General features: G+C 54.0%; 2 protein-coding genes across 7 annotated transcripts; one reads left to right on the forward strand and one right to left on the reverse strand.

The window, feature by feature from the left end:
* Positions 1-1,076: 1,076 nt before the first annotated feature.
* POC1A (POC1 centriolar protein A) lies at positions 1,077-67,561 on the reverse strand. 6 transcript variants are annotated; one of them, XM_056129494.1, is made up of 11 exons: positions 67,274-67,561; positions 65,136-65,216; positions 64,049-64,220; positions 63,435-63,614; positions 61,882-61,989; positions 60,160-60,275; positions 55,791-55,924; positions 47,692-47,760; positions 46,267-46,362; positions 17,383-17,526; positions 1,077-1,220 (listed from the first exon to the last, which is right to left on the reverse strand). In XM_056129494.1, exons 3-11 carry the CDS (start codon positions 64,207-64,209, stop codon positions 1,122-1,124), a joined length of 1,107 nt encoding a protein of 368 aa, XP_055985469.1. In that variant the 5' UTR covers positions 64,210-64,220; positions 65,136-65,216; positions 67,274-67,561; the 3' UTR covers positions 1,077-1,121. The 6 variants fall into 6 exon arrangements, with proteins under 6 accessions (XP_055985469.1, XP_055985472.1, XP_055985467.1 ...); XM_056129497.1 differs by having other exon boundaries at positions 64,049-64,216; positions 65,136-65,220; XM_056129492.1 differs by having other exon boundaries at positions 65,136-65,220.
* A 19,918-nt stretch (positions 67,562-87,479) lies between these two features.
* ALAS1 (5'-aminolevulinate synthase 1) lies at positions 87,480-103,419 on the forward strand. The gene is made up of 11 exons (XM_056129510.1): positions 87,480-87,613; positions 88,457-88,675; positions 91,888-92,118; positions 93,412-93,561; positions 94,448-94,670; positions 95,856-96,040; positions 97,009-97,188; positions 97,965-98,129; positions 100,360-100,628; positions 101,138-101,300; positions 103,120-103,419. Exons 2-11 carry the CDS (start codon positions 88,477-88,479, stop codon positions 103,278-103,280), a joined length of 1,926 nt encoding a protein of 641 aa, XP_055985485.1. The 5' UTR covers positions 87,480-87,613; positions 88,457-88,476; the 3' UTR covers positions 103,281-103,419.
* The last annotated feature ends 3,895 nt before the right edge of the window (positions 103,420-107,314 follow it).

Genomic DNA, 107,314 nt, shown 5'->3' on the forward strand with positions numbered 1-107,314 from the left:
TGACTCTGCACTTCCCCGCACCCCCGACTGCCAGTGGGAAGTGGGGAGACGCTGACACCGGGTGCCTCCCTCCGAGCCTCAGAGGCACCCCATCCAGACCCCACAGCTGTATGGCCACCCCAACCCTGAGAACCAACAGATTCCAGCCCCATCCTCCCAGGTTAGGGCAGGTATGCTGGAGGATTAGTACCTTCTTGGCTTGCTGCGTACCCTCCAAAGTCAATGCTGAGGCAGGACCGACATCTGCACAGCCGGCAGATGCTCACCTGGTCCTCCCACACGCATGCAGAGGCGGGGGCTGCAGGAAGCTCAGGAGCCAAGAGCCCGTGGGCAAGGACATGGACCAGTCTTGCTCCGCAAACACCCTGAGCAGCTGTGGTTATGGGTGTCCTCACTTCAGAGATGATTCTGGCCGGAGTGCCCCGCAGCTGCCCTGTCCTTTAGCCTTTATGGGCCTCTTGAGCTGACTGGGTCTAACTCAGACCCTGTTGCTTCTCTGACAAGCTGGATAGAGACTGTTCTCAGGATCAGACAGTACAGTGGGTAGGACCCAGGTTCAATCCCTCCCACCCCATGTGGTCCCTACGTGCTGCCAGAAGCCCAGAGAACCATGGGGTCTGGCCCAAAAATAAACAAGAAATGACTGTTCTAGTCTTAGATGCTCTTGAGGAGCTGCCACTGGGCCCTCAGGAGCGTGTTGGGGGACACTTGGCCACTGCAAGATCCCTGATCCTCAGAGGCTTGATCCCAGCCCCCTGGGCCCAGCCACATCCACACGGGCTTCTGTTGGTGCAAGCCAACACCGGGCTCACCAGACCATCCCGGGCAGCTTCGACTGTGCAGCATGTAGCATCAGCTGAATAGGCCCCCGCATGGCAAGTGAAACCAGGGCTGCCTCCGGGGCTGGGGCTGGCCACTTCTCCCCAGACTAAATGCGGCCTGCCATGTAAGCGTGGGTCTCGCCGACCAGGGACCTCCCGTTCTGTGGCAGGTGGAGCCCCTGGGCTCAGGATGGAGAAAGGGCCCACCTGGCTGAATCCCTTTTATTTACCCATGGCCCACAGTACAAACCCCCGCCTGCCACCCCAAATCGAGCGTGCTCTTGATTGCGGTCCCCTTGATCACGGTGTCGTTCTCTGCATGATTAGCTGCTGGTTCTCCAGGCACTGCTTCAGCTTGTCTTCCGTCAGCGTCAGCCGCTGCTCCAGGATGGACACGGTCTGTAGGAGGACAGCGGCGGTCAGGCTGGCTGGGGCTCCCCCAACCTGGGGTCCAGCTTCTGGACAGGAGGATGGTGCGGCGAGAGGAAGGAAAGTGCACATCCCCGCCCCCGCCCTTGGGCTTTCCCCAAGACACCCCACCCCTGCATTCAGGCCCGGAGTGGGGACCAGCAGCCACCTCGACTGCACAGAGGAGAAAGTGCTCTCCTCCTGCTCGCGGAGACGATCCCAGGCCCTTGCCCTCTCCACCTTTCCAAGTGCAGATGACATTACTGGGGCTGGGGGCAAGTGACATGTTCTGCCTGTGCCCCCTTTCTGTCCAGGCCTCTCCAGCAGAGAGCTGGGAGCCCACTGCTGCAGGTGCTCACTGGGAGGAGGTGCTTGGCACATACACACAAGCGTCCCATGGGCTGCAAGCCCCTGCCCATCTCTTCCTGCCTTGGGTGGAACACGGCACAGGGCCAAAGGTCTCGGGGCACCTGTGTGCTCCTGAGACAGGGGCTGGCCCCTTGGTCACATGCCCAGACAGATTGGCCCCTACTCACCATATGGCTCTGCCCACTTTCTTCCTTTTTTTTTTGGCTTTTAGGTCACACCCTGTGATGCTCAGGGATTATTCCTGGCTTTGTACTTGGGAATTAGTCCGGGCAGTGTTTGGGGGACCATACGAGATGCCAGAGATGGAACCCAGGTCAGCCACGTATAAGGCAAATGCCATATCCGCTGTACTAACTCTCCGGCCCTCTGCCCACTTTCTTTTCCTCCCAGAGGGCTGATGGCCCTGACGGCACCAGGAGTCTTTGTTCCTAGGCCATGCAGTCAATATGCCCAGGCAGGGGCAGGCTCGGGGGGCACTTTCTACGACTCTCACCAGCTGCCTGTGGTCCTTCCCTGAGAGGTGTTGCCACCTTTCCTGTGGCTCCCAGCCGGCTCCGGGCCTTGGTCCAGTGGAAAGGAGACTTTCCTTTCAGACGTCTAATAAAACACTGAAACGCATGGGGAGGGAGTTTCCTCTCTGAGGCTGCCATAAATTCCCGCTGCTCCTGCTCGATGTCATAGGCTCCTGGCGGCCCCTCCTGGCAGGGGGCCCCTTTGAAACAAGCCGGGCAGGGCTGGAGGGTGCGTAGTCCCAGGACACGACGGCACTCCCCCCCCCAAGTTACTGGACCAGAGTGGGAGTTGTACCCCAAGAGGCAGGGCTGGGCTGAGCGAGAGCCGGGGTGGGGGTCTGCAGCTCATAAAAGCTGCAGCGGAAACAGCCCCCGGCTGGCTAGAAGCAGCATTCCTGGAAGTTTCCACTGGCGGCTGCAAAGCTCACACCGCGCCAAGCTCCAAACCATTCTTCATCCAGACTTTTCCCGATGGCCCCAGACTCGGGCTGCGGCGGGGGAGGGGGGGCCGAGCTGCCGCCTTCCGCCCCTGCCTGGCTGGTTTTCTAACGTTTCACAGGGGTTGGATTTCCAAATGCACAAGCTGTATGGTGTGGGGGCCAGGGTCAACACCAGGTGCCACACCTCTCACGGGGCAGCCTGGCAGGAACACGGCCAACAGGGACGAGAGAGAGAGAGAGAGAGAGAGAGAGAGAGAGAGAGAGAGAGAGAGAGAGAGAAATGAGGGCGCTGGCCGTGCATGCAGCAGACCCAGGTTTATTCCTGGCAGTCCACTACCCTTTCATGAAACAGGGAAAGAAACAGCCCACCAGAGTGGCACTGCTCCTCTTCCTCTGATCGCAAGAGAAACCCGCTTCACGTCCAGCACCCTGCATGGTGGCCAGCAGCCCATGGGCGAGGCCGTTAACCCCTCGAATGAGCTCCTCCTCTCCCCACTGCTCTCCACTCCTTCCCTCCCAAGCTGCTTCTGAAAGACTCATGTCATCTCCAATCCTGCCCCAAGCACACTGCTGAGTTGTCGGGTGGCAGCCACCAGGTGGTGTGTGTGGGGCGGGGCCCAGAAATGGGGGGATGTGCTGGGAATCCCACGCAGAGAGCGGCCCAGCCTCACACCCCCTCTCCAGGGAAGGGCGGCACCTGTACAGTACAGGAACCCAGGGTCCAGACGGCAGGTGGGCAACCACTCTGGTATCACCAGCTTCCCAGCTGCTGGGGCCCAAGGACAGGAGGACCAGGAGGGTGGGTGGGCACATCCTCTGCCTATTCTATGTGGCTCTGTCTACTATGTGACCGTCACCTGCCAGTTCAGTGCCCTCAACCCTGTCCCGCCTCTCATCTCTCCTTCATGTCCAGCCATGGAGATTCCTTCATCTCTTGGCCAGGCGACATGGCAACACCCAGCGTGGAAGGCGAGAAGTCCTTGCAAGGTGTGCCCCGCAGCCATACCAAGTTCATTCGCCGCCTTTTATTCAAGGGCACACGAGAGGGGACCTGCCAAGTAGCCCCCCACGCTCTCACCTACTCCAAAGGTCCCCAGGGAGGCCTGGGCCTGATGAGAGGGGGCCTGCCTGGCTGCGGCTTCTGTGAGCCCCTGACTGATGCGAGCCAAGGGTAGGGTCGTCTAGGCCACTGGCCATGGGCAGCCCTGCCCGGGCAAGGTGGGCAGGAAGTGCAGCCCCCCTTGGGGCCCAGACTCCTCCTGGGGAGACGGCTTGTGTCTGCCCCTCTCTCGACCTCCCTCCTAAGTCCTCGCTGTACGAGATGGTGGAGCCCAGCCCAGCTCCACGGGCCACTGTTCTCGGCGGCCCATGCACACGGAGCGGCCCCACATGCTTTGCGCTTGCAGCGTGCGTTGTGGGAGGGCCTTCCCAAGTCTATTTTTCAGATGAGAACACCCAGACACGGACACGAAGCATTTTTTTTTTTCTTTTTGGGTCACACCCAGCGATGCTCAGGGGTCATTCCTGGCTCTGCACTCAGGAATTACTCCTGGTGGTGCTTGGGGGACCATATGGGATGCTGGGGATTGAACCCAGGTCGGCCTTGTGCAAGGCAAACGCCCTACCTGCTGTGCTATAGCTCTGGCCCTCCGACACACAGCTTTAACATGGCGGTTGGGTAGCCTGGCTTCAGGAGGCCGTGGAGAGGGGGGCATGCCACCCGCACCCCACCACACTCCTGTGCACCCACGAGAGGCCTGATCCTCCCTGCCACGTGGAGAAACTGGGGCTCTTGGTTCTCACATAGCGGTGCCACCTATCTGGCCTGGTCATGGAGGGTTAAATGAGTGGAAGCAACAAGAGGGACAGTGGGAAGGAGGGATAGACCTTGGGCCCCAGCAGTCCCCTTGCCCTGAAGAGGAACGTCTTCTGCCTGGCTAACCATTAAGCTCGAAAATTATCACAAAGTCACCATTCTGAGCTCTACCAAGGCTAAAAACGTCACTGCCCAAAGGGACAGATCAGACTATAGAACCTTTTGTTTGAGGGGGTGGGTTATGACCACACCTGGCAGTACTCAAGGGCTACTCCTGGCTCTGTGCTCAGGAGCCTGTCTCAGAGTTGGGGACTCTATGCGGTGACAGGGATTGAACCAGGGTCGACTGTGTGCAAGGTAAGTGCCCACCCCACCCACTATACCATCTCTCTGGTCCATGAGAACCTTTCAGTAGCTGATGCAACAAGACCTACCCTAACTTGGGGCTCACAGCATGTGGTGGGGGGTTCTTGTCCCCTGCCTCCCACCTCCTGGCTGCTTCTTACAGAAGCCCCTTCCCTGAGCTGGAGTGGCAGAAAACAATTCAGACAACCCCACTCAGGGAACCCGTGACGCCGCTGCTACCCACAACCCCTGCTGGTGGAGGTCAGAGGGTACGGGGCTGGTTCCTGACTGCCCTTCCCCCTTCCCAGGGAGGCACCTGCTGTGGGAAGTCACGGCCCCACATGCACGCCCAGGGATGCTGTGTGGGTTCCATGGTTTCCTGGGACTCAGGCTCTGCTCGGCCTGGGGCACAGCTGTGAAGCTCTCCTGCCACGGCTGCGGGCTCGCCTATCTCTGGTTGCTTCCTGGCTCCGAGGGCAGACATGGAAGAGACTCTTCTTGTATTTTCTTTTTGGCTTTTGGCCCACACCCAGCAGGGACAGGAAGCCACCGTCTTCCTCTCTTATTCTCTGTTCCTGGCTCTGTGCTGGGGTACCGAGTCGGGCTCTTGCAGGCTCGCTCCTGGCCCTGGAGGAGACTGTCCTACAGCCTGGAAAGCCCGTGTCCCGCTCTCTACTCCCAGGGCTTTCTGATCTCGGCCTGGCTGGTCCGTGCCAGGCTGCAGATACTCGGCTGGCCCCATGGGAGGGATGCCAGTTTGAGGACACGAGCATGGATATGTGGGTGTGAGGGGAGAAGGGGGACCCCAGGAAGCGAGGGGTGAGCCAAAGCATGGAGGCGTGCTCAGGGACAGAGTGCAGGAGGCTCCAGGGAGGTAGGAAGGGAGAGGAGGACAAGGGAGATGCTCGGGTCCTGGGCCCCTTGGATAGGCACCTGGAGATGATGGTGGTAGTGGTGGTGGTGGTGGTGGTGGTGTGTGTATGTGTGTGTGTGTATGTGTGTGTGTGTGTGTGTGTGTGCGCACGCGTGCGCATGTGGCACCAAAGAATAAGAGAGGAAGATGGTGGTTTCCTCTAGCAAGGGAGGGAGCAAAGTGGGTGAAACCAGAGACACTGCACCGGGGGGGTGGGGGGTGAGGGTTGGCATCATACATGGAGGAGCCATCCACGAGGAGAGGCCCAGACCGTGAGGCCCCTCTGTGGCGGTCAGGGAAGAGGCCTGGCCCAGCAGCAGGGTGAGTGCAGGAGGGTGAGTTCCACTGACCCCTCAGAGACTGGAGATGAGACCTGAGGCAGAAAGCAGAGGCCCTGCCAGAGCTCAAGATGAGGCCAGGGAATCCACAGAGCCCACTGGATGCAGCCGGGCGTGCCGCTGTGTGTGTGTGTGTAAGTGCGCGTGCTTCCCACAGGGTTCCATGGGCCATGGGGCTCAGGGCCACATCACCAGGCTGATGTGGCCCACCCCAGAACCAGCCCAGCGTGTTCAAATCCCGGGGGGCCCGACTAGGGAGCAGTAGAGGGTGATGGAGCCCCCAGGGCCGTAAGAATAGGGGAGCAGCTTCTCCCCTTCACAGTTCAAGACGTGAAAGACGCTTTATGTAACACCCAAGGGCTTCTGCGTGAGCTACAAAAATAACGGATGTTAAAGCGATAGGCCTTTATTTTTAGTACCCCGAGAACTGTACTGAGGCCCAAAGAAGTGGCACCAAAACGCCAGTCCTCTGTGGCGCCTCTGAAAGCAGGGCCCACGGCTCCCAGCGGAAGAACATGGCTCAGAGGACACCTGGACAGAAGCCGCCCCTGTGTCCATCTCTGCTCTTGTGGGTTTGCAGATGTGGGTCTGCCCGAGGCTGTCGTGGGCCAGGCGGGGCTCTGGCCCCCAGTGTGGCTCTCTATGAAATGGGGGTGCAGGATTCTCCCTGGCTGTAAAGGGCTTCCGGAAGTGGGGGACAGAACAGGTGCAAGGCAGATGCTGCAGCTGACCGCCCCCAGCAGCAGCGCCCAGCCCCTGCCCTGCCCCCACTCCCTCTCTTCCAATGACCTGGCACTCTCCCTGATCTTTCTGGGAGGGTGGTGGTGGTCGTGAGGTCACTTCCCTCCCAAGGCCTCTTCTCTCTCCCCAATTCTTTCCTTCCCGTCAACTTCCTTTTCTTCCAACCTGGGGAACCTCAAGACGGGATTGTCCTGTATTTTCTCTCAGCTCTTCCCAGTTCTCCTCGCAGCTTCTCCTTCAGGGTTTACTTGTGCGCTTGGGGCGAAGGCAAGAGAGAAGGGGTGCGAGTGTCGGTCTCTCAAAGGGACTGTGCACCAGGTGGAGTCTGGGCCCTCATGGCTCCCCTGCAGGGTGGCCAGCCCGGGGAAGGAGACTCTGACTAGGGAAAAAAAGACAAAAACACGTGGAAGGAAGTGCGTTCCAAGCACAGAGGACATGGGGCGCACTCCTTGGGCTGGCAGGTCAGGTTTGAGGTGGAGCAGGAGATTGTGGGGGGATGGCCACGAGGAGGTGAAGGTCAGGGACAGGGGAGGGCAGCCCCCAGCCCCATTGGCTCTGCCTTGCCAGGCTCGGACTGAAGAAGGGCACTGGGTCTGGAGCAGGCTCGGGGGGAGGGCACGTCGGGGACCTGACACAGGAGGGCCACCGTGAAAGGACAAGGACTGGCACTTCAGAACACAAACTGCCTACAAGCCACGGGCCCTCTCGGCCACTGACCTCCTTCGCAGAGGCCTCTGTCCCATACCTCGTGCCAACGCAGCAGCAGGAAAACTGCAGCCATCACTCCTCACGGGCCACCCAGAGACTCTGTTGCCCAGACCATGATAGCAGTGGCCATGCCACACGCCTGTCACGTGCCTGCCAGAAGTAGCACGCCAGAGACTGCGCAGAGGACGCGGGCCCACCTGGGCTGGCTGTGGACGAGGCTGCTGCCCTGTGGTGCACAGCGAAGCGCATCCTGGGGGGAGGGAACGCAGCCGAGGTGACCAGCCTTCACTCGGGCCGTGCAGCCCAGACGTCTCCACCCGTGCCGGCCTCACTCTGGGACTCCGCACCAAACCCCTTAATCCCCCCAGGGTCAGCGGGCTGCCCTCGCTCACCAGGCTGGGGGCCCCTACCCCTAGGGCGAGTCTGATGGTGGACACGGAAGACAGGAGGCAAGGAGCAGGGCAGGCCGGTGGGGCCAGACAGATGGACAAGACAGAGTGTTGACATCCAGCGTGGGGGAGGGGGAGTAAACCAGCCCGGGCAAGTGGCCAGCAGTGACAGGTGGGGGGGAGCTGAGAGGAAAGGCGGAGAAAGGCCAAGCTGGGACTCTGCTGGGGGCTCTCTCGCCCCCCCAGCCCCCAGCAGGGTTTCCTCTTAGTGGGGAGGGTCAAAGGCCTCCTCTTCCTTCCCACAAACTCTCTCCCCACTGCCCCTGTGCCGAGTCCCTATCCTGGCCAATCGTGGATGGGGAACAAAGGGCAGCCCCAGGCAGCCACGCTGGCATGGCCTTCACATGACACCCCGGACCCGCACTGCCCGTCACTGCCACATTCCCGCCCAGCCCTGCCCTCCTTTCCTGCCTATCACGGTAGCTCAGGTGCCAGGGAGGCCAGTGGCACATGCGGTGCCCATGACTGCCTCTGCCCCGGGACCCCAACTGAACCTGACCACAAGCTGGCAGAGTGACTGTGGGGATGTCACCTACCACCAGAGCTCCCAAGCCGCTGTCTGCATGGAGGACCCCTGTGAGGCTCTATCAACACAGTCACAGCTGGTGCTGATGTGGCACCTCCGCTGCCCCAGGCTGGGCACAGCGGGGGGCGCGATGAGGCCCCAAAGAGGGTGGCCTGTGGTGAGCCCATGACGGCAAGTCAGTTCCTTCTAATCATTTCCAGGCTGAGGGTTGATGTGGGCTCCCCCGGGCAGCCTCCGCAGGCTGGGGTGGCCGTGCCCCTCCCTGCCCCAGAAAGCAGGTGAGTGAGGGGAGGAAGAGGGCTCCCACCTCCCTGCCCCTGCCCAGCCACACCCTCAGGGCACTGGTGCCAGGCAGCAGACACGGCTCCCGGTTCTGACTGCACGACACGTAATGTCTCGCTCTCCTTGCACCTCATTGAAATGATGGAGAAATGTGGAATCACTCTTGCCTGCAGCACGGGTCCCCGAGATCTAAACCAGATGCAGCAGAAGGGGAATCTCTTTGCTGTGGGGTCTTGTGAGCCATCAAAACAAAGCAGGCTCTGGGCCCAGCGCCCACCAGCTCGGCCTGGTCTCCTGCCAGCTCCTGCACAGACTCGGCGTGTCTGTGTGTGTGTGCCTGTGTGTGCAGGTGCGTGCAGGGGAACATGCAGAGCCCTGTCTTCCAGGGGTGCCCCAGCCAGGCCATGACCACAGCTTAGGGGGAACGGGAAGCCCTGCCCTCCCCGCCACCCCAGCCTCGTCGGGTCTCTAGTGGACGGCATGCGGGGCCTCTGAACGAGAGGCGCCAACACCGGCCACCCCAGGGACAGGGCTTCTTGCTCACTCCTCTCACTCACTCCTATCTTCCCACCCAGGGACCATGGGGAGCAGAATCTGCATATGCCCACCCCCTCAGCCCATCCAAGCCCGAGGCCTTGCCAACTGGCAGACCTACTCGTGGGGATGTGCCACCCTCTGGCAAGTACATCCCCCCTCAACCCCATCCCCACCCCTGCCCCAGCTTGGGCCTGGGACCTGGAAGGTTTGAAGGGACGGTGTGGGGGCAGTGTGGGAGAAGAGGGAGGACAGGCAGGAGGAGCCCAGCCAACTGCCTCAGAAGAGCAGCCTCCGGGGCCTGGCAGGGAGCACCCAGCTCCTCCCCTTCCCACCTCAGGCCTGGACTTCGGAGATCCCCTCCCAGGCTGCTATCTGACCAGCTCCCGTGCCCAGGATCACCCGCGGCCAATGCACAGAAATATTCGTCTCTTAAAGAAACTCTCCTCTGGCCCCAGCCCCGGCCGGCGACTGTCTGCGGAACCCCCGCCCCCTACCCCACAGTCTGCTGCTAACAGCATGAAATGAGCCTTTGTCCCTGGAGCCCACAGGCCTGCGTTTCTGTTTCACATTATCTCAGGGATATAGGATTTCTCTGACGTGCCCGCCTGACTGGGGATTAGCACTCTTTGGGAAGTAAGGAAACACAATTTTCTATTGGTGGATTAGCCACGGGATTAAGGAGTCTTGGCTAATTCACCGTCCCAGTGGCTTTGCAGCAGCTCCTACACACACAGCCTTGCCCCTCTGCTGCCGACCCCCAGAGGAGAAGCGGTGCAGAGGGTTCTGTAAGGCGGCACCCGCCCAGGACCGCTCCTGGACTGTGGACAGGGCCCCTCAGGCGGGATACCCCAAGCAGCATCCTGCTGTGTGGCGGGCTCTGAGCCCCCAGTGTGTGGCAGGGAGGGCCACAGGGAGGGCCACGAGTCCGTGCTCGGCCACGGGCTCTCCGGGACTGGACTCCAGTGAGCATCTGAGCAGGGCTGAGGTGAGCCGTGGACCTTGGCCTGGACACCAGCTGCATCGCAGCCCCTCGCTGGACTTTTCCAACCGTCCGTCCCTGTCCCTGTTGTTCATTTACCTGGGCTGGGTGAAGCGTGACTGACCCACGTCAGAGGCGGGCTCGGGAGCCAGTGAGAGGCCTAGAAACGCTCAGTTCAGCCAGGCAGGTCAGGCCAGCAGGACCCCCTGGAGGCTCACAGCCCCCGCCCTCCTGGGCTGTGGTTGAAAACTCTGGCCTCTCACGTCTGGCCATCAGTCGGGTCCAGACCGGAAATAGGGGTCAGAGAGCTGCACCCCCACGTGAACTTCCCTGCTGAGTTCCATACCCCTGCTCGCGTTCTTCCCCCCAGCACCCTCCAGGCCCAGAGCAGGCCCTCCCTGCTGCTGGCCCCGTGCCATCAGCACGTCTTTGGGGAGTGTGCCGGGGGGCCCTGGCACCCGGGGCTGCCCAGCATAGCATGAAGAACCAGAGACTGTCCTGTAACCTCTGCCTGTGCCATCCAGGGAAGGCCTGGGGGTCCCCGGGGGGGGGGGGGGGCAGAAGCGAAGCACTTAGAATGCCTGGGGTGAGCCCAGAATCAGTCTCCCAAGCTCTCTCCACATGGGCCTCCGCTCCCACCCTGCCCGCCTGCCTGGGGCCTCATGAGAGAAATCTTATCTAACCATGAGCATTCCCGAGCCCCAGCGGTAACCACAGCCATGTGGGCCCATCTGGTGAGCGGGGGCCTCCAATCTGCAGCTTCTTTGGGGAGAGGCAGCTTTGGGCCACAGCTACAGATGGGACAGAAGATGGAGGCTGCCATCCGGCCCTGCCCCCTTCTCTGAGCGCTGCCAGCAGACACAGTGCCAAAAAGAGCAACGGGCTGGAGAAGGGCCAGGGCCCGCCCCTTTGCAGTCGCTTCAGTCAGACCCCAAGTGCGTCTGGCACAGCCAGAGAGCGTTCCGAGCCCCTGGTCCCCAGGAAGCAGCCTCTTAACCGGGGAAAAACCAGGCTCTGGTCTCTAAACCCAAGGGGCGCAGACTCAGGATGTTCTGAACTTGACTGTGACCAAAGGGCAGTCCTTAGACGTCCACAAAGAGGTGGACATCCAGGGCCAGAGCAAGAGTACAGCAGGGAAGGTGCTTGCCTTGCACACGCCGACCCGGGTTCAATTCCTGGCATCCCATAAGTCTCCCGTATACAGTCAGGAGGAACTCTGAGCACTGCCAGTTGTGGCCCCCAAAACTAAAACATAAACAAAAAGAGGTGGTGGCTGCATGGATTCCGGGGACAAGCAGACCTGTGGACAGGCCTGTGGACATGCAGCAAGACCCCAGCAGCACGGCCTCTGTGAGAGATGTCAGGGGACGATTTGCACCTGAGGAAGAGGCTGCAGCAGTCAGAGGGGGCCCCCTTGCACCCCACAACTTCCCAGTAAGTTCAGTCTGAGAGTCCTTGGCAGGCTGGTTGCCAGGGAGAGGGGCCAGTGCTTTAGGATCTGGAGTCTGTCCATAAACACCAGCTGGTCGTCCAGGAGAAAGGGATGCTGAGAGTCCCAGAGTGTACTTGGGCATCCTGGCCCCTCAGGGTGGCTGGCACTGTCCCCCTCACCCCCCAGCCTGGGTCCAGACAATGACCTTGAGCAGACTTCCAGGGAGGCCAGAAACGGGCCGTTTTCTCCAGCTACGCAAATCAAATGGACCCAAAGTCTCCAGCTCGCCAAGTTGGGTCAGCAGCACTCTAACAAACTGGATTCTCAATAAACTCTGAACCCAGAGACCCGAGTCAGTCAGTAGGGCTGCTCCCCTGAAAGTAGGTTCTGGTCCCCGGGTCCCAAAGCTGCAGTGAGCCCTGGTGACCTGGGCATGACATCAGCATTGCCGTGGCCAGTCTCAAACATGGGTGCCAGGGGCCACTGGGGGACAGGGTGTGTGTGTGGGGGGGGGTGAGGGGGTGTGAACTACAGGGCAAGAATTTTATGACTTGGTATTTTTAAAAAGCAGCAAAATGAGAAACTGAAATTAAAAAACAAAACAAAATAACAACCGAAAAAAACCCTTTGCTGTGGGTTTCTGAGGAAAACCACCAAGCCACGTACTAAACCTGGGCCACTCCCAGCAGCTTCCCTGGCCCCAGGATCACTGTCCCAGACCCACCCACACCTCTTTCACTCGGGACTCCATGGAGGCAGGTGAGCTGGGACAGGACACGAGCTGAGAACAGCGTCCTGCTCACTGGCCAGTCTCCCACATCTGCCAAAAGAAACTGCTGGGTGACACCCATGAGAACACGCTGGCAGACAGTGCCCAGGCCCGGACTCTGCATGCATCCCCATGAGAACCTGACCCAAAGCAGGCAACTGGGAAGTGAAAGCCCGGCCGGAAGTCCTGACCCTTCCACACTGCTGGCCGCAGTGGCCTCTGCTGTCCCCCCACAGGACAGATAGCCGGGCAGTGTCGGGGGCCCCTTCTACAAAAGAGGAAGCCACGCCTTCCCAGTCCGCACGAAAGGAAAGAGGTGAAGCCAGGCCAAGAACAGCTTCCTGGGTTTTCCTCTCAATCCCACAAGCCTCTGTGGCTAGGACAAGGTGTTTGGGAAAGGACTGGGTAGGCCCTGTGGGGCACTGACCAAGTCAGTCACAGGACTGGTATGTGTCCATGCTCAGCATGTCAACTTGAGCAGCTTCTGGAAGTTGCCACGAGGGTTCTGAGAAACAAAAAGCCTCCTAAAGAGAAGCCTAAAGTCCAAATCACACACATACGCGCACACACACATGCACGTACGCACGCACACACACATGCACACCAAATCCAAGAGCAGTTGCTGCAGAAAGTGCTAGTCTTTGAAGGCTCCAACCCTGACCCTGATGTCCACTCAGCAGCCTCAAGGTCTCCACATCCCTGAGCCCACACTGCACCCCCACCCCACACTCCTCATGGAACCCAAGAAAAAAGATGTCTTCTCTCCCTCTCACTCCCGCCTAAGACAAACCACTAGAGTCCCTGGCAGCTCAAAAGCATTCCTGGAGTTAGAGAGGCCACGAAACGTCCATGTCTGCCCCAGAGCGTCCCCTGCTGCTCCTTGGAGAGCCAGGCGCTTTCCCAAACAGCGGGTCCCGGCTCAGCCCGGCCACTTAGCCAACAGCTTCCCAATAGCCCTCGGCACACGGACAGGTTTGACCGGCCCCCTTCTAAAAGAGGACGGCGTGCAAGAGTGCCTGCCAAGGCCATGCAGATGCTGAATGGGAGTGCTGGTTCTCAAAACCAGAAGTGGGGTACGCCGGGCTGAGCAGAACAGCTGGGAGACCTCATGGGAGGGCTCCTGCTCCCCAGGGCTGCTCAGAACATGAAGTCCAAGTGGGATCCGTGGGAGAACCAGCGAAGCCCCTGCAATGCCTGGCCCATGCAAAGGGCCAGGGCCAGAGGGCATGTCCACGGCTGGTGACCTCACAGACCCTGCTTCTGGGCTCCGTGGACACACAGCCCTGAGCAAGGCCTTATGGCCTTCCCATACAGGAAGGTCCAGCTCAGCCTGCAGACGAATCCTTGATACAGTCATCCCCACGTACCCCTGAAACTCTGCAACCAAGAAAACTATGGCATTTCTGACTTATAGTGGATGGGGCTCAGGATGCTGCCTGGGATCCTGAAGAGACTCCAGCTGCACAGACCAGGCACCACAATAGCTCTGCTGCCATCTTGGAGCCTGCCTGCAGCTGGCATGGCCTAGCTCCTGTGCATCAGCGGGGAGAAGCACGTGAGAGGTGGGAAGGAAGAGAGCGCAGGCCCAGCCAGCCCCCAGCAGAAGAGATACAGAATCCCCACTCTGAAGACTTTCTAAAACAACACCCCAAGCAATGTGCCCAAGAGCCAGCCCTGGCCCGGTTCTCCCAAAGTCCATTTCCTCATCAAACTGCACATGTCAAAAACAAAAACAAAAAGCACGACTTGATGAGAAGGGTAGTTCTGAAAGCCTCAGAACAGGAGGTGGAGTGGGGGGGGGGGGGTTGGAGGTGAGAGGGGGCGGCAGGAGAGGGAGAAAGAGAGAGAGAGACAGACAGAGACAGAGAGACAGAGCATGCACAGGGAGAAGGTGCCGGCTTTAACTGAGCTGGACCCAGTTCCATCCCCAGCACCACATATGGTTTCCCAAGCATCACCAATAGTGATCCATAAGCAGAGCCAGGAGTAAAACCCTGAGTGTAAACCGAGTGAGCCTGCTGGCCCCTCTCCGCACCCCCCACCCCCCATCACTCAGAAAAACCCACAACCAGATTCTTAAAAAGCCTAGAACAGTAAAAACTCAACACTGGAAGTAAAGGCCTGGGTTCTGTCAGCCCTGCCACCACCACCCTAGAGACACTTGGTTTCCAGGGTCTCTGAGCACCCCAGCCCTCTCACACCCCAGCGTGGTCGAACATGCCTGAGTCGAGTTGGGCCTGGGAACTGTCCACACACCCCTCAGACCCTTCCATGGGTGGGACCTGCTGGGACCCTTCGGGAGTCTGCACTCGGAGGGTCCCAGAGTCTTCCCACCTGGGAGCCCTTGACCCGGCCCACACCCCTCAGTCTCCTGCTCCTCCTTGAACGTGTGGCTCTGGCAGATTCAGTCATGGGGCTCCCCATGGGGGGCACAATCCTACACCCCAAATGTGGTCCCTGAGCCATGAGGGGGGACAGCCAGCGCAGCACCTGGCAGAGCCACGCACGGGGGCACACAGAGGCCTGAGGCTGGGGGCTGTTCTCAGCTCCGGTTCCACATTTGAAACCCAACTGGCCAAGAGGTGGAGTGACTTGCCCAGGGTCACTGAGCTGTGGAAAGGGGAACTGGGATTTGGGTTCGCCTCATGTCCAGGCCTGTCCTTGGCAGATAGGTCCCTGGCCAACAGGCCCTGGATGGGGACATCCTGCTCCTATTACCAGGGGCTCTGCACCCCTCAGCCAGCATCTCTGGCCTGTCCGGAAGGCCCCCTGGAAGGGCTCTGTAGGCTGGAAGACAGTCCCCCGCCCTTTATTTTTTTTTTTGGGTCACACCCGGTGATGCTCAGGGGTTACTCCTGGCTCTGCACTCAGGAATTACTCCTGGCGATGCTCGGGGGGGATCATATGGGATACTGGGAATCGAACCCAGGTTGACCGCGTGCAAGACAAACACCCTACCTGCTGTGCTATCACTCCAGCCCCAAAGGCAGTTCCCCTTGAGGGCGACACCCCTGTGGGGAAGGAAGGGCATATACGGTGGGTGCAGGAGAGCAGAGCACGCACCCAGCGGACAGCACACAGCACAGGGGCACCTGAGAATGGTGGGGAGTCGTAGTGGGGGGCGGCATCTACAGACAATGTAGGCTCAGAGCCACTGAGCACCCTCTGGAGAGAAGGCCAGGGGGAGGGGGCGGGAGTGCCTGGCCCCCCGCCCCCAAGGAGGGGGTGCTCCCAGCCACGATGGTCTCAGAAAAGGGAGCAACAGCCCTCCAGTCCCTGGCCAGCACTCCAAACCTTGGAGAGAAAGGGGGGCCCAAGCCTGAGGGGTGCACAGGTGCTTCTGACAGCCCAGATTGGGGGCAGCCAAGGTGTCCACATTTCCTTGGCTAGGTGAGTCTCAGAGGGTGACCGTGCTCTGAGGGATGGGGAACGAAGTGAGGTGTGGGGGGGCGTCACTTGGCGCTGTCTGGGGGCTGACAAGGATACCTTAGACGGCCAGCCCCCACCCCCAGGCGCAAGCAAGCCTTCTCCCTCGAGCTGTGACATGGGTTTCACACGGAGTTACTATCACGCTCCTCCCCGCGAACACAGAACAAAACCTTCCCCGTGCCCCTGGAAACACAGTGCCGGGAAATGTTTTCAGTATTATACTCCTCTGGATCCAGTGCAGCTATTTTTAACCATCCTCTCAGACTCAATTTCCAATTTTATCCCATAAAGTTCTAATTGATTCCACCTCCCTGCGCTCTCACTTGCTGGGACTGTGAAGCGCATGCGGTGGGCTCAGCAGTTCCTGCCAGGCGGGAGGTGGGGTAATGCTTTTGGGTCTTTGCTCGCTAACTGTCACTCACTCAGCACATGACTTCTGGGGGTCCAGAGGCTTGCAGAGATGCCCACCCACTGTGCCAGTGTGTCCCCTTCTGACACCTGACCTTCCCCTCGGGGCTTCCTCTGGGGGCTGGAGATGCCCAGGCCCAGCCGAGGGTATGGAGCGGAGATTCCCGGGTGCAGAGGCAGGAGGGGGACCTTCCGTGCAGCGCCATAGCTATCACACTCTCGCCGGGGGCACCCCTCCCGCCACTCCCCTCTGCCAGGGGCTGGCTCAGAGAGGGAGTCTGCGCCCAGCACCCTGGAGAGGAGCCTGAGGCCTGATAAATCTTGGGTCAGCCCTGCCCCCACCTCACCTCCAGACTTCCACTTGTGGTCTTGGCGCGCTCTGGGCCCTCAGCACAGGGGCCCTGCAGGCTGCTCTCTCTGCCAGAACTGTCCCCACCCCCAGGTGAGATACCCCTAAGCAGGCCTCCATGCCAGCTGCCACCTCACTGGGCACTTCTGCTTTTTACTCAAACTGCTGTCTTGCCAGGATGTTTGGAGCTGTATGAGTGTGCTCCTGAGGGGTCCGCTCCTGCCTCTACCAGCTGTTCACTGAGCAGCCACCTGGACATGGGCAGACCCTGGCACAGACTCTATAATCCTCACCAGTCATGGCCTGGCACTTCACAGAAACACAGCAGGGTGTGGTGGGCCCAGGGATTGTTCCATGGTCACACAGAAGCTAAGGAGCTGGGCCAGCTCAAACCCAAAGCTGAGCTCTCCAAGAGCCCCTGTAGCCAAGGGTGCGCCAAACACATGGTGTTTCTCTCCAAGTTCTGTTGCAATTCAGCCCAGTATGGGGGCAGAGGGGCAAGTACCCTGGGGGGGCATCCAATGCCTGGCTTGTGTGGCTCTGACAGTCAGGATCTAGGACGGGCACTGCTGTTTTACTCATTTGGGCTGGAAAACAGGTCTGTTATAGTCATGTTCTTGTTTGTTTGTGTTTTGGGCTATACCAGTGGTGGTCAGAGGGCCTTATGGAGTGCTGGGGTTGAGCCTGGGTGGCCGAATGCAAAGCAAACGCCCTCCCCACTGTATTATCTTTCCGGCCCCTATAATCATGTTCTTTGACGACCCAATACATGCTGGCCACTTCCGGTGGCCGAGTGCCAGGCCCAGCCTACCTGGGTGAGGACGTCCAGCTGGCCCACGATGTGCTCCAGCGTGCTGGTCAGCGTCTGCGGCACACTCACGGGCTCCTGGGGCTGGGTCCGCACTGACTCCCGACTCGCACTGCCGCCAGCGGTCACGGGGAGATCCATTTCTGGCTAGAGACAACAGAAGGCAGCCCCTCAGTCTCGAGGCCGTGCTTGGAAAGACGGTGGGAGAGGAAGGGCCCACAGAAGGATTAAGGGGAAACCACCATGCTCAAATGAGTAAAATGAGTCCCAAATGTGGGCGAGAAACGGGAGTGCAGTGGTGCTCCCATTTGGCATGCACCCCCTTCCTAGCCCCTCCTTTCTGAGCAGTTATAGAAGCTGGCCGTGGGGAGGGGGCAGGGAGAGCCCAGTGAGGGTCCTTGGCGGCCAGGTGCAGACCCTTGGGGAGGTGGGGCCGGCTTCTAGCTCCCCATGTGGCCTGAACCCTCCAGCAGTGTCTGGGGGGATCCAGAGACCTGAAACCAGCCTAGGTGTGAGGTCACCCCCCCTCCACCTGAGCTCAGTGTCCGTCCCCACAGCACGCGTCGACAGGCTTCCCTCCTGCCTTCCCTGGGCTCTGCAAATGTGGTCCAGACCTGAGGTTCAAAGCTGCCCTGGAGTAGAGTTCTGGGCCTGACCTGGCCAGCTGACTGCTGGGAGTCAGGACCCCCCCAGAAAGGCATTGAGCTGCTTCAGAAAGGGGTGCCTCGAGGGGGGGGTGCCTGCCTAAGACCTATTGACACCCAAGAGCAGAAACAATCACCCATCCCCACTGTAGGAAAGGTATTTCCTGAGGGGGCTCATTCTAGCACGGCGTGTCCCTCCAAAGTCAGTTACTGCTCTCCACACAGATGAAGGCACTTTCACAGAGTGGGCTTCTTGGAGCTTCTAGGGTCACAGGCAGCAGATGCCCAGTTTTGGTCCGGGAATGTCTCTTTTTGCCACACCTGGTGGTGCTCAGGGGTTGCTCCTGGTGGTACTCCAGGTACCACACAATTCCTGAGAGGTCTCAGCAATTGAACCCGGAACCTCTCACATGCAGAGCGTGGGCTCTGGCCATTTGAGCTATTTCTTTGGCCCTGGGGCTCTTGGGGCTCCTTCTACCATATTCAGCCAGCAGGGGACCAATCAGGGCCACACCCATTGTGCCCAGGGCCATGAACATGGCTGCACCCAGGCAAGCTCAGAACCAGGAACGCAAGGTATGCTCCTTAAGCCTGGGGCCGCCCATCTCTGGCCCGGCACTTCTTTCCTTGGGCATGCTGTGTCTGATAGGGATGGATACCTGCTCACCCAGGTATACATAATAGTCACACCTGAGGCCCAGGTTTTTCCTCCTCCCCTCTCTCCCAATTTTGGGACCATATACCCAGCAGTGGGGAGCTACTCTTGGCTCTGTGATCCAGGAGTCATGAGGATCCAAGCCCCCTGCATATGTCCCCCTTCTCTGCAGGACCCTGGACCGAACACGCATGACATCACTGGCATGGGGCGTGTACAGAGCTGGGTGTAGTACAGAACCTCCACCACACATGTCACCCACCAGAGCCACGCCCACCACGGGGCCATTCCTGTGGGACAAAACCCTGCCCAGGCCAAGTGTCCTCCATGACGTGCATGCAGACACGCAGGCACACACAGAGGCATGCACATACACATGCACACATATACACATGCACATATGCAGACATGCATGCACATGCACAGGCCAAAACAGCACTACTTCCTGAAGTCATGCAGTCAAGACGATGAGGATGATTCAGAGGATGAGGAGGAGGGCGGAAGTGGGATCAGATAGCAGTGAGGACCGACAGCGGCAGAGAGGAGAGTCCAACCAACATCGAAGAGGGCAAGGGACTTGCCTGGGAACTCTCAGGTGGTCATCTCCTGAGTACAATCCCAAATTGGTCGGAAGGATGTGAGTTATTGTTAAACTGAGTACAATCCCAGAGTCACCCACAAGGTTCACTACCCAGAGCCTCACCGCATCAGCCTTCACTTGTACAACCACAAGCCCTCTCAACATCAAACGGGGAAAGAAAGCCGCAGCTCACAGCAGGGGAATCGACTGAACTCTGGGAAGCTCTCACTCGGGGTCTGTCCATGTCTCCTCGCACTCCACTGCCGTCTGGGATCCTGGGCTCACAACTGGTTAATCCACCTGCCCCGTTTCTCTGTCTACCAGTTTGTCACTGCAATCGGAACTCAGCACATCATACACAGCAGGGTAGGGTTTGTATAAACATGGTGGCCAATGCTTAGTCACTTAAGCACATGGTGCCAACCCCATGACATTTCATTTTATTTATAGATAAAACCCAACAAGACTGAAGAGTCTTTTCTTTTTTTAATTTTTATTAGTGAAACACCATGAGGTACAGTTGTAGACTTACATATTTTTGTGCTTGGGTTTCAGTTATACAACGATTGAGAACCCATCCCTCCACCAGTGCCCATTCTCCACCACCACTGATCCCAGTATCCCCCCTTCCCCCGCATTCCACCCTGCCTCTGTGGCAGGGAATTCCCTTTTGTTCTCTCTCTCCTTTTGTGTGCCGTGGTTTGCAAAAGAGGCATTGAATGTTTGTTTTCTTCTTGTGGAGTTTAACCAGTATTTTGTATATCCTGGATATCAACCCCTTGTCAGATGTGTATTCGGTGAATATCCTTTCCCATTCTGTAGACTGTCTTTGTATTTTGGTCACTGTTTCTTTGGAGGTGCAGAAGCTTCTTAGTTTAAGATAGTCCCATTTATCTATCTCTGTTTTCACTTGCTCGGCCAGTGGCGTGGCATCTTTGAAGATACCATTAGCTTCAATGTCATGGAGGGTTTTGCCAACTTTATCTTCAATGTACCTTATGGTTTCTGGTCTGATGTTGAGGTCTTTAATCCATTTTGATCTTACTTTTGTACATGGTGTTAGGCAGAGTTCTGAGCCTATTTTTTTGCATGTAGCCGTCCAGTGATGCCAACACAATTTATTAAAGAGGCTTTCCTTACTCCACTTCACATTACTTGCACCTTTATCAAAGATTAGATGAGCATATGATTGAGGAGAGATGTCAGTGTATTCAACCCTGTTCCATTGGTCTGCAGTTCTGCCTTTGTTCCAGTACCATGCTGTTTTAATTATTACTGCTTTGTAGTACAGTTTGAAGTTCGGGAGGTTGATTCCTCCCATTTTCTTTTTCCCAAGAATTGCTTTAGCTATTCGTGGGGGCTTATTGTTCCATATAAATTTCAAGAGTGTTTGCTCCATTTCTTTGAAGAATGTCATGGGTATCCTTATAGGGATTGCATTGAATTTATACAATGCTTTCGGTAGTATTGCCATTTTGACAATGTTAAGTCTCCCGACCCATGAGCAGGGGATATCTTTCCATTTCCTCATGTCCTCCCCATCCAACCCCATCCAAAAATGGGGCAATGAAATGAACAGAAACTTTCTCAAAGAAGAAATCCGAATGGCAAAAAAGCACATGAGAAAATGCTCTACATCATTAATCATCAGGGAGATGCAGATCAAAACCACAATGAGATACCATCTCACACCTCAGAGACTGGCCCAAATTCAAAAGAACAAAAGCAACCGATGCTGGCGTGGATGTGGCGAGAAAGGGACACTCCTTCACTGTTGGTGGGAATGTCCACTGGTTCAGCCCTTCTGGAAAACAGTATGGACGATTCTCAAAAAATTAGAAATTGAGCTCCCATTTGACCCAGCAATACCACTCCTGGGAATATATCCCAGAGAGGCAAAAATGTATAGTCGAAGTGACATCTGCACTTGTTTGTTCATTGCAGCCCTCTTTACAATAGCCAGAAACTGGAAGAAACCTGAATGCCCAAGAACAGATGACTGGTTAAAGAAACTTTGGTACATCTACACAATGGAGTACTATGTAGCTCTTAGAAAAGATGAAGTCATGAAATTTACATACAAGTGGTACAATATGGAAAGTATCATGCTAAGCGAAATGAGTCAGAAAGAGAGGGATAGACATAGAAAGATTGCATTCATCTGGGGGATATAAAGTAACAAAGTATGAGATTAATACCCAAGAATAGCTGAGATCAGCACCAGGAGGATTACTCCATAACTTAGAGGCCAGCCGGGTATCCTAGAGGAAAGGGCTATTCAGATAGAGAAGGGAGCACCAAATAAAGGATATTTGGAGGATCCTCCCAGGAGGGGAGATGCATGTCGAAAGTAGACTATGGACTGAACATGTTTGCCACTCAATGCCTCTTTTGCAGACCACAACACCCAAAAGGAGAGAGAGAACACAGGGGATTGCCCTGCCACAGAGACGGGGGGATGGGGGGATGGGGGTGGGAGGGATATTATCCATGGTGGTGGAAAATGGGCACTGGTGGAGGGATGGGTATCTGATCATTGTATAATTGAAACCAAAGCACAAAAAATTGTAAATCTACAACTTTAAAAAAAATAAAATAAAATAAAGGGGGGAAAAAAAAAAAAAAAGAGGCATTGAGTGGCAATCATGTTCGGTCTATAGTCTACTTTCAGCATGCTTCTCCCATCCTGGGAGGATCCTTCCAACACCCTTTATTTGGTGCTCCCTTCTCTCTCTGAGCTGCCTTTTCCCCTAGGATGTGCGGCTGGCCTCCAAGCCATGGAGTAAACCTAAGACTGGAGAGTCTTACAAGGGAGTTACAGCACTTGTCTTGCATATAGAGACCTGGGTTTGATCCCGGGCACTGTATGTGCTCGCCCAAGAGTGGGCGATCACCTGCTAGAGTGATCCCTGACAGAGCCAGGGAGAACCCAGGAGTAATGCTGGGTGTGGCCCAACCCTTAAATATTCATCCCCCCTTAAATATTCTGTTTTTAAAGGGGCTGGAGGGTAGCTTAAAGTGGCAACTGCATGCTTAACATGCCCAGCATGTGCCGAGTCTGATTCCTAGTACTGCATGGCCCCCGAATACCACCGGATATAGTCTTGGTGGTCCCCATGAATCCGAGCACACCAGTACTGCTGGGGCTGGCCCCTATGAAACCAGACTGTGACAAGAGTCAACCACCTGGGAGTGGCTTCCCATCTGACTGACCCTGCCCTCACTTTCTCATCAAACTTAGATTACAACGATCTACAGCAAACATGTGAATCTCACTTTAATAAGAAGGAGGCTGACAATCTAGGAGTACCCTAACCTGCCTGGGCTGAGAAGACAGCTTCACTGCTGTCTGACCCTTCACTGCAGCAGACCCTCCAATCCCTAGCTCTACACACGGGCCCCAGTGCACTTTGAGGGGAGACCTCCAAGCACCCTGCCAGGAGTAGCTCTCAAACCAAACAAAAACAAGGGCTGGAGGTAGGAAGCCTGCTTTGCACACAGTCGATCCAGGTTTGATCCCCAACAACCCAATGGTCCCCAAGCTCCGCTTGGATTCCTAAGTGTAGAGCCAGGAGTAACCCTTGAGCATTGTCAGGAGTGGCCCCAAAACAAAAACAAACAAAAAGATAGTATTTTCATCAGAGAATTTCAATTAAAAAAAAAAGAATTTATTTTTCCTGCACAGAAATAACTGATAAATTAAGTTTCAGTGGAGAAATTACAAGAGTCAATGGAAATGCTTGCTAGAAACCAAAACTATTAAGAGATAGTACAGTGGGCAAAGTACTGGCCTTGCATGTGGCCAACCTGGGTTCAATCCCAGGCACCTCATGGTTCCCTGAGCCCCACTAGGAATATCTGGGTGGAAAACCAGGATTAGGATCTGAGCACTGCCAGCAGTGTACCAAAAACAAACAAATAAAAAAGACAAATAAATATAATTGGGGAGTGAACAGAAGAGAGTATACATAAACTATAAGACAACATCAAACTAATCTTACACACTGGACTGAAATCTCAAGAGAAGCAACTTTCTGTTGTTTGGTTTTAGTGTTTGGTTTTGGGGTCACACCTGGTGGTACTGAGGACTCTCTCCTGTCAGGGTTTCAGGGAACGATACGGGATGCTGGGATCAAACCCAGGTCAGCATTAGCAAGACAAATGCCCTATCCACTGTTACTATTGCTCTAGCCCCAAGAAGTGACATTCTTACAGTGCATGAGTGTAAGTAGTGAATTCTCTCAGCTTCTCTGTGGAAAGGGAAAAAACAAAACAAAAACAATATTCCTTCATTTCTTAAGGCATTTACTTTTTTTTTTTTTTAGGGGGCAGGGATAAGCTACACCCAGCAGTGCTTAGGGTTTATTCCTGGCTCTGCACTCAGGAATTACTCTTAACAGTGATCAGAGGACCACATGCAAGGCAAGGCCCCTACCCTCCGTACTATAGCTCCAGCTCCAGACTTTTCTTTCTTTCTTTCCTTCTCTTTCTTCTCTCTCTTTCTTCTCTCTCTCTTTCTTTCTTTCTTTCCTTCCTTTCTCTTTTTTTCTTTCCTTTCTTTTCTCTCTTTCTCTCTATTTTTTCTTTCTCTCTCTTTCTTTCCTAAAATAGTTTTATTTACAGAAATTTACTTAGAGAAAAACGAGGCATGGGGAGTGAGAGAGAGAGAGAGAGAGAGAGAGAGAGAGAGAGAGAGAGAGAGAGAGAGAGAGAGACAGAAGTGTCCAAGAACTGGGGCTTCTCCAGCAGGAGAGCTGGAAGTACATCGGGGTTGAGATGAGTGCCAGTCTCTAGGGTGGAGATACACTGTAAAAGGTGCACCCACAGGATTCCTGAGCACAGAGCCAGAAGAAAATCCTAAGTACCACCCAGTATGACTTAAAAACCAAAAAAGCAAAAAAAGAAAAGGAAAGGGAAAAAAAGAGTTCACCCTCATTGCTGCCGATTACAAAATTACGAGTGAACATGTATTTTTGTTTCAGTACTTTAAAGCTGTACTTTAAAGATATGACTCCAGTATCTTCCAGCTTGTGTAACTTCCTCCAACAATCCTGTCAATCTTACCTGTATTCCACTGTATACAATGTGTCTCTCTACATTCAATTTTTTCTCTTGGTGTTTAGCTTTCAGAAGGCTGAATGTAATTTGTGTAGGGTTTTGTTTTTCCTTCATCAGCTTGTTCTTTTTTCAGAGCTTCTTGGATCTGTGGCATGATGCCTTTCACTGTTTTTCAAATATTCATGGCTATTATTTTTCAATTGCATCAAAAACCATGACACAGGGCTGGAGCAATGGTGCAGCTGGCAGTGTGTTTGCCTTCATGTAGCTAACCCTGGTTCAATCCCTGGCACCCACTATGGCCCCTGAGCATTGCCAGAAATGATCCCTGAGTAACCCCTAAGTACAGCCAGGTATAATCAAACCAACAACAGCAAAAGTAAACCACGTGATCAGTTTCTTAGGGTGGCTGGAACAGATGATCACACTTGGTTATAAACCAGCAAAAATTTATTTTAGGTATTCTGGAGGTCAGAAAGCAAAATTAAAGTGTCACTAGAGCCACATTCCGTTTGCTTTGCTTTGGATTAGGGGCCTACCTGCAGTGCTCAGGGCTTATTCCTGGCTCTGTGCTCAGGGAGCACTCCCCAACAGGGCTTAGGGAACCAGATACAGTACTAAGGGCTGGACCAGGTCAGCCACATACAACGCAAGAGTCTAAACCCCTGCACTGTCTCTTGAGCCCTCACCTCCTCAGGGAGCACTAGAGAGAACCCTCCATGCCTCTTCCTCCAGGATTCCTGGTTCTGGGCTGTGTAACTCCAGGCTCATGCTCCATCTTCACAGGGTTTTCTCCTCTTCCTGTGTATCGTCTACTGTCTCTTGTAGAGACACTTGTCACTGGATTTAGAATCAACCCAGCTCAACATGATTAATTAATTACAGCGACAAAGATCCTGATCTCAAGTGAAGTCACAGTCATAGGTTCTGGAGGTTAGAATATGTACATATCTTTGGGGTTCAGGGAGCATCTATTACTCTACTACAAACTACTTAGATATAAATAACAATATATGTGTAAAATCTGCAAGCTGAAAACAATACACGACTGAGAAAAACAGAAGACCAGGGAGAGAGAGATAGTGTGGGCACTGAGCCTATGCCTTGCATCTTGTCTCTCCCGTTTGAATTCCTGGCACCACATAATGCTCCTCCAACACCAGCAGGGGCCACTCCTGAACACAGAGCTGGGAATGGCCCTGAGCACTGCTGGGTGCGGCCCAAAAGAGAAAGAAAGAAGGAAGAGAGGAGGGGAAAAAAGAAGAAGGGGGAGAGTGGAAAGGAGGGAGGGGAAAGAAAACCCAAAGACCAGCCTCCATGAAGAAACATACTGTGTGTGGACTGAAGACTTGATGTTCATAGTTCAGTTCTTCCTGAAATTATCTATAGGAATTAAGAACCTGGCTGTAAAATTTATTATTTGGGGCTGGGGGTGGGAGGATGGGTCTAAACCCAGTGGTGTTCCACATGCCTCTATTCTCAGGGGTCACTCCTGGCATGATTAGGGGCCCATGCTTAGGAATCAAACCAGAGTCGGTTTCATGCAAGGCAAGTGCCTTAACCCCTATACTATCTCTCTAACCTATGGTTGTAAAATTTAGATAGAAAAACAGAGGAGGAAAAACTAGGGAGGAAAGAAAAAGACTAAGGAACTAGAAAAGCCAAAAAAATTTTGAACGAAATTAGTGAGTCAAAATGAGTGGATCACAGCATGTGGTGCAGTGGCAGGGGCCTGCCCGGCAGATGTGCGGCTGTGAGTCTTCTCCTGCTACCCGCTCAAGGCTGAGTCGGACCCCTGACCGCTGTGGCCCAGCATGCCACAACCAGGTGTGTGACCACTGCACCTCGAAACCACAGCAGCAACACAGAGACGCTGGGGTGGGGCTGTTACAAAATCAGAGGATTCACATTCCCCTACTGAAGACTTGATCTGAAGTTAGAGCAAAAGAGTCCAGAAACAGACCCACAGATTTCTGGTCAATTAATTTTATTTATTTATTTTGCTTTTTGGGTCATACCCGACTATGCTCAGGGGTTACTCCTGGCTCTGTACTCAGGAATTACTCCTCGCAGTACTTGGGAGACCATATAGGATGCTGGGATCAAACCCAGGTAAATCAATTTTAAACAAAGGTACATTCATGGGAAGGGGGTGTTCCGGTCCGTCCTTCACGCCCTACCGAGGTCACCAGTTGCCCCCCACGAGCGGCTCTCCAGCATGGCCACGAACCCAGAAGCACAAGGACTTAATGCAGAACCCAGCAGCTTGGAGCAGAAAAGTGAACGGACTATGCGTTAATCCAGGCCATCATGTCTGCCCGGAGGGGAAAGGGTGTTGCCCCATTCGCCCTCTCCTCTCTGGAAAGAAGATGGCGACCACATGGGTGCCTTGTGGAGAGCAGGTGTGAGCCGGGGGTGTGGGGGCGACTAAAACCTCATGGGAAGGGGGGCGTTCCAGTCCGTCCTTCATGCCCTACCGAGGCCGCCAGTTGCCCCCCACGAGCGGCTCTCCAGCACGACCACGACTCCAGAGCACAGAAACCAATCTCTTAATTATCTGACTCTCAGTAGAAATACTTCCAGGGTTAATTAGCAAAATAGCGGAAATCCAAAACCAACATTTAATTCTTGAACCCAGCTGTAGAAAGCGAATCACTTCACAATGCTTTCTCAGCATGTCTGATTTGGGGGGGGGGGGGTAAACTCTAAATAATAGTGGTGCATCTTTTATTGAAACAATGAATCTAACCAAAGCAGATAGAGTGTCAACTAGAATTCATCTGCCTCGCAGGCATTGGGAGGGGTGGGGGTGAGGTTTTATTGGGGTTCTTTGTGGTAAAAAGTAAGTATTGGTAAAGGGAAAGGTGTTTGATATTTGCATGACTGAGACCTAAACCTGAAAGCTTTGTAACTTTTCCCACAGTGATTCAATAAATAAATAAATTATAAAAAAAATAAACAAAGGTACATAACCAAATCAGTAGAGAAAATAAATACAGTATCTTCAACAATTGGGCTGGAGCGATAGCACAGCGCTAGGGCATTTGCCTTGCACGCAGCCAACATGGCCAACTAGAGTTCAATTCCTCCGCCCCTCTCGGAGAGCCCGGCAAGCTACCGAGAGTATCTCGCCCACACGGCAGAGCCTGGCAAGCTCCCCGTGACGTATTCGATATGCCAAACACAGTAACAACAAAGTCTCACAATGGAGATGTTACTGGGCCCGCTCAAGAAAATCGATGAACAATGGGAGGACAGTGCTAAATGAATGAACTGTGGTATATACCCTCTGACATCATTTTCAAAATGTAGCTCAAACTGGATCACAGACCCAAACACAAAACCTGAAACTATAACATGGGTATAATTTTCCTTCTAAATTATAGAAACATCTCAACCAGGCTGCGTGCATGCTTTGTTTGCAGGAGGCCCAGGTTTGATCCCTGCACTGCACAGTGCCCCCGCAAGTACAGAACTGGCAGCAGTCCCTGAACAATGCCAGGTATAGACCAAATGTCTATAAATGAACTTACACCAGAATATACAAGGAATTGTCAATACTCAATGAAAAAGAAACAACCCAATTAAAAGAATAGGCATAAAATTTTTAAAAGACACTTCCCCAGAGAACATACAAAGATGTCAAGCAAACATATATAAAACGATGCTCCATAAGTGCCAAAACTTTTTCACAAACCAAGAGGAAATCTCTGTGGGATGGCACAGGTCATCAGACCTGCAGCTGAAAACCAGTACATTAAACACAGACCCTGGGCTGGCGAGATGGCACAGTGGGGGGAGCACCTGCACTGCAGGGCAAATCCCGGCACTGCACGGTCCCCTGGGCACTGCTAGATGCAAGCCCAAGCACAGAGTCGGGACTGGCCCCCAGCCTCCAGCACTTCTCCCAAACAAAGCACAAAACATCATTAAACACTGCCCAACATAGGACACTGCTTGACAGTGCCACCACTGTCATCTGCCCCTATGATGAAAACCACCTCACCTGGGGACGTTGTCAGTGGGAAAAACCCAAGGCTAAAGATCCCAGGTACAACCCAGGAGGCTGCTCACTGGTCTGTGGACTAGTTTCCAGATGCAAAAGGTTTGAATCATCATCAAGAAGATCATATTCTATGACCAAGTAGGATTCATCCCAAGGATGCAAAGATGGTTCAACATTCGCAAGTCAATGAACATATTACACCATATCAATAAAAGAAAAAAAAAGATTATATCAATAGATGCAGAAAAAGCATTTGACAAGATCCAGCACCCATTTATGTTTAAAAAAAAAAACTCAACAAAATGGGAGTTGAAGGAACATTCCTCAGTATAGTCAAAGCCATCTATTACAAGCCCACAGCAAGCATTATTCTCAATGGAGGAAAACTAAGATCCCCCTAAGATCAGGCACAAAACAAGGATGCCCACTCTCAACACTCCTACTCAAAAAGTACCTGCTATAGCAGTTAGTCAAGAAAAAAATATCAAGGGCATCCAGGGAGGAAAGGAAGAAGTTAATACTATTTGCAGATGACTTGATGCTACACTTAGAAAACCCTAAAGACTACAAAAAAGCTTCTAGAAACAATAGATTTGTATAGTATAGTAAAGGCAGGTTACAAAAATCAATACCCTATATACAAATGAAAGATAAAAAAAGAGACATTAAAAAACAATCCTGTTCACAATTGTGCCTCAGAAAATCAAGAACCTTGGAATCAACTTATCTAAAGAGGTCAAGGGCCTATACAAAGAAAACTCCAAAACACTACTTCAAGAAATAAAAAGACACTAGGAAATGGAGACACATCCCCTGCTCATGGAGTGGGAGAATTAACACTGTCAAAATGGGAATATTCCCTAATGCACTATACAGATTCAGTGCAGTTCCTGTAAGGATACCCATGACATTTTCAAAGAAATAGACCAAAGACTCCTGATACTCAAATGGAACATTACACCACCACAAACAGATAAAGCAATCCTCGGGAAAAAGAAGATGGATGGCATCACCTTCCCCAACTTCAAACTGTCCTACAAAGCAGTAGTAATTAAAATAGCACGGTATTAGAATAAGGACAGACCACACAGATCAACAGAATAGAGTTGAATATCTTGAGACAGATCCCCAAATACATGATCATTTAATCTTTGATAAAGGAGCAAGAAATAAGAAGTGGAGCAAGCGAAGTCTCTTCGACAAGTGGTGCTGGGAAAACCAGGCAGCTACATGTAAAAAATGAACTCAGACCTCTTTCTAACGCCATTCACAAAAGCCAGGTCAAAACAGATTAAAGTCCTCAATATAAGACCTGAATCCATAAGATACATGGAGGACAAAGTAGGCAAAATCCTCTGTAACATCAAAGCTTAAAGGTATCTTTAAAATGAAACACGACTGACCAAGAAAGTATAAGCAAAGATAAACAAATGGGAGTGTATTAAAGAAGCTTCTGCCCCTCAAAAGAAATGGTGACCAAGATACAAAGACAGCCCTGGACTGGGAAAAACTATTTACCTAATACCCATTAGATAAGGGGTTAATATCAAATATACATTAGGCATTGGTAGATCTTTACAAGAAAAAAAATCCAACATCATCAAAAATTGGGGAGAGGAAATGAATAGAAACTTCCTTAAGAAATTCAAATGATTGTGGGTACGGTGCCGCCAGCAGGTCAATCTGTACCTCTGAGGCAAGTGCACCAGCAGCCTCATGGCGCCTTCAGACTTCCAGATACCCCAAAATTGCTGCTGTGCCTTTGTCCAGACTCCAAAAACTTGGGGCAAAGTTTACCAAGAAAGTAAATGACCAAAAGTTAGGTATGTGGGAGACACACCCACAAACCACCTCTGGCTCAGCTATATAATTGGAGGCATGGCCTCTCTGGTCCCTGATCGAACTGTTTAACAGCCATAATCCCAGAGACTCAGAAACAAATCTCGAAACCCAACGGCTTTTGGCAGAAATGTGTCTGGTCCCTGCAGTAGGCTACTGGTGCCGGGCCACTCCAGGTGGGAATAGGTTTGGTGCCTTGGCCTGTTCCCCCTGGCAGCCTGGTGGCTGTCATCCTCCAGAGGCCACTGGTCAGTCAGGTTTGGGCCCACAGTGATGAGATACGTGGGGCCTCACAGGATGGGGGTGGAGCCGGCCCTTTCCTCCCCGTCCCAACAAGACCCTGAGTTGCCGCCCACAAACAGCCTCTCTGGCTCCTCATCAAGCTACTTAATGGCCATGACACCAGGGACTCAGAAACAAATCTCGAAACCCAGCAGCTTTTGGCAGAAATGTGTCCAGTCTGCGCAGTAGGTTACTGTCGCCAGGCCACCCTAGGGGGTAAAGAAAGGGTGCTGTCCCTCTGCCTGCTCCCCTTAGGCAGCTCGGTGGCCATCTTCCAGAGGCCATTGCACAGTCAATTTTGGGCCTGCAGTGATGAGACACACCGGCCTCATGGGATGAGGGTGGAGCTGGCCCTTTCCTCCCCACCCCAATGAGACCCCCGAGTCACCACCCACAAACGGCCTCTCTGGCTCCTCATCAAGCTATTCACGGTCATGATCCTAGAGACTCAGAAACAAATCTCGAAACCCAGCGGCTTTTGGCAGAAATGCGTCTGGACCGTGCAGTAGATTACTGTCGCCAGGCCACCCCATGGGGAAAAGGGTGCTGTCCCTCCACCTGCTCCCCCTTGGCGGCTTGGTGGCGGCCATCTTCCAGAGGCCATTGGACAGTCAGGTTTGGGCCCGCAGTGACAAGACACACGGGGCCTCACAGGATGGGGGTGGAGCCGGCCCTTTCCTCCCTGTCCCAACGAGACCCCAAGTCATTGCCCATGAACCGCCTCTCTGGCTCCTGATCAAGCTCCTTAATAGCTATGATCCCAGAGACTAAGGAACAAATCTTGGAACCCAGCAGGTTTTGGCAAGAAATCCCTCCAGATTTGTTAAAATTTTGAAATTTCAAAATCGTGTGGCCACTACTGCAGCCACGTGACATCATATGTTATTCATAACCAGCAATAGAAAACAAATTGTCTACTGTTGCCTTTTCGGCAGACCTGAGTGTTGGGGTATAATCCCAAATAATAATGGTGAGTGTGGTGTCAAAATATTGAATGTAATCAAAGTAGAGAGAGAGTAATTTGAAAATCATCTGCCCCACAGGTAGGGGGAGGCTGTGGGATGGGGGTATACTGGGTTTTTTGGGGGTGGAGAATGGGCACTTTCATTGTATGATCGAGACTTAAACCCAAAAGCTTTGTAACTGCTCTTATGGTGATTCAATAAATAAAATTATAAAAAATGGGGGGAAAAAAAGTAAGGTGGAGTTCTGCCCAATTTAATCAGCCTAATCAGTGGCTGAATAAATAGCAGTACTCCTACCTTAAAAAAAAAAAAGAGATTAAAAAAAAGAAATTCAAATGATGAGAAGGCTCATGAAAAAGCGCTCTACATCACTAATCATCAGGGAGATACAAGTCAAAACAATAATAAGATATAATTTCACACTACAGAAACTGGCAGACTTATCCGAAAGAACAACTAGTGCTGGCATGGATTTGAGGAGAAAGGGACTCTCATTCATTGTTAGTAGGAATGCCGACAGGTTCAGTCTTTTTGGAAAACAATATGGCCATTCCTAAAAAAACTAGAAATTGAGCTCCCATTTGACCCAGCAATACCACTTCTGGAACTATACGGGGGCCCCAAAACACACAGCAGAAACTATCTGCACTACTATGTTGGTTGCAGTACTACTCATAATAGTCAGAATCTGGAAATAACCCAAGTGCCCGAGAAGATGCCTGCATAAACAAACTATGGTACAGTGGAATAACACAATGGAATACTATGCAGCTGCTAAGAAAAATAATGAAATCATGAAATCTGTTTATAAATGGATGGACGTGGAGAGTATCATGCTGAGTGAAATGAGTCAGAAAGAGAGGAACAGATATAGAATGATTGCACTCATTTGTGGGATATTAAAAAAAACAACAACAACAGTATGAGACTAATATGCAAGCCGGGAAAAACAGAGTCCAGAAGCTTGTCATGTATGTGAGGGGCAAAGGGCAGTAAGGATAAAGGACCAGTGTGACAGTAACAGTTAGAAATGATCACTCTGAACGAGAACTGAGTGTTGAAAGTAGACAAAGGGATATAAATGATAAATTTTCAGTATCTGTATTGCAAACCATAATGCCCAAAAAGGGGGGAGGGGGGAGGGGAGGGAGGAGAGAGAGAGAGAGAGAGAGAGAGAGAGAGAGAGAGAGAGAGAGAGAGAAGCTTACCACAGAGGAGGTGGGGCGGCAAGGGGGCAAGGGGGAGGGAAACTGGGACTCCGGTGGTGGGAAATGTGCCCTGGTGAAGGTACGGGTGCTGGAACACTACATAACAGAAACCCAATCACAAACAACCTCGTAACTGTGTATCTCACTGTGATTCAATTAAATAATAATAATTTCTTAAAAAGAGGTCTGAGTTGAATCATGTTCTAGCACAGTTCAAGTCCCAAAGCCTCCATCTCCCAGGTCAGGGCTCTGGGCAGCAGCTGCCCAGCAGGGGTTCCCAGGTCAAGGCCACCAGCCTAGGGACTGTCAGGCCTTAGTCACTTTGGGTTCCCTCCAAGGTGGATGGTCACAGGTGAGCAAAGCCTGCGCACACCTGGCCAGCAGCCAGTAGTGTCTGGAATGTTCCTCAGAGATGGCATTAACCTAACAGATGCCACCCTCTTGGGGAGGGGAGAGGCGGGTGAGGTGGTGGCGGTCAATCATTAGCACCTGCTAGTGGCGGAATTTTCTTCTTTTCTCTTAATTTCTAACAAGGGATGTTGCCCCTGCCTAGGCTGCTCTGGAGACAAACTCTGTCACAGATAAAGCATTCGGGAATCAGCTCAGGGCTTCAGTCTGGGCCAGAGAGGGGGAGAGGCTGGGGGCTGCAATCAGCCCAAGAGGGGGACATCCCAGGTGGTCACTTGAAACATCAAAGCAGGTCCCTGGTTCCAAAGCAGGGTCAAATGCAGAGCTGTCAGAGAGAATGAAGCAGCCCACTGCATCGTCTGCTCAGTGAGGACGCTGAGCCGTGGACACGGATGGACTCAGTCTTCACTGTGGGGCCCGGGGCTTTGGCAATCTGCCCCGTAGAGAGCTGACAGGTGCCATGTCTGCCCACGTCCCTGTTTGCCAAGCATGGGGCAAGGCAGAGCGGATGGGGCTTGCCAGTAGAAAAAGGCCCGGCTGTTGTCTCTGGCCAAGGCTCGGAAAGAAACTTGGTCCTGTCTTCCCCACACGTATTTTCAGAGCAGCTATACTACAGCCTTCCCTGCCCTGTAATTTAGGGTTCCGGCCTGGAGTCTAACCAGAGGAAGCTTCTGGTTCTAAACTTAGCCTCTGTACCCGAAGGGAATTCGGCTTTCTGAAAAATCACCTAATTGTTGACAGCCTTGCCAGGTTATTCTGAGCCAGTCTGAAGATGAGGATGGGGTCTGGCGACCACTGTGGGAAAGACGGGGGACCTGTCCTGCACTCCCCACGCTGGGCTCTGTTGGGGAACAGGGCGCTGGGTCTCCTGGGACTACAGAGGGAGCCAAGAGGCCAAGGGACGTGGAGCCTGTGGCCAACACAGCAGCCCCCGAGCTCAGCTGCTCCATGACCAGGGTCACTGTTAGGCCCACGCCACCACCTGAGCGCAGGCCCTCACCAACAGGAAGAGAGCCAAGGGGTAGAGGCTTGGCTACTACTTGCCACAGGCCTACTTGCTCGTCTCACCCTCTCGTCAGAGAAGTCCCTTTCAAGGCAGGGCCCTGGAGACTCGGAGTCTCGTCAATCACAGGCCTGCCGAGCGTGTGGGAGAGGCTAAATGCACAAGCCCGAGAGCCCCCTCTCCTCCACCAGGACCAGGGCCAGCTCAGACCCTCCCACCCCTGCCTACCCGCCAAGCCATGGCAATGCCTAACCCGGGCAGTCTCTAACCCCCGCCAGGCTCACTCTCAAGCCCTCCGAGCAGAGCCCGTATACAAGAGGGCTGATTCATAAAGACCCATTTTTCAAAGGAGTGAGAGAAAGGATTGCCCTGGTATGCAGGAAACAGAAAGGCCTCCCAGTGTCCAAACATGCCCCTAAGGGAAAAACGGGAGGGCGGGAAGGTCTGTGGGGGAATGACTTGTACACACGAGGGGCGCCACAGGGAGGAGGCAGCACAAGGCCAATGAGGGGAAGGCTAAGGGGTGGCACCCTGGTGGGGGTGCAAGGAAGCAAGCAGAATGGCCAGCCAGGCCATTCCCTGGCAGAGGAGTGACCTGGCCCTCTCTGTCCAGGACGGTCCTGAGAGACCAGGAACCCCCGAGGGAAGCCCTTCAAGTCACCAAACCCGGGACTGAAACCTGGTGGAGGGCAAGACAGAGACATGGTGGCAAAGAAGGGGACAGGGACAGAGCAGAAGGGTCTCTTTGCCCAGCCCACAGTCGCCAGACAAGGACGCAGGCACAGCCTTAAGGCTCTGCTGACCTCTACCCTTGGCGGGGGGAGCAACATGTCTCTGGTGCCTCTGCAGAGACCACAGGGCCACAAGCAAATGAAGCCACCCTGAGGCCCCCACACGGGTGAGCCCTGGCTTGGAAGTGCTTCCTGAGAGCTGGCCCTTGCTCAGTTCAGCTCCACAGTCTTCTCAAGGCCCACAACTGGGCACTGAGCATTCAAGGGTTACTCACCCAACAGAGACTCCCACCCGACACGCACCCAGGTACCCTGGGAGTGAGGTCAGAACTTCTGGTAAGTGTCCTCTGTACAGCTGGCTTTTTCTCTTTTTTCAAAAAAGTTTTAAAATGCTTTGAACTAATTTCAGACTTAAAGAAAAACTGAAACATAGTACAGACAATTTCCACATAATCCCTCCTCCCCCACTTTCCCACCCAGTGTTAACATCTTACATAACCACTAGCTCCACGCTCAGACCAGGAAATTCATGTTGGGACAATTCGTTTTAGGGTTTGGGTGTTTTTTTTTTTTTGAGGGGGCCCACACCCAGCCTTGTTCAGTTCAGTGCTTACTCCTGGCTCTGTGCTCAAGGATCACTCCTGGTGGGTTTGGGGGACCATATGAGGTGCTGGGGTTAAACCTAGGCCATGTGCAACACAAGTGCTCGACCCACTGTGCTGTCACTCTGGGCACCTTGTTAGCACTGGATCTGTTTTTGTTTTGTTTTCCCTTGGGGATTATACCCGATGGTGCTCAGAGGTTATTCCTGGCCCTGCACTCAGGAATCACTCCTGGTGGGCTCGGGGGACCATATGGGGTATTGGGGATCAAACTTGGGTCGGCTGTGTGCAAGGCAAATGCCCTACCCACTGTACCATCGCTCCAGCCCCTCACCTGTTTTACTATGATGTTCTTGGCTCCTGCTAGGCCAGAATCCTGGCTGGGGTCTGATGCTACATTTACTTTCTTCTTCACCTCCTCCAATCTGTGGCAGTTCCTTAGTCCCCTGGTCTTTAGCACCTCAACCACAGTGGAGAGCACCCGTCAGCTCTACTGTGAGAGGCCCTCGTGTTTTCTCATGACTGACTTGATGTGATGCACTTCTGACAAGGACACCACAAAAACTAGTGTCTGACATCACAGGGCTCCTCCGGAAAGGGCTGCTCGCGGTGCCGACCTTGATCTAGGGACCAGTCTGTTAGGTTTACCCAGCGCACACTTCCTTGCCTCGCTGTGGTTTGTCTTGGGGGCCCGTGGTTTGCTTTGTAGAAGGGTGCGCACTGCTGCCGTTACAAACTCAGTGTGTCAGCCCCGCTTGCTGCTGGCTGCAGCTGCCCCACAGATAAGAGGCCTCAAATGAAGAGGAGTGGCAGAGCCAATGTCTCGGGAAGATGCAGAAGCTCTCGGTGACAAAGAGGCACAGTAGCGGTTTATTTATAGATCCACTTGAAGACAGCTCATTGTAACTACTGGAGTTGAATTTTTAAAACCCCGGGAACAAAGGCTGGCTATTTTAAACGCTCCTTGCACTCAGTTCAATGGAGAGAGTTAGAGGCACCGGCCACACCCGGGCGTCCCTCCCAGGCTTGGTGATTCATATTTTGTGCAGCATCACAGGCCATGAGCCAAGACGGCCAGGTCCGGCTCTGTTCAACCGCAGCTGCCTCGGGGGAGCTAGAGCCCTCAGCGTGCGTTGCCCAGAAAGGGGTGAAGGGCGGCTGTGAGACCCTGTGGTCAGGGCCTCCCTTTCCTGGAAGATGAAGCTGTGCACAGCTGGTGTGAGCTGAGGCTGCATCAGCCCTCTGCCCTCTTTTCCCACGCACACTGCAGGCTGTGCAGGACAGCGCCCCCCAGTGGATGCCTGTCCACGAGCTCGGGAGTAGCTGGCTCACCTGTGCCTGACACTTGCCCAGGTTGGAATCCGGGTGTTGTAAAGTGCACACAGAATGCAAGCAGCCCAGAGGATAAGGGGCGGGGGCAGGGGGAGGGTTCCTCCTGTCCGAGGCCCCTCCTCGGTGCTCAGCCAAGATAGCCTAATCTGTCCATGCACCAGAATCATGGTGGGGAGCAGAGACCTGGGGGCTCTCAAAGCCTCCCACACCCTTACTTGAACAAAGAGCACAAAACAACATTCTTGACATAATGCAAAAAAAAAAAAAAGGCCAAGTGTGCAGGTGGCATTTGCTATTAAGGAGTTATTCGCTTTGTTGGGTGCAACAGACGACTGCAGGGTCAGGTCTGTGGGATAAAATAACACCCCGGCTCTATTAAAAATGGGGTGGGGGAAAAGATGAACAAAAGAAGATGGGCAATCGCAAGGTGCTGGAGTCCAGGAAGGCTACGGAGGGAGGGCTGTCATCTCAACTCTCTGTTCCAGCTAGAAATTTTCCACTACACAAAGGATTTTCTGTTTTGTTTTGTTTAATTAAAAAAGGGGGAAAAAAAGATTTTAAAAAAGCTCCCAGATGACTGGAATGCGCTATAACTGCAGCGTTGAGGCGAGGGGATGGGACCCTGGGAGAGGCTGAGGCAGGAAGGCCCTTTCCACTCCAGGGTCCAAGGCGTCTTCATGCACCTCTGCCAGGATCCAGGAGCATGCAGCCCCGCCTGGCATCGTAAGAGAGCCCTGATGGCACCCCGAGCCTGCAGTGAACCCTGCAGCAATGTCCGCACCAGCAGAGAAACTAATTTTAAGATAATCTCCATGGAAACCATCTATTCTGATTCTCTCCATGGAAACAGCGAGAACATACACACAGGCATTATCCAACACCCTTACACCACATGGGCAATGCTGCCACCCAGTCTGGAAAGCGTAAGCTGCAAAGGGCTTGTTTTCCATTGAAAAGAAAATGAACTTCTGAAACTTCGAGTCCAGACGTGTAGCTTCTTCCACCCTCTGCTGCCAATCCCCACCCATCCCACTCTATGCCACCTGCCCCCAAACCCAGAAAACAAGCCACAGAGTGGTTCATGTCGCCTGAAGCCATGAAGAAGGCGGCCAGGAAATCTCCTGAGCTGGCCAAGTCCAGACTCGCACACAGCCCACGCCGCCCAGCCTGCAGGCCTGTGCCCACTGACTCCAGCCCCGGACGCCCGCTGACCACACATGTGCTGCCCAGAGACAAGCCAAGCCAGAGAGAGGCGCTGCTCCAGCAGGGCAGGGGATGGGGAGAGCTTAGATCCCCCGGGGAGAGAGGCCACCCTGCCGGGACATGGCCCCGAGCAGTATGGCCTGTCGACACGACCAGGAGGAGTTCCACTTCCGCCTCGCCGCTTCCTTTTTCCGGGGCTCTCACTGGAAACGCTGCCAGGAAACCAAAGAAAACAGGATGCCCCTGTGGCTCTGCTCTTGCTCCCTCACGCTGCTCTGCACCACCCACCACGTGACAGGTGCAGAGGGACGAGGCTGATGGGGCCACAAACACTGGTCATCACCATCAGCAATGCAGCCTACAGCAGAGATGCCAGGGTGGAAACCGAAGAACCAGGGGCCAAAGTCCTAGCGTGCCTTATTTTGTTTTGCTGGGCTTTGTTGTTGTTGTTGTTGCTTTGTAGGTACACCTGACAATGCTCAGTTGTTATTCCTGGCTCTGCACTCAGGAATCACTTCTAGAAGTGCTCGGGGGACCATACAGGATACTGATGATCAAACTCAAGTGGGCTGTGTGCAAGATAGGCACCTTACCCACCTTGCTATCTCTCTGGCTCCACCCTAAGGTGCCTTGGAGGACACCCCTTGTCCTCAGTCCTGAATCTGGGGCCCCACTGCACAACTGTGGAATCACCACTAATTTTGTTTTGTTTTGTTTTGAGGCCAAACCCAGCGGTGCTTAGGGTTTACTCCTGGCTTTGCCTTCAGGGAGGCTCAGGGGGCCATATGGGGTGCTGGGGATCAAACCCAGGTGAGCTGTATGCAAGACAAGTGCCCAACCCACTGTACTACCTCTCTGGCCCTTCTCCACCGAACTCCAGCTCTGACTGCGCTAAGAAAGGAAATCCAGTACAGTTCCAAGACGCTGGACCCCAGTGTCACAAAGCTGTGGGCAGCAGCAGCCCGCCCCCATGCCCCGAGGCGTGCAGGGCAGCACCTAAAGGCTCCCTCTGGATTCGGGTCCTGCCCGCCAGCCTAGCTGTCTTCACAGGCCCTCCTGGATCCCTGTGAGCTCCTCCCACGGTGTGAATCACTGGACAGCCTGTCAGTGGAGACCAACCTGCTGTGGAATAAAGGGGAACTTTCCAGGGGCAGGAACCTGCCACTGCCCTCCCCCAACCCAAAGGGCAGCTCAGAGAACATTCAGCTTCCACCACACGTCCTGGCCTCAATGCTTACTTGCAACCTAGCTTAATGACCCTATGAGCTTCGCCAAGACCTTCATCACCTGGAGGGTGGGACTAGTGCAACCAGCAGGCCCCCCTCTACCTTGGAAATCTCATCTGCCAGCTTCCCTGAAGGCCCAGCAGGAGGGCAAGGAGGCAGGTGGAAGCCTGAGCTGGTGACCGGACTGGCACTACAGTGTGTGTGGGGCAAGACGACGGGTGAGACAGGACAACTGAACAGAGCCCCCCAGAGGCTGCAGAGGTCTGTAGGGGTTCAAACCTCGCCCTCACAGGACATCGTTGGCTGAAGACTGAACCACAGCCTGGATGGGAAAGAGAGCCCAGTGGCTTTAAAAGCCCCCACCACCTCCTCTGCTGCAGGTGGCACCATCAGTTCTTCTAGCTCCACAATGAGCTGAGGCTCAGGGGCAGGTCCCCTATCCCCTCCTGGGCAGAGGTGGCTACAGTGAGCAGGAGACACAGGTGTCCCAAGTGCTTCTTCCAGCAGCGTCCCCATGAGGCTAAACTCCCGAGCTGGACAGAGGGGCTGAGGAGATGGCTCAGAGGGTCACACACACAAGGGCCCAAAGAAGCCCCCAGGAGGCCCCTAGCACCACATGGCCAGATCCAAGCACTGAACCATCAGAATCAGAGCAGTGGACAGAGGATTGCTGAAAGGATCCCCAGGTCCCCTTGATACTGCTGGGGAGCCACCCTCTGCAAAAAAAGAAAAAGAATAGTATTTTAAGTATAGGGACAGGCAGACAGTCCTTTCCCTCTCACCAGCCTGCCCAGAGGCTAGACACATGACTGGCCAGACAGCTGTCCAGCAGACAGACTCTCAAAGTGGGTCCCTGGGTACCTAAACTACTGTGGGAGGGAACTGAAGTAGCACAGCGAGTAGAGTGTTTGCCCTGCATGGGCCCCATCCAGGTTCGTCCCTGGGCTATAAGGTCCCCTGAGCACTGCCAGGAGTGATCACCCAGCACAGAAGCAGGAGTAAGCTTTGAGCACTACCAGGTGTGGCCTCACTGCAAAAATAAAACACTGCCAGAGAGACTGGAGAGATAGTACAGTGGGTAGGGCGCTTGCCTTGCTCAAGGCCAACCTGGGTTCGATCCCCAGTGCCCCAAGCCCACCAGGAGTGATCCCTGAGTACAGAGCAGGAAGAAGCCCTGAGCACCACTGGGTGTGGCACAGGAACAAACAGACAAACAAACAAAACCCAATTTAAGTAATAAAATAAAATACAAATTCGTGAGGAAGGCAAGTCCCCCCTGGGACAGAGAGCTCGCTCAACAAGCTGAATGCATGCCTGGGTGGCGAGTGAGGTACCCGGTCCCTCTGCATTGCTGGGAGCAACCCCTAAAGCACAGAAAGTGCCCTTGAACCCACTGGGTGTGGCTAAAAAGAAAACACTGCTGTTGGGGAACAAACACTAAGGCTCTCACTTTTATTTTCCATTAGAACTGAGACCCCCCCTCCCCCAACCCTTCCACCTTGCCCAGCACTTTCCAGGGGAAGCCACACCCAGGAGGTGCCTCTGCCCCTACACACACTCTTCCAACACTCCAGGATGAGCCCACGAAACAAAAACACTGACAGCCGGTCATGCAGGCTGGTGGGAGAACAGAGCTGCAGAGATGTGGGGAGCGGTCCCCAGGGACAGAAGAGTGTCACGCCGGGCCTGGCCCAGCCTTGGCTCCATCAGCATACGGAAACTGTGCAGCTCTCACTGCCAACCGAGTTCTTAAAGCAGCTCCAACACCGGAACTTTCTAGCATCATCCTCCTTCCTGGCGGGGCTCCCTGCGCTCCTTGCCAAGACTGTCATTCTGGTAAGATCACTGTCCCCACCTCAGGAAGCTGCCTGGCCATGAGGTGTCCTCACATTCTGCTGTCCCGGGCCCAGCTCCAGGTCAGTCCTACCGATCTGGAGACAACCCAAACAGGAAGCTCAGGGTCTTGGAGGAGGGGGGTACCGGGATGGATTTATGGGAATTAGGAAATGTGGACACTGGGGGTGGGATACACACGTGCACACGAGGTGACACCAGCCTACCTCCGCACGGGCCGTAGAGACCCTTCCAGGACAGGGATGCCGGGGTCCTTTCTGCCACTAGAAAGTGGGGTGCACCCTTGTTCTTTTTGTGTCACGGCACTCCTACTCATGTTGTGTGTCACGGCACTCCTACGTGGAACCTGGGCCACTTGGCAGAGGACCTCTGGGCCAGGGGTGCTGGTCTGTGCAGCCATGGCTTCCTGGACACAGGCGGACAAAGGGCCCCCACTTCCCTGTTAACACAACAGCAAAAGCAGGCAGGAAGAGCCGGGAAGGGTCTGCTGGTGTCCCTCTGAGTCTGCAGAGGTGGGTGCACATCAGGAGGCAGAGCCCAGAGAATGTGCTGGAGTCTGTAACCCATAAGCCATCCCCTTTCCAAGATGTGTTAGTGCCCAGGGCATCTTCTGACTCACCCTCTCAACAGTCTGGGAGACTGTGTAGCCAGAATTGAGGTCAGGTAGAGGCAGGAGAGGCTCCTCTCTGAGGCCATGAACGTGGGCACCCACACGCTGCCCCCCAGTTATTGAAAACAAAACAAGCCAGTCAGGACTATGCATCTCGGGGAGTGAAAGGAAATCCCCCCCGCCCCTGAGAGGCAAGGTGAGATGGGGCCTGGCTCCTCAGGCCAGACGCCCAGGTGGGAACCTCAGACCCTGTACAGGGTTAGTGCTGGGAGGGCTCAGATGTTCTGGGTCAGGCCTGGGCCCAGGAACTTAACGCAAGCCCAACCATGGGCAGCATCCACAGCAGACTCACAGGGGCTGATGTGGGGAAGCAGGGTGGGGTGGACCTTTACTGTCTGGCTCACAGGAAGGAGAGAGGGAACAGTCCTTTTGCCATGAAGGCTGCGGGCACTCGTCCCAGCTCCCAGCTCCTCTTACCGGGGCCAGTTCTGGTCAACGAGGTTGTCCCAGGAGACAGGAGCCAGAGTCACTCCCTCCCAGGGCTGCTCTCTGTGTGGGAGCAGGGGCCAGGGTCTCTCGACCCACAGTGGGTAATGCCGGTGGTGGGGTGGAAGCCTTGGAGGCTGTGTGTGTGTGGGGGGGGGCACTTCCTGTTTGTTTGCTTCCGGGGGTGGGGTGAGTGCTGGGTAACACCCCCCCCCCCAAGGGGACAGTAGGCTGTCTAGGAGCCTCTGGCCGATACCCTCACTGCTCCCCAAGGGAGGCTACAAGAAGGTCAGCGTGGGAAAGGGCCCAGGAAGCACCCTGCCCCCACCGCAGCAGGTTCTGAACACACAATCACCCGGACTGGGCAGAGGCCCCATCAGCTCATAGGAGGACAGAGGAAGGAAGAGGAACATTTTAAAAATAGTTACAGCTGGGTGAGCACTTGCCATGAGACAGGCGCAGGGCCAAGCTCCAGCCGGCAGAGTCCACCCCGGAGGCCGCCGCCCCCAGGGCCGAGCTCGCTGGCTGGGGCTGAGGAGAAAAGCCCTTTGCCCCAACCTCAAGCTTCCTGCTTGCACAGCCCTGAGAAGTCAGGAGGGGGCTTCAGTCTCACTAGGTTCCCCGAAGTGCTTCCCCTCGTCCCCCACCCCCACCCCACCCCTCCCAGACGCACGCTGGCCTCCTGGGGTTGAAGGCAGGCAAGGTACGAGTCCGTACCAACAAATGCACCTGTGCTATTTAAAGCGGTTTTAAAATGCTTCTGTGGCTGAGGCAGACGTCTGTCCTGGAGCAGCGGGGACGTAGGGGGGCAGGTGCCAAATCCAAGGTCAGCCAAGACACAAAGGTCCCTGTGCTCTGGGACAGGCCCTGAGGCACAGAGCACAGGCGAGAGATGGGGGGGCGGGGGTGGCGGACACACAGTCAGGGATGGAGTTAGGCACAGGCACCCCTGCAGAGAGCCCCCGGGGCCGCCTGTACCCCAACACCAACTCCTCCTGGGAGGCGCTCAGCTGCCCGCATGCAGGCAGCCCTCCTCCAGCCTGGAAGCTTCCTCCGCCAGGCAGGGTTGAGCCCCTTCCTCTGCGGCTGCCCGACTCTGGCCCTCCAACCCTGGCACTCACCACCACCCGCCCTGCAACACGCTCAAGAAAGAGGGAAAATGGAACTATTCTTCTCACTCTGAAGGGCTGGGAAATGGCTTATGTTTTTCAACATAAAATGTGCCTAAAAATAAGCTGTGAATTTCAACCAGAGGTTGAAAATAGCTCTCGCGGCGAACAGAGCTCTGTTCAGTGGCTCAAAGATGTCCTTCACTCCAAAGCCAGAGCTGAAGGCCACGGCAAGGGGCAGATCCCGGCAGGGCTTTCCCAGGGCCGGGCACGGACGCGCAGTCTCTCTGGCTTTGGGAACTGCTTCCTCCAAACACCTCAGTCAAACAGATACATGCTCCGAATTCCAAGACCAGTCTGTGGCCTAGTATTTGGGCTTAAGAATTCCCAAATACTGGGGCCAAAACAATAGTACAGCAGGTAGAATGCTTACACCCAACCCGGGCTTGATCCCTAGGACCCCATGTGGGCCCCCTGAGCCCCACCAGGAGTAATTCCCTGAGCACTGCTGGGTGTGGCCTAAAAAAACAAAAGGAAAAACCCTCCTCATACACCCAGGCACATCTAAAGCAACTTGAGGGGCCGCAAGCCAGAGCAAAGGGGGACCAGGGCCATTAGACTAGCGAGCTCTGGGGCCTGACAGGGTGCTTCCGGGAGTGTGAGATGCCAAAGTCTCTGGCCAGCCACCACCCCACTTGCTCACCAGCTGCCCCCTGAGGGCCAGGGAGCCCACGAGCAGGGCCAGCACACTCCCTGGCCGTAAGCGAAGAAAACCAAGTAGCTAAAGGTCTGTATTTGTTGTTCACCATCCCCTCTGGAAGATTCCAAAGTTGAATGGACCAGACCACAAAAGGGGCTTCTGTTAGCAGCCCAGACCCCAGCCCCACGCTGTAGGCTCACTCGGCACACAGGGGAAGTGTGATAGGGCCGACTTGGGTGCTACCCCGCACCCCTCTCATTGCTGGGCCATTTGTCCCAGTGCCAGGCCAGCCGCCTCTCTGGGTTCATCCAGGCAGGGCACGGAGTTACTCAACTGGAGGCTGGGGGCACTCTGCCCTCGCCCCACCCACATGGCAATGCTGGGAGACATCTTTTGTTTGGCATGTCTAGGGAACAGGCCATGCTGCTGGCACCACTGGGTCGAGGCCAGAGATGCTGCTCAACCCTAAACACGCAGAATGGCCCAAGGAGGTCAAACGGTGTGAGGAGGGAGCCCAGGCATTCCTGGGGGGCAGCGTGTGGGCAGGGCTGAGCCCAAGGCTCGCTGCACATGCTGCCACCTGGCACCTGGCTGCAGAGCACCTGGGCCCCGAGGAACCTCGAGACCACTCTGGGGGCTAGTCCAGCACCTGGGGGGGATGCGGGAAGGGCAGGGCACTTTGCGGTTTCAGGCTCAACCCCCAGAGCCACCGGCCTCCCCGTGGGGCCCCTGTGGTGAGGTTGTGGAGGCAGATATGCCTCCTTAGGCCTGAAGGGAGCTTGCCCGCCGGCCCCGATTTCCTGAAGCCACCACCTTCCGCTCAGCCCCACGCCCTGTCTCAGAGAGGGGCTGGAGAACAGAAGAGACAGAGTCCAGGTGGACTTCTAGTGACTGCGAGGGGCTCTCCCCGCTGTGGCCTTCCCAGCATCCTCTGCGCCTGCTGTTTCTAGAACAGTCTACACTGCTTAGAGGGCCAATGCCTCGAGCCCCCAGGGACACACACTGAAGAGGGTCTAAGCCCCAGGCATCTCACCAGAGAGGGACAGCAGCACCTACACCCCAGCACCCGGACAGGGTCAGCACATGCAGAAGCTGGGCTGGGCTCCCCACTGTGACGGGGGGTGGGGGGGTGGGGAAGAGGCTGAGGGACAAGGCTTTTCCAGGTGACAACACTGGTGCAGAGAGGACGCGGACAGTCTGACAGCCCACCATCGCTCCCACAAAGCTGAGGCTGACAACTGGCCTCTTCTTTGCAAATGCAGAGGTAGAAAAAACCCCTCTGGCCAGGGCCAATTCTTGGAAGAAAAGCCTCAAATCCCAACCTGGCCTATTCCTAGAGGTCACCCCAGCGCAAGAGGTGGGAGGCGGGGGGGGGGGGGGGGGGGGGTGGGGGGAGAGGGGGCCCCACACCCTGGAGCCAGGGAGAGCCAAGGATGGACTCTGCCATTTCCTGCTTCTATTCTGGGTCCTGCCTTAACTTGGCCAGCGGGGCAAGTCACTTCCTGTTGTTGGAGCCAGTTTCCAGCTGGGGAGAGGCCATGCTGGCTCTGTCCAGGAAGGAGAGATCTAAACAGCCAGTGGCCAGCGGGATATAAAACCCTTGGGCCCCACACTCTTGCTTTAAGTTTTACTCCAGCGACTTTATTCAGTAAGAATCTATCTGTTATCAATTTTCAACTTTCCCCTAAACATTCATCCAGGGCCGGAAAGACAGCACAGAGAGTAGGGCACCTGCTTTGCACGCAGCCGACCCGGGTTCAATCCCTGGCTCCCCACACGGTCCCTCGAGCCCTGCCAGCAGTGACCCCTGAACACAGCGCCAGGATGAAGCCTGAAGCACAGCTAGGTGTGCCCCCTAACCAAAACAATTAAAAAAATAAAAAACAATAAAAATTGAATCAAAAAAATGTTGTTAGCACTGAATGCCCTTTAACCAACAAAGGCACTAAAAATGGTTTGTGGCCTGTGGCCGAGAAACTTCCTCCGCACAGTAAGAAGAAGCGGAAGTGAGAGCGGCCGGGCCAGCACCCTCTTGACTCGCGCCAGCGTGGGTGTGGGCCCGGCACCTCTAGGAACCCGAATGTGGTTCTGGGGTTCAAGGTGCAGCACAACATAGTCGGTCCTCTCCTTGGCCAGCAGCAGGTTCCGGGGGACACCCAGTCCAGACTATGCCAGGCTGCCTGCAGCAGTGCCCCGCCGTCTCTCCACATGGCTCGCTCCCTCTAGCCCAGACACACCGCACCGAGCGTCAAAGCATTCTGTGAGGCCCCCACGCTTCCTTCCCTGTGCCGGGGTGAGCTGCAGACCCCCGGCCTCCTGAGCCCACCGCAGTTCAAGAGGACCCAGCCACAGGACACAGGCCCTGACATGCCCAACGGGCACTCACCAGGTTCCTGGAGGAGCTGCTGAGCATGGCCGGGGGTCTCTGCCCTTTCGTGACTTCTCCATAGTCGACATCGAAGTTGCTCTTCCACACCATCACCTGCGAAGACACGGGCATGGACCTTACTCCCAAAGCGCTGGGCCTGCCAGGACATGCAGGCAGCCCAGGGCTGTGCCCACGCCCCTGAGCGGCCCCTCTCGGGCTGCCGCCCCCTCCTCCACCCCCTCAGAGCGGCTCCTGCTCATTTTCATCTCAGCCCACTATTCATCTCTCTCACAGCTACTAGATCCATTAGTCCCTTTCTTTGGTTTTTTTTTTTTGTTTGTTCTTCGTGACTTCCACGCCAAGAGAGCAAAGTTTGGGGAACGGACTGCAGGGGCCGAGGAGCGGAACGAAGAACTGGCGCCAGGCTCTGCATGCAGGAGCCCCAGAGGTCATGCCCTGCACTCTATGTCCCCCAAGCACCGGCAGGAGCAATGCCCCTCCACAAAGATACCAACTCCACTCCCTGTTGTGTGACTCGAGGCAAGTAACCTCTCTGTGCCTTGGCTTCCTCTTCTGCTCCCTCCTTAGAGGCTGGTACTGGGGAGCACTGGTGACATTCCCTTCAGCCCGCATCCCCTCAGACCATCTTCACGTCCCGAGGCTTCCCCCACCACAGCTGAGCAAACAGCCCTGTGGGCCCCAGTTCTCAGCCCTGCTCTTCTGGGGCCACCTCAGCTGACAGAAAACATGGAGCATGGCCTGTGGCCTGTGGCTGACACAGAACCACACCTGTGCTCAGGTCAAGTGAATACTCACCCTGCCCTGGACACTTCCCCCATCAGGGTCTCTAGGTGGGCCGTGCCGCTCTGGGCAGTGCCACTGTTTGCTGCCCCTGCCAGGGGCTCCCCCTTCCCTATGCCCTGGCCTTGTTTCTCCGCCATCCCCTGTGCAAACACTCCCGTTGCTAGTGGCTCCTGTGGAACTGCACAGGTCTAAGCGCTGCATACACTCCCAGTACTAAGAAGCCTCTCTTGGACGTGAAGACAAAATGTCCGATGTCACTCCAAGGGTACTCACCGGGTTGATGGCGGCCCTGAATAGCCGTGGGTCCCCTGCCTCAGCAGTCAGCCCCTGAACAATCCATCCCACAGGCAGCCCTCAGCACGAGTGACAAGGGGAGACAGGACACGTCCTCTCGGGCAGCACTGCCCCTCGCTGGACCAGCAGTACCCAGCAGGCCAGGGTCTCGGGGAAGCCCTGTTGGGCAGCTACGGACACACAGTTCTACAGAACGGGGGGCAGCAGCCAAAGCGCAGGCCTCCAGGCCCACATCACAAGCCCGGGCAGAGGAGCTGACTGTCACTGCCTAGCCACCCTGAGCGCTGGCCTCTGCAGACACCTGACCACCCCGGCTGCCTCTGCCCCTCTCCCCTCATTACTTACTTGTTCATCAGAACCTCCAGAAGCAAAATATTCCCCTGTTCTTGAGAAGGCAACACAGGTGGCTGGGCCCTAGCAACACAAATAACAAGAAGTAAACACAAAAGCCCTCTAAGTACAATGTTCAGAGGAACCAGACAGCAGTGCCTGAGGAACTGCTCATTTTTAATTCATTCCTTCAAAGGTCTGCCCAGTCTTTTGAAAAAAAAAAAAAAGAATCAGGATTTAGGGGTGAAGAGACAGTACAGTGGGTAGGGTGCTTGCCTTGCATGTGGCCAACCAGAATTCAATTGCTGGTACCCACTATGTATCCCCCAGTAGTGCCAGGCCTCACCTCTGAGTGCAGAAACAGGAGTAACCCCTGAGCACCACCAGGTATGGCCCCAAAACAAACAAAAAGAAGCAGGATTTACTGTGGTGGAGTGGGATGGGGTGATGAGGGCTCGGGTGGGCAGCAGGGTCTGTGGGGGGAGGGGCAGCTCTGAGACGCTCAGGAGTGCAGTGTCCGCCACTCTTCCAGAGGCCCGGGATCCTGGTGACCCTGCAGGCATCTAGGATGAGCTGATTTTCAGTCACCACATCTTCTAACTCCTCTGCATTAAACTTGGCCAATCTCCACTTCTTGGGGAGGTGGGTCTCCTGGTGGCCCGGGAGCTTGAACCCAGCCCAGGACAGAGCCTCAGTCACATACTCCCTGGTCTGCGATTTGGTGCAGATAGACATGGCGACTTGGTCAGTGTGGAGCACCATGCCCTGGAGCTTCCCAAAGGCTCACACATACCTGTTTGGAACCTGAGATTGCCACCCAGTCTTTTATTTTTTTTTTCCCTTTTTTTTTTTAAAGGGGTTTGGGTCATACCCAGCAATGCTCAGGGTTTACTCCTGGCAGGACTTGAGGACCATATGTGGTATAGGAGGCTGATCTGGGACGGCTGTGTGCAAGACAAGTGGCCTACCCACTGCGCTATCACTCCGGCCTGCACCTCTGTTTGTTTGGGGTGGGGGACCGGGCCACAGTAGCCCTGTGTTCAGGGGCCACTCCTGGCTCTGTGCTAGATGAAATCAGGTGATAACACAGATGGTACTGGGGGTAGCAGTATGCAAGGCAAGTGCTTCCTCGCTTTCCCTCCTGACTCTCTCTCTCTCACACAGTGCAGAAACACCCCCAATCTTCCCCCCAAGGACCCCAGGCATGAGCCACAGTTGAGATCTCTATTCCTGACCCCAGGCCCGGGGGTCATGGGGGCAGAGAGGAAAGACAAGAGTTCTGCCTGACTGGTCTCACCCCCGCTTCCCACAGAGAAGCGAGGAAAGGTACCTTCAACCCGGGTTGTGACAGAACTCAGTCCCCCAACTCAGACCACGCTGCTCCCCTACGTCAGACTGAGATCAGAGCCCCACAGAAGAGTCCACGGCAGGAACAGGGGGCTCTTTTTTCTGGACCAACTGGGGTCCACACACAGGCGGCTAGAACCAGGAGAGGAAAGGGTGGGAAGTGGGTCACTGTAGGAGTCTGGGCAGCGAGGCAAGATGCCCCTTCCCTCTGACATTGCGTGCCACCGTCCTCAGAAGGAGATGTGCCCATCTTGGCTTCCTAGGCACTGACGGAAGGGCAATGCCAGGTGTGTGTCAGGGAGCTGAGGGTCAGGGAGCACGTCCAGGCTTGGGGCAGAGGGAGCACGATCTCCCAGGAAGCTGGGAGGTTCTTTCCCACATGCCTGAAATCTACTGCAGAAAGCCAGTTTTTTTGTTTTGTTTTGTTTTGCAGAGGGCTGGCATGAGCTTCAAGTGATAGAGCACTTGCTTTGCAAGTGTGAAGCCCCTGGTTTGATCCTCAAAGCCATGTGGCCTGAGCATAACAGGGTGTGGCCAAAAAGACAAAACAAGAAGAGGAAACCAGAAAGCGCCTTCTGCTCAGCGCCAGGCAAGAACAGACGAGTCATGAACTGGATGAGGGGCTGGAGAGAGGCTATTTCCACCGGAATACAGAGACAGGCATGTGGCAAGTGTCTCACGGTCTGGCACAGGGGCGGCAGGAAATGTCCCAACCCCCAAGGCTTCCGGGGGCTGGAACGGGGCTGATGAAGAGCAGTCTGGGGATAGCCAACCTAGAGTACGAAACCAACTGGTCCTCAGAGAACAGTTTGCAGGCTGGGTTCAGACACCCTTCCAAGTGAGCAGTCACCAAGAAATAAAGAGTTAATGAGATTTGGGGCTGGAGCAACAGCACAGCCAGTGGGGCATTTGCCTTGCACACAACTATCCTGGTTCTGTCCCTGACATCCTGTAAGGATCCCAAGCACTGTCAGGAGTGATCCCTAAATACAAAGCCAGGAGTACCCTGAGCCCAAAAACAAAAAAATAAAATAAAATTGAAGTTACCAGGACCAATAGGGACAGGGGGTGGCATTTCAAATTTGGAATTTGGGGAAATCTTTATTATGTTACAAAATGTTAAGTTTGTAATGAGGAGGTAGAAGTGCTGTCAATTACAGAATCAAAGCAACTGCAACAGTTGCAACAGTTGCAACACTGTAACACTGTCCTCCCATTGTTCATGGATTTGCTTGACCGGGCACCAGCAAGTCTCCATTGTGAGACTTGTTGTTACTGTTTTTGGCATATTGAATATGTTACGGTAGCTTGCCAGGCTCTACCATTCAGGCAGGATACTCTCGGTAGCTTGCCTGACTCTCCAAGAGGGATGGAGGAAACAAACCCAGGTTGGCTACGTGCAAGGCAAATGCCCTACCTGCTGTGCTTATCGCTCTAGCCCGTGGAATCAAAGCAACAGGGCATGAAAAGCAGGGGCTGAGGGGTTAAGGCAGCCAACCCAAGAACCACCTGGTCCCCCAGCCTTGCCAGGTGCACCCCTGGAGGTCCATCAGCACTGCTGGGCCTTAGCATTGGACTGCTGGTCTGGTTGGCCAAACTTCCCAGAAGGGCCCCCCCCCCCCAGCATCCTGAACACACGTGAGAACCCCCTCCCTTTATAATGTTTAAAAAATAACAAGACTATTTTCATTTTGAGGAAAAACAAAGAGGAAACAGAGAAAGGGGAAGGAAGCCAGCCCATGGAGCACAGGAGACAGGCGGAACTCTGGTCTAGGCTCACTGAGGAATGGCAGGTGGCCAGAAGCCCAATCATCATTCCTGGTCTTCCTTTCCCAAGCAGCGGGGCATCACCTGGCTGGGCACTGAGGAGGCCTAGACAAGTGCGAGGACCACTCCTGACATGAAGAGCAAGATGCTTCCCTAGAAAATGGGTCCCAACGAGTGCCTGAGAACAGACGACTGGTTAAAGAAACTATGGTACATTTGCACTGTAGCACTGTCCTCCAGTTGTTCATCTATTTGCTGAGTGGGCCCAGTAACATTGTGAGAATTGTTACTATGTTTGGCATATCGAATAAGTCATGGGTAGCTTGCCAGGCTTTGCCGGCCCGGCGAGATACTCTCGGCAGCTTGCCAGGCTCTCCTAGAGGGGTGGAGAAATGCCTTACCTGCTGTGCTATGGCTCCAGCCCATGGTACATCTACACAGTGGAATACTATGCAGCTATTAGGAGAGATGAAGTCATGAAATTTGCTTATAAGTGCATGGATACAGAACATCATGCTAAGTGAAATGAGTCAGAAAGACAGGGACAGACACAGAAGGACTGCACTCATCTGTGAAATATAAAATAACATAGTATGAGACGGACAGTAGAGACAAGAGCCAGGAAGACTGTTCCACGTTTGGAAGTCTGCTTATGAGCTGGGGGAGAAGGCATCTGGGATAGAGAAGGGATCACCAAGTCAATGATGGTTGGCAGAATCGCTCGGGATGAAAGATATGTGCTGAAAGTAAAGGACCAAACATGTTGGCCTCTCATTATCTGTTTTGCAAACCATAATGCTCCAAAAGTAAGGGAAATTGTCTGCCATAGAGGCAGGGGATCGAGTGGGGTGAGGGTGGTGGGAGGGATACTGGGGACATTGGTGACGGAAAATATACACTGATGGAGGGATGGGTGTTCGATCATTGTATGACTCAAATCATGAAAGCTCTGTAACTATCTAATGGTGATTCACACACACACACACACACACACACACAAAAAGGGTCCCAAGAGACTGGGGAAGGAGAGCAACAAGTGCTCAGAGAACATCCAGACGGGGCAAGGTCTGCAGTCCTCTTCGAGATGACTCTCAGCTCCTCCTCCAACAACCTAGTGCTCCTGAGAAGCTCCTGCGGTAATCCAGGAGCCTGGGTGTGGTGGAAGGCCTGGCTGCCCGTGCCTTCCAGGGCTTCCCACCAGTGCTCTGTCCCCTGGACTGCGCCCTGCTGCTCACACACCTTCTCTTCGTCCATGTCCTTCCTGTGACCTTCTGCAGTGAGCAGAAAGGGGTCACAGGGGCGACTCCTATGCAATGCTGCCTATCAGAGTAGTTGGCGGCCACGGGACTGCATCCGGTAATACCTGGGGCCTTCAGGGGTTACCCTCGGTGGCGCTGGGGAGCATATGGTGCCGGGGATTGAACTCAGGGTCTCATAAATGCGAGGTCTGAACTCCAGCCCACTAAGCTACTTCCCTGACCCTTAGCCCTGCAATGAGTTTGGCTTTGATTTTTTTGCTTTTCTTTTTTATTTTGCAGTATACCGGGCAAGTGCCCTCCCATTGACCCACATATCCGGCACTTAATTTAGTTATTTGTCATCTTTCTTGATTGTAATATATTCATTTAAGGCTATAAATTTGCCTCCGATTACTACTATAGACAGACCCCCAAGTCTTCAACTCACATTCCACCTTCACTGTTTTCTGCTTTCAGATGCTGAGTTCCCCAGGTCGTCTTCAGTGCCCAGGTTACTTAGGGATACACTCGTGTTTCAAACCTTGGGGCATCTCCTTTGATACCGACAGTGATGGGCTGGGATACATTTCCTGCCCGTTCCACTTTCTGGTGGCCTGCTCCTGGCCTGTGGGCTGGGCCAAGCTCAGACGGTCCATCCCAGCCATTTCAACCTGCCTCCCTAAGCCACCGGCCCACATTCTCTGCCTGCTTTCTTCACTCTCCAAACAGCCGAGTGTCCATCTGTGGGGAAAAGGAATTCAAAACCTAAAAGGGAAAAAACACCCAGCTCCTGATGGTTCACATCCCTTACCCTGACTGCTCCACTCTCCTCACCCCTCCCACCAGACTCACTGAGATCTGGCGACCACTGTCCACTAAAGCCGAGACCACTGTCCACCACAGTGGAGATGATATCAACAAGGGCACAGCCAGAATGTCCACCACCACCACCACCTCCCGAGGGTCTGCAGCAGTCTCTCCCGGTCGCCTGCAAACAGGACAACGACAGCATAGGCAGGTCAAGCCCAAAAGCCTCAGTCAGGGCTGACAAGGCGCTCGTCAGACAGAGACCACCAGGAGGCACAATCTAGCCTTACCGACTCCTGATCCCAACCCCTGCCAGGCAGGGTCCCACTGCGGCAAAGCTGGGCGACTCCTCCTGGGCTGTGAACAGGAGCAGCCCCTACCCCAAGCTGAGCCCCTCCCTGACCTTGGCCAAGGACAGCCCACGCCCAGTCTTCAGAAACTGGGGAGCATGATGCGTCTGGTGAGTAAGGTGGAGGGAATGAGCAAGGTCCTGCACCACGCCCGGGAGGTACCAGCCACACCAGTCAGCCAGAGGTCCCCTGAGGCTCCAAGTCGCTCTCCACCACGAAGGGTCCCCACAAGGGAACCAGCGCCCCGATCACAGCTACTCTGACAAGGGGGACCCTGACACTGGCCCCCGCTGCTGGCACGGACCCTGGAACAGCTGCTCCCCCGCACCTCGGGCCCATCATCCCAGCCCGTCAGTCACTGCACAGCAGCACGATCACCAACTGCACCACCACAAACAGCAGATTTAACTCCCCGCCCACGGCCCGCCCACCATCTTCTCCCAAATAGCTCTGGGGACTGAAACCCCGTGAGCTGGGCCCGAGGTGATGCTTCACAAAGTACAGAAAAATCCATCTGCATCTCGACCGCATTGCCCCCACCCTGTGACAGGGAGCTCGGGCCAGTGCGGGGCACTCAGTGGTCCAGGGCTTGGGTCGGGCAGTGCCACACTGCTCAGGACAATGGCAGATGCTTAGGAGAATCATGGGTCTTTTCCTGACAACTTAAGGGGAAAGAGACAAACCTACACGCCCCAGCCCGAGCCTGGTGCTCAGCAGGACGGAACGCGGCTCCCGGCCAGAGGGAGATGGCAGTCTTTTGATGCTGTTGTTTTAGGGCCATACCTCACTCCTGGCTCTGCGCTCAGAGGACATATGGGGTGCCGTGGATCAAAGCTGGGTCAGCTGCTTGCAAGGCAAATGCAAGGAAAGACCAGGGCCCTGCCTCCTGTGTCAGTCTCTAACCCCAGGCCTGAGGCCCTTCCTCTGAGTCTTGAAGCACAAGAAGATGTTTCCACCAAGTGCCGGGGCTTTTCCAGACCACACACGGCTCCTGGAAATACTGGGGGTTTCCTGAGAAACATGCGCTGTGTGAAGCCTCCTCAAACACGGGTGCAGCAGCTCCAGCAGCCGTCACCAAGAAAGGCATTCCCAGGGGTGAAGGCTAGGGCCGAGGCACTGCCCGCACCTCCCCTCTGCCCTTCTCTAGCCTGGCCTGTACTCCTGTCCAGGGCTCTGTAACTGATAAGGGCTCTGGGGGGAGGGGGAGTGGGATGAGAAACAAGCTGAGGCCCGTACCCCAACTTCTACACTGGACAAAGACCGGATTGATCCACCTTCGCCTGAGCCTCTAGGCCTCACCGAAGTCTCCTGTCAGCCCAGAGAGACCCCTCAAGGCCAGGCAGAGAACCTCAGAGACTGGGACTCCCGTCTTGCACCCCGGTGCTCGGCCGGCCCTGACGCACCAGCACACAGATGGGCAGGGGTGAGCTTGCTTCTGGCCTCCCTCCTGCCCCTGAGCACAGTGGGCCCAGTGCCTGATTCTACGGAGCCATTTCCTGTTCACCACACCCCCAAACCACCCGTCAGCCCTTTGCCCACTTCCCACCGCAGACAACCCAGGACTGCTTCACTCAGGCCGTTTCACTTCTCAGAACAGTGTGGCCAGTTCCCCTGTGCACTCCGATGAGCCAGACAGAGAGGGGAGCCAGTAATTTAAAGACTCCCCCCCACCACACACACATACACACACACACACTCACAAATACACTAACACACACACACTCACACATATACTAACATACACTCATACACACATATACTCTCTCACTCTGCCCGCCCCCCCCCTCTCTGGGTATGCAGCTGCCCTCTCATCTCAGGGGAGCTGGACAAGCGGCAGCATTTACTTGACTCTCAGTGCCTACCTGCAGGATCCAAACATGGTGGGATGTGACTCCAAACAGCCCTCCTGTCGAGAGCTGACAAGGCAGGCACAAGCAGCATGGTGTGCCAGCACTGGGGAACAGCCCGCTGCCTGCACACCCGCACCCCAGATGTGCACCCAGAAGAGCAGCCTCCCCCAGGCTGAAGGCGATGAGCAGCCTCCAGGCCCCAGGAGGTGGAAGAGACCAGTGCTCCTTCCAATGCCCACATGCCCAATTCGGGGCGCTCCTGTCTGCCCAGCCCGCCTCTCCCCACCTGCCCCTGCTCACAGGTGTAAGAAGGACACAATGAAGAGTTTTGGAGTCTGCACCCCTGGCTCCGCCTCCCCACAAGACACAGGCCCCAGACAGCTGGTGGCAGGTGACATAGGAGCCAGGGCAGCCACTGGAAGGGAGACCAGGACACCAGTGTTGGTGGCAGCTGCTCGGTGAGAAGGCCTGGGACCCTGCTCAGTTCCGGGAGCTCCCAAGTCACAGGCAGGTCTCCTTGGAGCTACCCTGGGAGATGCTACACCAGTGCAGATGCCTCCCTGGGCCGGAGCTCCCAGCTGGACGCTCCTACTGGACCGGGGGACCCTGAGGCCAGCTGTGCCAGAGGCCACGTGCCCCCACCGACTCCACAACTCCCGCAGCAGTGCCAGCAGCCACGCCAAGAAAGCAGCCCAAGGGCTCCAGGGCCAGCTCCACATCAGGGACAGCCGGGCCCCCGCCAGGCAGAGCCTCACCTGGTGCCCGTGGAGTGTGTAGAGCAGCCGGCCCTCCATGAGGTCCAGGATCTTCAGCGTGGAGTCACTCGAGGCCGTGACCAGGTAGTTTCCCGATGGGTGGAAGGAGAGGGCGTTCACCGCGGCGTTGTGCACTGGAGGAAGGGGGTAATGGGGGGCAGTGGAGGGAGACATGAGGCAGGGCTCCAGCACAGCAAGGCCAAACATGAAGCCACCCCTGTACCCTCACACTGGGGAACCCAACAGAAAAGGACCCCTCAGATACCAACCCGGGCTGGGTGGGGGTAGGCAGGTGGACAGGTGGCCATACCTAGTGACCTTGAACAAGCACAGGGCCCTGGCCCTCCTATACCCCAGCCTGCCTACCTTAGGGTAAAGTCCCAGAGGCCTTTATACACTGTGATCCAGGGTGGGGGCAGGGGACCCACACCAGCCCCATGTTCCATGTCCTGTCACTCTACTGTGGCCAGACTCTCCCCTGACCCACCCTGAAGTCTCTTGCCCTAGTGGCTTCCCAGGTGCAAAACCTCCCACCCCTGTCCCAGGAGACTCTCATCCTCCTCTCCCCAGCCTGCAAGTCTCAGAAACCTCCCGAAACCCGCTTCAAAGCCAGCCCCTCTCTTCCCCAAATACAGCAAATGGCGGCCTCCCGGCGCAGTGACACCCAGTGCAGCCTGACTCCTGGCAAGGCCCCGTGAGGCAGGAGCTGAGCTGGGCCCCAGCTTCGTGCCAGATGCTGAGAGGACACAGAAAGCAGCCGAGAAGGGGTGGCTAGACACCAGCTGGCCCCTGCATTGCCCCATGCTGCTCAGTGATCATGCAGGCCTGGCGAGGGGACCAGTGGGACAGGGACAGCTGAGACCTCCCCCAGTTGGAATTTCCCAGCAGGGGCCCGAGAGATGGCTAAGGGGTGCTGGCAGGCTGTGCGCACAAGCCCTGGCTTCATGCTGGCTCTGCACAGCTTCCTGAGCACCACCAGGCGCTACCCTGGTTGTGGAGCCCCCCACCGAAAGAACAAACCACTCCACAGAGGTAAAAGCAAGCCCCAAAGTCGAGCCCTCACACAGGTCCTGAGGCTGTAACATGCCGGCCCAATCGGCCTCAGCCAGCCTCGGGGCAGACGGAGCCCGTGACTCTAGCCAGCTGACAGTGCGCCCGTGTCCCAGGAGTGTGGGTACAAGTGCCCAAGCACACGAAGGGAAGCCCCGGGGCCCTCGGGACAAAGCCTTTTCAACGAACCCAAGCCTTTCCTCGAGCTCCAGGAAGCCCATGAGCCAGCCTGAGTGCGTCCCAGCACAGAGCAGACCACCAGATGCGGGGCCACGGGGGGGGGGGGGGGGGACCTGCACAGTCCACATGGACCATAACAAGGGCCCTGGGGAGCAGAGGCAGCAGGAAGACGTGACACTGAGTGACCATGTCGCCCACGTGTGAAGACACAGAGGAGGGCTGGGGAGGGAGGGACACGTGGGGAGCAACTGTCCCTGGGGCAGAGGAGACAGGGCCTTCCTTCTCAGCACACCTCCACCCAGCCGTGGCTCAGTGCCCCGGATCCTGCTGCGCAGTGGCTGACGACAGGGCGTGCCCCCAGCTCTGTCCTGCAGGTGAGTCACTGGCTCTGAGGGGACACTGGCAGTGAAGTGGGTGGGAGGTAAGCAGGAAGCCCCAGACAGTCCTGCCCCGCCCGGCCCGCAACAAACAGCAGCCAGCCTCGAGGACAGCCATGTGTGCCCACCGCCTGTGCCCTGTCACCCCGGCCCCCCAGTGTGGGCTGTGTTGCCAGCACCTGTGCCACCCTGAGCCTGAAACAGGGCTCGCTCTCCTGGTTCCGCCACCCTTGGCGGCCGGCACCTGTGAGGGAAGGCAGGGCTGCAGCAACACCCCCTTCCCCCCGCAAACCCCCGTAAGGAGTAACCTGCGCTCCACAGGGAGGCCCAGAGCCCCACTTCACAGAGTGGCAGGCACACTGCCGGCCTCCAGACTGAGGCAGAAGCATCCGGAACTGGTGAGGAGGCCCCAGACCCCAGGCCCAGCCACCATTCCAGGCTGTCTGCTTCGCCCACTGGCCCCACCAACTCAGAAAGCATCCCCATGCCCTGGCAGCCCCAGGGCTCAGCTGCCCTGTGATGGCCAGCTTTCGGTCAGAGTCCTGAGCAACAGTGCCCATTGATGACCCAGAGCAGTGATGGGAGGGCAGGCTGCTGTGGGCACAGCTGTGAAGACCTGGCTGGCTGCTGGGGCTGCCCAACTCAGGCCAGGCTTCCAACGTCAAATTTCTGCTGGGGACACAGGCCAAAGGTTGCCCAGTTCGTCTCAGGGGGCGCATAGCTCTGCATGCAGGAGCCCTTGAGGCAGGTGCCCTCTGGGCTGGCTGTGTCTCGCCAGGCCCGGACATAGGGGCTACATGACGCACACCTGGCATCCAAAGACCTGGTGGCTTTGATGCTGCTGCCAAAGCAAAAGGCACCCTGAACATGCTCCCATGAGGGGTGCGGGAGGAGCTGGCTAAAGGGTGCACCAGTGGGCAGCGGCCCTGCCTGCCACCTCTGGGCCAGGATCCACGCCCAGCAGGTGTGAGGCTCTGCGTCCCTGCACTGCACACTCCCCGGAGCACTGCCAGGTACTGCCCTGGTGACCTTCTGGGACTGCCTGGGATGGTCCTGGTGCCCCCAACATGGTGGGCCTGAGCAGTGTGTTATGGCCAGACCCATTCTCCGAACCACTGAACTCTCAGGCAGCACTGGCGGGAAAAGCCCCAGCCTGGAGCTCTGCACCAATCCCCAGGCAGCCCCATTCCAGCCTCCACAGCACACAGCCTGGACTCCTTTCCACGCCCCTGCCCTCCTTCTCCCCCGCTCCCTGTCCTGGTCCTTCCCCTGACATGCCTTCCCCCCTCCAAGCACCCCTCTGCACTGCCCACCTGCCCAGGGCCAGGCCGGGTCCAGAGCAGGAGAAAGTTCTCTAAGCCTAAAGAGGGACAAAGAGTATGGCCTCCATGCAGAGCAGGGCGCAGACTTTGCTGTCTCAACCAGCCTCAGGATAAACCAGGGAGCTCCCCCACCAACCACTGCACACAAAGTTCCCGTGGCTGGCCTGTGCCACCTAGTGGTGATCTCGGGTACTGCGGGCTTCGACTTTGACTCCAGCAGGGCATTAACAAGTCACAGGGGGTCACCCTCCCAACACCACCCTGGGTAGTCCTAAGGCCTGGGAGTCAATGGCCAATCTGAAGTCACAGTTGGGAATGCTGCAGCTGGCGGCAGTGCGCACGCCCAACTCTCCCCAAGCACCCCAACCAAGCGGCATCCTCAAAAGCAGGAAAGTGAGTTGGGCGTGCAGGGATGCCAGGGAGACCTCGGACCCAAGCCACCTCATTCTCCACACCTCCTTCCCATTTGCAGGGCTGACCTTTGGGAATGACAGCAGGGGATTTCAGGGAACTACAACTGAGTCCCATGGCAGCAACACGCCCGGCTCTGCCCACTCTAGTCTCAGCCCCAAGCACCCCTCTCACTGGCCTCCTACTACGAACCCTGGCACTTCTGTGGCCCATGCCCACATCTGGTGACAGTGACTCAGCCCAGTCACTCTTACTCTCAAGCAGGTTCGGCACCCCAATACTTGATATCACATCCTGGTCACCCCCACATGGGCGCCCACCCCACCTCCCATCCAAAGCTTTCCCCTGCCCATGTGACCACCTGCCACTTGCCCCCCCACCCCACCGGGCTACGAGGAGATACAAAGAGCTGCTGCCTATGGCCAGCCCGAAGCCACACCCAGCTCAGAGAGTCACATCTGTGGAAGACGGTGCGGGGACACACAATGGCCGAGGCCCCGCCAGCACTGACCTCTCTCTTCGCTTATTGTTGGGCCATACCCAGATGTGCAAAGGGATCACTCCTGTGTAGCGCTCGGGGACCAATATGGTGCTGAGGACTGAGACGGGGTCAGCTGTGTGCAATGCGAGCACATACCCCCATGCTGAAACAGGCCTGTCTGCTTCACCACAGGCCAAGGGCTGCCAGCTGGCCTGAGGGGCAGAGCCTCCTTCCCGGGGGAGACCGGTGGCACGGTCAGTCCTTGAGCTGTATCTCTCACATGGAGCCCGGGTCAGAGTCACAGGGAGGGGCCCCTGAGGCCCTGCAGCAGGAATGACATGTCCCTCTCCAGAGTGGACACCCAATAACTGGGGGATGCCTGGCTCCATCTCTCAGGCTGAGGTTTCAAGCGAACCTGGCCCTAGAGACCCCACCCAATCGGGACTGCTCCTTCTGACCAGGACTGACTTTAGGCCCATTCAGGCGCCACAGCCATGAGGGACGCCTGGCTGCTCCCCTGCCCCTCGGGGCTACCCAAGGGCACTCACACTGGTAATGCTGCAAAAGCCGGTGAGTCCGCACGTCCCACACCTTCACTGTGTTGTCCATGCCGGCAGCAGCAATGCATGAGCCACTCGGGTGGAAGTCCACATAGGTGACAAACCTGGAAGAGAGACACCACTTGCTACAGGGGGGGCTGCAGCGACAGTATGGTCAGCAGGGCACTTTCCTTGCACATGGCTGACCGGAGCTCAGTCTCCGGCTCTCATATGGTCCCCCAAGCCCCATCAGGTGTGACCCCTGAGCGCAGACCCTAGAGTAAGCCCTAGGCACTGTCAGTTGTGGCTCCAAAACACACACACACACACACACACACACACACACACACACAACAAAATGAACAAGTCTGGAAGCCTTCAGCACTTTCCCATCTCCGTGCACCTGCTGCGACCCTCCCCAAAGCCCAGGACACCGACCACTTCGTCAGGAGACCGAGGGGCAGCAAATAGAGGATGAGACAGTGCCCACAGGGACAGAGATGGGCTGGCCAGAAAACAGGGCCCAATACCCAGCCCTCCACAGAGACCACAGGAAAGTGTCTTCACACTGAAGGTCGGCATATGTCCTCAGTGTGGGAGCTGCTACCCATCCCAATGCTGGGGCGGGGGCGGGGAGGGGGGGGCAGAAGCCCAGACACAAAGGGCAACAGGGCCCAGAGTGGTCTCTCCCCAGGAGACGGGCCAAGCATTGGCAGTATCCCTGTGTGTGATGCCCCGGCTGGGGCCTCGCAGGAGCCCATCCAGAACTAAGTGAGACCAAGAGCACGGTTCCCTTGGGAGCCCAGGAGACGGGAAGCCCCCGCTCAAACACACTCTCCTCTCTGTCCCAGCTGTGATCAGGGTGTACAGTCACACCCACCACAGGAACCACATAAGGCCCTGGCCCTCAGTTACATCCCAATACGCTGTGTACTGCGCTCTGTCTGGGGCTTTCGGTTTTGCGGCTGATCCTTGGGCCACACCTGGCAATGCCCATGGCCTGCTCCTGGCTCTGTGCTCACTCCTGGGGATGCTGGGGGACCATATGTGGTACTGAGGGTTAGCTGCACGCAAGGTAAGCACCTTAAACCCTGTGCAACTCTCCAGACTTTAATATGCCTTTTACAATTCTGGGCCAACTACTTTCAGACAGACAAGTCAGAGTGAGAACTAGAAAATAGAAGTTTCCTAAATTGTATGTCTTGGGACCAGAGAGACAGCTTAATGGTCACGCTTTCCTGCAGGATGCTCAGGCGATTCCTGGCATGCCATGGCACCCTGAGCACTATCAGGATGACCCACAGACAGAGCCAGGAGTAGCACCAGCATCACCAGAATCACCCCAAACCTAAAGAATTATATGCCTTGAGGTCAGAGCAAGAGTACAGCGGGGAGGCGTTTGCCTTGCACGCAGCCGGCCTGGATTCAATTCTTGGCATCCCATATGGTCCCCCAGTCACTACCAGGAATAATTCCTGAGTGCAGAGCCAGGAGTAACTCCTGAGCACCACCAAATGTGCCACTCCATCCTACCCCCTACCCCAAAATCAGAAAAATGCCTTGAAGCTAAGCCGTCCTGTTACCTGGGGGAGAGAGAGGAGGCAGAGTCTCTGTCCACAGAGGAAATGATACAGTCACAGGGAGCAGGTGAGTGGGCTGCCGGCTCCCACCACTGCCCCCCATGCCCTCCTCTCTGCATCGTCCGCCAGCAGGGATGGGGCCTGCACTCACCCGCCGTGCTCACAGTACGAGTAGATGCACTCATGGCTTGCCTTGTCCCACAGCTTGACGGTCTTGTCGTCACTGGCGGACACGATGAGGCGCCCATCGGGGGAGAAACTGAACCAGAGGGACAGGAGTCAGTCACACCAGACCTCATGGCACCACCACCATCTTCCCCAGCCACCCAGATCCCAGAGTCCATGGGGGCTACATGCACTGCCCACTGGCTGACCCCAGAGTCCATGGGGGCTACATGCCCTGCTTTGTGAAAAGACACTGCATGGGAGGGCCCCCGCCCCTGGGGTAAGCAGGGAGCAGTGTCATGCCCGCAGCCCCAACACACACACAGCATGTGGCCACCGGCAGGCTAACTGCGGGAGCTACTAAGAGTCCTCTGAGTTCACAACTGACTCAGAGTCGGTCAGCAAGACACTACCTGCCAGCGAGAGGCCAGGAGGTCCAGAGCCTGGGGAGCCTCCAGTGTGGCTCCACACCCCGCCTGCTGTCCTTGGGCCCTCCCATTCTCAGGAGACTGGTGACAAGGCCTCTAAGTATGTGCAGGACTTCCAAAACAGTTTTGGTACACTGGGAGGTAAGTAACTGGCAAGGGGTCCCCGGAAGCAGAGCAACAGTCCCCAGCCCTGGACCTCCACCGGTTCCAAGCATCCCCAGGCTCCTGGCCTTGCTCCATCAGAGATGTGACACGCCAATCACTGCAAAGGAACACAGCACCCCAGGGGTGTGTGTCTGAGTCTGGGGCACTGCAAGGCCTCTTCCCCATGCCCACAGCAACACCCCCCACTCCATCCCAAAGGGAGAGCCAGCCTTCAGATCAACCCCACAGAAGCCTAGGTTCCTACCCCTCAGGAAAGGAGAAAGCCTCTGGGTCAGAGACCCCGCCCGGTCAAACCCAGCATGTGTCCTGGGGCAAGCCACGGCACTGTCGGGCCTCAGTGTCCAAATCTGCAAAGTGTGGGTAACGCCACCGAGCTCTGCAGGGTTCAGGGGAAAAGGAGGCCTAAGGCGCGGTGGCCCTGACACTCTTCCTGTCACTACCCTGAGCAGGGCCTGAGATAACCTGGGGCTGGCCAGGAAACAAACTGCCTTGTCACACAGGAGCTCAAGTGAAGCTTTTCGACAACTCATAAGGTCTGAACCATCCTTGTTCCCATTTCAGAGTGAAAGATTTTCAGAGTGAAATTTTTGGTGAGGGTTTGAGGGGTTACCCAAGAAACATGCAGGGGACCAGGGAACCATTTCCAGCAATACCTGGGCCCAGCTGTGCAGGCCCGAGGTTCAGTGTGCCGGCCAGCAGTGCCATGTTGCTCCAGTCAGGCAATGCCAGGGCCACCAGAGTCACCACAGGTGCAGGTGCCTGGGGACCACCGGGGTCACACCCAGTTCTCAGGGAAGTACGTAAGCCAGGGATTGAACTCATGGCATCCCCAGGCAGGGCTGCACTCCAGCCCTCAGGGAGATTCTAGAGTGCTAAGGCCCCTACCCAAGGTTACAATGCTGGTGCCCGGCTGTCCCCTGTGTCTTGCTCTGTGGCGTCCACTCACCGGGCACAGCGCACCCAGTTAATGTGCTGACTCAGGGAGAACAGGAACTTCTGGCGATGTGTGGACCACACTTTGATGGTCTTGTCATCAGAGGCAGTCACCAGGGACTGGCCGTCACTGCAGAAGTGGACACTCCTCACAGTGGCAGTGTGGGCACGGAACACAGTCGACTCGCCTTTGCTGTGGAGACCGACATCCAGTCAGAAATGCCAAAAGAATGAAGCAGGGGCCTCTGGACTGCCCACAGGCCCTGCTCCCCTCCCAGAGCCAGCCCAGGCCTGAGCACCCCACCTGAGGGAAGCCAGATGCCCGACAGGAGATAGCACAGCCCACCCCCAGCTGTGAGAGCATGGGGGGGGGGGGGGAAATAATCCCTTGCAGGATGTCTGGGTCCGAGACCCCACTCTCGGCCTGCAGGGAAGGGCCCCAGCTGAAGCACCTCCCGGGAAGTGTGACTAATCCAGAGGCTGGAGGCCACAGCGCCGGTCCTGAGGGCTCCCCAAAACTCTTAACTCAGGGGCCAGGTACGTGGGCCTCGCCTTGTACATGAGGCCCTGAGTGCAATCCATGAAAACATACACATCCCAACACCACCCACAACGCCTATGACTCACACATTGGGTACCCAGATGCGGACCGTCTTGTCGCGGGAGCTGGAGGCAAGTAGGTGTCCCGAGGGGGAGAAGTTGACACAGGTGATGGCGTCCTTGTGGCCCGTGTAGCGGTAGGCGCGTGTCTGGGGCTTCATGTGCCAGACCATGAGGCAGGAGTCCATGGAGCCACTGGCTGGGAGAGTTGGGAAGCCATGACCCGAGCCCTCCCAGGACCATGGGGGGACAGGGACGGGGCAGAGGAGCAAGCAGGAGGCCGCCTGCCAGCCCCACTCCGCCTTCTCCCAGGACCTGGAAGCCTGTCAGCTGAGTGTGCTGTGGGACACAGGGAGCCAGCCCTGGGCTGCATTTACGGGGGTCTCCAGGAACGCTCCCCTCGCCTGGGGTCCAGGTCTCCCACTGACCCACCAAATCCTGCCAACACTCAAGAGCCACCCCAACACTGAGCACCAACTGGAAACCTAAGGGTCCTTGCGCTGCCTGCAGTATCCTCTCCGTCTGCCACCATGACAGTTGGAGCCGCAACAGGATGGTGAGGGAGGTGTCTCATTCACAGGATAGCCCCCCGGGGGAAGAGCGTGAGGGCAGAGAAGGAGAGGGGCCCCCGCTCTCTTCCACTCAGGCTCCCGGAGAGGCAGGAGCCTCCACTATGCAACAGGAATAAGCCATGAGGCAGAAGAGCCTCTGGGCAGGGCCTACTCCTCAGACCAGACCAAATGGAGGCAGGGAAAAGCCCTGCCCATTGACCGCCCACAAAGGCCGCAGGTCTGGGCTTCTTAACTTGGCCACTCAAGACCCCATTTTATGAGGAATGTTCCTGTGGCCCCAGGGATAGAGGTCTACAAAAGTAGTACACAAACCAAACATTTGTTCATTATAAATCATCCAGAAATTTATTTTTCACAACCCCCACAGTCTCAGAAATGACATGAGAGGGATTACAAGCCAGTTTAAGAAGCTTGGCTCTAGACAGAGTGCCCTACCCCCACCCCGTCCCTGCCATACTGTACACACACACACACACCAATTCCCAGGTAGAAACCAGGTTCCTGAGTGCAGGAACCCAACAGGACAAGATGCCTTCTCTTACCCAGTTGCTTTGTGCTGAGGTTGAAGTCCACGCAGGTGACTGCATCCCGGTGGCCCTTAAAATGCCTCTCCAGCGAGGGGTCTTCCTGAGGGAGAGCCAGGGTCAGAGGTGGGGTGCCTAGATGAGGAAGGGGGTTCCCCAGGAGCGAAACACTTCCTCTCCCAGCCAGGAGTTTCAAAGGCTCAGAAAATCCTACAGAATCCACCAAAAGAAAACCTACTAGAGCCAATACACAGGTTTAGCATGGTGAAAGATATCATCTGAAAGATACCATCAACTTACAAAACATAATTGTAGTTTGATGCATCAGTAACAAATTATCTGAAAAAAGTAAGATAATTCCACATATACTACAGGAAAAAGAATAAAATACTTGGTGAACAAATTAACAAGAGAATTATAAGGTGATTCTACAGTGGAAAGTACAAAATATTTTAAAAAGGGCCAGAGAGATAATACAACTTACCTTGCATGTGGCCAACCCATTTCTATGCCTAGCACCTGACTTGGTCCCCTAAGCACTGCCAGGAGTGATCCCTGAGCACAGAGCCAGGAGTAAGCCCTGAGCACTGCTGGGTATGACCCAGAACACTCCCTCCACCCTTCTACACACACACACACACACACACACACACACACACACACACCACACACATATTTTAGAAGAAGTTTAGAAAGATCTAGATAAATGGAGGAGCCAGAGACACAGCACAGCACGAAAGGCACTTCCTTGCATACAGCCAAACCAGGTTTGGTCCCTGGAAACCCAAATGGCTTCCCAAGATCCACAGAGTAATCACTGAGTGCAGAACCAGAACAGGCCTCAAGCACAGCCCGGTGAGGCCCCCAATCAAAGGGCAACAAAAAAGGAACGACATTCCATGCCCATGGTCTGGAAAACCTGATGTTATGATGCAGTAACTGGCACTGGAGAGTCAGTACAATTTGTAGGACACTTGCCTTGCCCGCGGCCAATCCAAGTGTGATCCCTGGCACCCATTATGTTCCCCTGAGCCCTGCCAGGAGTGATCCCTGAGCACAGAGCCAGGAGTTAAGCCCTGAGCAAAGCAGAGTGTGGCCCAAAAAACAAACAAGAAACAGTAACTTCCCAAATTGACCAACAGACTCTACACAACTCCAGGATAATCAATCCAAGGCCCTTCCCTCACCCCATCCCTGAAAATGGCGAGATGATTCTAAAATTCATATAAAAATGTGATAGCCAAAGTAGACAAAAATCCTCTTTCAATCTTAAAAACAGATAAGGGGGGGGGGAAATCTACTGCATAAAAGTATGTCAGTTCCCCAAAAGAAAATTGACCAGCAATTCAATTATCAAATGACAGGCAATTCATGGGACACACCAGTAAGAATTGAAAGCACAGACAAAAATCTGCACTCAAACATCACAGCGGTATTACTCATAACAGCCAAAAAAAAAAAGAAAAAAAAAAGAGTGGACAAACCTAAATATACACCAACAAATGGAGAAACAGAATATGGGGGTCTATCCGTACAACAGAGTATTATTCAGATAAAAAGGAGTGAAGTACTGTTGGTGGGATCCAAATTCTCAAGCACGGCCAGGAATAAGCACTGAGCAATGCAGGCGAAACCCCAATCATTCAAAAAAAATCACTGAAAGGCCTGCAAGTCTCGGATCTCAGCTCAGGCCCCCAGGCCCCTAGTGGGATGCATGTGGTCCCCTCCTGGTCCTCTCGCCCGAACCCTTAGGCGGGGCAAGGCCAGGCCGGTTCCGAACGACCCCTCCCAAAGCAGAGGGGCTTTCGAACGCTCGGTCCCGTCGTCTTTAGGGACTTGGAACTCAAGGAGGCAACGCCTGACCCAGGGGAGACACTGCACATCAGAGTCACCCAGAGACGGGCCACCAGTGTCACCTCCAGGCGGAGGGTTGCCAGCGTGGCCCCGCTAAGAGGCGAATGCTGAGCTCGGGCAGGGGGTGCAGGGGGTCCCCACGCAGCCCCCCGCACACACCGTAAGCTGGGGCCAACCCGGACCGTTACGGATCGCCCGCGTTCCCCACGCCCCCCGCACCGCCCCACCCCCCCACTGCAGGCCTGTGTGGACGGCTCCGCGGAGAGACGAGGGCTCGGCGGGCCTCTGTCCGCAGCACTCACCGGGCACGGACCGGCCATAGCGGGCCAGCGAGCGAGCGCCGCCGTTGCCGGCCGTTCAGTTTCCGCGCCCCCAACCGCCGCCAATAGCAACGCGGGTCGCGGCGCCGCGCCCCGCCCACCGCGGCGCCCGCGCCGCCTAACCCCCGGCCGGAAGCAGAGCTGGGCCGCGGCTCCGCCCTCTCTGCGCGCCGCTCCGCAGGGCGGGGCAGCCTACGGGTGGCGCTGCCCAAAGCCTCTGCCCGCCGTTTGTCATCCCCTCGGAAAAGTTCAAACCTCCGGAATGAGAGGTTTGCCCCCATCAGCCCGTTGCCCCGGCGAGCCCAGCGAGCGCAGCCTTCTGGGAAACGAAGTTCCAAGCCGCCCGCATTCTTGTGTCTCCCTACGGGGAGTAGAACTACATTTCCCAAGATGCTCTGGGACGGAGGGGTCGGGGTTGGCCCGAAGCGACTGGGTTTGGGGTTCCGGAAGTGGAGGGCACGTGGCTCATGTGTTCGTATCCTCTTAAAGCGCCCGCGTTGTCCTGTTTGGGTTTGGTTTGGCTCCTCGCTCCACGCGCCTCGTACTTCATCTCCTGGGAATTCCTTAAACGGTTCGCTCCTCCGAACGCGCTTAGAACATGCGTCAGTTTAGAATTTCGAAATTATGTTCACGGAGTAGCGTAATCTAGTTATCCCCCTTAATTAGTTGTGCGATCTCCGGGAAAATACCCGCGATCCTTGGGCTTCGGTTTTCCCGTTTGTAACTGAAAGGAATGTGTTGACAGCCTGGCCGCCTGACCCGTAGAAAGCGTTTTAAAACGTTTATGTGTTTGTTTTTGGTTTTGTTTATGGGCCACGCCCAGAGGTGCTCAGGGCTTACTCCTGGCTCTGTGATCTGGGATGGCTCCTAGGGGGGCTCAGGAGACCGTATGTGGTCCCCCTGGCAGATCTCTCCGAGCCCTAAAATGTTTATGTATTTAAAAGAGGAGACAATACAGGGATCAAGCCACCAGAGGCCCTTCCTGCTCTCATTTGTGCTACAGGGAGCTAATGCTTGTGGCTAGACCTTTGCTCCACCTTTGCTACATTCTGGGCATCTTCCCAACTTGGAACTGGCCTGGACCAGATGTTTTTCCAGGTTCAGGAACCTTCCATCACCTCCCGTGGGGAACCTGGCATGGCAAGACTCCAACACTGATAAGGATCCGGCCAAGCCCTGTAATTTCTCACTGCATCCTGAGACTAGGCGGTGTGTCCTGGAACAGCAAATCAGCGTCTGACTGAATCATCTCGGAAAACCTGCCCTGAGCTGGTGGAGGAGCAGGACTTCCTCGCCCTGGAAGGACCGGAGCCAAATATAGAAACAGTTGAGCGCCAGTACAGGATTAAGGCACTGGCCTTGTTCCCTGATGACCTGGGTTTGATCCTGAGCATGACAGAGAGCTAACCAAGCACAGAGCCCAGAATTTCCACTGAACACTGTAGGGTGTTGCCTCAAAAAACAAAAATAGTGGGGCTGAAGAGATTAGTACAGTGGGTAAGGAGTTTGCTTGCCCTTGCGTGCAACTGACCCAGGTTTGATCCCCAGAACCCCATATGATCCTCTGAGCACTGCCAGAAGTGAACCTTGAGCACAGAGACAGGAGTAAGCACTGGACACAGCTGGATGTGGCCCAAAAACAAAGCACTTGCCTTGTATGCTGCTAATACCAAGTACAATCCCCAGCACCACATATAGTTCACTAAGTACCATCAGCTGACACATCTGAGCTCAGACCATGAGTAGCGACTTACAAGTGTGGCCCAGTCTATATATAGATCATATATGGATATATGTGTATGTGTGTGTGTGTATGTGTGTGTGTGTTCCTACTATGACCTTTGGCCTCTTGACTCAGGCCATATGGACCATCTTCTCTCTGTTGACTGAACATGAACATGCTGGCCACAGTCCAGTCTTGAATCTCTTGCACTGGCTACTGTTTGGTGCAAACTCACTTCTATGAGGACTGTGATCAAGAGTCACCTTCTCAGGGCAATCTTCCCTGAAGAGAAGAGAGAGTTTCAGTGCATCTTCCTCTATATATAGGCCAGCCCTCCCTCCCCTTTCCGGCTTTGCTTTCAGGCCTGTCGTGACTTTTGGCCTGGAAATGCAGTGCTCGCTGAGAATGTCATTCCAGGGAACCATAGTATACTCTTGTACCCAGCACAGGGCGTGCACAGAGTGGGGCACAATAAATATTTGTCGAATACATAGAGCACAACGAACTTGCTCACAGATGGCAATAGTGTCTGTGAACCACAGGGTTTGTTTTCAGTTGGCTAAAAGGCTTGGTAAGGGCCGGGCAAACAGCTTCCCCACAAAAGGCAGAAGATCTAAGTTTTATAGCACCTGGAGGACTGTAGGGAGACAGGAGAGAAGAGGAAGGACGTTTCCAGGGCACAGGACAGATTATGCAAAAGTCTGATTGGTAGGACTGAATTTGGGGTGTCTGGGGAGCAATGAAAGAGGTTGACAATGAACCAAGGCCCAATTTATAGATTTTTAAGGAATTCCCATATTGTTTTCCCAAAAAGGCTGGACCAGTTGGCAGCATTCCCACCAACAATGAATGAGAATCCCTTTCTCCCCATATCCGTGCCAGCGCTAGTACATCTACACAATGGAATACTACACAGCCACCGGGAATAATTAAGTCATAAAATTTGCGTATAAGTGGATGGACTCAGAGAGTATCATACTGAGTGAAATGAGTCAGAAGGAGAGTGATATCCATAGAATGATTGTGCTTGTTTGTGAGATATTAAAAAAAATTTAGTATGGGGCTGGAGTGATAGGAGAGAAAGCAGGGTGTTTGTTTGCCTTGCACACGACTGACCTGGGTTCAATCCCTGGCATCCCATACAATCCTCCAAGCACCACCAGGAGTAATTCCTGAATGCAGAGCCAGGAGTAACCCCTGTGCATCACTGGGTGTGACCCAAAAAGCAGACAAACAAAAAACTAAACAAACAAAAAATACAATAAAACAAGGCCCAAATCAGGGCCACAAGTGCAAATTTGACTATTGAGGACTGGTCACACTTTCCCCACTAAGGAATGAGATGAGCAAAGGCGACCTCTCAGGATGTGACTATGCTCCCAGGCCTGCCTGCTGTGGGGACTCACCCCTGCAGATCAGTCTTCTCCAGGAAGTACAGTGCAATTCTGGGTCTCAGGACTCCGACTTCCCACTGTGAGATTGCCATACTCCTGTAGATCAATGTTCCCAAAAGGAGGTCACCTCAAAGCAGGGAGAGGTTCAAGGGGTCACAGCCTTCCGCCTGGCTCAGCCCTGCTCTTCCATTCAGCTGCAGTCACCCTTTCTAGTAGGAGCCTGGCAGAGCCCCTCGGGCAGGCATCCAATTTTGCCTGTCTCTCCTCCCTGCAAACTGTGGGGTGGCATGAACAGCGCTTCTAAGGGAATCCCTGGGGACAGGCATGCCAGTGAACTCAAGAGGTCCCTGGGACCGTTACCAGGAGGGGTTGCCACGCCTAGGTTCATCATAACTCAGTGAGATAGTGGGGACACAGAAGGGGAGTAGGACATGAATTTATTTCATCGCAAGGATTGTGACAGGTCATGGAACTCTTACCCATTGACAAATGATTCAAAAATGGAGATTGCTAAAACTACGTTCCAGAGTGGCAATTAAAATCTTGCAAGATTAGCTACAATTTTAATCATGTTTAAAACATGATCTGTTTTGCAGTCATACATCAAAAAATGGAGACAAGCTACAGATACAGCCACACATCACATGGGAGCAAAATGTTTCTGTACATAGCTCAGGGTCAAGGCACAACCTTATCAGCGCAGAAGGTTACCATCAGCCCCGGGGTCTGGTAGGGAGCTACACAGTCAGTACAAATGGCTGCACTTAAATTTCAGGGTCTGACTCTTGCAAACTTTTAACCCTTACATGGTCCAACGGTACATGGATGATATTTTCTTAAACTATAATATTATAGCCAGTTCTAACAAATAGATTGAATTGGTATGTAGTAGTGTGAAGGTCATGGGGTAGGGGGTTGCCTGCATGTGCTGAGTCCTTGTTTCTCCAATCTCTGAACGTACCCCTGCCCTTCCTCCCACAAACTCTAGCAAAAGAGATTCCAGGCCTTTGCTTCACATAGTCCGAGGAGGGAGAGGGGGACTAGGGTGGCCCAGTTATTGTCAAAATAGAAATCCCAGGGCTGGAGAGGTGGTTCAAAGACAGAGCTGGAGTCAGACCCATAGTATAGTGGTTAGGATTTTTTCCTTGCATGCAGCTGGCTGACCCCGGTTCAGTTCCTGGCCTCCCATATGGTCCCCCTATCTTCACCAGGAGTCCCTGAGCACCGATGGGCATGGCAATAGATAAATGAATAGAAATTTCAAAAGGGAAAAATAAAGAGGGGGCAAAGTAGATAACTTGCACTTACGAGGCCCACGTTTCCATCCCTGGCACCTGAACACTGCCAGAGTGACACCGGGAATAACTCCTGACCGGACTACAACTGCATGTGGTTCCCAAAAAAGTAAAAATTTCATTTAAAAGATTAAGTTCTGGGGATGTGGTTTGGCAGTAAAACACGTAAGTAAAGCATGCTTATTGTGTGCGCTTCTGAGACTTGGGTCTGTGCCCCCTAGCCCCCCTCACTGAAGAAAAAGAACAGAGCTACTTTTAAGCTTTATTTAATTAATAATTAAATTAGTTCATAAGGTTTATTAGATGAAATCATTAAATTCAATTAACAAATAATTAGGTTGAATGTTAAGCTTTATTTAATCAATTTAAATGGGAGATGTCATTTGTGCTTAGGAAATTGGACATCCATGTGACTGGGTCTATTCTGGACAGTGCTGACCTAGACTGTGACTGGCCCTGTGGTCTTGGGCAAGGCTCTGAGCCTCTACAACTTGAGTCTGGTGGTGAGGCTGCGGGAAAGAATGACGTCCTGTGGACAGGCCTGTCTTGTACCTGCATCCACTTCCCAGTTGAGGGCGCTATGGAGACACCAGCCTTGCCCTGAGCAGAACAGGCTGGCTGTTCCCAAAGCAGTTAGGGTGACTGGGACCAGGTGGGGGCAGCGCAGGGCCTTTGGGTACGGAGGATGACTGGATTTCCCTTTTCTAGAGAGCCATTGGGTGTTGGCCGTGGGGTGTTGGATGAGCTAGAATAGTGCCAGGAACAAAAAACTGATGAGTTTTGTTTGTTTGTTTGTTTTTTCAGTGGGAGGTATTTGGGCCTCACCTAAATCTGAGGATTTACTCCTGGCTGTGTACAGGGATCACTCCTGACAGTGCTGGGGGACCATATGTGGTGTTATCTGTGCTGTCTCTCCAGTGGGCAACTGACAACTTGCTTTTGCTGCAACCTATTTACTATAGGCCAGGAGGAGTAGCCTGGCATTGATGTGCTAAGGGAAAGGACAGTTTAGGCAGTCCACAGGAAACATGCGGAACTCACAGGCCGGGCACTGTTCAGACCTGGGGTCCTATCCCTTCTATAGCACTGAGTTGTACTTAAAAAGCTTCTGCACTTCTTCCTGTGCAATGGACATGGTCACAGAATCTTCGTTATGTCTCAGGACTGTTGTAACAAATGCTCACTAAGCTCCGAGCTTAAAATAACAGAAAGGGGGCCAGAGCAATAGTACAGTAGATAGGCATTTGCCCTTGCATGAACCCAGGTTCCATCCCCAGCACACCAGATGGTCCCCTGAGCCCTGACAGGAGTGATCCCCTGAGCACAGAGGCAGGAGTAAGTTCTGAGCACCACTGGATATGTGGCCCCCAAACCAAAATAAAATAACAGGGGCCTAGAGAGAGAGTATGTAGGGGTGAAGGAAGACCCCACCCCTAGTCAAAGCCTGCCTAGCAGAAAATTCCTTGAAGATCCCCGACATCATGAGCAAATCTACAGATAGCTCCCACACCCAAGGTTACAAACCTGCAGCCTTGGTGTAAAGAAGGAGGAAGTGCAGGGTGCAGAGAGCACAGCCAGCTTAGGAGAGGCAGAGCCCAGAACCATGGCCCCAGGGCCCCTGTTCAGTGGGCACCTATGCTGCCCCTCCCTCCCCAAAACTCCTGTACACACAAGCCCGTACTCACTCTTCCTACCAGCCAGACCAGAGCTGCAGGGGCTGCGGGAAAAGGTCACCCTAGCTCTTCAGAGCTCCGGCTGCTGCCCCAGGACACCCTCTGAGCTCATGAGGTCACCGTGGACATTGAGGTGAACTAAGTTTGTCTGCACTGCTGTGACCTTAGGAGCTGCGTCAGGAACACAGAGTGCTCCAAGGAAAGGACGAAGTCTGGCTCCGATAATGATCACAGACCTGGTGTCAGACTCTGGCAGCCCACAGAACCATCCCAGCACCCTCCAGCCTTCTGCCCAGAGCTCTCTAGAAGTAGTCTGGCATCCTACAAGAGCCCCACTGCAAGCCCCCCAGAAGCTCAGCTCCCTGGCTGACCTGGGAGCACCAAGTGTCAACTCCCCTGGAGCCAGTGGGCTGCTCAGGATTTGGTTGCTTACACACACACACACACACACACACACACACACACACACTCACATGCACACAGTCACACATAAGCACATACACTCACATGGACTCTCCTACTCCCACTCACGCATATTCACATGTGTACACTAGTGTACATGCACACTAACATACCTCTGTCCCCCACCCTACACTCCTCTGCCCCTGAACTGCACTAGCCCTGTGCACTGACCGCCTGGGACAGAATGGGAATGAGGTGGCATGGCTGACCCTCAGGTGGCTGTGCAGAGCATCTGGGAAGATCAGGGTCACGAAGATGGATCAGGATAAAATGAAGGGAAGGAAGGAGGAGAACGAGAAGCCCCAAACCTAGGGAAGAGTCTCCCAGGGAGAACAGCAAGAGTCATGGTGGGGGCAAGAGAGAGAGAGAGAGCGCATAGGGCTTAAGGTACATGCCTTGCATGCGTCCACCCTGGTTGGGTTTCCAACCCCAGTGCCACATGGTCCCCTGAGCACCATCGAATTTGGCCCTGGAGGTCCCCAGCACTGCGGGGTGGCTCAGCAACCCCTAAGGTCCAAGCAGCACAGTAAACTTGGATCCTTGCCTTGCACCGCTACCCCAGTGGGACAAGAGCCAGCAGAAGGGGCCCCCACTTGGGAGACTCTCCGACCCTGAAAGATCTACAGCAGGGATTGCTGGGTGGATGAAGGGACAGAAAATGAATGTGTGTTGGAAGCGGGTGTCACTGAGATGGGGGGCCCTTGAGCAGTTGGGCTTCTACGAGCAGGGAAGCCCTGAAGGCTCTGAAGAGAGGGGTACCTCCCACTGGCTGCCCGGGCACAGCTGCCTTTTTTCAGATAGTGGTCGCTTGAATTAATTTTTTGTTTGTTTGGGGGTTTTGTTTTTGTTTTGACTTAACCTGGCAACGCTCAGGGGTTACTCCTGGCTCTGCGCTCAGGAATTACTCCTGGCATAGCTTGGGGGACCATATGAGATGCCAGGAATTGAACCCAGGTCGGATGCATGCAAGGTAAACGACCTACCCTCTGTACCATCGCTCCAGCCCCACCACTTGAATTTGTAGAAAGGCAGATTCTCTGGGGTGCCGGCTGGAATCCTGGGCTACCAGTGGCGATGCGGAGCTCCATGCGGTGGCAGATGCCCTTCTAACAGCTGCTTGTGGGTCCTGAGCTAGCTGAGGCTCTGAGACAAAGCTGAATCTGGCAAATGGGGAGCATGCCATGCGCCCCCACACCCCCAAAGTCTCTTGCAGCACACAGCCTGCTAGTTTGTCAAAGCCACAAGCAGGAACCAGGTCAGACATTGTGCCCAGCTGAATTGTACTGTCCACCCGCAGCATTCTGGCCACATCCTCAGAGAATACCTGTTTGCTGGTGGACAGGCTATGTAGCTGGCAGTTCCCTGAGTCCTACCCCCACCAGACACCTAGGGAATGCTGGCAAAGGCCCCGAGTCTCCTCGGGGACTCTGCCAGAATTCGAGTGACCAGCAGACCAACCGACTGACCTTCCCTGAGTCACTTCATACCAAGTTCCAGCTGTCCTGGGTTCTAGACTGTGAAGCAGATAAGGACCAATATTGTCCCTGAAACATGGACCTTAGCCCCTGAGCCTGCCCTCCCAAACTAGGGCAGAGTTTCCCACTCTTCTGAAGATTCTTTGCATCCTTAGGCTGCTCATGCCCATGTCTTTCCAGCCCCTGTCTCCAAGCTGGCCATCCCTCCTCCGTCTTTGTCCATAGCTGAGCAGCAGGACTGTGGCACCCAGCTAGGCTCAGTACCAGAGAGAGACCTCAGGCCATGGCATTTGGGGAGACCCCTGCTTCTGGGCCCAAGGGTCATAGCTGTCCTCATCCTGTATGTCAGAAGACCCTTGCCATCCCCAGAGCATGTCCCTTTAACCAAATGGAGAAACTGGGGCCCTTCTAGAAGGGTGTGTTACGATCACCTGTCTGACTGTCATGCCCCAGGGACTTTTCTGGGGTCCACCTGGGTCAGCTTTCAGAAATGACAGGGCCAACAGAACATTCCCCCAACAGGGGCGACCAAGGAGACTTGCAGGGGGAGAGTCAGCCAGGGCTCAGGGGAGCCCCGACAGCTGTAGGAATATTTGTGAGGGCTGGGACCAAAAGCGACACCCGGGGACTGGCTAGAGATGGGGGTGCAAGGAGCAGCAGATACTCCCATGACCCTGCCCTGCTCCCAACAGTGTGTGACCTCATATCTGGGGATGTCCCCGCCGTGGTGTTCTGCGGCGGTGCTGGTGTCTCTGCCTGTAACCATGAAGCATCAGGGAGGGGCTATACTGCCCCTGTGATGAGCGTGACTGGACAGGCGGCCGCACACAGGGGGCGTTTGTGACTCAGTGGCAGCCCTGGGCCACACGTGGATTGGAGCGAGGGTCTGTGTGCACCTGTGACTGGACCGACAGGGCACCTGGCTGTCCCAGCCCTGGCAGAAATGTGACCAGAGAACTCCTAGACCTGAACTGTCACCTTGGAGAAGCTGGTAGCTTTCTGACTGCCGTAGGAAAAACTATTCACAAATGGAATTAGCCCTGGACCAAGTGAGTGCCAGCGTGTGGCAGAGCCCAGGTCAGCTTCTGATGCAGTGGCCACAGAAGGGACCCGGAGGACAGGGGTAAAGGAGTAAGGTCTGGGATGGGCAAGGTTGCCACTTACCCTGTGGCCAGGCCTCCTCCCCCACCCCAGCTCACTCCACGGCTCAGGGGGGTCGGATACACAGGTTACCCGCAGACCCCAGGGCAAGTACAGGGGCTGCCACAAATAAGGATCACAAGTGAGCTTGTGTGGAGGCAGAGGGGAGGTCGGTGGTGTGGTGGTGGATGGGTCATAAATGGGCTCCCATAAATGCCCCGGCTGGCGGGAGCCCTGGTCAGTGCCACACTCAGCTTCCCTGCCCATCTCTGGCCATTTTTGACTCCCACTTGTGTGCAGCTTTCCACACTTGCCTCGTGGCTGTCATGACCTGCCCCACCAAGGGACGAGTGTGACCCCCTGCACACGGCCCAGCCCCAGCCCCTCCCCGCTGCATCCATTCTTCCCCCTTCCCTTCCCTTCCCTTCCCTTCCCATTCAGGCAGGCTGTGAGCAATCCTCCAGTCACTACACACACACACACACACACACACACACACACACACTCACACACACACACACACACACACACACGTGTGTCGCCAAGCACCTCCTGGGCACCATGGCCGACCCCCTCAGCACCCACTGGGCCAGAGCAAGGAAGGGGAAACCCTAACTGGCCTTAGTGTGGGAGGCTCAGGAAAGAGGAACAGGGTTGGGGGGGGGGGGGGCTGGCGGTCGTTGATGGGTGGGAAGCCCTGAGCCTGTGTCATAATCAGGGGGTGGTGTGGCACCAGATGGCTCCCGAGGTTGGGCAATGCCGCAGTGAGACTACATAGAAAAAAAAATTGGCTCTGCACAGTCACTTGGCCTGGAGCTCAGGGTCAGGCTCATCTGAGTGAAGCCTCCTCATCAAAGTCGCCCTCTAAGCTCACGGTTCTGGGGCTGTCTCTCGCACCACACAGCCTCCCTTTGCACTAGTCCCCTGGCTCAGGAAGCCAAAATCAGAGTCTGACTTCCAAAGTCCCACAGGAAGTCCCAACAGCAATGTCCCACAGAGGTCCAGAAGAGGAGGCATGTTCAAGACTGTGGCCGCACTGGACCAGGCAGTTCCATCTCGGCTCCCAGTCAGCCCCTGACCCCGGAAGTCACACCCTCAACCCACCCCCGGCGCCATCTTGCTGCACACAGCAGTGAAGAAACCTGGCCGGCGGGCTCCACAACACCTGGAGAATTGCCCGGGCCCCGTACCAAGCCGATATCACCAGGAGGTTCTAGATGGGGCAGGTGCCATCTCCCCGCCTTCTCCAGATGGAATCCTGGTGACCATGAGCTTCTACAAGCATGGCTCCTGTATGTGGGCACTAGGACTATTCCTGATATGCAAAGTGACCAACGAAAAGTAAATTATCTAGTGTCTGTCCCTGGAAGGCAGGCTTGAATGGTGGTGGGAAAATTAGAGCAAAATATAATGCCCAACCGAAATGCTTCTGGACTGCACATTAAACTATGGCACCATGCTGCCCTGGAAGGGGAAGGGTGTTTGTCCCTCCGCCTTTTCCTTGGTGGCGGCAACACAATGGCCACTATCTTTCAGAGCCTAATGGACAGTCAGGTATGAGACTGCAGTGACGAGGCACACAGGGCCTCACGGTATGGGCGGTGGAACGGGCCCTGCTCCCCACCCTGACAAGGCCCCAAGTTGCCACCCATGAACACCTCCTTCGGCTCCTGAAGTACCATGATCCCAGAGGCACACAAACCAATCTCAGAACTCAGTGACTTTTGGCAGTAATCCCCCCAGACTTATTACTAGAATATCAGAAATCCAAAATCACATGGCCACAAGTAGCAGCTGCGCGACATCTTATGCTCTTATAAACAGCAATAGAAAACAAATTATCTACTGATGTCATTTTGGCAGGTCTGATTATTGGGGAAAATTCCAAATAATAATGGTGGGTCTTTTGTCGTAATATTGAATGTGATCAGCGTAGAGAGAGAGTAAAGTGGAAATCTGCCACACAGGCAGGGGGAGGAGGGGGGGTGTACTGGGGTCCTTGGTGGTAGAAAATGTGCACTGGTGAAGGGATGGGTGTTAGATTATTGTATGACTGACCGAGACTTAAACTGAAAGGCTTTGTGACTGTTCTCATGGTGATTCAATAAATAAAAAATTTAAAAAAAAAAAGATTGTGGCCGCAGACCCCAGCACAACAGCAAACTAGAGGAAGGGGCTAATGAACATGAGTACTGGTGCAGGGGAGCCTGAGGGAGCAGATTAAAAGGACGGACACTTGCTGTCTGCTTGTGGCGCCCAGCCAAGCTACAATGTTAAGTCCAAAAAGCTAGGAACCAACAAAGAGGAGTAGATTTTCTTTCACAAGTGAAGAGCTGAACACACAGTGGACATGAACTGGTGAATGTTGAGAAACAGGAAACAGGCTCCTCACGGGAAGCCCATGAGGACAGCAGCGCTTGTCTCAAGAAAGAGGTTGGCATGAAGAAACATCTTTCCTGACCGCTCATAAATGCCCAGGTTTAATCCCCGCCACCCCCTATGATCTCCCGTGCTTACCAAGAGTGATCCCTGAGCACAAAGTCAAGAGTAAGTCCTGAGCACCACTGCAGTGGCACCAAAACAAAAGAAAACAAAAGTGGGGGGCTAGGGTGCAGGGAAAGGAAGACCCTGCAAACCTGTCGAGGGAAAATACTGGTCGGTGTTGAGATGTGATGGCCCCTGACTCACTGCACTCCCTTCTAGACCCTTGAAGTCTCTGTAGTGCAGGTCCCAGGTCTGTGCTACAGAAGGATTAGCTCTCTAGATCTGCAGGCTGGAACGTGGGGCTGAGAAAGCTTCTGGCGTGAAGGGGTCGTTAAGAAGCCAGCGCTGCTGCTCTGTGGCTTTCTTTACTTTGGTTGCCCATGCCTGACAGTTGAAGGGCTGGTAAGCGTTGGGATGTCACAAACCTGTTGGTCTTGCACAAAGGACCAACTGTGCTCTGCACTCACCTCCCCCGCTGTGGAGTGAGGGCTTAGACAGACACTCCTTGGCTCCTTGGGTACTTAGCCACAAGGGTCTCTCAGCAAGGAGGGGTGGGTGATAAGGTGAGGTCACCTGGAAGGAGGTGACAAGAGGGGACCTGGCTGAAACCCTGACCCCAGCTCTGAAACTTATGCCCAAACCTTCAGTTCCTTTAGGGGGCCCAGCAGCCCCCTAATGTAAAGGCTGTTTGCAGGAGCTGCTCACTTTCTGGACAGGGAGCCCATCTCTCCCCAAGGCCCACAATCCCTGTGCGACAGTGTCTACCTCAGGGCTCTCCAAAGAAATGAAACCACAGACCTATGGATATGGAGAGAGGGATTGAGCAAGCAAACGCAAAGGAGGCCGACTGCCTTTTCTCTGAAAGGGTTGACTTTCAGGTCAGTGTAAATGACAGTGGCACAGCCTAAAACGTGGGGGCAGATCTAAGGCCCCAAACTAGAGGTCACTGTGCGTTATCTCTGCGTCTGCTCACGAGGCCTTGGCTGAAGGTCTGCAGTTGGATAATCTCCGTCCCTGAAGCTCGATCGTTTGGTTGTAGCTGTTGGTCACAGCTCCAGTTCCTGAGCTACATCCATGCTGGTGTTGAACCAAACCCTGGGTACCAGCCAAGTGGGCACATAACCTCTGCCCATCACAGAGCCATACTTCTGCCAAGTGGGGGTGGAGCGGGAGCTCCTGTGCCAACTGCTTCTTGCCCAGGAGCCCCCAGAGGATGAAGCAGGGAACTGAACTCCAGCAAGTGGCCACCTGCACTCACAGGGCCTGGACCTCAGGAGAGATCCAGGACACACAGCCTGCCATGCTTCCATGGAGACGCAGTCCCACAGGACAGTGGCTGCTGGTCTGCAGAGCCAGTTCACACTGAAAGACACGGTGGGGATGAGGAGAAGGGCCACAGGCTACTGCTCGCCACCACAAGGCTGAGCTCTGGGGTGTAGGGCAGGAAACCCACAGAGCCCAGAGTCCCTTTGGCTCCTTCTAAAGGTCCCTAGGGAGAGAAGAGGTGAGGAGGAGGCCTCTGCCACTCTTCAGCCAGGCCCAGAGCTGCTAAGACAGGGAACAGAGGCGCAGTGCCACAGAGTGCAAGGGGCTGGAAGGAATTCTGCTCCTCCCAAAGACCACAGCTAGCTGCCTGGAGGCTCCCAGAAGTGGGTAAGTACCCTTGGAGCTGGGCTGCCTGGATCCCCAGCTGGGCACTTCTGTCTGTGGGCCTATACATCACCCAGAAATAGAAAAATGTGGTACAGCAGGTAGGGCGTTTGTCTTGCATGCGAACGACTGGTTAAACCCCTGGCACCCCAAATGGTCTCTCAAGCACTGCCAGGAGTGATTCCTGAGTGCAGAGCCAGGAGTACACCCTGAGCATCACCAGATGTAACCCATTAGAAAGGAAAGAAAGAGGGGCTGGAGCAATAGCACAGTGGGTAGGGCGTTTGCCTTGCACACAGCTGACCCGGGTTCGATTCCCAGCATCCCATATGGTCCCCCAAGCACCGCCAGGAGTGATTCCTGAGTGCAAAGATAGGAGTAACCCCTGAGCATCACCGGGTGTGACCCAAAAAGAAAAAAATAATTTTAAAAAAAGCAAAGAAAGAAAGAATAGATGTAGAAAAACGCTTCCACTGGAGACACGAACCCCTTGCAGGCTCCCCTGTCTCATTGTTCCCTCAATCCTGGACCAGCGTGGATCCCTGTACTTCCAGGCGGAAAGCCAGCTGACTAACCCTGATCCCCACCAGCTGACCAGGTGGCCTTTGGTAAGTTACTTAACCTGTTTGAACTTTTGTCCCTATTTGTGTGAGGCAAATCATTGCCCTGTAGGGAAACTCAAAGGGACCTGAGTGACTGCAGTGCCAGGGCTAATATTGGAATGGACTTGGCATTTCTGCTATACTCACTCACTCTATTGTTTACTATTTTCCTCCCACCCCACCCCTGCTGCAAGCCCAGGCCTTGCCCTCACTGTCCTGTCCATCCAGTCTCTCAGAGTCTTGCTCACTTTCCTTTGTTTCAGACCCTAAAGATGGGCAGAAGTGCTAGGTAGGGCTTTAAATTCGTACAAGGAGGAATGAGAGATGGTACAGGGGTTTAGGCACTTGCCTGATATGTGTCCAGTCCACTTTAATCCCAGCACTACCCATGGTCCCTGAGTCCAGCCATAGAGCCACTGATCCAGAGCATAGAGCCAGGAGTAATCCCTGAGCACTTCCAGATGTGACACAGAAACGAGGGCCCCGAGTGATAGTGCAGTGGGTAAAATGCTTGCCTTGCACATGGTCAACTTGGTTTTGACCTCTTGTTTCTCATATGGTCCCCTGAGCACACCAGAAATAGTTCCTGAGTACAGAGCCAGCAGTAACCCCTGAGGATCACCGGGTTTGGCTCCCAAACAAAATATTTCTATAGGAACCAGAGAGGTAATTCAATGAGCTGAGTGCAGGTTTTGCCTGCTGAAGGTCCAGATCTGATCCCCATCACTGCATGCCCCCCTGAGTACCACTGGTAACAACACGAAGCACTGAGCCAAGGGTAGCCCCTGAATCTCACACCAGTAGTACTGGCACACACCACAAAGAACAAAAGCAACCAGTGTTGGCAGGGATGTGTTTGGAACTAAATGCTCTGCCACTGTTGGTGGGAACGTACTTTTTGGGAAACAATATGGAAATTTCTCAGAAAGTTGACCTCCCATATGAACAATTCCACTTCTTGGCATTTACTCCAAGGATCCAAAAACTATTTGGAAAAGACATCTGCCAGGAGTAATTCCTGAGTGCAGAGCCAAGAGTAATCCCTGAGCATCACCAGGTGTGACATGTCCTCTCTCCATGACAAAAAATAAAAGAACAGAAAGTAAAGACAAAATCATGCAACTTGCTACCATGTGGGTAGATCTGGAGAGCATCAGGCTGAAAAGTAAAGTTAGTCAGAAGCGGAGGGACACACAGAATGATCTGCCTCATGTATGAGATATAAAGAAACAAATTAGGAAAACAACAAATACTCACAGGCAGCAGAAGCTGAGAACTGGTCGTTAGTTGTAAGCGTATCACTGTAGAGTCAGTAGGATGAAGGGGCACACTGAGACGATGGTGGGGGAAAACTGGAATCCTGGTGGAGTGTGTCGTATTAGAATGTCTGATGATGCATAAAACCCTGCCACTACCAATACTGTAAATCACAGTGCCTAAAAAAATTAATAATAACCCCTGAGCACAGCTGGGTGTAGCCCAAAAACCAAATAAATGTCTGCAGAGCCAGTAAGAAACAAAGATCCTGTGATAGGTGCCATCACATTATAAAGATTGGTTGGAACCGGGGCCCCGGTTTCTGTGCACACCTCCTCCAGGAGAGCCGCTCCAGCCTCCTTGTCTCCACTGGGGATGCCAGCCTGGCTGTGTTCACTCAGGCGCAGCTCCAATTCTGGTGTGGGGGAGAAGTCGATCCCCAGTCTCTGACCCAGCACCCTCGCCCACACCCATCACTGTATTCGGGATCACTCCTGGTGTCGGGTCCAGGGCATGGGCTCAGCTCTCCCACTCACCTCATTACTCCCCGGGGCTTACTCTGGTCTTCCCCATAAGCAGGAGAGGAGCATGGCATGTGAACAAGAAGGCAGGCCTCCTGGACCCCTCTGCACCACAAGTCTCTCTTGCTACATGGCCTTGAGCAAATCTGCTCCTCTCTGGGGCTCAGGCATCCGGATCGCAGACACATGATCCGAGGCCTCCTTGTTCAGGGAGGTGTCATAACTCAGACACCATGTGTCCTCGGGGTGGCCCACCAAAGGAAGGGCTGCTGAGAAGTCTAACAGGACATTCTGCCTCTGCCAGCCCTGGGGTTCCAGGCCTGCAGAGTCTAGAAGGGACTGAGGGTCTGAGTTTGGGTTTAATCATCACCCGATTGTTCAATGTTGATAACTTAGTTACACTTTTTTTCTTTTGGTTTCTGAGCCACACCCAGCTGTGTGCAGGTGTGCACTCAGGGATCGCACCTAGTGATGCTCAGGGACCATATACAGTGCCAGGGATTGAATCCAGGTCGGCTGTGTGTAAGGCAAGTGCCCTGCCTTCTGTACTATCTCTTTAGTCCCTTATTCACACTTTGTTTAGGTTTTGTTCATTTGTCCCAGCAGTGTTCATTGCTTACTCTTGGCTCTGTGCTTAGGGATCACTCCTGGTGGTGTTTGGGGAACCATATGTAGTGCTAGAGACCAAAACCTGGGTCAGCAGTATTCAAGGCAAGGCAGGGCCTCACCCCTTGTACTATCTCTATGTACTACTACTCCTGGACTATCTTTTTTTTGTGGGGTGGGGGGTGCGGTGCAGGCTTCCCAAGAGGTGCTCAGGGGCCCAGAGGCCACTCCCAGTGACACTCGGTCAACTGAGTCAGACAGTTGAACACTGGGACCTGAGAATGCAGTGCTGCTCAGGCCCTACAGTGCCCTGGACCATGAGGATCGTTCCCACAGTGCTCTGGGGCCGCCCAGGGCTTCACCCAGAGGTGCTGGGTGGGGAGCGTGTGGTGCTGTGAGTCAAATCAGGGTCAGATGCCTGCAAGGCATCACCCTAACACCCTTGTATTATCTCCCCTGTTCTAGAGCTCACATTTCCTGCCTTCCAGGCTAGAGCTGAGCTCTTCTAGCAACTTCTGTCTCAACAAACTTTGGCTACTCTGCAAGTTTCCCTGCCCCCACTCCCATCCCACCCCTGACTCTTCACTCTCCAAATAGGCCTTGATTCCCCCAGGAGCACCACTGGCCAAAGGCCAGGACCAGAGCGAGGGTCAGGAACATGGGCGGAGGTTTGGTCTATCTTTGAGGCTGTCCCACATCCAGCTGACCTCCTCAAGTGGAAAGAGTCTGCATGGGACTAAAAAGCATGGAAACTGAGACCCAGAGAAAAAGCCGCGCTCACTGCCCTTAGTTTTCTGTATCACCAGCATAGCAGCCCCCCTGCTGAAATGAGCTCCAGAAATGAGCCCAGAGTGGAAAGGATAAACTCCAGCGCTGGGACTGGCGTTTTCCTTCTGCCAGGAGCTCTGGGAGGGAGCTGAGTGCAGCAGCCCCTGACGGTGCTGATGACGCAGACTGGGGGGAGGGAGGAAGTGGGGGAGGCCAGGTCCTAGCGTCATCCCCAGAGTGGGGCCTGACCTTGCCTGAACCCTAGCTGCTTGAGCGCCCCTGCCCAGGGCCACGCTGATAAGGAGAGTTTGTGCTGCAGTTCCAGGGAGTAAAGCGAAGAGGGGAGTCAGGAAGGAGATAAGAGAAAGGATAGAGGGAAAGAAGGAAAAGGAAGGGAGGAGCGACAGGATATCCCAGGGGACGGACTCGAGATCTGCCAGAATAAGTCCCCCAGACTCATCACTGAGGCAGGAGGGCTGCTCCCACCTCCAGAAGCAGGAGTAATGTGGTCAGAGATGGGATAGAGCCAGGGTTCGACTCCTGCCGTAGGCCAGTGTGGCCAACCTGGGTTTGATCTGCATCACCCCATATGGGTCCCCTGAGCCTGCCAGGAATGGTTCCTGACAGCAGAGCCAGTAGTAACTCCTGAGCATTGCCAAGTGTGGCCCCCAAACAAATACACAACAGCAACAAAAGAACTCAGGCCCCTAGTCCATATCCTCCAAGGTCCTACACTGGAAACCTCTCAAGAAGCATTTGGCTGCCAAAATACCCCACCCGGTTCCCCGCAGGGCCAGTGTGGGGATGGGGGTTCCACACAAAACACAGATTCTTGTCAGGATTAGAGGGGTCTGGAGCAGGAAGGGGCTGGGGGAGCCTGGGAGGCTTGGGGCCTCTGATGGCCATGCAGTCTGACCTCCTCGCTGCCCTGCTTTCTGCTTACTCACTGTCTCCCCACCCCATTGTCAGGCCTGGGCCTTTCTCACCCATCAATCTCCCAGCCCTGTGGAACGCCCCTTGCACACGGCCCTTCTTCCCTGGAAAACTTTCTGGCTGTGTTGAGCGCCTGCTGGAGCAATTGCCTCTTCCATCTGGAATTGTTTACAACATCCTATTTCACTTTCTGTATGAGTCTGCTTTGTTTCCCAACCTTTCTCTCCATGAAACAGGAAAGTCCCAGAGGCCCTGTGACCTCTTTGGTAAGCAATAAGCCTCTAAAACTCCTAACTTCCCCTGACCCTCCTGCGGCCCAAGAAGTGGGGGCGTTTTACAACCAGGAAACTGAGCCCAGGTCCAAGACTCAGCGCTGCACCTCAAAGTGACCAGTTCTTTGTGCTTCTGCTTTACCTCTGGTCAAACCGTCTCTGAGGTCAACTATAGAATAGAGATGAGAACTCTGCTTGCCCAGAAAGGGAAACCCAAGGATGGGCCGCTCACTCAGGGTTGTCTTGACCCGGTGCACTCCATCCAGGCTCGGATCTGAGTCCAGCCTGACCTTTATTGTGACTTTCCGGTTTGTTTATGGGCATGCGAACAGGATGAGAGAAGATCCTGGCTGGGGATTCCCAGACACGAACCCTTGTGCTGGGTTCTTGGAGGGACTCCAGGGCAGCTCAGAATGCAGGTGCCTCCTCCACAGCGGGGATGCCCTCGGCCTGCCTCAGAACTGGTTGGATTTGGGCAGTACCTGGGCACGCCTTGCTCACATCACACTGGACTTTGTGCCTCTTATTCTTCTCAGTGGGAGGAAGGAGCGATCTGGACATCCCCTTCCTCAAGAGTGGGGTAGGAAGAGGTAAAGTGAAATGCATCCAATGAAGGGGTTCAGTAACAGTACTGCAAACCATAGTGCCTAAAACCAGAAAAAGGGGGAGGGAAAAAAAGAGAAGAAAAGTGTCTGCCATAGAGGCAGACTGGGGTACCTGGGGAGGGAAACAGGGGTCATAAGTAGCGAGAAATGTACACTGATGAAGGGATGTGTTGAAACATTGTATGACTGAAACTTAATCATGAACAGCTTTGTAACTATCTCACAGGTGATTCAATTAAAAAAGAAAGAGAGTGGGGATGGGGGGTAGGGCTGTTCCAAACTGGAACAGGCCAGCCAGCTTAACCCACATTTAAGCTGGGAGGGAGCAAGGAGACAGACTGACACACCAGAAGGGGTTTTCCAAGCTTGACTTTGCAGGTGTGGTATGGAGAAGGCTCAAAAGAGGCACAACCCACTTCTACTTGGTTCCTGAACTGCCCAGTGTAGCCAGCAAGGAGTTTTGCAAAGTTGACAAGGGAAAGCACAGATCATAATCAGCTCATGTCCAGTGAGAACCTCGAGCTGGCCCTATGGTTTTGCCCTCCACCACTTTCCTGTCCTCTCACCTGCCTTGGTCAGCCCTGTTCCTTCCTTCCTCACTTGGATCAGAATAAGTACCTTCAACTCAAAGGAGACAGTGACACAAGTGTCCCCTTCTGCTCCGTCACTCTCAAGCCACTTTTCCATCATCCCCACTAACTCCATTTATTTTTCCCAAATAAATGGAGTTAGTGCTCCGGGTTTACTCTGGCTCTGAGCTCAGGGATCGAAGGAGTCCTTTAACTCTGCCCTTGAGCAATCCTGCCCCACCTTCTTCAGAAAGTCCTCAAGTCGGTGAAGGGTGGGGTGGCAATCCGCTTAAGACCTAGTCCAGAATGCCTTGTTTTTCCTTTGTGCAAGGAAACTCCCCCCACCACCCCCACTCCCCCCCACCCTCGACTCCCGCCTGGGGCTTGAACCCAGGGCCTCGGACGTGCGAGGCTGATGATGCTCTAGTCCGGAGCCACATCCCCGGCCCGAGAAACCTGTTCTAAAAGCCCGAGTGGCATTCCCCGGCCTCCTCCCGCCCCGCAGCCCCACCAAGGGCCCGTGCGGCTCCGACACCCTGGGCAGTCCGCAGGGAGGTGGGCGCGGGCTGAAGTCATCGGCGCACAGCCCAGCCCGGGAGGAAAGCAGCGCTGGGAAGCGGTGACGTCACCGGAGCCCCGCCCCACCCCGCCCCGCCCTGCCCGCTGCGCGCACGCGCACGCGCGGGCCCGCCCGCCGCCGCCCCGCGCGCACGCGCCCTGCGCGCTCCTGCCCTATATTAGGGCCGAGCCGCTCGCGCCCCGAGGCTCGTCGCCGACAAGGGCAACGGTCAGTCCAAGCTTCTCGGCCCGGCTTCCCAGCCGCCGCCGCCTCCGCCGCCGCCGCCGCCACCGCCGCCGCCGCCGCCGTCACCTCCACAGCGTTGCCCGCGCAGGTGAGGGCCCGCGCTCTGGATGCGGCGCGGGCCGCGGGTGGGGGGCGCCCCGGGAGCCCGGCCGGCCAGGGGCCCCCATCCCCCACCGCCGTGGGGCAAGGTTCCTCTCGCAACCTTTAACCTGGCCGGCCGCTCCAGCCACCTGGCGGCGGCCTTAGAGCCCCTTCTTGCTCCCCTCTCTCCGACCCCCGCGACCCCCCGCGGAGCCGGGGCTCCCCAGCCCGCGACCACCCCCTTCCGCTCGACAGCCCCCCACTCCCCTGGTTCCTTTCCCCTGTTAGCCCCCCACCCGCGAGCTTGTTCTCTTGCCCAGCTCACCTAGAAGTGGGGGGCATGACTTGGGGGAAACCCTGCATCAGGGATCTAGGGGGCCCTCCGCTGGGACCTTGCCTCCAGCTTGGGGTGGGGGGCTGGGCAGCGCCTGGATGGGTGACAGTGACTTCTCCCCTGGCCTCGCTTCCACACCCTGGTATGTGCCAAAGTGTCTTATCTGCGCTGCGGCTTGCCCTGGAGGAGCAATCGTACCTCCCGAACCTGTTCCCGATTTGCCCCTTATTGTCCCTGGCTTATTCATAGTCCCGTCAGTGTACCAGTCAGTGTACCATCGGCACTGGATAAAGCGGCTTCGCAGGTGCATTTGAGTAGAGCTGGGGGTGACTTGGTGGCAGAACCTCTCTCCCCTCCCTTCCTCGCGACCACACTGTCCTCAGAAGTTCTGTCTGGACCTTGTTGGTAGTCCAGGGGGCCCGGCTGTAAACTGCTGGTGACACTGGAGCACAATGACCTTTTAGTGGTATTTCGCTTGATTATTATCAAGCGTTGATGTCACTCATCTTTCTACAGGATCAGTGTACCTCCGGGACATGGAGACCGTCGTCCGCCGCTGCCCGTTCTTATCCCGGGTACCCCAGGCCTTTCTGCAGAAGGCGGGCAAATCTCTCTTGTTCTATGCCCAAAACTGCCCCAAAATGATGGAGTTTGGGGCCAAGCCAGCCCCTCGGGCCCTGACCACTTCAGCTGTTCACTGCCAGCAGGTCAAAGAAACCCCACCGGCCAACGAGAGTAAGTGTCACTGGCCACTGCCACAGGCCTTCCAGCCGACAGTGGGGCATGAGCCTCTTTGGATGCATTATCTCAAGTAAATCTGTGATTGTCCTAACCCCACTAACCCAAATTGGGCATTTTAGTTTTATGCTCATAAAGTGTGGACAAGGGCTGGAGCCATTGTACAGCGGTAGAATGCTTGCTTTTGCACGTGACTGACCCAGGTTCTATCCCTGGCACCCCGTATGGTCCCCTGAGCCTGTCAGGAATGATCCCTGAGCACAGAGCGAAGGGTCCTGAGCATCCAGATAGGACTCAAAAACAAGACACAAAAATGTGGACAGTGTTCCACATTATGTGTTTTTTTATACTCCATTGTGCCTCATTCATGTAAGCATAAAGCTGTAATGTTCTATTCTTGTCTGTGTTTCAGTAAGTATTTAGCCCTTTTAAAATTATTAATCATCTATTTTTAGAGCAGTTTTGTATTCCCAGCAAAATTGAGTGGAAGATTTTAGCCTTGAAAGTTGTGGTTTTTTTTTTTTTTTTGTGGTAAAATGCACATAACACAAAACATTTCAGCCATCTGTGCAGTTCAGTGGTGTTGAGTACATTCATATTGTTTCTGTCCCACCATGCAGTTTCTGGAACTCCTCATTCCAAGCTGAAACTCTGCCCTTTGAACACTACTCCCCTCCGCTCTCCTCCCCTCCCCCATCCATTCTTCTTTCTGTCTTTGTGACTTGAGTACTCCAGGAATCTAACATAAGTGAACTCACAATATTTGTTAAAGTAGTAATTTCTGTAGGCTGGAGCGATAGCACAGCGGTAGGGCGTTCGCCTTACACGCGGCCAACATGGCGACCCGAGTTCGATTCCTCCGCCCCTCTCGGAGAGCCCGGCAAGCTACCGAGAGTATTCGATATGCCAGACACAGTAACAACAAAGTCTCCAATGGAGACGTTACTGGGCCCGCTCGAGCAAATCGATGATCAACGGGAGGGCCTTTACCTTTACCTTTACCTAGTAATTTCTGTCAACACATACATCTTTATATGTGAATTCCTATTTTGTTTTTAATGAAGTGATCAGAGTTGGGCCAGAGAGAACGCTCAGGGACTGGGACCCAGTACAGACTTGATGTACAGGAGCCCAGGTTTGATTCCCAGCCCCCCACCATCCCATGAGCACTGTCAGGAATGACCTGAGAGCACTGGGCTGGGAGTTGCCCCTGAGCACCATGGGGTGTGTCACAGAAACAGGAAAAAAAAGATTAGAATTTAGCTTTGCTCTGGCTGTGCCAGGAGAGGATGAGGCTTTTCACATTTCGCTTAATCCAGAAGAATATCTGGCCTTCTAGGGTTGTTAAGGTGTGTCCTCTAGAAGTGGATTTGCAGAACAGAATGTTTCACTCTCTAAGAAGGAAGGATTTAATCTTTATAGAATTTTTCTCTTTGCCATTGTTCAGGGCCAAGTGGGGGTTTTTTTTTGTTTGTTTGTTTTAACTGAGCAATTCTTTGTCTTTCACAATTCTACCACTTAAGAGTTGCAGGAATAGGTGGGTGGAATGCGGTTTCTTTTGACAGACTAGCATGCAACCATTACAAATATCATTAACAAAGCTATTTACTAGTTTAAACAGATCTGCATAATGAAAAGGACAGTAAACAAACATATACAGAATAAGTGAAACTTTAAAAGAAATCTATTTGGGAGTGCTAGATTTGACTCTGAGATAAAGCAACTGCCTTCCAGACACAGGGTCTTCAGAGCCCCGCACCACCCCCACTTGCTCCCTTGCCAGTGTGACCCTGGCTGCCCTGCACCGCCCACTCGGTGCTCTCCAGCGCAGCTAAGGGAAGGCAAAGGAGCCTGTACGCTGGGTGAAGTGTAGTGGGATTCCGCCACGGTTCCGTTTTGAATAATAGTACTGTTAGCATTCCTCCAGACTTCCTACAGTGAATTTGTGTTTTATAATGAATGAAATGAGCTTCAGATTATTTCTGGCTTTCCTTTATAGAAGATTTTGATGAACCATCTCACCCAGGTTGTGGGAAAGGCTAGCCTATGACTCTCAGGAATATTCCATAATGATGAAGAAAGACTTTTCTAGAAGGAAGGTAAACGGATTTGCTCAAGGGGCAAGGGGAGTTATTATAGCTAGAGCACAATTACAGTCCATAATTAAGCTTGTGAACCTCTGGTGCGTTTAGATGAGAAAAATGAGACAAGTGATGGTCTTTTTTCTTAAAATGCTAATAAATCTAACTCTCTTAGACAACAGTTTTGTGGGGGCATGATGAGGGTCTTGGGGGCTACTTGTCGTGACTCCTGGCCAGCTGGGTGGGTGGGCCAGAGTCAGGGTCAAGGTGCGGTACTGCTCATACCCTGTGGTGCCAGGGATTCCTCAGGTTCCCTGGCATGCTCAGGGGCATCCTCAGGGACATCTCGGTCCCCTGCAAGTGCTCAGGGGGCTGTGTGGTGCCAGGGTCCAGCAGGTTGGCCACAAGAAAAGGATGTCCCTTAGCCTCTTTACTTCTCAGGCCCCCGCTGTTTGTATTTGTTTTGTTTGGGGGGCTACAGCCAGCAGTTCTCTTTGTTTAGGTTTCGTCCTGGCAGAATTGGGAGGATCATATGTGGTCCCAGTGATCTAACCTGTTCTGACACACCCAGGGCAAGTAACTGCCTTCCCACAGGACTCTTTCTGACCCTGCTCTGTAATTTTTTTTTAATTTTTATTGGCGAAACACCATGAGGTACAGTTGTAGACTTACAAATTTTTGTGCTTGGGTTTCAGTTACACAATGATCGAGTACCCATCCCTCCACCAGTGCCCATTCTCCACCACCACTGATCCCAGTATCCCTCCCACCCCCCTCCCTCCCATCCCACCCTGCCTCTGTGGCAGGGCATTCCCTTTTGTTCTCTCCCTCCTTTTGGGTGCTGTGGTTTGCAAAAGAGGCATTGGGTGGCAATCCTGCTCTGTATTTTTAAAAGAAGTCCAATGACTTTGAGGGGTTGTTCAACTTTGCCTTTTAACTCTTAGCCTAAAGGTAACACTTTCAGTGAGACAAATGGGAAAACGGTTACATTAGCAAAACAAAAAAAGTGTGGATGGTGGGAGAGTTAAGTATAAAGTGTGTTTTCAAGATAATCAGAGAAGGAAATAAGTGGGTTTTTGGTGTGCTTCCAAACCAGAGCTGATGTGTGTCTTTCTATCTCTCCCTTAGAAGACAAAACTGCCAAACCCGAGGTGGCTCAGAAGGCCGCTGAAGGATCCCCGCAGACTTCAGAGGGTTCACAGCTTCCATCTGGACACCCGCCTCTTGCTGCGAGCCAGGGCACCGCGAGCAAATGTCCTTTCCTGGCCGCCCAGATGAACCAGAAAGGTAGCAGCGTCTTCCGCAAAGCCAGTCTCGAGCTTCAAGAGGATGTGCAGGAGATGCACACCGTGAGGAAAGGTAAATGCTATAGTCATGAACTGTTAGGAAGGGTGAAGTGGTGCTTTGGATCCCCAGATTCATGTGCACGGTCATGTTAGGGTGCAGTTTGGTACCTTCCTCTTTTAGGGCCAAAGAGTGGTACTCTGTGTGTGTATAGGACATTAACAGTTTTACAGTAATTGCTTTATTTCTTTTTGGTTTTTGTTGTCGTTGTTTTGTTTCTGCACCTCACCCAACCGTGCTCAGGTCTTACTCCTGGCTCTAAGCTCAGGGATCACTTCTGATGGGGCTCCAGGGACCATATGGGATGTGGGGTTTCGAACCCAGGTCAGCTGCATGCAAAGGTAGCTCTTTACCTGTTGTGCTCTCTCTGGACCCTGGAACTGCTTAATTTTTTATAGCATCTTGCAGTCATAAACTGTTGTCTACTGCTCTTCGTTTCATACCCACCACTGCTGGGATTAAAGATAAAAGTGATGATACTGTGATAAGTGATAATGTTGGGCCTCCTTAGCTGTGTGTCTCACTGATGTCATTAAGTGACAACGGTGATTTCGTTTGTGGCTATTATCCGTGGAGCATTTGCAAGGTCCTGTTAGCAAAAAGAGACAGAAAAAGCCACTCTCAAAAGCGGTTTATATGGCTATAATTGTTATTCTGTGATGAAAATTGAGATGAGGGCGAGGGTTAGGCCAGGACGGCATATGTATGGTGCAGGGATCAGACTGGGGTTGGCTGCACTCACAGCCAGAGCCTTACCCACTGTACTCTCTCTCCCACCCTTTAGCTAGAGAACTCTGGACTGCAATGTTCTTTAAAACTGACTAGTAACTGATACTAAAACAGAAGTAGGTGATGGCTGTTATAGTTACTAAAATGGGACCAGAGGGGCCAAAGCAATATTATAGCCAGCAGGACACTTTCCTTGCATGCAGCCAACCCAGGTGTGATCCCCAGCACCCCATAAGGTCCCCTGAGCACTGCTAGGTGTGGCCCCAAAACCAAAATAAAATTAAAACGGGGGCCAGAAAGATGGCTCAGTGGGCTTAACTCATGCTTCACATGCAGGAGGGCCTAGATTCCATTCCCAGCACTGCATGACACAGAACCTGGAGTAGCCCCTGAATCTGACTGGGTGTGGCACCAAAATCAAAATAACTGCCATAATTAAAATGGAAGAAGAAAAGCTTTATGCACTCACAAGTGACTGGGTATGGTCAGTCTCCTTGGGGTGAGTTTCTACAATATTCTAGGAAGGTGTGGTGGACTCAGTCAGGTGCTTTTCCTGATCTTGCATTACTTTTGTTGCAGAGGTTGCTCAGACCTCAGAGAATCCTGGTGCGATTAGCGTGAAGGCCGATGGTGGGGAGCAGAGTGGGTTGCTGAAGAACTTTCAGGATATCATGCGGAAGCAAAAGCCAGAAAGAGTGTCCCATCTTCTGCAGGATAACTTGCCAAAATGTAAGTTCCATTATTCTTGTGTGTTGTAAGAGGGAGTTTTTCGTCTGTTTTATTTGGCTCGGGGGGGGGGGGGGGCAAGAGGGTTGGGGCCACTCTCTGTGGTGCTTAGGGACTACTCCCAGGTCTGTGCTCGAAGGACCATGCAGTGCTTGGGATAAGACCAGGATCAACTTCATGCAAGGCAAATACCTTAACTCCTGTCCTCTCTCTGGCCCCAGGAGGGAGTTTCTAACCTAAACATGTAGTAGATTAACTGTAAAATTGAAGCCTGGGGTCATAGCTCAAAGGGCCAGAGTTCATGGTCCCTTAGGTATGGCTCAAAAACAAACCCCAAAATTCAACGCAAAACAATGGAGTCAAAAGCCAAGTCTGTTGCTCTAGCTTTAGTGACAGCAAGTCCTGTGATGACCTGCCTGCTCTTTCTTACCCTCTCACCAGGAGTCTCATTGTCTCCCGAGTGAGACAGCCCCCAGGGAGCTGTCAGGGTTGGACAACTCTTGGCCCCGAGCCAACCGGGGAAGCACTTGAAGCCACTTGAGCCATCTTCTGGGCCTTTGCTTTCTGAACTTCCTGTTTGAAGCAGACACAGTGTGGGTCTGGGACCAAAGAGATAGTTCAGAGGGTAGGGCATTTGCCTTGCACACAGTTGACTTGTGTTTGATCCCCAGCTGTATATGTGGGCCCTGAGCCCTGTTAGGAGTGGTCCCCGAAAGCAGATCTGGGTGCGGCCCCCAAACCAAATGACTAAGTAATACCCAGGCAAGTATTTCATTCACCCAGACTCTTCTCTGCTAGCCCTTAGTGACTGACCTGGGATTGGAACCCAGATTTTCCCCAAGTCCAGGGGTGCTACTTAACCATCAGTTTTTATTGTCTTGGTTTCTAGCTGTTTCTACTTTTCAATATGATCGTTTCTTTGAGAAGAAAATTGATGAGAAAAAAACTGACCATACCTATCGAGTTTTTAAAACTGTGAACCGGAGAGCGCACATCTTCCCCATGGCAGATGACTACTCTGACTCACTCATCACCAAAAAACAGGTGTCTGTTTGGTGCAGCAACGACTACCTAGGAATGAGTCGCCACCCACGGGTGTGTGGGGCAGTCATGTAAGTAGCCCCCAGCCAGCACTGGCCTCCCACATTATTTGGAAAGACACTGACGATTCAGATGGCTTAGATCTCTTACGGAGTGAAGACTCAGCAGCGGAAAGTATGCCAGAGCAAAGTACTAGCCTTTAAAAGTATCTTCAGAGGCACTGGAAAGAATACTGTACAGGGGGCAATGTGCTCACCTTGCGTGCAGCCAATCCCAGTCTGTCCCCAGCACCACATTTGATCCCCCTGAATATAGAGCCAGGAGTAGCCTCTGAGCACCATCAGTGACACTAAACGTTAAAAAGGTTTAGCAGATCCCATGTCCATCAGGGGCTTGCCATGGCCAGGGAGGATTGAGATTGTTGCTGCTAAACTCAGCAACATCCAAGGATTAGTAACAGATACCTCCTGACACCATGTGACTGGTCTAGGGAGGGTATCCTCTAGAGACAGTTGTCAGTTCACTGGAGAGAGAAATGTTTGTCCCAGAAGAGAAGCCCTAGCAGACTGACAGCTTATTCCCAGCACTCAGACTGTGAAAGGAACTCTTGCTCCTGATGCACCCTAGTGGCAGTGATACTCATTGTGGACACGTTCTCCCACCCAGCCTAAAAACGGTCTGAGCCCATATTTCATAGTGGAAGAATCACTCAGGTGGTTTTGACAACTGGCACGCACATTTTGCCCAAGAAGCTTTGGGTTCAATCCTGGCACTATATATATGTGTGATGTGTGTGTGTATGTGTGTGTGTGTGTGTGTGTGTGTGTATGTGTGATGTGTGTGTGTGTGTGTATCTATATGTGCTGGAGCTATAGCACAGCGGTAGGGTGTTTGCCACAGCCAGCCTGGCCGAGCCGGGTTCGATTCCTCCGCCCCTCTCGGAGAGCCCGGCAAGCTACCGAGACTATCTCGCCCGCACGGCAAAGCCTGGCAAGCTACCCGTGACGTACTCGATATGCCAAACATAGTAACAACAAATCTCATGATTGGAGACGTTACTGGGCCCCCTCGAGCAAATCGATGAACAACGGGAGGACAGTGGCAGTGATATATCTGTATGTATGTATGTATACCTCCAGCATTATTGGGAGTGACCCCCACCCTCAAAATATCATGTTTCAACCTCCTAGATCCTGGGAACAATTTTCATAGTTTCCAAAACTATGAAATTAATTTTCTGCCTGCCTTTTCTTTAGGGAGACTTTGAAGCAACATGGTGCTGGAGCGGGTGGTACTAGAAACATTTCTGGAACAAGCAAATTTCATGTGGACTTGGAACAGGAACTGGCTGACCTCCATGGGAAGGACGCGGCACTCTTGTTTTCTTCCTGCTTTGTGGCCAACGACTCCACCCTCTACACTCTGGCTAAAATGATGCCAAGTAAGGAAATCGGTCACGGAAGTCTTTATTTTATTATTATTATTTTTTATTTTATTTTTTCAATTTTTGGGTCATACCCGGCGATGCACAGGGTTTACTTCTGGCTTTGTACTCAGGAATTACTACTGGCGGTGCTCAGGGGACCATATGGGATGCTGGGAATCGAACCCAGGTCAGCCGCGTGCAAAGCCAACGCCCTACCCTCTGTGCTATCGCTCCAGCCCCGAGTTTTTATTTTTTTGGCATCTGAGCAACATCAAAATACTGGCTTACTGGGTCAAGGAGATAGCATAGAAGGTAGAGGATAGACGTGGCATGTGCATGCCCTGAGTTAAATCCCCAGCACTGCCAGGAGTGACCTGTTAAAAAAAGTGATAGTACGGCAGGAAGGGCGTTTGCTGGTTTCTCCAACCTGTGCTGAGATCTCTACAGCGATTCAGAGCTTCCGTCTTTCTCACAGCTGGTTATTTTGTGTTCTTGGATGATGTGTAATCAGACTAGTATTTGAATAAAATAATGTGTAAAAAATGTCATTAGGAGCTCTAGCACTAGGAACATTTGTTCTTGAATTGAGCACTAAGCATTAATCGTACATTGCAAGTTCTGGTAGAACATGATTTGAAGGACTCTCTTTAACTAATTGCTACAGTTGTGCTTTGCATTTTAGGTCATTTCCATCATTTTTAGTTATCTTTTGATTGCTTTTGGAGTAAAACTTGTTAGTATTGGAATGAGGCAGCCAGATTTGACAGCAGATGAATTTCCTGTGTCTGGATTATTCTACATCTGTGGGCCTTCTCAGTGGAGAAGCCTCCGTCAATTTCTGTGGCAGGCAGGAACTGGCACACTGTATCTTTTCTCAGCTGGGTAAGAGTGATGCTTTCAGGGCAAAACCCTGAAAGTCTGACTCTCTAGGAAATGGTTTGTCTTTGGGACAGCTTGGGATAAACAGCATTTTTATCCATTAGGCTGTGAGATTTACTCTGATTCTGGAAACCACGCCTCCATGATCCAAGGGATTCGGAATAGCGGAGTGCCCAAGTACATCTTTCGCCACAATGATGTCAGCCACCTCCGAGAGCTCCTGCAACGATCTGATCCCTCGGTACCCAAAATTGTTGCATTCGAGACTGTCCACTCCATGGATGGTAAGTCTGAGTAGAGCCAAGCTGGGGCCTTTCTGTTTTTGTGTGGTTTGGGGGCCACTCCCAGTGGTGCTCAGAGGCTATTCCCAGCTTAATACTCCAGGTTGCTCCTCATAGTGGTCAGGGGACATAGAGGTGCCAGGGCTCAAACCCAGGTGTGAGCTACAGGCAAAGTACAGCACAACCCATGGCGCTTTCTCTGGCCCCAAGCTGGAACCTTAAATGAAAAGTAGATTTCATTTGAAAATGCTATTGAGAGGCCATAGAAATAGTACAGTGGGTAAGGCACTTGCCTTGCACATGGCCAATCCGAATTTAATTACTGGCCCCCAATGTGTTCTCCTGAGCCCTTCAGGAATGATTGCTGAATGCAGAGCCAGGAGTAAAGTGTGAACACCACCAGGTGTGGTCCATAAACAAAACAAACAAAAACCCCAAAACCAAACAAACAGTATTATAAACCACAGTGCCTAAAATTAAGAAAAATTAAAATGAGACCTTAGAGGCCAGGAGAGAGAGTACAGGATAGGGCCTTTGCCTTGCGCACGGCCAACCTGCTTCCATTCTTGGAACCCTGTCTGTGCCCCCAAGCACCTCCAAGAGTGGTTCCTGAGTGCCAAGCCAGGAGAAAGCTCTCAGTATCGCCAGGTGGGGCCTCCAAACAGAAACAAACGAAGCAGAATGTGAATTCGGAATGTAAACGACATTGTTCTGACTGACACTTCAAACAGCAGTCTCTGGGCATGGCCTCTCTTCACTCATCTGTGGTCTTTCCTCAGGGGCTGTGTGCCCGCTGGAAGAGCTGTGTGATGTGGCGCATGAGTTTGGAGCCATCACCTTTGTGGATGAGGTCCATGCCGTGGGGCTGTACGGGGCCCGAGGTGGAGGGATTGGCGACCGGGACGGAATCATGCCCAAAATGGACATCATTTCAGGAACACTCGGTGTGTATATGCTGAACGTCTGCCGTCTTCCCGGGCTTATTATCCTAGCAAGGCCAGGGTCTAACTGGTCTAACTGGAGCAGGTGAGAACAGTGCAATAGCATAGAAATCCGGGCCCTTTTTTCATCTTAATTTAATTTTCCCAAGTGATGAGAGCTTGATCGCATCGCTCGTGGAGGCATGCTTTCCAGAATCAAAGTGTGTTTCAGAGCTGAAGACAGCAAAAATACCATTCGTGAGTCGGAGCAGTAGTTCAGTGGGGAGGGTGTTGACTTTGCACACAGCTGACCTGGATTCAGTCTTCCTGGGATGCCATGTGCATGAACACTACCAGGAGTAATTCCTGAGTGCAAAGCTAAGAGTAAATCCTAAACATCATCAAGTATGAGGTGTGGCCCCCACCAAAAAAAAAAAGGACAAGGTAATAGCATTCATTGTCCTCTAAGGGTTTTTTGTTTGTTTTGCATTTAAAAAAAAAAATTGGCAATGGGGGGTCACACCTGGCAGTACTCTAGGATTACTCCTGGCTCTGCGCTCAAGGATGACTCCTGGCGATGGGGATGGGCCCATATGTGATGCTGGGGATCAAATCCAGGTCAGCTTTCAAAGCCAGCATCCTGCCACTATACTATGCCTCTGGCCCTAACTTTTTATCTTGCTTTTTCTGTGGTGTTAGGAATCAAACCAGGACTTCACATATGTGAAGCATCTACTGCTGAGCAACATCCTCAGCATATAACTTTGATTCTGTTTACATGCCGTAATAACAGCTTTTTGTCTCTGTGACTCAGTGGCTCCCCTGTATTTGATGATGAGAATTGTTCTCATCGTCTTTCCTAGAACGGCCATTGGGCCTGCAGGTTTGGATGTCAGGGAGCGCCGAGTTCTGAACCAAACTTCAAGGGGTCCTCCCAGTCCACCCCTGCTCCTTAGTGTCTCCTGGTGTTTCTCAATGAGAGGCAGCATTTCTGGGGGCCCCATTTCAGAGCTCTGTCACCCACCGGACTCAGTGAGATTCACCAGCTCTGTGACCTTGGGCTGGTTGTCAGCCTATTCAGGTTTGTCTGTCTGTCTGTCTGTCTTTCTTTCTTTTTTTTTTTTTGTCTTTGTGTGTGTGAGTCCTGGGGGCACACCTGTCTGTGCTCACAGCTTACTTCTGACTCTGGCCTCAAGGTTCTCTCCTGGTGGGGCTCGGGAAACATATGGGACCTCAGGGATTGAGCCTGGGTCAGCCAGGTGCAAGGCAAGCGTCTTAGCGAGTGTGCTGGCTCTCTCGCCCCTGGTCATGAATCGATGTCATGGAGACAGTAGAACCCAGCGTGGTTTTGGGTGGCACACAGATGGGGATGGGATGCAAATAATTAGACCTTCTCTTTGCCTGCGAAGAATCTAAAGGGTTGAAAATTATGGAAACTGTACGAAATTGAAGATTTCCAAACAGGTCGTAATGAGCCCTGTGGAGCAGTAGTTCTAAGATGTTAGCAGCATGGAGGCTGCGCTTTGACAAGGCCGGGCAGGCTGAAAGGGAAGAAGTGAGCCCGGCTGTGAGGGCTGGTGTGAGAACACAGACCGGCAGCGCCTTTTCTGGGGAGAAGCACTTGGCCTCCAGTTTCCAAACCCCAGCAGCTCTTTTCTTTAAAGGGCTCTGGTGTGTGGGTTCTGAAGGCCTGGGTGTTGTAAGATGGGAAGGACGAGAAGGAACTTTCCCACTGCTGGGGCCTGGACCCACCCAGCCCTCCCAGGGTTCTACAGGAGTGTTAACTGAAGAACAGAATGTTAAAACCCGTGAGGACTCTCCAGGAGTGCTTAATCCTGAAACTCGAGAGAGCGATTATCTAAAGGGACTTAGGACTGAAATTTGAATCGCACCCTAAACCCACCCCAGTGGTGTTGCATGTTCATATTTACCCAGAAAATATGAATTGTCTGAGTATAGTGTTTATTTACATAGGAAATAATACCAGTCCCACCAGAACGGCTTATATCACAGTGGGGTCACGGTCCGCCTTGGGGGTAGAGCTTACAGTGAGAGGAGGGTTCAAGCACCCGGCTGGGGCCCTGCCCCCGGGAGCATGGCCGGTACGGACCACAGTGGCGCCTTCTTGGGCAAGACTTCTGCATGACCCTCCTCAGCTGTGTTCCCTGCAGAAACGTGTGGCCAGGGGAGCCTTCAGAGAGCAGGCTGTGTGCAGAGGGTCGGGGCTGTGGTGAATGAGGTGCTCTTCCCCCAGGCAAGGCCTTTGGTTGTGTCGGAGGCTACATCGCCAGCACGAGCGCCCTGGTGGACACCGTCCGGTCCTACGCAGCGGGCTTCATCTTCACCACGTCCCTGCCGCCCATGCTGCTGGCCGGAGCCCTGGAGTCCGTGCGCATCCTGAAGAGCGCCGAGGGCCAGGCCCTTCGCCGCCAGCACCAGCGCAACGTCAAGCTCCTGAGGCAGATGCTGATGGACGCTGGCCTCCCGGTCATCCACTGCCCCAGCCACATCATCCCTGTGCGGGTAATGACCTCTGGCTGCAGCCGATGACCCTCCCTACTGCTTGCTCCCCCCACCTCCAAACTGAAGCCTCTGGACCCAGCAGGAAGCCCGGAATAGAGTTTCCTTCTCCAGAACACTGCCCCTCCCAGGGTAAAGGCAGAGCTAGCGTGGGGAACACTTGGGAAACCTGAACTTGGCTTTCGGCTCACTTAATTCTGAAGCAGATTCTGCTCTTCCCGCTGCAAGGGCCAGGCCAGTTTGTGTCCCATTCGAGGGCGTGGGACCAGTACAGCCATCGGAACCAAAGCTGCCTTCTTCCCGAGTGGGGTGAAAGGTAGCTGGTGTCTGCCGGCACACGGGTACAGCCTGTGCGGAGGGGGATTCTGGTGCACAGCTAGTGTCTCGGGGGCCCTCACCAGTACTGACAGCTGTGAGGCCTCTGTCCTGCTGCACAGGGGCCCCGTTCCTTCCCCCAGTTGCCTCACTGCCAAGAGGCAGCCCCTCCCGTGCTGACCTTCCTACCAACTTAGGTTGCAGATGCTGCTAAGAACACTGAAATCTGTGATGAGCTGATGAGCAGACATAACATCTACGTGCAGGCTATCAACTACCCCACGGTGCCCCGGGGGGAGGAGCTCCTTCGGATCGCCCCCACCCCTCACCACACTCCGCAGATGATGAACTACTTCCTGGGTGAGTACTGGGTGCTCTGGTGCCTTATCAGAGAGTTGCATAAAGCAGTGTTTTTCCTTGCAGCACTTCTAAAACATTCAGATTTGATCCCCGTTACCATGCGCCCCCCCCCCCCCCCCCCCCGGCCAAGAAATGAAGTACCCTCCGTCATAGTGACAAGGCCACACTGGGAGATGGGGATTCTGGCTCTCTGGAACTGGGTTTTGTGTGTCTCTGTTCCTTGAGCTTTGTGGTGCTGGAGCCAAGTGCTCAATGAGTCCCTTCTGATAAGAGCATTACTCAGCACTTCATACCACGTACATCTCCTACAGTCCCATCCACCACCTCTGCCCCGTGTCCGTCCTCAAGGCAGACACCGAGGGCTGTTGTCTCCAGCCCCTCTGTTAAAAGGTCCATTGCCTTCCTGGACACCACGTCCCCACCTGGATGTGGGTCTGCTGCCAGGGAGGCTCAGTTTCAACAGAGTGCAGCAACTTTGGAACAACTTCTTCCTTGAAGGCTTGTAAAGTAAAACCATAGTCGGGTTTTGTTTCTGCATTTCATAACAGCCTATTGAGATACCATTTACATAGTATAACTTTTATCCTTTAAAAGTATGCAGTGGTTTTCAGGTACATTATAATGTTGGCTCACTCCTCTGATTCCGTGCAGAACAGCCTCGTCACCCCAGAAAGAACCCCATGTCTGGTAGCAGTCCCTCCCCATTCTCCGTCACCAACTCCTGTCAAAAGCATTCACTTTCAGGGCCTGGACGTGCGTGAACTTTACATTCCATATAAATGGGTCCCTGCAACAGTCAGTGCCATCAAACCTGGCTTCGTTTTGAGTTGCTTTTTTTTTTTTTTTTTTTTTTTTGCTTGTTGTGTCACACCCAGCGATGCTCAGGGGTTGCTCCTGGCTCCGCCCTCAGCATGCTTGGGAGACTATGGCGGGGGGGGGGGGGGGGGGGTGTGGAGGTGGGTTTCAAACCCAGGTTGGCCACTTGCAAGGCATGTGCCTTCCCTGCTGTTGCTCCAGCCCTTGAGCATGTTTTTAAGGCTCACCATAGTGAAGCTGGTCTCAGAATTTCATTTCTCTTGGGATTTTGGGTTTGGGGTATGCTTTTTTGTTTTATTTATTTGGGCTTGGGGTTTTTTATTGTTTCGTTTTCGGGGTTTTTTGTTTTTTTGTTTTTGTTTGTCTGTGGCTCTTTTTGTTTTGTTTTCGGGCACTCTTCAGTTTATTCCTTGCCTCGTGCTCAGGGATCACTCCTGGTGGTGCTGAGTACCACATTCAGGTCTTGGAATTGAACTGGGGTCACCTGTGTGCAAGGCAAGCACCTTACCCCCTGTGCTCTCTCTCTTGCCCTTTGTTGTCACTATAGCACTGTCACACTGTCCTCCCATTGTTCATCGATTTGCTCGAGCGGGCACCAGTAACGCCTCTGTTGTGAGACTTGTTACTGTTTTTGGCATATTTAATACGCCATGAGGAGCTTGCCAGGCACTTCCGTGAGGGCGAGACACTCTCTGTTGCTTGCCAGGCTCTCCGAGAGGGATGGAGGAATCGAACCCGGGTCAGCCGCATGCAAGGCAAACTCCCTACCCACTATGCTGTCGCTCCAGCCCATTATTGTCACTACCAGATCATTTTCTCATCTCAGATATACCACGTTTTGTTTATTCATCAGTTGGTGAACACTTAGGTTTTTACATTTTTACTGTTATGAAAGTACACTGCTATAAATGTTTGTGTTTGAGATATTCTTGCAGATGTGGTTTTTCATTTCTCTTGGGTGTGTTACCCCTGCCCCCCTCATTCAAACACTTTCTCCCCACAGACAATCTGCTGGCCACCTGGCAGCGAGTGGGGCTGGAACTCAAGCCACATTCCTCAGCCGAGTGCAACTTCTGCCGGAGGCCACTGCATTTCGAAGTGATGAGCGAGAGAGAGAAGTCCTTCTTCTCAGGCATGAGCAAGCTGGTGTCTGCCCAGGCCTGAGCGTGCCGAGACCACACTCCCTCCAGCGGCCCCCGCCACAGCCACAGCCTCCAGATTGTCTGTATATGTGATTTAAATTATATTAAATTTAGTCTATAAGTAAAAATATAATCCTGAAAATAAATTCTTGTTTACGTGACAGGTCCTCCTGTTGTTCACTGCTGGGTGGGAAAAATAAATAATTTTCTTGTGTCCAGTGAGATGGTACAAGGTTAAGACACTTGTCTAGTTTGATCCCTGGTACCACATACGGTACCCTGAGCACCACCATGAGTGATTCCAGAGCACAAGGCAAGGAGTAAGTCCTGAGCACTTCCAAGTTGGCCAAAAAACAAAAATTACTTTAAATTTAGACTACAGGGCCTGGAGTGATCATAGAGTGAGTTGGGTGCTGACCTTGCATGCTGGCACCCCATATGGTTCCCCCAACCATGAGGAGTAATTCCTGAGTGCAGAGCTAGGAGTTAGTCCTGAGCACCGTGGGGTGTGGCCCCCAAACCAAAATGTTCAAAGAAGAGAAAAATGTATCCAAAATAAAGGTATCAATATATAGGAGGCCTCTGGTGACTGAGGGGGCCACACCGAGCTGACCCCACTATGCCCCGGCAGTGGGACCCTCGGAAGGAAGGTGGGTCAGCGTACAACTGGGTTCTCGTGACGTCTTTGACCTCCCCTTGAGTGGACGGTGAGCCCCGGCCAGCGGTGTCCCCTCCTTCCCTCTCAGGCGCTGCCTTGGCCTCCTATGCAGGCCAGACAGGAAGGGGCCACTTGCCTGTCACTGCCACATCCTCTAGCCCAGACTGTCTCAACTGGAGCCACAGTGGACATCACAGAAATGGGGGCCAGGGATAAGCCTAGGAGTGGGAGTGGGGAGGAGAAGAGGCCAGAAGGCAGCCACAGGAAGGGAAAGGTTGAGGATCACAGGTGTAGCCCATCTACAGCCAGGATTGTGCCCTGCCAGGTGCCCCGGAAGCCTCCGGTGTTGCTTCCCACTGTGACTCCTCCTGCTTGGCGTAGCTTCTAGCCCGGTCCCGTGTTAGGGACTGAACCCAGAGCCTTTAGAGAACTGCGGCGTGTGTGCCACTGCAGAGTCACGTCCCGGCCCTCTGCTTGCTGCTGCCGGGCCCACAACCGTGTCCCTGCTCTGTTGCTGGGATGCTCCCCTCAGCTTGGCTGTGGCTCTGCTGTGGCCTCTGTCCTTTGCTGCTGCTCTGCCCACTGTGTTTTCATCCCCATGGCCTGTGGCAGTCACTCTCCACGCCTCTCGGATCCAGTGGCTGGCTCTGGTTTCCTGGCGTTGAGCTTCCCAGTGGTATTTGGTTGGCCTTGCCCTTTTGCAGCTTTCTAAGCTTTCGTACCTCTGACCTATAATTTTCTCTCTTTTTGCGGACTGGGTCCTTTGAATAGTGACCACTCTGGCTTCATCCACTGAGCCCCATCCCCCACTTAAGTCTCCTACTTCCGGTTCCACAGCTGGCCACCCTCAAATTCTAAGAACCGCACTGTTCCAGAAGGCACCTGTGTGCCCACTCCCCTCCTTGCTCTAACCTTGTCTACCCAGTTCCTTTGCCCCTCAGTTGGCTGTCACCCCTCAGGACACTTAGCAAGCTCTATAAGTTCTACCTCAAATACATCTCAGGTTAGGCCACTAATATCTGCCCTATCCTCATCATACGACCATCATCTGTATGATTTCCCTACCACCCCCAAACCCAAGAAGCCAACATGAACTTTCAGTGGGCTGAAATAATATAAATCATTATTACTTTTAAGTCTTTGCAAAGACCAAATATACTATCTGTTCTTAAGAGTTTAATAGGGGACAGAGAGATGGAACAGCGGGTAGGGCATTTGCCTTGCACACAGTCAACCTGGGTTTGATCCCCAGCATCCCATATGGTCCCGTGAGCAATGCCAGGAGTAACTCCTGATGCAGAGCCAAGAGTAAGCCCTGAGCATCTCTGGATGTGATCCAAAAAGAAAAAAAATTAGTATCTGAGTACAACAGGTTATTTGCCTTGCACATGGCCGACCTGGGTTCAATCCCTACACCCCATATGGTCCCCAGAGTCCTGTCAGGAAGAAGTCCTGAGCCCCACCAATGTGGTCCAAAACCAAAAAGAGCACACTCAGATATTAAACTTTTTTTTCTAGTTTTGGCCATACCCAGTTGGCTCAGGACTTAAATCCAGACCCTGTGCCAGGGACCACTCCTGACAAACTCGGAGACTATATGGGATGTAGGGGATTGAACCTTCATGCAAGCCCCACTGTACCATCTTTCCAGTCTCATCTGAGTATAGAGGACAAGATACTGAATGGGTTTTGGGAACTAGGAAATGGGACTGGAGCTTCCTTTGTCCAGCCCCGTATCAACCTGCTGTTGTAAACTCTGGCGATGGTGTGTACATGTGCCCAGAAATCTAACAAACCACAACCTAAGCCTCCCACTGGACCTACTTGGGCTAAGGGGGACTAATTCTAGAACTCAGAAAGTCAGGTGGCACTGGGGACAGGCCCTGGGACCACGATGCCATGCAGCTTTCCAGTCTCAAATTCCACTCACCCTGCTTGGTCACGCTGATCAGGGGTCGGCACTTCTGGGTCTCAGGTACTCCTCATTCTCTCCATTTTCCAGGTTTTGTAAACTCTGTCAATGGTGCGTACATGTGTGTACATGTTTGCAGTGGTTTCTGCCTGCTCTTCTGACCCCAGATGAAGGTGAAGCTGCCTCCCTCCTATAGGACAGGCCCCTCAGGAGGTCCCTGTGTCCCGCACAACAGCTGCCATGCTCTCATGACCTCCTGTGCTGCCCTTCAGAGCACTGACTGCTGCCCTCAGTGATGGTCTGCCCGGCTGATGGCCTTCCCAGCCTCCTAGTCCCTGTCCTTGCCCAGCACAGCACCCAAGACATGGCAGGCACTGAAGAAATGTGCACTGAGGGAGGAGCTGTCTGCATGCGGGTGGCTGCCATGAAACAACACAGATGAGACTGAAACTGCACACGCACTTCTCACAGAAGCCCACCAGGAAGCCCAAGCCTTCGGAGCCAGGAGCCAGGACAGTTCTGCCCCCTGCTCATTCAACATGTGCAGACAGAGCTCTCTGTCTCTGTCTCCCTAAGGCCATGGGTCATAATTACCTATATCACAACCTGATATAGGTAATTGTAGGCACACCTCAGAGAGAGTGCCCATTTAGAGATAGGCTGCAATAAAGTCAACACTGCAATAAAGTGAGTCACGTCAGTGTTTGGGTTCCTTAGTGCACTTAAAGGTTATGTTTATGGTTGATCTTATTCATGTGGGGTATAGAGAAACACAGTAGGGGGCCCAGAGTGATAGTACAGCAGCTAGGGTGTTCGCCTTGCATGCAGCCAACCCAGATTCCATCCCTGGCATCTATATGGTCCCTCTAGCGCTGCCTGAGTGAGGGCCAGGACTGAGCATCACCAGGTGTGGTGCAAAAACAAACAAGAAGCACAGTGGTGACCAGACCTATAGTAGAGCAGGAAAAGCACTTGCCTTGCATGCAGCTGACCCAGGTTCGATCCCCAGCACCCCATGTGTTCCTCCAGCACTGTCAGGAGTGATTCCTGAGTGCCGAGCCAGGAAGCAGTGGTCCTGAACACTGCTGATTTTAGCCCCCAGAAAAAAATAAATAACAACAACAAAAGAAACACAGTATGCCTACTCCAGATGGAATCCCAGTGACCAAGCGCTTTCACAAGCAAGGCCCAGGTATGCGAGTTCCAGGACTAAATTTCCAGGTTGCATGGTGGCAGAGGACCTGGGCTGTCCCTCCCCGGGTTCCCACCCACCCAGAAGACTGGCTGTTATGCCCACAATTAGCCTCTGGGCACCATCTTAGCACACCAACAGTCCTAGCCCAGAGACACAGTAGCAAGTCCCAGAAGACACCACAGCCTGGAGATCTCTCCAGGCCCCATACCAAGCCAATATCGCCGGGACACTCCAGATGAAGCAGGTGCAGGTGCTCCCCACTTACTCCAGATGGAATCCCGGTGACCAAGA

The sequence above is a fragment of the Sorex fumeus genome, unplaced genomic scaffold, assembly GCF_029834395.1.
Source record: "Sorex fumeus unplaced genomic scaffold, SorFum_2.1 ptg000072l, whole genome shotgun sequence".
Classification (NCBI taxonomy): Eukaryota; Metazoa; Chordata; class Mammalia; order Eulipotyphla; family Soricidae; genus Sorex; species Sorex fumeus.

Bases quoted from the DNA above. Each gene is read 5' to 3' on its own strand.
- ALAS1 (XM_056129510.1), top strand. From the start codon at position 88,477: ATGGAGACCGTCGTCCGCCGCTGCCCGTTCTTATCCCGGGTACCCCAG. The intron at 92,119-93,411 runs GTAAATGCTATA...CTTTTGTTGCAG, and splicing joins GATGCACACCGTGAGGAAAG to AGGTTGCTCAGACCTCAGAG. The intron at 100,629-101,137 runs GTAATGACCTCT...CTACCAACTTAG, and splicing joins GCCACATCATCCCTGTGCGG to GTTGCAGATGCTGCTAAGAA.
- POC1A (XM_056129492.1), bottom strand. The intron at 63,615-64,048 runs GTGAGTCATAGG...CGGTCTCCACAG, and splicing joins CGCATCTGGGTACCCAATGT to CAAAGGCGAGTCGACTGTGT. The intron at 55,925-60,159 runs GTGAGTGCCCTT...CCCTTCCTCCAG, and splicing joins GCTTTTGCAGCATTACCAGT to TGCACAACGCCGCGGTGAAC.